The sequence below is a fragment of the Ursus arctos genome, unplaced genomic scaffold (assembly GCF_023065955.2).
Source record: "Ursus arctos isolate Adak ecotype North America unplaced genomic scaffold, UrsArc2.0 scaffold_22, whole genome shotgun sequence".
Taxonomy (NCBI): domain Eukaryota; kingdom Metazoa; phylum Chordata; class Mammalia; order Carnivora; family Ursidae; genus Ursus; species Ursus arctos.
The window spans coordinates 40,208,229-40,352,407 of record NW_026622897.1 but is presented as its reverse complement, the minus strand read 5'-3'; the positions used below and the strand labels follow the sequence as shown (position 1 = coordinate 40,352,407).

Genomic DNA, 144,179 nt, shown 5'->3' with positions numbered 1-144,179 from the left:
TGCTTTTTGTGGACATCTGAGTGATGCACATTGAAGAAAATCAATGACTGAGAAACTAAGGGACTGGATTTCAAGAGAAATGCTGAATATGCATAACCTCTTCCATCCCTGAGTTAGTAACATAGACATGAAATATTGCAGTTAAGAAATGAAGACATCTGTCCATTTTTTGATTTGATTATTTGTTTCATGGGTATTGAGTTTGAGACATTCTTTGTAGATCTTGGATACTAGTCTTTTATCTGTAGTGTCATTTGCAAATATCTTCTCGCATTCTGTGGGCTGCCTTTTAGTTTTTTGACTGTTTCCTTGGCTGTGCAGAAGCTTTTTATCTTGACAAAGTCCCACAAGTTCATTTTTTCTTTTGTTTCTCTTGCCTTTGGAGATGTGTCATGAAAAAAGTTGCTGTGGCAGATGTCAAGAGGTTGCAGCCTATGTTCTCCTCTAGGATTTTGATGGATTCCTATCTCACATCAATGTCTTCCATCCATTTGGAGTTTATCTTTGTGTATGGTGTGAGAGAATAGTCAAGTTTCATTCTTTTGCTTGTAGCTGTCCAATGATCCCAGCACCATTTATTGAAGAGACTGTCTTTTTTCCCCTGGTTGTTTTTTCCTGCTTTGTCAAAGATTAGTTGCCCAAAGAGCCGAGGGCCCAATTCTGGGTTCTCTATTCTGTTCCATTGGTCTATGTGTCTGTTTTTGTGCCAGCACCATGCTGTCTTTGTGATCACAGCTTTGTAGTATAGCTTGAATTCACATCAAAACCACATTGAGATACCACCTTACACCAGTTAGAATGGCAAAAATGGACAAGGCAGGAAACAACAAATGTTGGAGAGGATGTGGAGAAAGGGGATCCCTCCTACATTGTTGGTGGGAATGCAATTTGGTACAGCCACTTTGGAAAACAGTGTGGAGGTCCCCTAAAAAGTTAAAAATTGAGCTACCCTATGATCCAGCCATTGCACTACTGGGTGTTTACCCCAAAGATACAGACGTAGTGAAGAGAAGGGCCATATGTACCCCAATGTTCATAGCAGCATTGTCCACAATAGCTAAATCGTGGAAGGAACTGAGATGCCCTTCAACAGATGACTGGATTAAGAAGATGTGGTCCATATATACAATGGAATATTACTCAGCCATCAGAAAGAACGATTACACAACATTTGCAGCAACATGGACAGGACTGGAGGAGATAGTGCTAAGTGAAATAAGTCTAGCAGAGAGAGAGAATTATCATATGGTTTCACTCATTTATGGAACTCATATGGTTTCACTCATTTTTGGAACATAAGAAATAGGAAGATTGGTAGGAGAAGGAAGGGAAGAATGAAGGGGGGGTAAACAGAAGTGGGAATGAACCATGAGACACTGTGAACTCTGGGAGACAACTGAGGGCTTCAGAGGGGAGGGGAGTTGGGGAATGGGATAGGCTGGTGATTGGGTATTAAAGAGGGCACATATTGCATGGTGCACTGGGTGTTATACACAAATTATGAATCATGCAACATTGCATCAAAAACTGGGGATGTATTGTATGGTGACTAATATAACAATAAAAATTATTAAAAAAAAGAAATGAAGACATCTTTTGGAAATACAATAAGAAAATATGCAAAGGATTACTTTAGTGTGGGTTTTTCACATTTTACCTGTCATGCGGAAGGGTATATATGAGGTACCATAGCCATTAAATTTTTGTCCGAAGAAGGGATCTTGGGCTTCCAACTGGTTATAGAGAAAGTAAGTGGGCTACAGTAAAACATAAGGAGAAAAGTCTAAAGTTAATATACAGAGAAACTATGGTACCTCCTTTTCTAAATGAAAATGGGGATGACTATTCTTTTTTTCATTTAAGAATAGTTGACACACAATGTTACATGAGGTTCAGGTATGCATCATAGTGATTTGACAATTGTATACATTATGTTATACCAACCACAAGTGTAGCTACCATCTGTCACCGTACAATGCTATTTCAATGCCATTGACTGTATTCCCTAGGCTGTACCTTTCATCCCCATCACTTATTCATTCCATAACTGAAAGCCTGAACCTCCCAATCCTCAGGATGGGTGTGTTTTTTAAAGATTTTATTCATTTATTTAAGGGAGAAAGAGAAAGAGCACAAGTGGGCAAAAGGCAGAGGGAGAGTGAGAAGTAGGCTCCCCACAGACCAGGGAGTCCCATTCGGGGCTCGATCCTAGGATCCCAGAATCACAGCCTGAGCCGAAGGCAGATGCTTAACTGACTGAGCCACCCAGGTGCCCCTGGGGATAGGTATTCTTAAGTGGCTTGAAGATAGAACAGGTTTTTAGAAATGTTTTGTTTCACAAAATTGCATAATGTTGAAATAGCTAATATTTATTGAATAGATTAAGTGTTAGGTGTGGTTATAAACATTCATTTATTATCACAACAGCCTATAAGATAGATTTTATAATCTCCATTTTCCAGATAAGGGAGAGAGACACAGAAAAATTAAGTAACTTGCACAGTCAATAGTATAGCCGGGTTTCTAAATCTGGTGCCAGAGTCAATGTTATAATCTCTACTTTGATTGCCTCTCCTGTAGGACACTGTTAGCACAGGCATTATGGCCACAGATATGAACCATCCAGACCTCCTTCCCAGAAGGATCTGTGCCCTCATTTCTGGGAGTGCTGTCTGTAGACAAGCGACAAGCCTGGCTCTGGCATCCACACAGTTTACTAGCACTTGTAACTGGTATGTACTTGGCAGTCTCTTGAGGATAATTCCACTCTACTCCCTGGATAGTTGCTGTCTATTGGGTCTTCTCATCAGAACCCTATGACTTCCTCCAAGACCACTTTCCATCCAGATCTCCTCCCCGCTCTACCTCCACATTTCAGTTCATGAATTTCTTCTAGTTTCCCCCTAGAGTGGGGCTAGACTGAGACTTACCACAAAGGAGAGACCTAAGCAAATAGGTGTTGCTCACTATCATCCCAACTTTGCTCCTATCAAGAAACACTTTATGAGTGTTGGCTATCTACACTGAGGTTCGTTTTACTTCTAGGTTGGTCTCCTTTTCAAGGTCCTATGGACTCATATTTTTACTAAGAAGTGGTGGAAAAAGTGGGCAGTGTAAGTAAAAAATAAAAGAGCTGCTTCACTATAAACTTTGTAAATTATTGAGATACAAATACATTTTTTTGTATTCATGTGGAATAAAGGCATACTAAAATTGGGAGAAAGTTGCTCTCCTCACTGCTCCAAGTAGAAATGAAGCCCAGGGGCGCCTGGATGGCACAGCGGTTAAGCAAGCGTCTGCCTTCGGCTCAGGGCGTGATCCTGGCTTTATGGGATCGAGCCCCACATCAGGCTCCTCCACTATGAGCCTGCTTCTTCCTCTCCCACTCCCCCTGCTTGTGTTTCCCCCTCTCGCTGGCTGTCTCTATCTCTGTCAGATAAATAAATAAAATCTTAAAAAAAAAAAAAAAAAGAAATGAAGCCCAGCTTCTGGTCATTGGTTTTGAAAACTACTGTGAGTGTCAAACTGGTGCCTCCAGGACTCCAGCATACAGCAGCACTTGTACTCAGTAATGAGTGCCCATTGCATCCAACTAATCCATGGAAAGGAAGCTAGAGCATAAAGGGTGGAGGTGGGGGAGAATTTGATGGAAGCAATGAGGCAGCTGATCAAATTTATCTGTGGAATTTTGAAATAGGAGAAGGATGTCATTAAGAGATGGGCTGAGAGCAGGTAAGAGCAAGAGTGAAACATAGATTTTGTACAGGTGAGGAGGAGAGATGAGCAAAAGATAATCTAAAGAATCTCAAAATTGTAGATAACTAGAAAACAGCAGAAAAAGACAACATGAGCAGGCATTCAATCACAGTAGACATCTGGCCAAAATCATGGTATCTAGGGGTGAAATGGGATTAAGAATATAAGTTTGATTGCTTGTGTTTGGCTGCTGTTGAGATGTATCTTTTGCAGAATGGACTTGCCAAAGATAAGATGAAATAATGAACAAAATTTAGTCCAGTGGGATACACTGCAACAGGAAGAAATAGAGGTACTTTTAGGATACTATTCTGATGACTTATGGTCTTGCCTGTACTTGGATCCTGAAAACACAAAGGAGACAACCTTGCCCATGAAAACCTACCTCCTGTAGAAGTATAGCACAGGGTTTTAGAAGGCGAGCAAGCAACCTCAATTCTCCAGGAAATGTGCATTCACTGCAAAACAACTATTATGGGATGTACTGTGTTCAAAGGGCAAAGATGTCTGCATGCATCGTATGAAGCTGAATGCTGAGGATTTAAATGTGGACTTTGACTTGAGGTCTGAAGAGTCTACCTCCTGATTGTCCAAAGGGACAAGTGCTCACCACTGCGTGGAAGACATGTATATTCTTAAAGTTCCTCTTCACAGACTCTAAGCCTATTCTGATGCCAGTTTGGAGTTGTGAGAGTTAAAAACATTGCTATGCTGAGTACTTCTATTTTTTGTGGCATAAAACAGTGGTAAAGTAGATAACACGAATGCCAAGAGAAACCAAATGTTATAAAACCCTAATGCTGAACTGCGAATCTCTGGGGGAAAGTTAGAAATAGCCATAGAAATATCTATAGAAATATCTAATAAATTGTACTCTAGGAAAGAGAGGCTCTTGAAGAGTTAGTGAGAAGATGTTCCAAGGGCAATTGAAGGAGACTATTCATTAACAACAAAAGATGATAGAGGGAGAAAGGAAAGGAGATTACAGAAATGGAATAAAAGGAGCTGTTTACCTCAAGCTGTAACTCTTGAGACAGTTTTGCTTTTGGACTACAAGTTTTGAGAGTGTGTAAGGTAATTGGAAATAGCAGAAGGCTACCCAGTGGCCAGTTGAATTCCTGGAAGGCAGGCAGGAGGTACAGAGATCACAGAACAAGCACCATGAAGGCCAGGAAGGGAGAGAGCTCATCATGGGTACCAGGAAGATGGCTTCAGTGATTTCAACAAGATAAGAAGAAGGAAGACACCTGCAGAAGAACCTCCCTTAGACCTAGCACCCTCAGGTAAGTTCGCTCACCCGCAGGCCAGGAACATGGGAGCAAGAATAAAGAGGCAGGGAGGAAAATAGGGAGGGTACATCTGCTTTCCATGTAACCCTCTCAGTTAATCATAAAATGTGTGGATTTTGTTTGAGCATGCTGGTATACCTCTATCTCTGTGGCGCCTGATAGATATATCAAGAATAAACCCTACTTCATTCTATTACACCCTATGTTATTCTATTACACATGCACCATTAAAACACTAACCAAAGTGGAGATTATTTATAAAATTTGCCATCTGTAGCCCTCTAATTCATAAAATGAGAGATGGAAATGACATCACTATTCAAATAGTCTCTTCAAACACTTTGGAGATTTGTGACTTGAAGCCAACATTTTACCCACATGAATAGGTAAAATAAACTTCATCCAATGTTTAGATATGGTAACCAACCAAAGGCATTGGTAAGATGTCACAGCCTGGGTTCCTGGGGAGTAGATTCTGAGAAGCAGATTAGCTTGCTTAATTGAGAAGTTAAGAAGTGCCCCTGGGATCCACACCTGTATGCCTGTGGAAGGAAAGAAATGAACAGGATAGAGTAGGGAGAAGTGGATCTGCAAGGGAAACTCAACAGCCTCGGCTGACCCCATGTGGAGCTCTGTAGCTACAAGGATCCTTCAGCATTTTCCCAACTTGGATCAACATAGCTAGGTCTTCACTTGATATAGATTAGTCATTTTATGTGGGTCATTCTGGGAAGGATGTGTGTTTAAGCAAGGTAAATATGTAGCTGGAATGGTCTCTGAAGGGGCTGGTGGTTGAAGGTTATAACTGATAGCGCTCTTGGCTGTCAGGGCATTGAGTCCTTCACTGATGGGGGATTTGGGAAACACAGTAAATATTCACCCCCTGGAATGTCTGTGTGTTCAAGACTATACCAGAGAACATGGAGAAGATAGACAAATTAAATATTTAAGGTATGGTTCTCCACTTTAAGGAAAAGAGACCATGGAGCATGCACATTCAGGAGAAGTAGAGTATATTTGAAAGAGTCAGTTCTGACACGTACAAGTTGTATGAGCTTAACTATTCTATGGCTCAAACTTTTATTTGAAAATTATAGATAACAACTGTCTTAATTTTCTATAGCTACTGTAACAAGTTACTACAAACTTAGCAATAGAAAACAACACAGATTTATTATCTCACTGTTCTGTAGGCCAAAAGTCCAAGCAGGCTTGGCCAGTTTCATTTGCTTGGGATCCCACAAGGTAGGAATCAAAATGTCAGCAAAGCTGTGTCCCTTTTTGGAGGCTCTAAGGGAGAATCTGTTTTCTTATTCATACAGGATATTGGCAGAATTCAGTTTCTTGCCGTTTTAGGACTAGGGTCTTCATTTATTTGCTATCAGCTGAGGGCCACTCTCAGCTTCCAGAGGCCCTGAATATTCTTTGGCTTAGGGCCCACCTGCCCTCCATCTTCAAAGCCAGTAATAGTAGGTCAAGTCTCTCTCATGCTTGGCCTATTTCCTGCATCTTCTCCTGCTATATCTCTAATGGACTTCACTGTCTTCCTCTTCTACTTTTAAGGACTCATGTAGTGGATTGGGCCTACCCAAATAGCCCAGGATAATCCCTCTATTTTAAAGTTCATCACCTTAATTTGTGAAATTCCATTTGCCATGTAACATATTCACAGGTTGTTTCTATCAAAACTCACAGTGTTGCATGAGATTATGCTAAATGCCTGTATATCTGACATAGCATAGACCCTCAATAAACATAGCTTGCACCAGGAGTTTGGAAAAGAGACAAAGAAGCACTGTAGTCATCAGTGAAGTCTTCATGTAGGAGATGCTGAGTTTTTCAGGTTAGGAAGAATCTGGATATAAGGAAGGACAGGAAAAAGGCTATCATGTCATGAGAATAACATGAGCAAGAAAACAAGTGCAGCAAGTTCTTATAGCAAGATGCAGGATTTGAAGTCAAATAGACCTGAAACTTTTACTTTGTTTACAGTGAAGTCTGTTATCTCAAGCAATTTAATAAACTTCTCTGGGCCTCAGTATTCCTTGTGTGTGCATGTGTGTGTGTTCCAGGTGTGGAGCCTGCTTAAGATTCTCTCTCTCTCTCCCTCTCCCTCTGCCTCTTCCCATGCTTGCATGCTCTCTCTCTCCCTCTCTCTCTCTTTCAAAAAAATTAAATTAAAATCTAAAAAAGAAATAAATAAGTGTTTTGTTAGCTCAAGCTTCTTCTCTGAGAAAAGATTGCATCTTGCTTCCACTGCTTCTGATTGCCCTTTGCCATGAATTATGCTTTACTTCAGTATTAGGATTGAACATCCCCATTTATATTACCAAAGAGCCTTTACTCCTCTTCAGCTTATAATTTAAAAATTGCCTCATGTGTACCTCCCCTCTCCATCATAACACTAGTGGATAGGGTTAGATTTTGTACAACATTGCTAGAGAAGTTTAGATTTAATATTTTTATAAATGAGTCATTGAAGATTTTGTTCTGAGAATTTATAAGACTTTAGGAAGATGGTCTTGTCCACCAGATGAGAGAATATGAAGGCTGAGAGTGATTGAAAGTGGAGAGAAGGGCTCAGAGCTGTATTGCCCAACAATCCGGGCATGGGGTGATGAGGTTTTTCCCCCATCTATGGCATTCTTTGTAATGAGGAAAGAGAAACTTCTATCAGTGGCTTACAATATTTATGGTAGTTATCTGCAATGCGCATGGGATGAGCAAACTGCTAGATGCTTTTTAATTATTAAGTTATATATTATTAAGGAAGTCTGATGTTAGAGGGGATTCTGGCACATAGTTGAAAAATAACTTATGTTCTGCTTTTGGTCCTGCTACCAATTACCTGTGCAATTTTTGGGAAAACACTTAGGTCTGTAGTTTCCTCAGCCATTAAAAATGTAGTTTCCTCATTTAATAATATAAACTTCAAGGATCCTTTTGGTCTAGAATTATACTATTGTAAAAGAATAAATAATGCCTGAATTTGGAGAAACCTCCTTTCTTCTCTTTTTTCCAAGCATCATACATCATTCTTCAACTACAATTAATTTTTCACATGTATTTATATTTCATTAATCTGCATATGTGATCCCCTCACCAAGTATTTTTAAAAGAAGTGGAATTTAATTTAAAAATCACTATATGATATTTTAAAAGTAACTCAACATAAATGGAATCAACATTCAATAATTAAACTTTATTTCTTCATAAAACCACAAAATGATCAAAATTACATTTTCCTCTGGAGTTATAATATTCCAGTATTATGAAAAACTAAGAGATTTCCAAACCAAGGAAGCCAAATTCAGTGGCATGTTGATAATTTGAGGAAGTCCATGCATATGATGTATAGAGAAGGACGCCTCATTTATTAGCTCTAATGGATACAGGCATTAGCAGAGAATCTAAACACAATTATGTTATGGATAACTCTAAACTAAGCTTACAAAATTATGCATAAATATGACTGTGCCTAAGTCTTAAGAATTAACAATACTTCAAATTAAATAACGAAATTCCCATTCAGGAAACTGGGGAAGTGTCCAGTTTCACCATGCAACCAGTGCTTTGAAGAGAATGAAAATTATCATCCCTACTTCTAAGCAAAGAAATCACTTAAAACAGAGTAACATTTCTTCAAGTTTACTTTCTCTGGACAACTAATATTTAATTTTTTTAAATATTTATTTATTTGACAGAGAGCACAAGCACAAGCACAAGCAGGCGGAGCAGCAGAGGGAGAGGGAGAAGCAGCTTCCTGAGCAGGGAGCTCGGGATGGGGCTCAATCCCAGGACCCCGGGATCAAGACCTGAGCTGAAGGCAGACGCTTAACTGAGTCACCCAGGTGCCCCAATATTTTGACTTAAACAACACTTTTGGTGGATTGGAATAAGCTTGAAGTCAGAAGATTTGTGTTTAAATACTGCCACCTCCTTTTGCTAACTCTGTGGCATGGAACAAGGTCACATGTGTGTGATTATTTGGGACATGAAATGAATAATAGAGTTATATCTACCCTATGTTCTTCAAATGAGTATGGATAAGATACGATAAAATGATTAATGTGGAATTACTTTATAAAGTATTTACATTTATAATAACTTGATGAATTATTAGAGATAAAACAAAACAAAATATAATAGTATACATAAACAAATGATATATACTGCATTAACTTCATATTTTATGCAAATGTTGCAAAATAAACCACATTTCTTTTAATGACTCTACTTTCAGGATAATACGATCTATCTGAGAAGACATATAAACAAGAACACTTAACATTCTCCCACTAACACCATGGGAGCTTGTGTAAATCTCTAGGGCTTCAAGAAAACTCGGGGGCCCCCAAATCAATACCCATTCTTTACAGCTGAGGCAACTGAACTCCAGAGTTTTAAAGTATGACTTAAGGGAAAGATTCAGAAGAAAGCTGACATTTGCAATTGAGATTTGGTATTAATAGAGGAAAATGTTGCTAGTGCATCTTGCTTAATTGCAGATACAAGAGCCAAAGAGAACAGTAGTATCTCTAAATCATATCAGTTTCTAAGAATAGTGGGTAAAAAAATTGACTAAATAACGTGCAGATGTGACTTGAAAGTTGATGATAATCATGACAACCAAACTCCGTATGACGAACCTATGAGGATTTTCTTTCACAATGTAAAGTAGTGGTAAGACACCAGACAGGACTATTCAGTTTCCAATTAGACTTTCAACTTTGGCATGTGTGCCTTCATCAACCCATGAAATGGGCACTGTACTTTGCACAGTGCCCACGTGATGCTGTTTTTAGCAACCAGAGCACTAAAATTCTGCAAGTAGAATAGTCCTAGGCTGTCAGGCAGAACAAGGCACAGGTGCTCAATCTTGGAAGCCTACAACACTGTATTTTTTAAATGAGGGCTGTAATAGAAATGATTCCTTAAACTGTACAATGATTTACATACACTATCACTCATGATGGTTAGGTACAATATAGAGGTCTCCACTGTATAGACAAGGAACAAAATAAACGTGACTGAGGTCACATAGCAAGTGAATAATGAAGCTAGAACTATACTTCATATTCTCTAGCACAGAGTCCAGTCTTTTGTGTTTTCATAGTTCCACACTTGTCAATAATAACTATTATTTACCAACTACTTACAATGTGTCAAGCACTGTGCTGAGTTCTTTAGATGTTCCATTTCGTTCAGTGAACCCAAAACCCCACAGAGAAGGAAGCATTATTATCTGCATTTCATAGGCAAAGAAACTAAAGCTTGTGGGAGAAGTAGGAACACCTTGTTCAAGGTCACAGAGGTACCGAGGGGTGGAGCCAGCACCCACACCCCTGTCTGCCTGACTTCAGCCTGTCCTACTTCCTCTCCTAGGCAGCTTCTGTACCTCTGGCGGTTACCATTGTAGATGCTTCCCCTTCAAGGAGTTTGCCTTGAATCAAAAAGCAGTTTGACTTAAAAATAATAAGGCAGAACAGTGAAAGGACCTGCATTATTGCCCTTTTAGGGGTCTCTTTTCGTATCTAATATTAGAAAAATGATATTATTTTATATAATCCATACATGCTGCATTTCGTTCTCTGCTCAGTATTTCAGAGCAGAGCTCTCTATCAGGCTGTTGTTTTTTTTTTTTTTTTCCCAATTCCTACCTCACAAAACATAGTCAGTATGCATGTATATGGTTATATGTATATCTCCCCTGGGGCCACCTCCTGTTCTACATGCTCAGAGAGTCCCGGACAATGACAAATATTCTAAAACCTCCACGCGGCCCTGATTGTTCAGCTACATTACTAATGATGTCTCTATATTTTCCAGAATCTAATATACTCTTGAAAAATATTAATTTAACTTCCCACTACCAGCATTCATCCTTTCCCTCCTTGTTTTTTTCCCTTCTTTCCTACTTTCTTTCCTCCCCACATTCTTTTTTTCTTTCCTTCCTTCCATCCTTCCATATAATAATAATTCAAAGTGATTATTAAGTGCAAACATGAACTGGGGGAACAAACTGTCTGGCCAGGACAAGAGCCCATATATGTATTAAAGAGTAATAATGTGTCACAGACTATACACAATGTAGATTTCTCTGTAAATTAACAAAGATCATGAAAAACAGTTCCCTATGAAAGGCCAGAACTGACCCTTGAATAGTACCAAAATACATAAAGAAGAAGGGAGAGGCAAGAGAACCTTTTATAAATTTCAAACAGTGGGCACTATGAATTTGGTCTCTTCTCTCAGCAAATCACCCCCTCGCTTTCCAACCAACCAACACAGACCATGGGCATGCAGTTCTCCAGTTTAACACCCTGTCTTGCACCTCTGTTTCTTTGCCTTTGCTGCCCCCTCTCTCTGGAATAGTCTCCCAACCTACCATCCAAATCTCCTGACTTTCTGTGAAAAGTCAGCTCAAGGGTAAATCTGTAAATCCTTTGTGAAGCTCTCTCTGGTTCCTCCAGACTGGCTAGGCTTGCCTTCCTTGAGCCCCAGTGCACACTGCATGTAACCCCACTGTAGCTGTCATCACACTGTTGGATCAATGCCTATCCACACTGTTTCCACACTGCACTGTGAGTTATTTGTTGTCTAGATCCCAGAACACCAGCAGCCTGGAATGCTCACTAAACAACCAAATACATTCCAGGAATGAATACATTCTATAAAAACATTTGTGAACTTGGTCTATATAATTTGGGTACAAGAGTGGTGGCTCTAAGTGTTAAGAGCTCCATCTAATTCAGGCTAGTCTCAAAAATATTTACTCTGTGGCTTAACTATGAGGAAAAGAATTAAAAGGCATGGTTTGAGAATGTGAGAACCTTCACCATGAAATGAACTATATGCAATATAAGTATCTAACTGATGAATAAATATGCATGAAAGAGATGAATGAGGCATTCATATGACAACAGTGTCTGAGTCTTCTAGAAGTGGTTGGTGATTGCAGGCTTCAGTGGAACATAATGAATAAAAGACGAGGCTGTATGTGTTTTAGGTAGGTGGATGGGTGTGCAGTACAGAGAACTGGTAACAAAGAGGGAGAATATTCAGGAATACCTAAAATAAGTAATTCATTCCCCGGTGAAAGTGAAAACCCCAAACATGACTGTTGCTAAAAGTATCACAATTACATAACATCTTAAACAAATTTTGTGTATTTTTTAATAATAAAATGGATCATTCTCCAGATGGAAAGGGGATATCGCACATGTCAACCAACATCTGGAGACTGATTGTATGAAAGTGGGAAAGAACATATAAAAGTTTTCCAGCTTCACAGAAGGTGAAGTTAGCAAGAAGAGGGAATAGAATCATCAGAAGTTAGAGCTGGAAGGTTTATGGGAATCATCTTCTTTTGCTACCTTATTTTCCAATGAGGAAACCTTTCAGAGTCCAGAAAGGTAAAGGAACTTACCAGCTAGTCAAAGAATTTAAAAATGTCAGAATTGGAGCTAAAACCTGAGATTTCTGATTCACAGTCCGATGTCCTTTCTTCTATACTAGGCTACATCAAAATCAGGCCAAAAATAAAATGCTAAAGCTACTAGGCTTACCGTTCAGAAGAGTCTGTATAAGGAAATAGATTTGTTCCATGTTTCAATGTCAAGTCTTTGTTTCCTTGTTTACAGAAAGAGCAACTTGGACCACAGTCTCCTACTGACATCTGGTGACTGAATCAGGGTAATACAAAATACAGGATAATAAAAACAAAGCACTTTTGCACTTTTGTTTATTAACATTTTCTAGGGTAATTAAATTGAAAATTTGGAAGATATGTTCTAATATTTGAAATTAGTCTTTTATGTTTCCCTTCTTCATTAGTATGTCTACAAACAAGGCTTCGTTTTATAGTAATTCTCTTATTTGTAATAACAGTGAATTATTGCCAATCTCGTGCCATCTGAGTCCAAATTACCTAATCTATTCAACAAAGGTTTATGAGCACCTACTATGTGACAGAAACAGTTCTAGTGACTGGGGATGCAAAGATAGGTATCTATCATCCCCTTATTTAGGAACCTCACGGTCTAGCTGAGGAAATAAAGCCATTACAGGGAACTATAATACAATGTGATAAGGGCTAAATGAAGGTATGTATAAAATATGCTGCAGAAGGAGTGACTGTCTGGGAAGTCAGGAAGGCTTCAGAGAAAATGAGACCTTCTTAATTTAAAAGGGGGTTTGGGAGTCCATCTGACTTAGAAAGCAAAAGGTCCCAATTCATTCTCTCAAGTATAACACAAAGCATCTAACATTTAAATGTACTTTTATTAACTTTCATTTAATGAGTATGACTGTCACACTATATTTCTTCAATTTTAATCAACTTGGTCCTTGTAGAAAAGAAGAGTATGCTACTATTTCTGGTCAATAACACAGGGATGTTTCTAATATTCTCACTATGTTTATTTCTATATCTGGTGAGTAGAGAAGCTGGAGGAAAGAACCCAGAGTTGTCTGACTTTAAAGCATTCCAGTGTCACTTATTGAGTGACTAAGATGTGTCAGATATTCTTCATTGTGTGGGAGACAAAATAGTAAATGAAATCCAGACCCTCATTATACTTATAATCTAGAGTGGAGGGTGGTTAATAAATAAATAAGTAAAACATGTTAGTCAGGTAGATATAAGTATTATTAGAGAAAATTGAGTAGAGATGGGGAATAGATAGTGCTGGGAGGGGTAATTTTAAAGATGGTGGTCAAGGAAAGCGTCCCAGAGAAATTGACATTTTAGCAAAGGTGTGAAGGAGCAATGGAGGGGGACATGCAGGTATTTGAGGAAGAGAGCTCCAAGAAGGAGGAACCGTAAGAGCAAAATCTCTGTGTTGGGAACATGTGTAGAGTATGACAAACACCAAGGAGGACAATGTGACTAATGAATGAGGCCCAGAAAGAGTAGAAGAAATTTGTTCTGAAAAAAACAAATAAACAAACAAACAAAAAACAGGGGCCTGTTAGCCCTTGTAAGGAGCATGGTGAAAAACCATTGTAGAGTTTAGGGTACAGGGGTAACATTACTCAATCTGATCCAGGTGCCATGTTCAGAACAGACCATAAGAGGGAGGTACATGCTGAATCAGAGAGACCAAAAGTAGAGTATCATATTTATCTAGGAAACAGATGATGGCCACTTGGAGAAATTTGGCAGCGGGAGAGGAGTCACCAGATTGTTTATACATTCTGAAGGTACAATTAACAGAATTGATTGATGGAGAAAATATGTAAGAGAAAAAGAGAAAAGTCCATTGGGGGTGACTCCAGGTTGCTTAAGCAATTGGAAGGGAAAATTGACATTAAATGCTAAGGAAGATCCAGTTTGGAGGAGCTGAATATCAAGCTCCAGGATATATTAAATTTAAGGTGTCTATTAACTGCAGAAGGGAGGATGTTCAGTAGCAGTTGAATAGAATTCCAAGTTCAGGGGAAGAACATTTGAGCATTATCAAAATACAGATAATATTTAAAACAGTCATATTTGGTGATATGGAGTTGAGAGTTTGTGTTGATAGGGAAGAGAAGAGAAGTAAGGACAGAACCCCAGTGAACTTCAGTGGAAAGATGAGAAGAATCAGTAGAGAGAGCTGCAAGAAGCAGCAAAGGGGATTAGAAGAAGTGAGAGAGTAGCTTCCAGAAGTCAAGTTGAAGTAAATATTCCTAGGAGAGATTTATTCATGGCATCACTGCTGCTGAGAGTTTAGTTAGGACAAAGACTGAGACTTTATCATTGCATTTAGCAGCTACAGAAGTCATGGGTAATCTTGAGAAGAGCTGCTTTTGGAGTAGACTCACGTGAGAACAGGAAGAAAGAAAGGGGACAAGAGAATGAATACAAGAAATCTCTTTCAAGGAATTTTGATGTATAGGGAAGCAGAGAAATCAGGTGATAGTTGGAGGTTATTTTAAAGAAGGGGGTTATTTTTCAAAAGATATTACAGTATGCCTGCATGTTTATGGGAATAACCTGGTTGAGCTGAAAAAAATGTGACTTACGGAAGAAAGAGAGCCTAACTGCTAAAGTAGTTTTTTAAGGAGGACAGAGAAAAAATGATCTGGAAGTGTCAACTATGAGAAAGGACCTCTCTATGTCTAGGTCCAGTGACAGAAGAGGTCTGGGAGACAAACCAGCAAACACATGAGAAAACACTAAGTTTGTTCTTGCTGTTATTCTTCCAACAGATATTTATTAGAATGCCAACTATATTCAGGTCACTAAATGAGGACTTTTTTTGTAAAGATTTTGTTTATTTATTTATTTTAGAGAGAGAGAGAGAGAGAGCATGCGAGAGCACATGAGCGGGTGGAGGGGCAGAGGGAGAGGGAGAATCTCAAGCAGACTCTGCACCGCATGCATGCAAGGCTTGATCTCATGACACTGAGATCACAACCTGAGCCAAAACCAAGAGTCAGATGCCTAACCAACTGAGCCACCCAGGCGCCCCATAAATAAGGACTTCTTAAATGAAGAGCATTATTTGATCATGCTATTTTCATAGGTTTCATTCATTTCTATTGGCACCCAGCATGTTTGAGAGGAAGATAGACATTCATATCCCTGTGTTCTAGCCAATTTCCAACTCAGAAAACCATACAGTGCTTTCCTACATCTGTTCCTGCTATTTCGATTGAAAAAGCTATTTTCTGCTTCTTCTCTATGGTGTTCAGCAGAAAGAATAGTGCCTGTGTGTTTCCAGAGTGGGAGACTCAAATCAAGCGGTGTTTTATATTGTCTCCTAATGGTGACACAGTCTCTTCAAAGTGCTTTCAGAGTCTGCAGAGGAAAAGTATCCAACAAATATCAGAGCTGCTAGGAACTTAATCATGTGCCCTAAGCAGCAGATCACTCAAATATAATTGGCCAGAGATTTCATTTTAATCTTTTTTGCTGGTCACATGTCACACCTCTGTACCCCATGTGTTCTTGCTCCCGGGCTTACAAATTGTGTTTTCTTGAATTCGTTCTCATTTTCAATTCACAGAATCATGCTTCTTCTTTGACGACAGTCTTTCACTCTGATAGTTCAATTCATCCACATGCTTATAATGAGCAAGATCTCAGGTCGTAGGGGGAAAGGGAATGAAAAGATGAATGAATTCTGGTCCCTCCAGGCCATGAGCCTGCTGCGAAGAAGGAAGTTTGGTTCACTCTGCCTCCCTAATCCTTTGACCAGGAAAGAACAGAATATTGTTTTAAGCCTCCTCACTTTAGCAATCCCCTGGGGTGGTGCCTGCAAATAGGAATTATTAGCAGGAACCTCCAATGCTTCGTGTGTATGCTAAGCCAGCCTAATAACACACCTATATTTCTGATCTGGATCTTCCCTTTAGTAAGTGCTAAGGGATCCTACTTCCCCAAATTTCTTCCGGCTTCAATGTTTTCAGCTCATGTTACCACTTCGCAGAAGTTCTATTTCTCTCCTCTTTACTCTTAAGTAAAATCTACAGATTTTTAAGAATACAAAGTGTTCTAAAATCTGCCTGCAATCTATCTTCTGACTCTGCGTTGGGGGGGGGAGGGACAGTCTTTTTCATGGAAAAAAACAAAACAAAACAAAACCAGAGCTTGTGGAGGTAGAGATCTCATTCTAAATCACAGTTAATAAGTCTGGGTGAATAAGTCTGGGTGGTATATAGTATAGTATAGTAACATGAGTTCAAAACAATGGTTGAGCAAACTTCAATATCCTCATCTGTAAAGTGGGACAACTATAGGCTACCTCAGAAAATGTGAAGATAATTAAGACAATGTAAGTCTTTATTCCAGTCCCTGGCACTTAGTAAGCCTTAAAAAAATAATAATACTTATCATTGCCCTATCATTCTACTTAGTCTACTTCTCTATGCTCCAGACAGATGGACTGCTCACAACCCAGAGGTTCTTGCTCATTCTCATCTTGGTAAGTGTAAGTGGGCTCTCTCCCCACCATCTATCAAAATCAACTGCTCTTTGTAAGCAGTGCTCAAATGCCCTTCCTTAGAGGCCTTCCCAGACCATCCCATGGCCAAGGGCTATCACTGTTCCCTGTTCCTTATACATAGCTGTTTCTTTCCTACTTGACAATTATCACATATTTGTATGCACTGAAATTGCTGTTATAAAAACATGGTTTTCTTTCTTTTCCTTCAAACTATTTACATATCATACAATTGTTTTCTCTTTGTGTATATTCTTTTTTTAACCTCTGTGTATATTCCTTTTGTTTTAAAGATTCATTTATTTATTTGAAAGAGAGAGAGAGCATGTGTGTGAGCAGAGGGCGAGAGAGAGAATCCTCAAGAAGACTCTCCACTGAGTGTGGAGCCTGATGCAGGGCTCAATGTGGGGCTCGATCCAGGACCCCGAGATTACTACTTGAGCCAAAATCAAGAGTCATATGCTCAACCTCAAAAGACTGAGCCACCCAGGTGTTGCCTTTGTGTGTATTAATGCTCCACCCCACCACTGTCATCCAGACAATATATCCCATGAAAGTAGAGATCATCATTTCTTGTGTTTACCACTTTATGACCCTCAAGTTGACTGAGTGCTAGTTACATAATTATATCAAGCTCTCAATAAATATTAGATGAATAAATTTTGGATCTTAAGACAGGAATCATGTCTTACATTTTCTTTCCCTTACAAAACTACCACAGACTAAAGCATGTGACAGGCAAGGTTTTTTCCCTTGATGAATGCATACTCCAGTGTGGAAAAAAATACCAAAGAAAAAAATCTGCAGTTAATAAGATAATTGTTTTATAGAGGCACTGCATTTATTCTCCAGGGCTGCTACCACCAAATAACACAACTGAGTGGCTTAAACAAGAGGAACTTATTATCTCACAGTTCTGGAGGCTAGAAGTCCAAGATCAAGGTGTTGGTAGGGTTGGTTCCTTCCAAGGGCAGTGGGAAAAAAGATCTCTTTCATGCCCTTACTCTACCTTCCACTGTTTGCCGACAATCACTGGTGCTCCTGGGCACATAGAAGCATCACCCTAATCCCTGCCTTGTTTTCACAAGGCCTTCTCCCTCTATGAATGTCTATGTCCAAATTTTCTTTTTTCATAAGGACACCGGTCATGTTGCATATTGCATTAGGGCCTACTCTAATGGCCTCATTTTAGCTTGATTTCCTGTGCAAAGGCCCAGTCTCCAAAGAAGATCATATTCTGAATTAGTGGGAGTTAGGACGTCAATATGTAAATTTGGGGGGAAACATTTAACATATAACAGGCCCATATCAATTTGGCTGGAGCAGAGAAATAACTCATTTCTAGACTTAAGTTCACAAAAAGATCTGAGGTGGCTTACAGAAGATTTACAAAGTGCATGGGGCGCCTGGGTGGCTCAGTCGTTAAGCGTCTACCTTTGGCTCAGGGCATGATCACGGCGTTCTGGGATAGAGCCCCGCATCGGGCTCCTCGGCTGGGAGCCTGCTTCTTCCTCTCTCACTCCCCCTGCTTGTGTTCCCTCTCTCACTGGCTGTCTCTCTCTGTCAAATAAATAGATAAAATCTTTAAAAAAAAAGAAGATTTACAAAGTGCAACAGAATAAAAAATAAGCAAGGATATAGGGAAGATGTGTTAAATTAGCATGCTTCCCTAACATGTTATGGCACATAAAATGGTTAACCAATAATAATTCTAAACTGTTTCAATCAAAGGGAGATAATAAATGCTGTTATATATGAAGTGTCAGGTCACCCATGTTTCTGTCCAACGAGAGGAAGCTTTCATTTGGAATCTCCATGAATATACTCTTCCTGTGAAGCGAGCTACGTTTTTAATGGTGCAGGCAGATCATTGATCAACACACACTGGGAGAATCAGAGACAGAGAGGAAGAATAAAGGTACGCTGCATAATGAATGCTGAAAATTATGGCTATACATATATATGGTTAATTTTAGTACCAAAAATTATCCGAATGCAGAAGGATATGGTACAAGAACAGAACATGAAGACATTTAGAAAGGAATTTGCAAAATCTAGGTCAGGCAACAAAGAATTCAACCAAACTAGAATAAAGATGATTCTCATAGCCAGTATAAGTTAAGGGATTACTAAACTGGAATTAAATATTTATACCTGACCAGTGCCCCAGGGTACACAAGCTACATTGAGCTCCATGTGTGCCCCAAGGGGAGCTATGCAGTACCTGGCTCTGATAGAACCCTGTCATTTATCATTGGTAATAAATAGCCCATAATGAAAGTTAAATTAATCGTATAAAAGAGTACGTAGCTTGTATTCTTGTGTTTAGAAGAAAGGCATTCTCTAATTAGTCTTTTCAAAAATCTTTGTGTTGCGAAGTCCTAAGTTACAGACCTCCTCCATATTTGGGGCTGTGATAACTTCACCTTATTCTTGCTGACAAAATCCACTACCCAGAATGTACAAACCCATAGTAAGCTATACAAATAATGATAATAATAATAATAAAGATGTCCTAACTATTGAAACAGCCCAATACCTATGGAGGTAGCATAAACACCTATGCCACTTGCTTAATAATTCAAATTATTTTCCTGTGTGCAGAGGGTTTTTTTTTTAAGATTTATTTATTTATTTATTTGAGAGAGAGAGCACAAGTGTGAGTAGAGGGAGGGAGAGGGGGTGAGAATCTTCAAGCAGACTCCCTGCTGAGTGCGGATGCGGAGCATCAAGTCCAAAGTGAGACTCAATGCAGGGCTCGATCTCACGACTCTGAGATCATGACCTGAGTTGAAACCAAGAGTTGAATGCTCAACTGACTGAGCCACCCAGGTGCCCCTCCTGTATGCAGAGTTTTAACTGAAAAATAGAATTTATCTGGGACGACGAAATCCAAGAAGGGGTCTTTCTGTCAATAACTTACTCCATCTTAATGAAAAGTCAGAAGTAAAAATGGGAAGGGAAAATGAATATTTATTAACTCAATTCCCCAAAGAGAAATAAAATAACTTAAAAATGAGAAAGTTATTTTGACCTTTTAAGAATCTTGGATTCACATCCTAATAAAGTTATGTTTCCCTTCCCCCTGCTTCCCATTTTACCCTATAATATAGCATATGTTGCCCTGGAGCTTCTGAATGAAGGGCATAACTCAGTTCTATTTCATATCTATAATAGTAAATATTCTGGTCTTGCAATGCCCAGGTGGCATTTGCGGGGGGGGGGGGGCGGGGGGGCTCCATGCCCAGTGTGGAGCCCAATATGGGGCTTGAACTAACGGCCCTGAGATCAAGACCTGAGCTGAGATCAAGAGCAGGATGCTTAACTGACTGATCCACCCAGGTGCTTCTTAGTGGGAACCAGACATCTAGCTTCCTAACCTTGACAAAAAATAAAGATAAATTAATAAAGGCAGACTCCTCTTCTATTGAGTTATTTGGCTTGGCTATAAAAATTGCAATATCTGTCCAAAATACTCACTACTTATGCCTAAGCACAAAACACAGTAATGATTGCATGTACACCACAGATAATTTTATTTATATTTTATTCTGTAACCAAAACAAATCTTATCATATATATCTACCCTCATAGTTCGTTGCTCACCTAACATTTCATTGATTTCCATCTGTCCGTGTAAACATTTATCACAGTCTCAGTCATATAGCAAATAAGAAATAACAGTTATGATTACATTGTTAAATCTTTTAAGTATATAAAATCACAGTTCTTGATTCCTGCCTTAGAGTTCTTTCCGTTAAACAGCAAAATCCATTGGAATATGAATAATATATGCTCATGAGAAAAAAATAAATTCCAAATATCCAGGTAGAAAAACAGATGGAATTGGGCAGCTTTCCCAAGAAACAGGAAGAAGAGTAGGTACAAGAGATGGGAATTATGGGGTGCCTGTGTGGCTCAGTCGTTAAGTGTCTGCCTTCAGCTCAGGGCGTGAGCCCAGAGTCCTGGGATAGAGCCCCACATCAGACTCCTCCACTGGGAGCCTGCTTCTTCCTCTCCCACTCCCCCTGCCTGTGTTCCCTCTTGCTGGCTGTCTCTCTCTCTCTGTCAAATAAATAAATAAAATCTTTAAAAGAGAGAGAGAGAGAGAGAGAAAGAGATGGGAATTAGCATTCTAAGCAGAGGCTAAACTACAAAAGAGTATCTTGGCAATCAATGGCAGAAATGCCTTTTCTTCTGGAATCTGAAACTACGTTACAACTCTCTCTTCGTCCTTGTCCAGAGGGTAAAGGTTTATTTTGCAGGGCAACTCCCAGTTTCCACTTCTTACCAACTTTCTTCTTACTGGGCTTTCCAAAGAGGATCCTCCCTCACTGGCTTGCCTCCTTTGGAATAAGCTGTTCCTCTATGTATTTAGGTCTGAGATCTGGAAATATTCCTTGTCCTGTCTGGTCAGCTAGGACAGAGCTAGAGTTCTTCTAAATTGTACTAAAAAAGATTTTTAAAGGAGAAAATTTTAAAAAACTAGAACAAAAAGACATATAGAAAGAAATTCTAGTCCAAATGTGTTTTGACTGGTTGACTAATTCTTCAGTCTTTCTGGAAAATATCACGTTGAAATCCTCACTCTCAGGGCTCTGTCACACTTCTCCCATAATTCTCTGTTCTCCTTTGACTTACCTGCTAAGGGGAGGAGCTGGAACAGAAGAACAGATCAAATTCCTCACCAGAAAGGGCAAGAAACAATGAAATGAATTGTCAAGCATATATCAATGTACGTCATCATATGATCGTGTCAGAATCACGGGTGGAGAAGTCAATCCTGAGGAACAGCATATTTTCCTGCCATTTCTGAAGGCAAAAGAGGTCTTTCTCCCACAAGGCTGTCCTAGCCAGTAACCTTATCCCATACAAAGAACTTATTTGCATATTATTGGTCAGTAGCTCAAAAAAACATTTAAGTTTAGCTCTTGGCAGAAGAAAAGGTGGACACATTAGGTGTTTCTTAACCAAGATACAGTACATACTAGAAAAGTACAGAATCATAAGATAGATATTTCTGAAGAAAATAGCAAAATATTTTTGCCTAAGAGGGCATCAAGGCCCCCAATATAAAAAGTGTGAAATAGCTCACGACCTTTTCTAAACCCTCAAAGGGTTGGTTAACAAACTCCTACTCCAACAACAGCAAACAGTCTTTATAAACCTAAATAAACGACTTGCACTAGAGCATATCTTTGGCAAGAGACCCTTTCTTTATACCCACTGGACTTGAAGGAATCCAAAATCTCAAACTGATAAATGAGCAGTGCTAAGTTAATTAAACCAGGAGACCTTTAGACTGATGTGGTTCTAATGCCATGGCAGCCTTTATAAGCAAACCCAAATCCAAGCCTCAAGGTTAAGAAATCAAAATCCTAAGGACAGGCGCACCTAGGTGTCTCAGGCTGGTAAGTATCTGCCTTCTGCTCAGATGATGATCTTAGGGTCCTGGGATCAAGCCCTGGGATCAAGTCCCATGTACCCTGAGTGCCCAGTAGAGGGCTCCCTGCTCAGCTGGGAGTCTGCTTCTCCCTCTGCCCCTCCCCCCACACATGCACACACGGAGCTCTCGTGCTCTCTCTCTCTCTAATAAATCAATAAAATCTTTAAAAAAAAAAAGCTAAGGACAACCAATCACAATCAGCCAACTGGTCTTTAAGTTATAGCCAATCAGTTATTTCCTCTGCCTTTTCTCTGTAAAAAGCCTCTCACTATGCTCCTGTCAGTGGAACATTTCTAACCACTTCCAGTTTGATGCTGCTTGATTTGAATTGGTTTTTCTTAAGTAAACTTAAAATTTTAATCTGCCTCAGTTTATCTTTTAATAAGTTCTGGTGTCATAAGAGGGGAACCTCACCCCGCAAAGGCTCCCAGGAGCAATGAGCAACCAGACAAAGGTCCCTGCTGAGCCTCTTGAGTGCTGTTTTCTGGCTGCCTCTGGAGGTGATGCCGGCGGGGAATGGGGAACTAGAGCTGAATGAATGATGAGACTGGAGAGCTTAATTATTCAGGATTCTAAGCAAGAGAAACCAACTCCAGTTAGTTTAAGCAAAAAAGAGACTGAATAAGGGAGCCGGGGTTTATTTAAAAGATTCAAGAGTATCTCCCAGAACTCAAGAGCAGGAAGGACACTGGGTCTCTAGAAACACTGGAACCAAGATCTTGAAGGTCAGGAATTAGGGCATTGACTCCATTTCTGATACTATCTCTGCTTTCTCTGGACACTTGCTTCCTTCTACTTTGTAGTTAATCCCCCTTTCTCTGTTATTGTATCCGTGTGATAGGCAGAAGCTGACTGGCCACCTATGTAACACTTCCAGCCACTTCAAACTCCAATCCAACACCTCAGCAAAAGATTTACCTCGAAGCTGAATCGAGTGTCTATTCTTCATTCAATTAACTGTGCCCAGGGACACAAGGTTTTCAAAGTTGATATCCACTACAATGGATTTGGGTAAGGTTTTAGAAAAATGTGCAGATCTTGATGAAGAATTTAAATTTTATTTTGTAGGGGGAAAACAAGTAAAGGCAAAGATTTTCAAACAGAAGATTGAGATGATGGTATTTATTTTTTAGGAGACACTGGTGGTTGGTAATTGGGTAGGAGTAAAAGAGGTAATAGGAAACAAGTCTACTTCATTTATGATTGTGTCTGCTGCACCTAGCATAGTCCCTGGCACATAGGAGACACTAAATAAATATTTCATGAGTGAATAGATGAAGAATGACTTAAAATTTCATCCTGAACATCAGTGGAGAGTGGTGTCATTTATTCAAATAGGACAGACAGGGAAGTCTAGCAGGGGGTGGGAGTGGTGTTGGGATGTGGTATTATAGTTAATTTTATGTCAGCATGACTATGCTAAGGAACACCCAGATAGCTGGTAAACATTATTTCTGATGTGTCTGTTAGGTTATCTCTGGAAGAGATTAACATTTGATTCAGTAGACTGAGTAAAAACGATCTTCCCTCACCAATGTGATCAGGGCCCGAATAAAACAAAAAGATTTGAAAATGGTAAATTCCTTTTCTTTCTTCTTGAACAGGGGCGTACATCTTTTCCTGCCCTCTGACTTCAGAGCAACTGCATTTTGGGCCTTCAGAATAGGGTCTTAAACCAGAGCTATCCTTTCCCACCCAACACCCCTTCTCAGGGCTTTTGACTTGGACTGAATTACACCACTGGCTTTCCTGGGTCTCCAGCTTGCAGACAGCAGATTAAGGGATTTTTCAGCCTCCGTAGCCATCTGAGCCAATTCCTATAATACATCTTATCTTATATATAGTTGTGTGTATTTTTTTTAATCAAAAGGCAATTTTATTATTGTCATCATAAACCCAGAACCCTTAAAGAAGCCATGTGTTAGAAAAAGTAACTACGGGTCTCCTGTGGACGGAAGAATATCAGTAAGCACCGTTGTGTGGGTGAACTCTTTCCACAGAATGAAATTTTATAGATTACATTTCCAGATTTTTTTGAAGGTTTTATTTATTTTTTTATTAACATACAATGTATTATTTGTTTCAGGGATACGGGTCTGTGATTCATGAGTCTTACACAATTCACAGTGCTTACCATAGCAAATACCCTCCCCAATGTCCAACACCCAGCCACCCCATCCCTCCCACCCCCCTCTATTCCAGCAACCCCCAGTTTGTTTCCTGAGATTAAAAATCTTTTATGATTTGTCTCCCTTTCTGGTTTCATCTTGTTTCTTTTTTTCCTCTCTTCCCCTAAGATCCTCTGCCTTATTTCTCAAATTCCACATACCAGTGAGATCATATGATAATTGTCTTTCTCTGATTGACTTAGTTCACTTAGCATAATCTAGTTCCATCCACATCATTGCAAATGGCAAGATTTCATTTATTTTGATGGCTGCATAATATTCCATTGTATATCTTCTTTATCCATTCATCTGTTGATGGACATCTAGGCTCTTTCCATAGTTTGGCTATTGTGAACATTGCTGCTATAAACATTGGCTCTTTCCATAGTTTGGCTATTGTGGACATTGCTGCTATAAACATTGGGGTACACATGCCCCTTCAGATCACTACATTTGTATCTTTGGGGTAATACCCAGTAGTGCAATTGTTGGATCATAGGGTAGCTCTATTTTCAACTTTTTGAGGAAACTCCATACTGTTTTCCAGAGTGCCTACACCAGCTTGCATTCCCATCAACAGTGTAGGAGGGTTCCACTTTCTCTGCATCTTCACCAACATTTGTCATTTCCTGACATTAATTTTAGCCATTCTGACTGGTGTGAGGTGGTATCTCATTGTGGTTTTGATTTGTATTTCCCTGATGCTGAGTGATGTTGAACACTTTTTCATGTGTCTGTTGGCCATTTGGATGTCTCTGGAGAAATGTCTGTTCATGTCTTCTGCCTTTTTCTTGATTGGATTATTTGTTTTTTGGGTGTTGAGTTTGATAAGTTCTTTTTAGATTTTGGATACTAGCCCTTTATCTGATATGTTATTTGCAAATATCTTCTCCCATTCTGTCAGTTGTCTTTTGGTTTTGTTGACTGTTTTCTTTGCTGTGCAAAAGCTTTTTATCTTGATGAAGTCCCAATAGCTCATTATTGCCCTTGCTTCCCTTGCCTTTGACGATGTGTCTAGGAAGAAGTTGCTGCAGCTGAGGTCAAAGAGGATGCTGCCTGCGTTCTCCTCAAGGATTTTGATGGATTCCTGTCTCACATTTAGGTCTTTCATTCATTTTGAGTCTCTTTTTGTGTGTCGTGTAAGGAAATTGTCCAGTTTCATTCTTCTGCATGTAGTTGTCTAATTTTCCCAACATCATTTATTGAAGAAAAATTATTATTTTTCCATTGGACATTCTTTCCTGCTTTGTCGAAGATTAGTTGACCATAGAGTTGAGGGTCCATTTCTTGGCTCTCTATTCTGGCCCATTGATCTATGTGCCTGTTTTGTGCCAGTACCATACTGACTTGATTACAGCTTTGTAACAGAGCTTGAAGTCTGGAATTGTGATGCCACCAGCTTTGTTTTTCTTTTTTAACATTCCTCTGGCTATTTGGGGTCTTTTCTGGTTCCATGCACATTTTAGGATTATTTGTTCCATTTCTGTGAAAAAAGTTGATGATATTTTGGTAGGGATTTCATTAAATGTGCAGACTGCTCTAGGTAGCATAGACATTTTCACAATATTTGTTTTTCCAATCCATGAGCATGGAACATTTTCCATTTCTTTGTGTCTTCCTCAATTTCTTTCATGAGTATTCTATAGTTTCCTGAGTACAGATTCTTTGCCTCTTTGGTGGACTTATTCCTAGATATCTTACAGTTTTGGGTGCAATTGTAAATGGGATTGACGCCTTAATTTCTCTTTCTTCTGTCTTGTTGTTGGTGTATAGAAATGCAACTGATTTCTGTGCATTGATTTTATATCCTGCCACTTTATTGAATTCCTGCATGAGTTCTAGCAGTTTTGGGGTGGAGTCTTTTGGGTTTTCCACATAAAGTATCATATCATCTGCAAAGAGTGAGAACTTGACTTCTTTGCTGATTTGGATGCCTTTTATTTCTTTTTGTTGTCTGATTGTTGAGGCTAGGACTTCTAGTACTATGTTGAATAGCAGTGGTGATAGTGGACATCCCTGCCATGTTCCTGACTTATGGGAAAAGCTCTTAGTTTTCCCCACTGAGAATGATATTCGCTGTAGATTTTTCATAGATGGCTTTTATGATGTTGAAGTATGTACTCTCTATCCCTACACTGTGAAGAGTTTTAATCAAGAAAGATGTTGTACTTTGTCAAATGCTTTTTCTGAATCTATTGAGAGTATCATATGGTTCTTGTTCTTTCTTTTGTTAATGTAGTATATCACATTGATTGATTTATGGATGTTGAACCAACCTTGCAACCCACTTGGTCATGGTGAATAATCCTTTTAATGTACTGTTGGATCCTACTGGCTAGTATTTTGGTGAGAATTTTTGCATCCATGTTCATCAGGGATATTAGTCTGTAATTCTCCTTTTTGATAGGATCTTTGTCTGGTTTTGGGGTCAAGGTAATGCTGACCTCATAAAATGAGTTTGGGAGTTCTTCTTTTTCCATTTTGGAACATTTTCAGAAGAATAGGTATTAATTCTTCTTTAAATGTTAGGTAGAATTCCCCTGAGAAGCCATCTGGCCCTGGGCTCTTGTTCGTTGGGCCATTTTTGATACTGTTCAAGTTTTCTACTTCTTCCTGGTTCAGTTTTAGTAGTTTATACATCTCTAGGAATGCATCCATTTCTTCCAGATTGTCTAATTTGTTGGCATATAGTTGCTCATAACATGTTCTTATAATGTTTGTATTTCTTTGGTGTTGGTTGTCATCTCTCCTCTTTCATTCATGATTTTATTTATTTGCCCTTTCTCTTTTCTTTTTGATAAGTTTGGCGAGGGCTTTATCAATCTTAGTAATTCTTCAAAGAACCAGCTTCTAGTTTCGTTGATCTGTTCTACTGTTCTTTTGGTTTCTAGTTCATTGATTTCTGCTCTGATCTTTATTATTTCTCTTCTCCTGCTGGGTTTAGGATTTATTTGCTGTTCTTTCTCCAGCTCCTTTAAGTATAGGGTTAGGTTGTATATTTGAGACCGTTCTTGTTTCTTGAGAAAGGCTTGTATTGCTATATACTTTCCTCTTAAGACTACCTTTGCTGAATCCCAAAGATTTTGAACAGCTGTATTTTCATTTTCATTTGTTTCCATGAATTTTTTAAATTATTCTTTAATTTCCTGGTTGACCCATTCATTCTTTAGTAGGATGCTTTTTTGCCTCCATGTATTTTAGTTCTTTCCAACTTTCCTCTTGTGATTAAATTTAAGTTTCAAAGCATTGTGGTCTGAAAATATGCAGGGAATGATTCCAATCTTTTGGTACTGGTTGAGACCTGATTTGTGACCCAAGATGTGATCTATTCTGGAAAATGTTCCACGTGCATTAGAGAGGAATGTGTATTCTGTTGCTTTGGGATGGAATGCTCTGAATTATCTGTGAAGTCTATCTGGTCCAGCATATCATTTAAAGCCCTTATTTCCTTGTTGATCTTTTGTTTAGATGATCTGTCCATTTCAGTGAGGGGGTGTTAAAGTCCCCTACTATTTTTGTATTATTGTTGATGTCTTTCTTTGATTTTGTTATTAATTGGCTTATATACTTGGCTGCTCCTATGTTAGGAGCATAAATATTTCAACTGTTAGATCTTCTTGTTGGATAGACCCTTTAAGTATGATATAGTGTCTTTCCTCATCTCTTATTATAGTCTTTGGTTTAAAATCTAATTTTCTGATAAAAGGATTGCCACCCCAGCTTTCTTTTGATGTCCATTAGCACAGTAAATGGTTTTCTACCCCCTCACTTTAAATCTGGAGGTGTCTTTGGGTCTAAAATTAGTCTCTTGCAGACAGCATATCGATGGGTCTTGTTTTGGGTTTTTTGGGGTTTTTTTTTTTTTTAATCCAATCTGATACCCTGTGTCTTTTGGTTGGGTCATTTAGCCCATTTACATTCAGGGTAACTATTGAAAGATATGAATTTAGTGCCATTTGTATTGCCTGGAAGGTGACTGTTACTGTATATTTTCTCTGTTCCTTTCAGGTCTATGTTACTTTTAGGCTCTCTCTTGGCTTAGAGGACCCCTTTCAATATTTTTTGTAGGGCTAGTTTGGTGATCACAAATTCTTTTAGTTTGTCCTGGAAAATTTTTATCTCTCTTTCTATTTTCAATGACAACCTAGATGGATATAGTATTCTGGGCTGCATATTTTTCTCCTTTAGTGCCTTGAATATATCATGCCAGTCTTTTCTGGCCTGCCAGGCCTCTGTGGATAAGTCTGCTGTCAATCTAATGTTTCTACCATTGTAGGTTACAGATCTCTTGTCCCGAGCTGCATTCAGGATTTTCTCTCTGTCTCTGAGGTTTGTAAGTTTTACTGTTAGATGTCAGGGTGTTGACCCATTTTCACTGAATTTGAGGGGGGTTCTCTGTGCCTCCTGGATTTTGATGCCCGTTTCCCTCCCCAAATTAGGGAAATTCTCCACTATAATTTGCTCCAATATACCTTCTGCCCCTCTCTCTGTTTCTTCCTCTTCTGGGATCCCAATTATTATAATATTGTTTCACTTTATGGTATCACTTATCTCCCGAATTCTCCCCTCGTGATCCAGTAGTTGTTTATCTCTCTTTTTCTCAGTTTCTTTATTCCCCATCATTTGATCTTCTATATCACTAATTCTCTCTTCTGCCTCATTTACCTAGCAGTTAGAGCTTTCATTTTTTATTGAACCTCATTAATAGCCTTTTTTATTTCAACTTGGTTAGATTTTATTTTTCCAGAAAGGGATTCTCTAGTATCTTCTATGCTTTTTTCAAGCCCAGCTAATATCTTTATAATCATCATTCTGAACTCTAGTTCTGACATCTTACTAATGTCCATGTTGATTACTGCCCTTGTTCAGTACTGCCCTTGTTCCTTTTTTTTGAGGTGAGTCTTTCTGTTTTGTCATTTTGTCCAGAGAAGAACAGATGAACAAGAGAACAAACTGCTAAAAGGATAACAATGATCCCAGAAAAATATACACTAAGCAAATCATAAGAGACCTGAAACTGGGGGGAAAAGGGGAAAAAAAAGAATATGATCAGGTTGGTGATTAGAACAGAGCCACATACTAGATTTTGGCTGTATTTTGGTCTGTTAGGAGAAAATGCCTCCCAAAATTTTAAAGAAAGAAAAACTTATATATATATACACGAAAATAAGGGTAAATACAATGTAGGGTTGGAATATGACTGTAAAAATGAAAATCAAAGATTTTAAAAAGGAATTGATAAGAAGTTGGTTGAAAAAGGAAAGAAGAAAAATTCAAAAAAAGAGAAATAGTAAAAGAAAAAAATAAAGAAAATTTAAAAAATTAACTTTGAAAGACTAAAGAATCATGGGGGAAAAGCCATGAATTCTATGTGCTGTATTCCTGTAGCGCTGGAGTTTTGCAGTTCTCATTGATCTGTAAACTCGGTTGTGGCTGCATGTTCTTGCTGATCTTCTGGGGGAGGGGCCTGTTGCAGTGATTCTCACATGTCTTTGCCCCAGGCAGTACTGCATGGCCCTTGCCAGGGGCCAGGCTAAGTAATCTGCTTGGGTTTGCTCTCAGTAGCTTTTGTTCCTTGAAGGCTTTCAGAGCAGCTTTTTAGAGGATAAGACTGAAAATGGCAGCCTCCCAATCTCTGGCCCTGGAGATGCCAAGAGCTCGGGGCCCACTCCTCAGTGAGCTCTCAGAGAAAAGCAGTCAGTCACTCCTCTCTCTTTGGTCTCTGTCCGCACTCCGCACTCACCGGGCCTGTGACCAAGCTTTTCTATCTCAGGCACAGGACCCCATTTGGAGTCTCCAAGCCCAGCAAGCTCCTGTGCCATGTTCCCATGCCACTTCTCCTAGGGGAGGAAGGAGAGTCTCCCCAGATCTGCTGCTTATTGGGCCCCTGTTCGAAGAGCAGTGGCCCAGCTGTGCCACAGTTTGCAGTTTATGGCAACCCCAAGCTGAGAGCCCCGTCCTCGGCTCACTCTTTGCAGCCAGCTTCCCCACTCTGATACCTGGGAGCTCTGCTGCACTCAGGCACCCTCAGTCCTTCTGTGACCCCGAGGGTCCTGAGACTGCACTGTCCCAGCAAGGGTTCTACCCCCCTCCCCTTAGCTGCCTGAGTGACATCCCTCACCAGAGCAGACTTCTAAAAGTTCCGATTTTGTACTTCTCTGTTCTATCACTTGCCTGTAGCTGGCTGATGAAAGCTCCCTCACCCTGTGGTCTATCTTCCCACATATCACCTCAGATTCACTTCTCCGCACATCCTGCCTTCCAGAAAGTGGTCGCTTTTCTGTTCATAGAGTTGCTGCTATTCTTTTCTTCAATCTCCTGTTGAGTTCATGGGTGTTCAGAATGGTTTAATAACTATCTAGCTTTATTCCTGGGACCAGACAAAATTTAGGTCTCCTAGTCCTCTGCCATCTTGCTAGCCCTCAGTCGTGTGTATCCTACTGGTTCTGTTTCTCTGTTGAACCTTGACTAATACAGCTGGATAGTAGACCAACTTCTCTTTGATTATGTGAAGTTTGAGTGGCTGAATAGACTTTTAGGTAGAAATCTCAATTCAGCAATTAGATATTTAATTATGGATCTCAGGGGTGTGAAGTCTAGGCTGGCAAAAAACGTGAAAAAATGGAGGATTCTATCAATATCAGTAATATTTAGTGGCACCAGCTGTTGTAACAAAGAAATCCATTTGGTTCCAAAAAAATAGAAGTTTATTTTTCACTTCTTTGAAGTCCAATTGGACATTCTTGATTACTGGTCACTCCTCCAAGAAATGATTTAGGAATGGATGTTCTTTCCATCTTAAGGCTATACCATCCCGTAGAGCCTTGGATCCTCTCTTAAGATTGTGTGCATTCAGTCAAATGATTAATATGAGGAGGGAGAGTGGAAGATTGTATAGGAGGTTTTTAAGGGCCAGGCCTGGCAGTGCCAGACATTACTTTCTCCTGTATTTTAGTAGCCTTACATAAGAAATTGGCTTAGCTAGTTTTAAGGGGTACTGAGACTTGCAGTCTAGCTATGCGCCTAGGAAACAGGGCAATGTTTGGTGAAACTCTAGCCAGTTTCTGCAAGAGCATACATCGTACTTGGAGTTTGAAATCACCTTAATGGCTACTATAGAAAGAAGATAACATAGGGCCAAAGGCAGACTTTTGAGACACTCCCACATTTAAAGGACTGGCAAAGGAGGACCTGGCAAAAGAAACTAAGGATTGCCAGTATGTTTGAAAGTGTCATCTAGTTTAAAAGTGAAAATGTTAATTGGGGAACTAGTAATTAACTTTGCTAGACACTGTGACACTTTTTTTTTTAATGTTCTCAAGGGCAGGTTTTATATAGAAAAAAAATATTCAGAGTTTTACTTTAACTTTTACAACCAGTATTTGGTTGATTGAAGTTAGAAATTTTTAAAAAACCTTATTCTTCCTTAGTGGCTTTACTTTCAGTGTATGTATCTCATTCTATTTATAAATCTAATAAATTTTAACAATAACTATGGGACTTTTTTAAATTTTAGTCTTATTTTACATACTTGATTAAACACTATTAAACATTTTAAATAGCATTTATACATTTAATGGATTCTATTAATTTTTAGGCACTTCAATCATTTAACAAAAATTTTCAAGTGCTTAAATGTAATTCTTATAAGTCTAATAAATTTAATTTATAATTATGGGGAATCTTAATTTCTTTTACATATTCCAGTAAAACTGCATATAAATATACTAAGTAATTTCAATTTAAAACCCAAAAGGTGAACTCAATTACTTGATTATACAGCTGAAATTTAGAATTAAGTTTAATTGAATAGTCCAAATTATCTCAAATATCTCACATTACATTTTTGAAATACAAATTTCTTTTAATTAATGGGCTCAATTACCCATACATTTCTATGTTTAATTCTAAATATTCTGGGGTTAAAAATATGCTTTTTCACAAAGGAAACACCGGGGTCATCACAAAGAGTCTTCAAGGATACTCTTTTAGATGTTTGGGATTTTCATAGTTATCTGAGATACTGACCAGGGGTTCTCACATCTGTGCCTGTGATGCCCTGTTGTAGTCCCTATATCAATTCACTAAATGGTTGTATAGATTTCAAAATCCATGCAGATTACATGCTTAGATCTGGATTTAACCTAATTCTTCTAGTAAGACTCTGCAAACCCATTTAGGTGGCTATATCGCTGGAACTAATTTTCTTTGGTTCTTATGTTATTTAAAATGTCTTCTTATGTAAATCAAAATACCTGTGATCTTGATGGAAAGCTACACTTTTGTCATGTTTTTCCTATTTGGCTGGAACAGATGTCTTTATGGGTCTAGATAACTCTCATAGCTATATAGTGCCCCAAGGTTCAGTCATTCCACTGAGAGGGCATGGGGGAAGAGGGAGAGAGCGAGGGGTGAGGTGGACAGAGAAAGAGAATTGAGGAGTTATTTGGTAACTTGGTAACTTTGAGGAGATGTACTTTGCATATTTGTATGTGGAAGTATTTGTGTCTTCTCAATAATATTTGTTGTTGTTTATTTATTTATTTTTTTAGATAAATACCCTAAATGAATCTAAGATTCAGCATTTTAGAAGCCATATCTTTATTCATTTGTTCTTTTCTTTATAATCTGGGCCTTTTCGCATCCTTTAGTTTTTAGAATTGCTACCTAGTTTGTTTTTAAAATGATGGTGAGAATATTTAATATGAAATCTATGCATTTAACAGATTATTTATTTATTTTGCTTTTTGTTTTTGTTTTTATTTTATTTTTTATTTTTTAATTCCAGTGTAATTAACATACAGTGTTATATTTACCTCAGGTCTACAACATCTGATACAACAATTCCATACATCACCCAGTGCTCTTAATCTCCTTCACCTACTTCATCCATGCTCCCTACCCTTCTCCCTTCTGGTAATCACCAGTTTGTTCTCCATAGTTAAGAGTCTAGGGGTTTTATGTTTGTTTCTTTTTTACTTTGTTCATTTGTTTTGTTTCTTAAATTCCCCATATGAGTGTGAGCATACCGTATTTGTTTATCTCTGACTTATTTCATTTAGCATTATACCCTGTAGATCCATCCATGTTGTTGCAAATGGCAGATTTCATTCTTTTTATGGCTGAGTAGTATTCCATTGTATATCTATACTTCCTCTTCTTCATCCAGTCATCTCCTGGTGGACATTTGGGTTGCCTCCATATCTTGGTCCTCTTTTAACAGATTTCTAAGTGTGCAAAACAGTATTGTTATCTATACCGCACAAAGTTATCTATAGGTGCAATGTTGTGCACCATTTATCTAGATCTTTTTCATCTTGCACAACTGAAATTTTATAGCCCTTGATTAGCAACTCCCTGACAACCACTGTTCTAGTCTTTGCTTCTTCAAGTTTGACTCTTTTAGATATATAAGTGAAAGCATGCAGTATTTTCCTTTCTGTGACTGGTTATTATACTTAGCAGAATGTCTTCAAGGTTCATTGATGTTGTCACATATTGAAGGATTTCCTTCTTTTTCAAGGCTGAATAATATCTCACTGTATGTATATACCATATTTTTTTAACCCATTCATTGATTGGTGGACATTTAGGTTGTTTCCACATCCTGGCCATTGTGAATAGGGCTGCAATAAACATGACAGTGCTAATATCTCTTCAAGATTCTGCTTTCAGTTTTTCTGGATGAATATCCAGAACTGGGATTGCTGGTAGTTCTTTTTAAATTTTTGAGGAAACTCCATACCATTTTTCATAGTGGCTGCGTCATTCTGCATTCCCACCAACAGTGTACAAGAGTTCCAATTATTTAAAACAAAACAAAATAAAACAAAAACAGAGATTCTAGCTTTTAGTTTCTAGTTTGGCATAAACAATGTAATATCCCTCCATTCCCTGTTCCTCCCATTTCCTAATAAAATTGCATTTTAATTGAATCTTCAGTTTCTTCTCCACCATATTCTTTTTTTTTCTTTTTAAGATTTTATTTATTTGAGGGAGAAAGAGAGAATGAGTGGGAGGGAGGGGCAGAGGGAGAGGGAGAAGTAGACTCCCCGCCAAGCAGGGAGACCAATGTGGGGATGCAGGGCTAGATCCCAGGACCTGGAGATCATGACCTGAGTTGATGGCAGATGTTTAACAGACTGAGCCACCCAGGCACCCCATTCTTTCCCCCATATTCTGTCAGAAGCTTTGAAGAAGATCTTTCTTCAGCCACACACTAACTCGATTCCCTTCAGTTTTGAACTCAATATATTTTTCTCTGAATTCCCATTACAGACTTTCAAAATGGTAAGTGCCTGGGTGGCTCAGTTGGTTTTGTCTGACCCCTGATTTTGGCTTAGATCATGAACTTTGCACTCAGAGAGTCTGCTAGAGAATTCTTTCTCTCCTCTCAGTCTGTCTCTCCACCCCCTGCCTTGCTCACACACACACTCTCTCTAGAATAAATAAATCTTAAGAACAAAAACAAGAACAACTGCAACCTTTGCCAAAATTTATTCCCAACAGCTTCTGGCTGAGTTCTCACTTTTATACTTTTATATTCCAAATAAATCTCAATAAGTTTTCACTTTGCTCTGTACAAATCACACACACCTTACTTCTTACCACACTGAAATCACTAACATTCTCTGATTATTCTGCTGTGTGTGGAATATGTCTACTTCATCTGTCTCGAGAATGCTTTCTCATATTTCGAGTTCTTCAAGGGCTACTCCCTCTTTTTAAATGTTTATTCATGACAAAATTTGTGGTGTTACTTTTCAGAACAGATTTTAGCTTTAATTCAATATATTAAGTTCTTATGTGAATCAGCTACACAGAAATTTTTGGTATGCTTAGAATGAAAATTGCATTCTTCAATCTATCCTTGAAAATATTATAACACTACTAAAAAACAATAAACAAGATAATTTATATATTGATATGAAAATCTTCATTATTGAGTAAAAAAATTTAAAAATTATAGGCATATATATGTTCAAAAATTCTTACAAAACAAAAAGAAAAAAGCAGGATACTCAATAGAAAATAGCTTCTTACTTTTTCAGAAAAACCACATTTGTCATATTTAAGTAAAATGCAGTATTTTTCTGTTAATGTTTATTACTACATAAAAACTTGTTTATTATTTTAAGAAATATGTATAGAAGTATAGGAAGTAAGAAGCTCAAGAAAATCTTTTACGCCCATCTCTTCCTGACCTCACCGTACCACCCTCCAGAGGTAAACACTGTAAATATTTCCGTACTAATCCTACCCAGACATTTTCCTATGCACACACACAAAATATTTCAAGAAATACAAAATGAGATCACGCTATGCCTTTATTTTTTTTAAGAAGGTTTTAATTGTTGTATATACACATGCAAAAAAGTACACAAGCCACAATCTTACAGCTTCAGGATGCTGAATTATCAGAGTTTGCACTTCGTAAAACCTCCCGAAGCTGATTGGTTCAGAGTAAGCTACAACTATTCTAGGGCGGAGAAACGAGTCCCGCGCCAGGCGCGCCGCCTTCTAGCCCGCAGTAACTGATAAGCGCGGCGTAGGTGGGAGGAAGCCGCTGTCCCGCTGTCCCGCTGCCCCGCTGCAGGGGGGCCGCAGCAGAGGCCCAGGTCCCAGGAGGCCCCGCCGGCCGCGCCGAGATGTGGAATCCCCTGCACGAAGCCGACTCGACCTTTGTCGCTTGGCGCCGCCCGCGCTTTGGGACGCTCGTGCTGGCCGCCGGCCTCTTGATCGTCGGCTTCCTCTTCGGTAGGGGGGCGCAGGACTCGCACATGCCGGAGCCTACCCCGCGGCCCCGCGGTTCCCGGGACTCGCGGGCCGCTGCCGAGTGCGGTCCTGTTGCGTGTTTACCCCAGGGACGGTGCTTTGGGTTGCGGGAAGGTGGGGAACGGGCTCCGGCGCCTTAGCTGGGGATCGCTGGAGGCGAGGGCACAGTAGGGTTCTGGACAGGCTATGGTAAGACAGTCACCCAGGGTAAGGAGTGGAACGCAGAGACCCTGAAACAGGACTTCAGCAGGTGCCACCCGCTCGAGCCCTTTGGGAAACTGGTACGTATTATGACCAGCGGGGCAGTTGAACTAGGTCGTCCAGGAAGCTTTGCGGGATAGGACTCTAACCTGTTTGGGGTCTTTCGTCGTGTGCCTGAGCTGCTTCATGTATACAGTAGGTGGACGTCAGGGCATTGTTGCACGGGGGCTCTTATCTCTCCTCATTCTTTCGTCCTTGGGAATTAAATAATTAGAGGAACATTTGAAAACTGGCTATTATTGTCAGCGCTCTGAGCAGATCTTTGCCGGTAGGTCTTTTGCGTTACTCTGTGTACTGATTCGCACACTTAACCCAACTTCCTAAAAATCCAGGGGCAGCACTGACAAGCTCAGACTCTTAAATTTTAATTTTGACTCTGCTACTTCTTCGTGGCTTTGAACAATTTACTGAGTCTTTCCTGGCTTCAGTTTTTCAATCCTTATGATAAGAATATCTGTAATTTATTCGGAATGGTAAATGAAAGAGCATCCGAAGCTCCTAGCACAGTGTTGGGTTGCTGGCACTTTTCTTTACTCCTTCTTGATGAGGAGATGCTTCTAATTGGACGTTGGTGCACAGGACTAGTTTAAGGTAGTTCACCCCTGCTCTGAATTCACTGCCCAGTGGATGACACAGAATAAGTTCTTTATTAATTGTAAATTTTTTCTTAGGATTCTCTGCTCTCCTTTCCCCCCACAGGCCTCCCACCTCTTCATTTTGTTCGTTTTTCATCTCTCAATTCAAGCATTTCATCCTCAGTGTGTCCTGCCCTGATCCCAGTCTAATCCAAGTCCTTTTGTTTTAAGTACCAGTGGAATTGTATTTCCATTTGCTGCCACCTATTTATTTCAATATGCATGTATATATGCGTGTGTGTATGTATGTATATGATTAATAACTGGAAATTTCCACAAAAGCTGGATGGGTGATTTTGGTAACTATTTTACGCCCAGATCATATCATTTCTCTAAATAAAGCCTGTAAAGATGCCTCATTTCCCCCAGAGTGAAAGCCAGCTACAAGAGCAAAGTGCTCCACGTGATCTGGCTACCCATTCCTTCTGGTCTCTGTGCACTGGGCATCTTGCAGAGCCTTTGGGTGAATTGTAGTTTTCTTTTTTCTTTTTTTTTAATTGTAGTTTTCTTCTAGCTTTCTAAAGTTCAAAATCTCAAGCCTGCTTCAATTGGAAACACAGAATCTCAATATATTTTGTTTTAGTTTCTGAAACAAATTGCAAGTCTGAGTTTCCTTCAACTCTGAAATAATTTATGTACTTGAAATAGATTCATCATTAATTCATTATAAACATTTACTAAATGCTTATTCTGCGTCAGCAGAGGAGCAGTCACTGGGGATAGAAGCTTTCAGGAGAAAATAGGTAGATCTCCTTTTTGCCTTAACCTTTAAGAGATCTTGTTTATCCCCATTAGTTGAAACGTATTTAATTTTATTGGTCCTTTGCTTATAAAACATTTCGTTTTTTAGAATCACAGCAACATCTGTCATTGAAATTATTTTAAAAAAGTATGTTGTGACTGATCTGTATTTGAAAAGTGTTTCCATGATTTTTTTTCTAGTGAAACTGGGCAAGAGAAATTAAATGTAAAATAATCTCAGTTAATACTGGAGGTCATTGATACTTTGTGTTTCATGCATGATAGATACAATAATAAGGAAAAATAGGTCCTGTTTGTGAACTCATGTCTTGTTCCTATCTTTGTATGTATTTTACAGGATGGTTTATAAAATCCTCCAATGAACCTACTAACATTGTTCCACAGCATAATGTGAAGAAGGTATTTTTGGATGAATTGAAAGCTGAGAACATCAAGAGGTTCTTATAGTAAGTATATACTTGATGGCTTATATGGGTAATTTGTTATTCTGTTCAGAAAGTTTTGATTAAATATTTCATATACAGGAACTGACTTTTAAAAAAAGTTTTATTTGTTGAAAACACTGTATCATATTTCATCTAGACAGGATTATACTTTAAGCTAAACTGTATCACTAGATTCAATTTTGGGCAGGAGTCAACAAACTATGTCTTATAAAGGACCAGCCCCTGTAGGCCAGCCGATCTCTGTTACAATTACTCAGCTCTGCTATTGTAGCACAGAAGAGGCCAGAGAAAATACATAAACATACAAGAGTAGCAGTTTCAGTAAAACTTTATTTATGGGCACTGAAATTTGAATGTCATATATGTCACAAAATATTTTTTTTTTGCTGTTTATAATGTAAAAACCATTTCAGCTTGTGGACTGTACAAAAATAAGGAAGTGGGCTGGATCTGGTCAGTGGAACAATTTGCTGACTCCTGTTTAGAAGACAACATTATATTTTAGGCAAAAAGAATAAACTTGGACTTTGCACTCAGATATACTTTTTTTTATAATAATTTTTTATTATGTTAGTCACCATACAGTACATCATTAGTTTTTGATGTAGTGTTCCATGATTCATTATTTGCATATAACACCCATGCAATACGTGCCCTCCTTACTACCCATCACCGGCCTACCCCAGTCCCCCACCCCCTCCCCTCTGAAGCCCTCAGTTTGTTTCCCAGAGTCCATAGTCTCTCACGGTTCATTCCGTGGACTCAGATATGCTTGAATTTAAATTACATCTTTGCCCATTGACAGTAAAATGACTTGGAGTGAATACTTAACCTTCCTGAGCTTTCATTTCCAAATCTGTAAAATGGGAACCATGATATCACTGTGACAAGGATGAATTAGAGAGCGCATATATGACATGGTTTGAAAACTAGCTCTCTGTTTCCTGAAATAGTTATTTGTAGTGTAGAGCAAAAGGTGTAAATTAGTAAATTTAAAGAGCATTTGCAAAGCAACTAAAAATAAAACACTTGTGTAGAATGACTGTATGTAACTGATTAGACTACTTAGCTTTTCCAAAGCAAAATACTTGGAGGTCCTGATAGTGATTGAAGCATTCCTTAGTGAATACAAGTTAGAATTTTATGTAAAAGACAGTTATACACACACACACACGCATAGATGTACACACACATGATCATACAAACACATATGTCTATTTTATTTATTTATTTTAAAGATTTTATTTATTTATTTGAAAGAGAGAGTGAGCTAGAGAGAAAACACAGCAGGGGTTGCGGCAGAGGGAGAGGGAGAAGCAGGCTCTCCACTGAGCAGGGAGCCGAGCCAAAGCAGGGCTGGATCCCAGGACCCCAGGATCAAGACCTGAGCCAAAGGCAGACATTAATGGACTGAGCCACCCAGGAGCTTCCTATTTCAATTACAATAGAATTAAAACTATGAATAAAAATTTGCTTGGGCACCTTCCAGTCTTTGGAAGGGCCATTTCAACTGAGAGACCTGGAAGCTTAAATTTTGTGGAAACCCCTCCTCTGCCTCTAGGACTTCTTTCACTATAATTCTGTATAATAGATAAAGTAAAAGTGGAGCTCTGGCAAGATATAATGTTCACTTCTAGACAGAGCTGCTGTCCCTGCTTCCTTTCCTAACCTGTGACATGGACTGACTGGCAGAGAACAAAAATGAATGCCTTCATTTCTCTTTCTAGACCCTGAGTAAAATGAAAGCAATCAGTTTCTTGCTTATTCTCCATGACCCCAGCAAAACGCCTCTCATTGTTTAGAACTCAAGGATTTTCACCATTAGCACACACAAAAAAAGAAATTAAGAGAACCCAACTCATCCCTCCAAGGACCACAGAATTACCAGAAACCTCCTGGACTCTCCAGATTTCCCATTTGCCATTCAGCCATTAGAGAGCTTTCAATCTAATTCTACCCATAGGCCAGGGGTCGGTAAAGCCTCAGATCTTCCATCTTATCTTCCTTTGCTCTGCTTCTAAAGGTCCTCTCTACTTCCAAGTTGTCTGCCTCTCCATAGTGGCTGGGAGGATCAAAGTAGGGGCTGTTTTTTTCAGTCTCCTTTGGGATAGGGGTTGTCCTGTTTCCCTTCTGGTTTTTTTTTTTTTTTATTATATTATGTTAGTCACCATACAGTACATCCCTGATTTTTGATGTAAAGTTCGATGATTCATTAGTTGCGTATAACACCCAGTGCACCTTACTACCCATCACCAGTCTATCCCATTCCCCCACCCCTTTCCCCTCCAATGAATTCTCAGCTCTGTTCACTACTTTGCATCTCCTTAAGGAAACTTTCCTTCTATTCTGGTCCGGTTTTGAAAGACAAGATTATTTTAGAAAACTCTTGTAGACCTGTGGGCTCAGAATTTCCCTGATAGGCCTTTGAGTACCACTTCTGCTTTTACTAGCTGCTTTCCAGGCATCTAGCTCCTGGAAGCACTGTTCCATCATTTGTAAGCCAGACAGCTCTCTTTATTAATTGAGATAATGTAATGATATGTGGCACTTTTCTAGCCAGACAGAGATATGTGAGCCCACTTTTAAATACAAGTTGTTGGCTATTTGGGATGGTTTGTAAATTATTATTTTTTAAGAAAACTTGATATTTTAGTAGGATTGACAAATTATTTGCAACACTCTTCGTAATTGAATAATACAATAAAAATTAAGAGTTGCAGTTTAAGTTACCCAATTGAGCTACGGATCTTTGGAAAGTAGTGAGGTAGTAATATTCTCCGAGGGTGCAGATGAGAAACTAAAGATTTAGCCAGGATTACACAGGTTAGTGGCAAAGCCTCTACTATACCACTTATAAGATTTTATGCCAATTTATTTATCATTGGAAATGGATTTTTTCCTACTCTTCATTAGGATCAGCTTTGCTCCACATGAGTGGGTTCCAGCCCTAATTGTAGCACACTCTTGTATCCTCATTGGTAATGACAACACTGTTACAAGGAATTTCACTTGTAATAGCCAGGTTTGATAATTATCAATTCCTCCCTCCCTCCCTCGCTCCCTTCCTTCCTTCCTTTTTTGGTGGTAGGGAGAACAGGTTCAAGACTCCCTATTGGTAACTGTTCTTTTTTTCTTCCTTTCATTTTTATTTATTTATTTTTTTAAGTAAACTCTACCCCCTAAGTGGGGCTCAAACTCACAACCCTGAGATCAAAAGGCACATGCCTTATCAACTGAGCAAGCCAGGTGCCCTATTTCTTAACATGTAGGGACAGTTATCACTCTGACTTGAGGAAATATGCATAATCTGCATTCACTTTAGTTACAGTTTGTGATCTGTATTATATAGAAAAAAAATTGCAACGTGTTGGCTCTTTTTCTGTTATCTCTGCAGGTATTCATTGAAAAGATATAAAGAAACCTCAGCTGCCTCTTGTGTTATTTTTGTTATTACTTTTTGCAAATGCACATTAGAAATTTTGTGTAAGTTGTTGTAAGGGAGCAAGAATGTCCTATCCCTTTCAAGGTCCTACTAGCAGGACTAAGAATTAAATTGACACAAGAGAGATTCACAGGAGAAAATCAGATTTAATAGTGTATGTGTGGGGAATCCGTATAGACATGGGAATTCCAAAGACAGGCAAAATGAGGTATATGAAAGGAATCCACTTTGCAGGGTGATTAAGAAGAGCAGATGTTTGGTAATTAGGTAGATATTTGTCCTGCCATACAGATGGATCACTCAGATAAAATTTATCTCTGCTAATAACCCTTATTTTGAGAAAGATCACCAATTTAGATTCTTCTATTTTGTTAAGGGAGTGGCAAAAGTTTCTTTTGATCCTGTAGGGTTTTGATGGCCTTCAGCTCAGAATAATGTTCGTGCCAAAGTGGCCCATCTTGGGCAGTCCACTTTGGCTTCTATAGTGTTAAGCCCTTAAGCATTTTTGAATAAGGATTTTGATACTATCTTTGTAAATACAATTTAAATTATTCCAATAGAATTATAAAAAAATAATCACAAGAACTCCATTTTTTTAAAAACTGAGAGTTATGCTTCTTGGCAGTTGATTTTCCAAGTCAAAAATTAAGATAAATTACCATAAAAGTAAACATTTGAAAATGGAATTATCATAATCATGTTGCCTATTTATTTGTTTTTTTAAAAATCCCTATAAGGATGGACATGTGTTGATTTTAGAAAAACCTACATATTCAGGAGCAGAAGTTTGTGAAGATCTAGAAGTAAATGTCTTTTTATGATACATGATGCTTTTTGGCATGTGGATTTTTTTTCTCTAAGTGATTTGAGACCAAAATACCAAAGAGCTGAATCTTCAGGGAAATAACACATTTCCAGGAGAGAGAGAGAAATTTAAACAAACAAAAGCACCAGTATCCAGACATATTAAATGAGAAAGTAGTAAACTCATGAAAATATTTTTAGTAGTTACCCTCATAGCTTATTCATTAGAGATATTCCTGGTCAGGCTAATTATCATCATTGATTTTTAAGTGTATTACTATGCACAATGAACGGAGTACAAGAGATTCAGTCTGAGCTTCTTGAAATATGTTTAGATTATTCCTTAATGAAGATACTTTATAAAGGTTGCTAATCAAAAGCTTTCTCACTTGGCCATAACTTGGAGTACTTAAAAATAAATGTAATTATCAATCATTCTTGGCTCGTCACAACTTGGTATTTTGTATGAAAATATTTTTTACCTTCTAAATCTGTTTCACAAGTGAAATAAATAATTCCATGAAAATTCTAAGACGCATGAGTCTTAAGGAAAGAATAGGACACTTTCCTCATCTACTATATGGGGACACGCCCACAGGATTTCATATAACAATTCTCTACAAAGATCAGTTTCTCCAATTTTTCTTTTGAATGAGTACAAATTAGAGCATGAAAACTTCAAAATAAGCTTTGAAAATCTATTTGATGCAATAATAGTACCACTTTGCTTCTTTAACATATCACATTTCAAAGCACCTTTGAAATGTCAATCTGCCTTCCTTGGTTGTTCATTTGGGATAAAGGCAGACTAAACATTAATTTCTAACCACTTTCAATTTTTGTTCACCAGTAATTTTACACGGCTGCCACATTTAGCAGGAACAGAACAAAACTTTCAGCTTGCAAAGCAAATTCAATCCCAGTGGAAAGAATTTGGCCTGGATTCTGTTGAGTTAGCCCATTATGATGTCCTGTTGTCCTATCCAAATAAGACTCATCCCAACTACATCTCAATAATTGATGGAGACGGAAATGAGGTAAAACAAAGAGATAAGAAACTATCCTCATCTCTATTCTTTTCAAACAGCTTTTATGAAAGAATGTCCTATACATCTCTAATTATTGATAGAAATCAATGTTATTGAAACTTGTGAATGATGTCTTTAATATCTCATTACCAATGTCAACTCCTTTCCTATGATGTTTGAATTTAATGTGATGTTGGAAAAAGTCTGAGAAATTAATGCTTGATGACAGTTGTATTTTCTGTTTTTTAGTATTGTGTGCTAATACAAAATATGATATATTAATACTTCCAAGCAAGTAAAATATACACATTTTTGATAGGTTCAGACTATAAAAGATACTGTATGAGTTTGGGGATGTGAGGAAACTCAAGACATCTGGTGTGCAGTTTGAGTCTGCAGCTTTTTACTGGTACATAATGATATGACTCATATGATCATGTGTTCAGCTCTGTGCCCAAAACTTGGATGTGGGCATTTAAAGGGGAAGAGAATTTGGAGAGAATGTCTATAGAATGATTATCTAAACAATTTACAATCTTGTTTGCAAGTTAGGGTACATTCTTGAGGAAGAAAAGAATACAAGTAATTTGAGATATTTCTTATCATGATATGTATTCAATATGAAACTCATAAAATAAAACTCATTTGTTTAACCCTGTTTAGCATACCTTAGTTTTAGAGCTACTGTACTGAAATAGCCCCTTTCAGTAGAGATAGTTTCCTTCAGTCGTTTTGTTACTTGAGCCTTCTCAATTGTATATAGCTTCAGATATGTCCAGATTGATCAGTGAACTGAAAATGTCATGTGATTTAAATATATATAAATTTAAAATTTTTTTCCTAATATGTCAATCACATTCTATCAACTAATGAATCAGTCTTTTAATGGCAAATATGCTGTTATGTTTTGCTGTTAGTGATGTAATGCCATGCTAAATTTCCTAATATGATTTAAAACTTTCCATATTAACTACTATTTTAAATTATTGTAGTTAATAGTTAATCTTTTTAAAATATTAAACTACCTCAAAATTTAAAAAGTATTTTTTAAAAAAGGTTATGTGGAACAATGTACAGCATATGGTCCCATAATATTTGTTAAATAAGTGGGGGCATATCTATATAATTAAGTACTAAGGAGTCTATAAAAGTATGTTTAGGAAAGTTATTTAATGATGAAATAAGATATTGATTATGTTAATATATATGTTCATATATGTGTATAAAATCTCTGTCTTGATCTGTCGGATTTGGGGATGATCTATCCAGTGAGGAAAATAACAAACTTGCGCTTCTTTTTCTTTTTTCTTTCACCTCCCAATTTTGACTGTGACTTTGCTTTTATTATTCCATTTCATTATTTGTTTTGTCATTATAAGCATTTATTAAATTCTTCAAGTCTGACACCTAATATAAAGGTATCATGTAGAAACATCATTCTGGAGATTTTCTGGAATGGTGTTAGCTGTTTCTTTTGGCTTCCTAGACCAATTTCTGTTGGAATGGGGAGTGTTTTCCCCACACATCCAACAAGCAATTCTCAAACACCAGTTGGGTGTCCTATGATTCAACTCAATTCTGACACTATTTCCCCAGAGAGAGCATCAGATTCCATCGGTAACAATTCAGTCTCATAAGACTGCCCTCTTCCCCACCCATTCAGATGCCAGTTGCAAGCCTAGGTTGTTAACCTGTGTTTCTGACCTACCAACTATAGACTGGAGGTTCCAATGACCCCATTCAACTCAGGATGCCAGTTTGTTCATTGTACTTCTGACAGATGGGCAGAAATTAGAGGTTCCTATGATCCCCTCCTCAGGATTGATTAATTTGCTTGAGCAAATTAACATTTGCAAAAAACATTTTACATTCCAAATTACTGATTTATTGTAAAAGGATGATAAATGATACAAATCAATAGCCAGATGAAGGATGCATAGGGCAAAGTATGTGGGAAAGAGCAGAGAGCTTCCACACCCGCTCTAGGAACCCCAGTCCCCCTCATCTCCAACCGAGAAGCTCTCTGAACCCTGTCCTTTGGGTTTTTATGGACGCTTCATTACATAGGTGTAATGATTAAATCTTGGCTCTTGTGATTGATTCAACTTCCAGCTCCTCTCTCCTGGCTGGGAGGTTAGCAGTGGGACTGAAAATTCCAACCCTCTAATCACTAAGTTTGTTCTCCTGGCAACCTGCGCCCATCCTTAAGTGGGGTCCAAAAGTTACCTCGTTAACATAACAATAGACAGCTTTGTTGCTCTTATCAGGAAATTCCTTTTAGAACATTTTAGGAGCTCAGTGCCAGAAACGTGATGAAGATCAAATATATATTTATCATAAATCTCAATATCACACTGCCTAAAACTTCCTAATTTTTAAAAAGCTGTATCATTAGTCCATTTTCCTTTTTTATTTTCATCCAAAGTACATCTGAACATAGTCACATACTTCTCCAAAGTGCCTTGTTTTCTCCCTATTTCTCCTTTTCCTGAAGCAAGCTGTGTCAACTGTTGACACAAAATGAACAAACCTTTTAAATTTTAAAGGAAAAGGAAAAGAGTTTTATTTGAGCCCAAGTTAAGACAGCTGCCCAAGATACATGATTTTCACGAAAGAAAAAAGGAGCATTGGGGGGGAAAGGAAGAGTAAAAATTACATAATAGGAAAGTAAAAGTGACTTAAGTGCTGTGTATCAGTAATTAGAAAAAAAAATTAAAGGAAAAAACTGATTTAAAACATACCATGTCAAACTAAGTAAAATCAGCTGTGTACTATTTTATAAGGAGTAATTTGAACACAACATCACAACAAGTTTGAAAGTAACTGAAAAACTGAAAAAGAAATACCAATTAAATATTGACTTAAAAAATGGTTTTATCTTATAAAGTAAGTTTTAGGACAAAGTTAAAAACCTCATTAAGAGATAAAGAGGGTCACTACCTAAGTTTTTCAATTCACCAACAATTCTAAATTTGTTTTTATCTGTAGAGGAAAAGTTACAAGAGGCCCCAAATGGAGTTACTTCTACTAAGCCCCCTTCAGCAACCCAAGACTTAATACCTAACCTAACAGTTTCAGCCTCTCCCAGGAATGTGACCTTTAACTAGTCAATCTGAAATTATCTGGTCAGCACTGATGAGGTAATCCACCCGATGACCCCTTTTGTCCCCTAAAGGGCAAAGATCAATAAGGAAAAATACAAGGAAAGCATAAATAAATATGGAGTGAAAAACAGAGGCATATCTATTGATGCTGTGCAGATTCAAAGAGATAAGAAAATTCTAGGAAGAAGGATGCCAATAATTCACAGCTGAGACGAAATGGAAAAAACATGAAAATTGACACAAGAATGCTTTTTTTAAAAATCCAAATAGTTCTATAAGATTAATTAAATTGAATTAGTACTTCAGAAACTCCAACAACACAGAGCATCAAGACCAACTGGTTTACCTTTAAGTTTGAAAGATTGAAGTTAAAGATCATTTAAATATAACACAACCTATTTCAGAGAATATTAAAAACTCAATTCATTTTTTAAAGCAAGTATAATCTAGAAATGATAACCCAACAAGCAAATTGCAAAAATACAGGCCAAATGTGTAATGTGTATATATATGGATAATATAATTATCGTTATGAAAAAGAAAAATTGCATACTCATCTCAAAACATATCCAGCCCCCCCCAAAAAAGTTGAAAAGTGAAAAATAAATTCACGATAAAAACTCTTAGTAAACTTGGAAAGGAAGTTAATTAACATCACCTGATAAAGGTCACAGCAACTGTCAAAATTAATGGTGAGACATTAAAAACATTCCCTTTGAGTTTGGATATCTATCACTACTTTTCAACACTGTACATGGCCCTGGTCCTGGGCAGGGGTACAAACAGTGATGGGAGACCAAGAGTGAACCTGACATTATGTTATACCAACTAGAGCACTAAATATCTACCTTTTCTGAGGCACACAGAACCTAACGTGAAACCATATCAACTACTACCCTTCAGAAATGCCCACATCCTCCATATAGCCCATAATTTTTCTGTAAACCACATAGGGTATGAAACTCATCTGAATCATTGGGAAAGATTCTAAAAGAAACTGTAGTAAAGTACAATACAAATCCATCCAGAAACAAAGTCCTTGCATCAGCACGTCTTTCAGCCAAGGGAGTATTCAAGTTGGTGTCACTCAATTTGCCTATATGGATGGTAATCTACAATTTTACAGCCTCTCTGAACAAGGGGATTTTAGAGCAAGTTAATGAGTTATTCTAACAAGTAGGAAAAATTTGTAAGGTCAAGGAAACAACTTTTTTGGGTGACTTTATCAAAGGTAGACTATATAACAGAGAGCATTGCTCACTTTCCAGAATTCACTAATATAGCCTCAAATTATGTATCCTGAGTATAACTAAAACAGTTTAGTTTACAAATTTCTATTTACCTTTTGTGGCATAAAAAAAGGCAATATATAGTTCAATCTATATCATATGTTCCCTCTATGTGAACAAAGATAAGATAATGTGTCTGTATATATTTAAAATATTTCTGGTAGAATTTATAGAACAGTAGTCATATTTCTTGCCTGTGGAAGGAGGAACTTGTGCGTGTTGTGCAGGAGACTAAAAGTTTACAGTTTACCACAGAACTCAGCTCTGAATAGTCACAATAATTAAATTACACTGGGAGATGGTAATAGTACAAAAACATTCACAAGTGGGGCAGAGGGACAAAAACAGTTGAACTGTTGCAATATTCATAGATAACACCTAAATCTGAAACATAGCATGTTATTTAAAGAAACAGAGGTAAATATCCCCCAAATCAACTCCTGGTTGTGATAAAAGAAAGGGAATTTTCAACTTTTCATGTTTGTGGGTCCTACTCCTGGGCTCCCAGAGAAGCTATGCTTGAATGTTTACCAAGGTCAAAATGACTCAGCAAAACCTTGAAGTATGAATGGTCTCTGTTTTTGCCCTGAGCACACATTGTATATCTGCTTCATTAAAAAACCAAAGAGAAGCATTCCAAACATAAGGACAAGAAAAAGAAAGAAACCTCCCAGATTCCCATAAGATTAAAATCATGCAGACTTGCACATACTAAAAATATAAGATAAAGTCTATAATTTTCTGGAATGTCCTTTGTCATAATGATTTCTAATTCTTTTCCCCCCCTTCCCTTCTTCTTCTTCTTCTTTTTTTTTTTTTTTTTTTTGGATGGTTAATCTTGCCAGTTTCATTTTTTAGTAGTTTGGAAACTAAAAAATCTGATCCCTACTTAACAATGTCATAATTGATCAATATTCCTATAATACAAACATACAAATATCTTAGAATATTTTCACTTTGGTCATACCCTACCAATTTATGCCCATAATTCTAATCCAATCTTGTTCTTGTCAACTTGAACAATACTTGACTTTATTATTACATACAGTGCATATTTATTCATTTTTTCCACATATTCAGGACACCTTGCTTACCGGTCCTTCTTGAATCATCTTAGAGCTTCTTTTAGAGGCTTTATTTGTTTTGTTGAATGATGTCATTTAGAGATTTTCTTTAAGTGAATATCCATTGACTCCGAACTGTTAATTTTTCATAGGAGAATGTGTCTTTCATTTCATTTTTTCTTTTCATTTCCTCCCTCCCTTTCTTTTTCTTTTTCTTTTTCTTTCTTTCTTTTTCTTTCTTTCTTTCTTTCTTTCTTTCTTTCTTTCTTTCTTTCTTTCTTCTCTCTCTCTCTCTCTCTCTTTTCTTTCCTTCTTCTTTCTTTCTTTTATAGAGAGAGAGAGAGAGAAAACTCATGCCTGCGTGCAAGGGAGGGGAGGGGCAGAGGGAGAGAGAGAATCTTAATCAGGCTCCATGCCCAGCTGTGAGCCCAATGCGTGGCTTAATCTCATGACCTGATATCATGACCCGAGCCGAAATCAAGAGTCAGACGCTTAACCAATTGAGCCGTGCAGGTGCCCCCATTTCATTTTCAAAAGGAAGGATGTTTTTGTGGGACCTAGATTTGTAGTTTGACAGTTATTGTCCCTTTACACATGGAGAGAATATTTGACAGCATTTTGGCTTCCATTATTACTGTTGAGAAATTAGCTGCCAATCTAATTTTTATTCTGTTTGGGTTTCTTGTATAATCTCTCTTTTGTAACTTTTGACATTTAAATAGTATATTGAATATCATAATTTTACTATGATGGGTCTGGATGTAAGTTATTTTTTCGTTAGCTTGGTCAGTAGTCATTGGACCATCTGAATCTTAGAGTTCATAATTTTTATCAGAAATTTTATTTATCAAAATTTTATTGAAAAATTCTTATTATATATTTAAATTTAGCTCCTCCACATTCTTTCTATTCTCTTCTCTGTCTCTCTCTCTTTTTTTTAAAGATTTATTTATTTTTTATTTTTTTAGAGAGAAAGAGAGCTAGTAGAGAGAGGGCAGAGGGAGAGAGAATCCCATGCAGACTCCGTGCTGAGTGCAGAGCCCGACATGGGGCCCAATCCCACAACCCTTGAGACCACCACCTGAGCTGAAATCAAGTCAGATGGCCAACCAACTGCGCCACTCCAGCGCCCCTCTATTCTCTTTTACGAGTCCTCATATACACATCCAACGGGTTTGTCTCTAGTGTATCCTTAACCCTGAAGGATGTTGTTCTTTGGCAACCCAGATTTATGTAGGGGTGTCTTGTTTAGACTCCATTATTTCCATTATTTGGACCATCTCAGAATTTCGTCAAACTCCTGTGCCTCTGTTTTGGCTCTGAGAGACCCAGTTAAGGCAAAGGCAGACTTTAGTGCAGCCTTTCAGGATTCCTGATTTCATGCCATTTTTTTGGCTTCTGAGTATTCCTCACGTTTTTTTCCCAATTTGATGATACATTTAAAAAGGTAATATTTTATATTTGGTTCAGCATCTTTAGTTATTTTCAGTGTGAATGTTGTTCAGTGTAGATACTATTAGATATGGATACCCCCAAAATGTAATATTTTTATTGAAGCGAATTTGGTATTTAATTTGTTGTTAAATAATTATCTTAACAATGTTATAAAGGATTAAGATTACAATACAATGTTACTCTTTATTTGGGTGTTAACATTTTCCTCCTAAATCAAAACCTGGTGCTTGATAGATCCTCTCTGGGTCTGTGGTTTATTCTAGGACAGTGCTGGGTATTTGATTTTTGTATTTTCAAAATACAAAATAAAAATCCCTCTACTGACAAAAATGGTAATGTACATTTTTCCTTGTTTGCTTATAGTAATCAAACTTCACCTGACTTAGTTTTGACTATTCTATTTTGCTTTTCCAGATTTTCAACTCATCATTATTTGAACCACCTCCTCCAGGATATGAAAATGTTTCAGATGTTGTGCCACCTTTTAATGCCTTCTCTCCCCAGGGGATGCCAGAGGTAAAAATGCAATACGATAAAATATAAATAACAAACAGAACCCCTCATACATGCAGACAATAAATAAACAGTTATAAGGAGATATTTGATATAATCCAAATTTTTAAATAAGAGAGAAAATACTATTTTTTATTTTCAAATGTATTGGATTTATTAACTTATTTATAATTTAAAAATTCTTGCAAACTTTGAATGAAAGTGTATTTTCCATGGTTATATGAAATTTACTTCAAATGATTAGTTTACATCTTAATGGTATAATATTAGAAAAATTCTTTCTAATATTTAGCACATAAACAGAATGCTTGCAATCATAATTATTTCATAATTGATGGTTGAGCTAGGAATGAGGCATATAACTATTGGTAGTGAAGAGATAACATATTTTATATCTCAGGTGTACTGTGGTCATTTAGGCTTATACCACAGGTTAAGGTGCCTTACCATCATGGACCCATGTATGATTCTTAATTTCCTTTCATTTCTTTTCGTTTTTTCTTTTCTTTTCTTTTTTTTTCTTTAGAGAAGGAGAGAGCAGGGGAGGGGTAGAGGGAGAGGGAGAGAAAGAATCCTAGGCAGGCTCCATGCCCAGCAGGCCTAGATCTCACAATGCTGAGATCATGACCTGAGCCGAAAATCAAGAGTTGGACACTTAACCAACTGAGCCACCCAGATGCCCCAGCATTGTATATATTCTTGAAATTTTTTAATTTATGTAAATAGCATTTAAAATTAGGTCTTACTTGATCTCTTACTCTTTTCAATCAATGGCCTTTAAAAACTCTTTCCATGTTGCTTTATGTCATTACTTTTTACTGTTGCTTATTGTTCCACGTTATATGCACACCACATGTAACTTACCCATTCTTTTTGTGGTGAGTCAGCTTTACTCCTAAATCCTCATCACCACCGTGTTGCAGTGAATATCCTCATATGTGTCCCCTTCTGGGTTTTTAAGGGTTTCTCTATTTACAGTAAACCGGGGTGGTATTGCTGTTTTGTAGGAATATTTAATTTCACAGTGTCCAGACTGTAGCAGTTGATTGCTTCCATTGACACTCAATGAGTGTTCCTTTTTCCTCATATATTTTCATCAACACTTGAAACTATGTAACTTTATGACTTTTGCCCTTATTTTATTCTAATTCACATTTCTCTGATTACAACCGAGGTTGCTCATCTCTAAACATATTTATTTATTAGCCGTTCTGGTTTTTATTCTGTACAATGACTAAGTATAGCCTTGTCTTCTTTCTGTTGAATTTCCAGCCTTTTTCTTATTAAATTTAAGGGTTTCTTAAATATTTTAATTATTTATTCCATATTGGTTTAAATATTACAAATACCTTTTTCTCATTTTTTACTCATTTGCTCATGTTATCTAAGCTGCCCTTTATTTATTTTTTTAAATATATGAATATATATATATATATATATATATATATATATATATATTTGATTTGTGAAAGAGAGATCATGAACAGGGAGAGAGGCAGAGGGAGAGGGAGAGACAGATTCCTTGCAGAGCAGGGAGCCTGACATGGGGCTTGATTCCAGGACCCTGGGATCATGACCAGAGCCAAAGGCAGATGCTTAACCAACTGAGCCACCCAGGTACCCCAAGTTCCCCTTTATTGAAAAGATATCTTTAATTTTAATATTGCCCAATTGTTCTCCTTATGTTTTTATACTTTGGGTCTTTTTATTAATTCTTTTCATTATTTACAGTGATATCTGTATAACCAGAATATACAAAAAACACTAATACATCATTATTTAAAAATAGCATTAATATTATCAGATTGGAGTTAAGTATATATGGACAAATAGTGTATAATGACAGAAAATATAACAAAAAATTTAAAATAGCCATAAAATATAAAATACACTTTAAAAGTCTTCACTGAGTGTGATGTAGTTGAAGAACACTGTGAAATTTATTAAGCAGTGAAAATATTAAGTGTAAAGAAACAGATTATGTTTCCAGGTGATAAGAGAGAGTGCTATAAGGAGAAAATTGTTCCCACATGAGTTTGTGGGTTTAATGTATAATCAATTGAAATCTCCCAAGTAATTTTTGGACTTTGACAGAATTATTCTACTTAAACTCTTCTAGATTAACGGGAAGATAGAAAGAGTCTGTGATTCTGCATGAGATTCTTGTTTGTGTTCAAATATTAGATGAGTTTGTTGGCTGATGTGCTTCATTGGGTCACCTGTAACTCAGCCAGTGCGATGTTAATTTTTTTAAAGTTAGATATGTCTGTGCTTAAGATATTTCACTATAAGTAATCTTTGGATCTGAATTCTCTGGAGTGTGAAATACTGGGCTCTGCTTTAGGCTATTTGAAATGAGCAATTCGATAATGTCTTATAAAAATATAATCTAGGGACGTCTGGGTGGCTCTGTCAGTTAAGTATCTGTCTTTAGCTCAGGTCATGATCCCAGGGTCCTTGCTCAGCAGGGAGCCTGCTTCTCCCTCTGCCTGCTGCTCTCCCTGCTTGTGCTCTTGCTCTCTCTCTCTGACAAATAAATAAATAAATCTTTAAAAAAATTAAAATAAAATAAAATAAAAAATCTAATCTAATTTAGTGGTTCTCAAACTTCGGCATGTACCATGATAATCCAGAAGACTTATAAAATACCAGTTCTTGTTCCCACCCCCTTGAGTTTTGGTAGGTCTTCATAGTTCATTTCCAACAAGGCCCTAGGTGACTGATTCTGAGGGCTTACGAACCATGCTTTGGGAGCCACTGGCCTTGTCTCCCGATTCTGTTTCAATTAACAAGAGCAAGAAGATGGAAGCTTGAAAGAAACGGAAAATTCTAGGCTAACAGTGCAAGATTGTATTTATTCCCAGTCATAGAACAATGGTACAGTGTAAACTTTACAAGAAGATCATTGTCTGAAAACAAAGCTTTTTTCTAACTGACAGTGACAACTTGCATTTGTGAAGTGCCCAGAGGATACATCTATCACCCTTGTTTTATTTTCAAAGTCACCCTTGTTTTATTTTCAAAGTGTACTGTCATTTTTCAACTAATGTCTCCTCCTATCTCTCATTTGTCTTGTGAGGATTGCAGATTATGAAAAGACAGCCACAGCTTGCAGACATTTAAGGAAGTAGTCTCCCCAAAATTAGTGATATTAAATAGGGATCAATTTCAAGTAGGACACTGACACTAAGACAAAATTCACTGAAATTAAATTGGTTAATAACTCTATATTCACAGAATAAGAGTGAGCTCCAGAGAGGGCTAACAATTATAAATGAGACATACAGTGCAGTCATTAATAGTGTGTTAATCCTGCATTGTCAGAGAAAAATATAAGAGCTAAAAGCAATCCCTTTACTGAAGCAAAGATTCAAATGTCACCTTCTCAGTAGACTTAACTTTTTTTCATTTAAAGTTGCACTCGCCCAAGTACTAGTTTACTATTTGCCTATCCTATTTAAACTTTGAAACAATTTTCTACAGCACCTGTCACTTTTTAATATACTATGTAATTTACTTAGTTATTATTTTTATTATCTTATCTTTCTGCATTTCAGGTGAATGTAAGTTCCTTCAAGGACAGGAATGTGCTGTATCCCTAGTTTGTAGAACACTGCTGGATCCATAATGATACATTTTCAACAAGTTTGTCAATTGAATCCTAGAATTAGCTTGCAAACCACTTAATTTTAGCATGTGTTATAAATTTATTGTGCGCAAGCTAGGAGAAATGTAGCAGAAGAGGGAAACAATAAAAATAAAATTATAGGATATGAGAAATTTTCCTGCCCAGGGAGTTCAAACTAGGATGTATGAAGACTTTACAGAGGCAGACATGAGATCATTTTAATGAAATTGGTTTCCACCACCAATTTCTCAGTGTACAATTACATTGGATTGAGAACTACCCCATGGTCAGGTCCTGCTGGTACTTTGTTCCCACTTCCTTATTTATAATAATTTTTCTCTTATTTTTACAAATGAAAGACATCTCTCACCCACCCTAAAACAATATGAAGCATATCTCCAAGTCGTAAAAATCTCTGAGGTTCTGGACTAAGAGACAATAGTGAAAGATTCTCATAAATGGATAACAAGAGATTTGGCAAGTCAAATGGTTTGCAGTTGAACAAAATTAGATGAGCCTAGTTGAGCATCTAGCTGACATCATTAGAATTAACTCAGATAATAGATCAGTGTGTGTGATTTGGGCATTGTAATTTGGAAGGAGTTTAAATAACTTCATGATAATTCTGTAACAAAACTTCTTTCCTTTCCATCTCAAAGTTTCTCGAAATTATGTAAAAACAAGACGTGTGAATAGAACTAATGTGGAGTCCTGTCTCATTCTAGCAATAATTTATTCATCCAGTGACCTGATGTTTTAACATCTAATAGCTTTAAGAGATATATTTCAAGTAAAATTTTATGCTTGGGTATCATTTATGTAAATTGGTAATATTATTAGACTTAGTCTGATACTACTAATAATTAGCTTACTCCTAAAGAATTTTCTTCGTGCATACATCCTGTCACAAGACATTTTAAAAAATTCTCTCTCTTTCTCTCTCTCTCTATATATATATTTATACACAGACATACATAAGTATATACACACTTACATATGCACATATACACACACACACACACACACATACACATATATGTATATTCTTAATCAAGGGAAGTTTGGCAGTGATCAAGGAAAGACTTCCAGACTTTCCTGGATTCTAGGTGACAGAAACTGAGATGGAATGTAGCATCCTAGATGTTAATTAAGAAGTGTTCTCTTGGGATCAATAGTTGTGTCAGGGGAGGGAACCTGGATTGAGCAGAGGGAGCAGTGACCCTCAATGGTAGCTCAGGGACAGCCTCTGCTGATCTGAAGGGCATTTCTAGAGTCAGCAGCCCTTCAGAGCTGTCCTGGGTTGGACTAAAATGTCCAAGGCTTTATACTCCCCACTGATCAGTCATGGACTGTGTGACATCCCAGGAAGGGGCATGACTTTGAGCAGGGTGGTTGTCTGTAGCTGAGGAAATTCCTGAAGAGGCTTGAGAACTGAAGGCTGTCTGCAGAGAGCCTTTCTTGCAACTGGAGCAAGAACGTCTTCAGCGAAGGGGGATCTGGGCAGCACATCCCAGTGTCCAGCACAAATATATTCTACTCTAGAATAAAATTCTTTGGGGAAAGGGGGACAAGATAGAAGCTCGAGGAGAAAAGGCATGATAAAATTCTGACTGAAGAGTGTCTTCCTTTTTAAATGGATGATGTAAATCAGTATAGTGTGTATATTCTTTTGGGTTACATACAAAAAGTGATGTAAAAGTGCTTGTCAAAATATTAATAGTTATAATATGTTGGAAATTGCATTTGTTGTAGCTCCTTAAAGGTATGATAAGCAATTTTAGATGTCAAGTAAATATATGAGGGGTGTGTTGTTTTTCAAAATTAATTTAGGGAGTAGGTGAGAAAAAAAAATGAAGGATACTGGTTTAACAGGTCATTTTGCAAATGAGAATACTGAGACTCAGAGATGTTATTAAGACTTGCACATAATCGTATTAATAATATGAAAGCAGACCCATAAGGCAGTTATACTACCTGACCATTCTTCCTTACCTGGTGTTAGAGGAGACCCATTAGGCTACTAGTTGTGAATGTACTTCTAAGAATAAAACTCTTGTCAAGTGTTTCTTAACCTAGGGTGCCTGGACTCCTTCAAACTGCATGCGGCAATGTGTATATTCATATACATTTTGGGGGGAACACTTCTATAACATTATAACCACTGTAAAGGAGACATAAAAACAGAGCTTACTGTTAAATTCATATGTCTGTAAGTCAGCCAATTGCTATAATTCAGGCTCATTTCTCCCTTGCATCTCTTATGTGAGACTGATGCTTTTCTGGCCCTCTTGCATGCTCTTGCCTCTTTCCTCATTCAAAGATGTGAAACAGTCATGCAGAGGAACCTCCTTGTATTAAATCATACTTATATTAAATCATTCCGATCTCAACAGGGTGATCTCGTATATGTTAACTATGCACAGACTGAAGACTTCTTTAAACTAGAGAGGGACATGAAAATCAATTGCTCTGGGAAGATTGTGATTGCCAGATATGGGAAAATTTTCAGAGGAAATAAGGTAAAAATCATTTTTTTCCTTTTCTCCCAATATAAAAAATATATCATATCTTACATATGTAGAAACATATCCTTAAAACTTTCTGAGAACCATGATTCTCTCATATTCTGTAACACAGCCACCTTATGGGGAGGACACATTTACTGGCTTATAGACAGGGGTTTTAAATGGGGTCATTGGAGTTTGGACCAGTGTAGAAGTTCAAGGAGAACAGAGCAGATTTTTCCATACCTGCAAGTTATGCCTGTGGTATACATAGAAAGCATTCATTGGGTTTGTTGTTGCCATCAGTATCTTTGTTTTTTAATATTATCTTTGAAAATATTTACTAAATTCAATTTTAATGTGAATTGTTATTATAGGTAATCAGAGAAACCAAATTCTACATAGCAGTTTTAAAAAATTACTATCACTTGATCTGTTCATTTTTTTCTTTTTTGTGAGAAATTAAATTTCAAAAATATTCCCTTCCAGCCATAAAAGATATAGGAATCTGGTCTGTAGAGTCTGCTTTTTTTCTTGTACATCTAGACTAGTGAAAGAAACAGAAAGTACTTGCTATCACTACTATAGACATTTTCTAAAGCTACAGCTCTGAGGGATGATCCATTCCTAGAAACCCATTTTTATCTTTTTTTTCTCCTAGAAACCCATTTTTAGAACTTGAAGTAGGAAAAAGCAAAAGCTAGTTCTCTATGAAATGTCCTTATTGTAGGTCCAATGATAAGAGATTGAAAATAACATTTGACTGTTCATGTAAGCGTAATTTCAGAAAAGATTGATATTATCAAATCTGGAACAACCAAACTGAATTAAGAGAGACATTGTGCTTTCCAGGTTAAAAATGCCCAGCTGGCAGGGGCCAAAGGAGTCATTCTGTTCTCAGATCCTGCTGATTACTTTGCTCCTGGGGTGAAGTCCTATCCAGACGGTTGGAATCTTCCGGGTGGCAGTGTCCAGCGTGGAAATATCTTAAATCTTAATGGTGCAGGGGACCCTCTCACACCTGGTTACCCAGCAAATGGTGAGTGATTGGGCCTTAATCATCATGGGAAACTTAAAAACATTTTTAAGTGATTTTATTAAAGGTTTTCCAGATGAAGTATGTCTTTTTAAAATTCTCTTTCCATCTAAGAAGTACGTTAAAGAGTTTCAAATTCTGGAAATTATTGGCTTAGGTCCCTTATCTCTTATTTGGAACCCTTGGGCCTGATTCAGATATTTTCAGATATTTAAAAGTAATGTGAGTCATATCCCATATATTGGCTGACACTCAGGAGGCTAGGATAGAATACAGGAAGCAGGCATATAAATATTTTTTGCAACAAAATATATGAATAATCATACTAAGCAGAGGTAAATAATAAATAATAAAAATAAATAATATGGATAACCACATATTTACTCAAATTAGATTTTGCTGTCAAATGAGTTTGCATCAAATCAGGTTTTGATGCCAAGTAAATTCCCTCCAAATTTATGGTTTTTACAGTTTTTGGATTTCCTAGTTGTAGATTCAGGATAGCAGAAAAGAAGTTCTATAAACCCCCAAATTGGCACATTTAAAATTTAGTGTCCAGGGGTGCCTGAATGGCTCAGTCAGTTAAGCCTTTGACTCTTGATTGGGGCTGGGTGTTGTGAGATTGAGTCCCATATCCTGCTCCGTGCTCAGCACAGAATCTGCTTGAGGATTCTCTGTCTCCCTCTCCCTTTGCCCCTCTCCCTGCCTGCACTCTCTCTCTTAATAAATAAATAAAATCTTTTTTTAAATAAATAAAATAGAGAGTCCAGAAAATGCTTATTGCATCTTTGCTATGTAAATACAATAGTGATAACTTTCTAAATTGTTTCCTGAATTAACAGCTTTGTAGTTTTACTGCCTCTGCTTGACCAGAAGAAAGGGAGACAAGAGGGCGGTCTGCCCAGATCACCACACCACTGAGTGAGGGGTGGGATTCCACTTCAGGAAGCCTGGCTGGAGATGCATATGCTTGTATAAGGTTGAAATGCTCCCCTGTAAAACTGTGGATCATTAACAAAGGGAGCCACTTAATTTGAATGTACTCAGCTATTTGATAAAGTTTATAAAAATCTGCGATGGTTGAGTTTATGTGGGTTTTTTTTTAAGATTTTATTTATTTGAAAGAGAGAGATAGCAAAAGAGAACACAAGCAGGGGCAGAAGGAGAAGCAGACTCCCTTGAGCAAGACCCTGGGATTATGACCTGAGCGGACTGCAGATGCTTAACCAACTGAGCCACTCAGGCGCCCCTGGGTTTCTGTGGTTTAAAACTAGTTAAGGTGTATAACTTGGATAATGAAGATAATATTTATTCCTCATCTGATTTTTTTGTCAAATTGTAGACTCCTTTAAAGCTTATGTGTTTTGGCTTTATAAATCTTCTTGGAACATAGTACACTGTCATAGATTTTTTATACAACACATATTTTATTTTAAACATATTTTATTTTAAAATATGTATTTTTTAAACAATACATATTTTTAAACAACACATATTATCCTATAATAAAATTACATAAACACACCTGAACTTCACTTCTTTTTTTCCCCCAGATTAAAAAAATATACTTCTCTTAATCTCTGTTTTACAAAGCTAAAATTATAAACATACAATGAACTTAACTAGACTATTTCTGTTAATTATTCTCAAATTTAAACAGTATTTGGGGGAGGAAAGTGGTATCCTTGGTATCCCTATGGGGCTTGCACTTATTAAATTCCCTTTTGTACCCTGTTAATTTTTTTAAATTTTATTTTCCTTTTAGTTTTGCTTTTTATTATGGAATAGTTCTAACATACACAAAAATAGAGATAATTATCAACATATTTTATCAATCTTGTTTCATCATCTCTTCATCCTCCCTTCTTTATTGTTACTTAGGAAAATTTATTTTTTTATTTTTTTAAATTTTTTAAAATGTTTTTTTATTATATTCTGTTAGTCACCATACAGTACATCCCTGGTTTCTGATGTAAAGCTCGATGATTCATTCGTTGCGAATAACACCCAGTGCACCATGCAATACATGCGCTCCTTACTACCCATCACCAGTCTATCCCATTCCCCCACTCCCCTCCCCTCTGAAGCCCTCAGTTTGTTTCTCAGAGTCCATAGTCTCTCATGCTTCATTCCCCCTTCTGATTACCCCCCATTTCGTTAATCCTTTTCTTCCCGTACCTATCTTCCTAGCTCTTATGTTCCACAGATGAGAGAAATCATATGATAATTGTCTTTCTCTGCTTCACTTATTTCATTTAGCATTATCTCCTCCAGTGCCGTCCATGTTGCAGCAAATGTTGAGAACTCGTTCTTTCTGATAGCTGAATAACATTCCATTGTATATATGGACCACAACTTCTTAATCCAGTCATCTGTTGAAGGGCATCTCGGTTCCTTCCACGATTTAGCTATTGTGGACAATGCTGCTATGAACATTGGGGTGCATATGGCCCTTCTCTTCACTACGTCTGTATCTTTGGGGTAAATACCCAGTAGTGCAATGGCTGGGTAATAGGGTAGCTCAATTTTTAACTTCTTAAGGGACCTCCACACTGTTTTCCAGAGTGGCTGTACCAACTTGCATTCCCACCAACAATGTCGGAGGGATCCCCTTTCTCCACATCCTCTCCAGCAATTGCTGTTTCCTGCCTTGTTGATTTTTGCCATTCTAACTGGCGTAAGGTGGTATCTCAGTGTGGTTTTGATTTGAATTTCCCTGATGGCTAATGATTTTGAACATTTTTTTATATGTCTGTTAGCAATTTGTATGTCATCATTGGAGAAGTGTCTGTTCATATCTCCTGCCCATTTTATGATTTGTTTATTTGTTTCTCATGTATTGAGTTTGAGAAGTTCTTTGTAGATCTTGGATACCAGTCTTTTATCTGTAGCATCATTTGCAAATATATTCTCCCATTCTGTGGGCTGCCTCTTAGTTTTTTTGACTGTCTCTGTGGCTGTGCGGAAGATTTTTATCTTGATGAAGTCCCACATGTTCATTTTATCTTTTGTTTCTCTTGCCTTTGGAGATGTATCATGAAAAAGATTGCTTTGGCTGATGTCGTAGAGGGTGCTGCCTATGTTCTCCTCTAGGATTTTGATGGATTCCTGTCTCACATCGGGGTCTTTCATCCATTTGGAGTTTATCTTTGTGTATGGTGTGAGAGAGTGGTCAAGTTTCATTCTTTTGCATGTAGCTGTCCAATTTTCCCAGCACCATTTATTGAAGAGACTGTCTTTTTCCCACCGGATGTTTTTTCCTGCTTTATCAAAGATTAGTTGCCCAAAGAGCCGAGGGTCCATCTCTGGGCTCTCTATTCTGTTCCATTGGTCTATGTGTCTGTTTTTGTGCCAGTACCATGCTGTCTTTGTGATCACAGCTTTGTAGTACAGCTCGCAATCCAGCATTGTCATGCCCCCAGCATTGTTTTCCTTTTCAACAGTTCCATGGCGATTCGGGGCCTTTTCTGTTTCCATACAAATTTAAGGACTCTTTGTTCCAGTTCTTTGAAAAATGTCCTCAGTATTTTGATCAGGATAGCATTGAAAGTGTAGATTGCTCTGGGTAGCATGGACATTTTAACTATGTTAATTCTTCCGATCCATGAGCATGGAATATTTTTCCATCTTTTTCTGTCTTCCTCAATGTCTTTCAAGAGTGATTTATAGTTTCTAGAATATAGACCCTTTACGTCTCTAGTTAAGTTAATTCCAAGGTAACGTATGGTTTTTGGTGCTATTGTAAATGGGATGGATTCCCTACTTTCTCTTTCTTCAGTCTCATTGCTCAGGTTTAGAAATGAAACTGATTTCTGAGCATTGATTTTGTATCCCACCACATTACTGAATTGCTCTATATCTTCTAATAGTTTGGGAGTGGCTTCTTTTGGGTTTTTCATATAGAGTATCATGTCATCTGCGAAGAGAGACATTTTGACTTCTTCTTTGCCAATTTGGATACCTTTTATCCCTTTTTGTTGTCTGATTGCTGTTGCAAGGACTTCTAGTACTATGTTGAATAATAGTGGCGAGAGTAGGCATCCTTGTCATGTTTCTGATCTTAAGAGAAAGGCTTCCAGCTTTTCCCCATTGAGAATATTTGCTGTAGGCTTTCCATAGATGGTTTTTATGATATTGAGGAATGTACCCTCTATCCCTACAATCTGAAGGGTTTTAATCAGGAAAGGATGCTGTATTTTGTCAAATGCTTTTTCTGCATCTATTGAGAGAATCATATGATTTCTGAATATTTCTTTCTGGATAAAATCCAAGACCCCGATCGATTTGCGAATGTTGAACCACCCTTGCATCCCAGGAATTAATCCCACATGGTCATGATGGATAGTCCTTTTAATGTACTGTTGGATTCTATTAGCCAGGATCTTGTTGAGGATTTTGGCGTCCATATTCATTAGGGAAATCGGTCTGTAATTCTCTTTTTTGATGGGGTCTTTGCCTGGTTTGGGGATCAAGGTAATATTGGTCTCATAGAATGAGTTTGGTAGCTTTCCTTTGTTTCTATTTTTTAAAATAGCTTTAGGAGAATAGGTATTATTTCTTCTCTGAATGTTTGGTAGCATTCCCCAGGAAAACCATCTGGGCCTGGAGTTTTGTTTTTTGGAATGTCGTTTATCACTGACTCAATCTCTTCCTAATTAATTGGCCTGTTTAAAAAATCAATTTCTTCCTGCTTCAGTCTTGGTAGTTTATAGGTTTCCAGGAAGGATTCCATCTCTTCCAGATTGCTTAATTTATTGGCATAAAGCTTTTGGTAAAAGCTTCTAATAATCCTTCCAATTTCATTGGTGTTGTTTGTGACCTCTCCTTTTTCATTCATAATTTTATTAATTTGGGTCCTTTCTCTATTCTTTTGGATAAACCTTGCCCGTGGTCTGTCAATTTTATTGATTCTCTCAAAGAACCAGCATCTAGTTCTGTTGATCTGCTCCACTGTACTCCTGGTTTCTAATTCATTGATTTTTGCTCTAATCTTGGTCAACTGCTTCCTCGTGCGTGGATTAGGCCTGTCCCTCTTTTGCTGTTCCAGCTTCTTGAGGTGAGAATATAAAAACTGCATTTTAGATTTTTCTGTTCTTTTGAGTGAGGCTTGGATGGCTATGTATTTCCCCATTAGGACTGCCTTTGCAGTATCCCATAGGTTTTGGACCATTGTGTTTTCATTCTCGTTGGTCTCCATAAATTGTTGAAATTGATTTTTGATTTCGTGGTTTATCGAATCATTCCTGAACAGGAAGGTTCTTAGTCTCCAAAGTTTGAGTTTCTTCCAAATTTTTCTTCCTGGTTGAGTTCCAATTTCAGAGCATTGTGGTGTGAGAATATGCAGGGAATAATTTCAGTCTTTTGGTATCTGTTGAGACCTGTTTTGTGTCACAGAACATGGTCTATTCTTGAGAAAGTTCCATGGGAATTAGAATAGAATGAGTATTCTGTGGTTCTGGGGTGTAGTGTTCTATATATATCTATGAGGTCCAACTCATAAAGTATGGCATTCAAAGCCCTTGTTTCTTTGTCAATTTTTTGCATGGGTGTTCTGTCTATTTCTGATAGTGGAGTGTTGAGGTCACCTACTATTAACATATTTTTATGTATGTCTCTTTATTCTGGTTAAGAGTTGGCTTGTGTATCTTGCTGCTCCCTGTTGGGGGCGTATATATTTATAATTGTCATATCCACTTCTTGGATACATCCTTTAAGAATAATATTGTGCCCTTCTGTGTCTCTAACTATAGTCTTTAGTTTAAATTCCAATCTATCTGATATGAGAATTGCTACCCCAGTTTTCTTTTGAGATCCATTTGCATGAAAGATGGTACTCCATCCATTTACTTTCAGTCTGAATGTATCTTTAGGTTCAAAATGAGTCTCTTGTAGACAGCAAATGGATGGGTCATGTCCTTTTATCCAATCTGCAACCTTGTGGAGTTTATGGGAGCATTTATGCCATTTATATTGAGACTGATTATTGAGAGATATGATTTTAATGATGCCATGTTGCCAGTAAAGTCTTTGTTTCTATAGATTGTGACTTTCTGTTCTGTATCACTCTTGGGGCCTTTTTACCTTTATAGAACCCCCCTTAATATCTCCTGTAGGGCTGGTTTCGTGGTTACGAAATTGGTCAATGACTGGCGATTCTGGATGGTCTTTATTTCTCCATCAATTCTGAATGACAGCCTTGCTGGAGAAAGGATCCTTGGCTGCATGTTTTTCTCTGAAAGAGGTTTAAAAATGGCTCCCCAACCCTTTCTGTCATTCCAGGTCTGTGTAGACAGGTCTGACGTAATTCTGATACCCTTGGCTTGGTACATGAGAAATTTCTTTGCCCTGGCCGCTTTCAATACTGTATCCTTGGATCTAATATTTGCAAAATGCACTATGATGTGATGTGGTGTAGGTTTGTCATGGTTGAGCTTGGTAGGGGTCTTCTCTGCCTCTTGGACAAGAATGTTTGTTTCCCTTGCTTGATTAGGGAAGTTTTCAGCTACAATTTGTTCACATTTCTCTTCTAGATCTCTGTTTTTCTCCACCCTCTCGGGGATGCTGATGATTCTGACATTGGAACGTTTCACTGAGTCAGTTATCTCTCGTAACCTACGTTCCTGAGCATGGATTTTTTTGAGTCCAGATTCTATTTTAGCTTTTTCTTATACTAACCCATCCTCCAATTCACTTTCACGTTCTTCTGCCTCATTCACCCTGGTCGTCAGAGCCTCTAGCTTTGACTGCATTTGGCTCATAGAATTTTTAATTTCTGCCAGATTCACTCTCATTTCTGCCCTTAGAGATTCTATATTCTCATTAACATTTTCGTTAATACTTTGTTCAAGTCTACACATCATCTTGACCATTGTTACTCTGAATTCCATTTCTGATAATTTGGTTATACCCATAACCATTAGTTCTGTGGCAGAGGCCACAGACTCATTGCCTTTTCTTTGCTGGGGGTGATTTCTCCTTCTTGTCATTCTGATGAGGAGAGGTTGCGGGGTTGTCCAGAGCCCAAATTATTGACTGGGACACAGGCTGTGCACCCTTGTTTTATAGGGATCTTAGGGATGTGGGCTTCTTGATTTTTCAGTCTGCCTTCTGGGGGAGGAGCCTGCTGCACCGATACTCAGGCAACCCTGTTTGGGTAGAGTCTCCTTGTCCCCTGCGAGGGGGGATGGATATGGGCACACTGTGAGATGGTATTTCCAGGCTTTTGTTCTCTGGAAGCTTTCCCTGGCAGTTTGCTCTTCCTCTTCTGAGAGTCAGATCAGCAGTGGCCGAATCTCAGCCTCTGTTTCAGAACTGGGATCGCGGACCGTTCTCCACTGATGTTCTAGCCACTTTAACTCTGTTTCTGTTGGTGCTGCTCAACCCTGCGGCGTTTCGGGACGTGTGCCCCACACCCTGCGTCCCAGCCCTCACTTCCAGGGCTGGCTCTTTTCTGTCCTTTGTGTTTCTAACACCGCCAGCCACCAGCCACCAGCCACCCCCGCGCGCTCCCAGAACTGCTGGTCTCAGTCTGGTTCCAGTGAGTGCACCGGAGGTCCAGTTTTCAGACCGGTCGCGCATGTTCCCTGGCTCACGGTCTCTGTCTGCTGTCTCTCAGGTGCCGGTCTGCGAGTCCACCCACTCCCCTGTGCAGGTGGCTACCACTTCCCGGTCCCTCCCCCTTCCATTAAGCTTCCAATATCTGTTGGCAGTTTCATGGCTCCCCTCTTTGTACCTCAATACTCAGTGCTGGAGATGTTCATTTGTAGAGATCCAGATGTATCTTCCTGCGTCTCAGGCTGATTCCGTGGATGTTCGTGCTGGTCTGGTACCTGCCCAAGTCGACTCAGCGGACTGGCTGAAAAAGGGGTCCCCTACTCCTCCACCACTTAGGATACTTTTAAAATAAATTCCACATAACCTATCATTAATTCATTTTACCCATAAAAAGAATACACTTTTAAAATCACCTAAAGTTCTTATTAGATAATTTAAAATTTGGAGGAAAAGTGGAAAAATAACATATTTTTTAAATCTGAAGAAATTACAGTATGTTTTTATTTTTAAGTAGAGTTTACATATAATAAAATACACAGTTCAATAAAATTTTTTAATTGCATATATCTGTGTCACTCATAATAAAATACAGAACATTTTCATGACTCCAGAAAGTTCTCTTGTGCTCCTTTTTCTGATCAACTGCCTTCTGGTATTTCTCACTATTGATCAGTTTTGAATTTCATATACATGGAATCAACATACATTCTCTCTCTCTTTTTAAGATATTATTTATTTGAGAGAGAGAGAGAGCATGGAAGGAAGGGTAGAGGGAGGAGGAGAAGCAGGCTTCCCACTGAGCAGGGAGCCCCACATGGGGCTCAATCCCAGGACGCTGACATCATGACCTGAGCCCAAGACAGACGCTTAACCAACTGAGCCACCCAGGTCCTCTCAGTGTCTATTCTTTTGTACCTTGCTGCTTTTATTCAGTATGATGATTTGAGATTTATCCGTGTTATTGTGTGTACTAATCATTTGGTCCTTTTAATTGCTGAGAAGAATTCTGTGTGACTATACTACAGATTGTTTTGTTTTTTTTTTAAACAGAACACTTCACAAATTTGCATGTCATCCTTGCACAGGGGCCAAGCTAATCTTCTCTGTATCATTCCTATTTTAGCATACGTGCTGCACCAGATCATTTATTCCTACTGCTGTTGACAGACATCTGCACTGTGTCCTGTTTGGCTGCCCGAATGCAGCTGCTATGAACAATTTTTACAGGCCTTTTTGTGCACATATATTTTCCTCTTCCTTGGGGAAATACCTATGAAAGTAATTTTGTGTCCTCGTGCACAATTCCATATAACCTTATTTTCAAAAGAGTTATCCAAAGTGACTGTGTATTTTTACACTCTTGGAAGGAATGTGGGAGAGTTTCACTTGTTCCACATACTAACATTTGAGATTGTCTTTTTAGTATGACAGTTCTAGTAGATGCAATATAAGAATGTGTTTAAGATGATTTACAGAAAAAAACTTTTGAATGGGACTGAATTTTTACTAATGTGTGTTCCACTTTTTTTCAGAATATGCTTATAGACGTGGAATCACAGATGCTGTTGGTCTTCCAAGCATTCCTGTTCATCCAGTTGGATACTATGATGCACAGAAGCTCCTGGAGTAAGTTTGTGAGAAACAAACAGATGGCTGTTTGGATATTGCTCTTTATTGGCAGTCTTCAACTATCGGCAGTATTCAACACCTGAATATTTCTTCAATATTCAGAAATACGGAAATTCTCTTAAATGGTAGAACCTACAATTTTATCACCATTTTAAAGAACAGTTGATCTATTCTGGAATTTACTTTACGTAGTGGTATCCAGTGTGAGAGTCATGAAAATGAGACTTTCAGTTCTCCAACTGCAGGGGGCGTGATTGATCAATGGAACTAGCTACTGTGCTTTGAAGTCTGTCACCCTGTGTGTGTCAAGGCCATGCTTCCCACAAGCATTCCCCTCAGTGACTGGTTGCAGCAGGGTCACTAAAACAAGCCCATTACTGGGCGGCGCAGGGCTCCTGTCATGGGAGACTTTAGCTCAGGATTCCACAGCAGGCTTGCTCAACTAGATGCCGCCACCCACCACCCTTTTCTTCCTTCTCTTTCTCCTTCACTCCACATGAGACCTGCATTGTAGTCTGTTGGATTTTTCAGCTTTGTCCTACCCCCCACCTTACTATTTCTCTCACAGGCTTTTCCCCTAAGAAATCTCTTACTCATCTCATCCTCATATTGTCCACAACTTGAGCGACCTGGAATAACACAGTGTGAGAGCAATTCCATCTTATTTTCCTCTTTATGCCTCTTCCCCCTTTGCTTTTCTGACATTGGAGCCCTTTCCCCTTTCCTGCCATGCTTTCTCCCATCTGCATGTCCCTTCTTGTCCAGTCTCCTTTAGGAAGGAGAGAGCATGACTTCTCTGTAAGTAGAATTGTGAGAGAAGCATCTGGCCAGGTAGTACCGTTTCTCAAATAAGAAGGCATTCTTAATCATTTTATTCCAGTCTCCATAAGAAGACTTTTCATGACCTAAAGCAGTGCCCTTCTTTTACAGTTGAGGAGGCTGACATTCAGAGAAGTGGAAGGATCTGTCCCATTTAAGGGCAGACTAAGGAATAGCACCTTGGTCTTTTTTGCTTTTGAGCTCTTAGCTTTGCCACATGGGTTAGAATTCAAGATCCAGGCACAACTTTTGAGGGCACTATGGCTATGTGTTTATCTAAACATATTTATAAAGTCTCAATATTTGTGATATTTAAAAAGATGAACGTGATTGTAACTACTTATAATAGTTGAAAACTACAAATAACGCAAATCTTCAATAATTGGTAAGTAGTCAGATACATCACTGGCTATGATAGTGCATGGGGTCATTAATATATGTGTTGTGCAAGAATATTTAATGATATGGAAACACAAGTATGCTATACTACTAAGTGGAAATGGCAGGTTTATCTAGATATCTAGAAATCTATAGATATATTTATATATAGACATGCAGAGATATAAAGAGAATAATCTCAATTATGTAAACGTTTTTTAAAAAATGAACTTGTATTATCTTTGTAATTAAAAAAGAATGCATGGAAGGAAAGAAGGAAAGATTATATAGAATTGATTTTGAGGTGTACTTAACTATGTCTACTATTTGCTCCAATTAACTAGGTCAATGTCACCTATGACCTAAATGTGGACTAGAATTACTTGATCAGAAAAAAATCACAAATGCAGTTTGCCTCTAATGTATTTAATTTAGCCTCTTTAAGCCATCTTATAAATGCAATCACCACTAATAACATAACTTCCATGGAAAAGTGCATTTTGTTTTGAAAACACCATAATTAAAAATGAACTTAGAAAGCACAATCTACTTGGATAAGGAGATGATCTTTATATATTAAAAGCAGGAAGACAGGTCCAATTTCTTTTCTTTTTTTTTTTTTTTAAGATTTTATATGTAAGTAACCTCTACAGCCAATGTGGGGCTCAAACTCACAACCCCAAGATCAACAGTCACACGCTCCACTGACTGAGCTAGTTGGGCCCCTCTCCTATTTCATCTTCCACACTTTCTAACATATAATGAAACATTCTACATGATTGGAATTTAGTCTTATACATTTTTTTCAAAGAACATATAATTTGTTTATGATTTTCACTGTGTTTATTTACTCCCTTTGCACACTTAGGTTAGGAGTATGCTCATTGTCCCTGACAGTCAATTCTCAGATGCCCACAAATGGTTAGCCATTTAACATTATGTATTAATTGGAAAAGATGTTTTACAAGTTGGATACATCATAAAATGAGAGTTTCTTAAATGTATGAGAAGATGAGGAGAGATATAAAATCATATTAATGGTCCAAGAATGCTGAGAATTTCATATCTGAGATGTGAGTTAAAGTAAAGCAAAAACACATTTACTTGGGTGGGAGGGATTCCCATCTATACTGAAGGGAATGTGATTAAATGGTTTTCATTTGCCTCCCTGAGTAACAACTAGGATTATGATAGCAACGCCAACAATAATGACAGCAATAATAATAGCATCTATCATGCTATTATTTGTCAATTTTGTTGATCTTATCAAAGAATCAACTTTTGGTGTCATGGGTTTTCTCTGTTTTTTTCCTCTGTTCTCTAATTATCTTTGTTACAATCTTTATTATTTCCTTTCTTATGTTTGATACAAGCTTCCTTTTTTTCTTTATTGTCCAGTTTTTTAAGGTGGAAGACTAGTTTATTGATTTGATGTCTTTCTACTTCTTAAATATAGATGTTTATGGCTATACATTTCTCTCCAAGCACGGCTTTAGGTGCATCCCATAAGTTTTGATATATTGTGTCTTCATTTCCATTCATCACCAAGTATTTGCTAAGTACTCTTGTGATTTTTTCTTTCAGCCATTGGGTATTTAGGAGTCAGTTGTTTGATTTCCATATATTTGCATATTTCCCAAATTCCTGTCTGTTATTGATTGCTTAATTATTTCTTTTGTGGTTGGGTTAGTAAACAGATTACATAATTAATTAAAGCATTGCATAATCTCAGTCATTTAAATTTATTTAGACTTATTTCACAGCCTAATATATAGTCTATCCTGGTAATATGTTCCATATGCACTTGAGAAGAACGCGTATTCAGCTGTGGTCAGATAGAGTGTTCCAGATGTGCAACAGGACATTTCTGGCTTGCTAGCTTCTTCAGCTCCAAGTCTGGGGAAATAAGCCAAAAAGGAAACTGAAGGAATTCACCACTGTGTCTTTTCTTGTACTCTGAGATCCCAAGTTAGTTTGTTTTCTTCTCTCCACCCTTCAGAGCCTAATGTTTGTTTTCTGTATACTTATGGTCCAGAGAATTTAGTTGTACTTAGCAGGAAGAATAGGGTAAAGCACATCTCCATTTTTCCAGAAGCAAAGTTTTACTCCTTTTCAAGCTTCTGTCATGGTACCCTGGTTATCTTATACCACAGCCAAAACAATCACCATACCTTACACTTGCTCTATACTTTTCTGCATCTGTACCTCTTTATACCATATTTTGTACCTGGAACGCTCTTCACGTCATCTTCCCATGCCCAGATCTTAACTCATCCTTTAAAATTCAAACAAGTAAAACCTCTAGAAAGTGTTCATGATCCCACAAGCTAAATCAAGTTTCCTTTTGTCTATATTCTTTACCACTTTTTCTATCATTTGTTTTGCTTTGTTTTATACTATAGTTGGCTTTATACGTATTTTCTTCTGATTAACTTCTGACTATACTCTTTGGTAGAACCACGGTGTCATGTACATATCTGTGTTCCTTAGTGAGTAGAACACATTGTCTTGAACATTGTAGACAATAAATCTTTGCCAAATGGACAAATAAAAATTAATTTGCTACAGGATATAGATTTTAAATGCAATGCTTTTTATACATATTTGTTGAGCATCCCTTATCTGATTAAATCTTTTCTGAGACATTTTCAACACTTACTTTTATTTCCTGAAGTTTTTATGGTCTGAAAGTTTAATATTCAACTTTTTAATTTTCTTGGAATTTATGTTTTATTTATAAAGTGAAGTAAGTACCTAAAGAAACTTATATCCTTAATTATATCAATAATATTTATTGACTAAAACTTCTATTCTCCATAGATGTATGATATTTCCTAAACTGATACATCAGATTCTTACATACAGCTGTTATATTCTGTTCCAATCATCTGTTTACTTGTCCTTGTGGGGCACTACAATTTTGGCTTTATATTTTATTATTTTGTGGGAATATGGACTATTCATTACCTTCCTTATGTTATAATACACAATTGACTGTTATTCTTCCTGATGAATGTACCTTCTTTTGTTTCTCATATTTTTATTTTGAAAAGGAAATAACATTTACACAGTTCAAAATTCAAAGGAGTATACAGTAAAAGGTTTCCATCTTACCCATTTACACCCCAAAAGCAATTAGTATTGTTAACTTACAATATCTCATTATAGAAATATTTTATGTATAATCAAACATAGGTATATCTTTCTTCACTTATGTTCTACAACATTTTTGCGTACTTAATGCTCTGCTGTTTTGACTGATTATGCTTTCTACCCATGTAAAGTGTCTCTTCACGTTAGTTGATGCTCTTTGTGTGAAATTTTATTATAAATAGATAAACAAATTTTATAGTATGTTACTTGAATTTATGTTTATTAGCCAAACTCCTGAGTGAGATAGGGAAAAAAGTAAGCATTTACTCTCAGAGCATTTTAAAACAGAATATTACTTGTAATTAGTTTTTTATGAGAAGATAATTTAATCGATTAGTATTGTGTGTGCAGTAGATTCTAGGTCAGGTTGAACTGTTCACATGTCCTCGAAGAGGCAGACAGGGAACAGCTGCTGTGTGTAGGCACAGCACAAACGAGGGAGCTGCAGAGCGTGCTCCGCTGCGAAGCCTAGGGTGTATGGGGGTCTGTGAGGACAGATAAAGTCATAAAGTATAGATTGATCTTTTCCATGCTCTTAATTTTCCCCTGAACCACATTCTTCTGTTAGCTCCAGTTTAGCAAGGGGACATTTGGTTTCCGTGCCTAAATCAAGAATAAGTCAATCAGTGCTCTTAAAAGAGTCATCATCCTTCCAGATATGTTGAAGTAAAACCACAAGAACCCCTTCATTCCATACACATTATCATATTATCTTTCTCAGCCACCTGCTGAAAAATAACCAGGGCTAGTGGCATGTGCTGGCAAATCTGCCTGAATCTTTCTACCTTTTTACATTTTTTTAAAGATTTTTATTTTTTAATTTATTTGACAGACAGAGAGCACAGGCAGAGGGAGAAGCAGGCTCCCTGCTAAGCAGGGAGCCTGATGCAGGGCTTAATTCCAGAACCCTGAGATCATGACCTGAGCTGGAGGCACTTAAACTACTGAGCCACCCAGGCGCCCCTCTACCTTTTTAAATTAAAAAAAAATAGAATGAAGCTTTTAGGGCCTGATAATTGAAGTGTAATCCTTTCCTTTGCTCTTCTTCACTCCCTAATAGATGTGTGTGAAAGGACTTTGTAAAAGATGACCATATGCATATTTGGGGATATATTTATCAGTGAGAGAAATAATAAAATAGAAAATCCCAGAGTTTGATGTCAGAACTCTTCCCCCAGTGTGTGCCCTGGAAAGCACTTTTTGTAAACTAGCTTTCTGTTAGAAACTGGGAACGCAGAGTCTAAATTCTTACCAGATGTTTGACCCGCAGCTGTGCCACTTACCAGCTGCATGACCTCAAGCATGTTACCTGTCTCTCTAAGCTTCAGGCCTCTCATCTTTGAAGTGGGAGTAACAGTAGATGCCACCTCATAAGAGCCATAGTAAGGGGTAAATGGCATATCCCTGACTCATAGAAGCCATTATGAGCAGGCACTCCAGAAAGCAAGCTCACTGACATTTTAACTGTTAGCTCCAAAGTGTTCCTTCAGCTAATACTTTTTGCGTTCAACAGGAAAATGGGTGGGGCAGCACCGCCAGATAGCAGCTGGAAAGGAAATCTCCAAGTGCCCTACAATGTTGGACCTGGCTTTATTGGAAACTTTTCTACACAGTTAAGAGATTATTTCTATTGTAACTCTCTTTGGGGGGAGGAAACCTTTTTTCAAAAAAAAAAAAAACAATTACGTAGGATAACAGAAAAAGTAAAATACATCTAGTACCAGCAGGAAACAAAACCACAGGTTGTACAGGGGGATACATTTAAATCGTATCAGACAACTGGACAATGGAATCCTTGCATGTGTACATTTAGAAATGAAGCATGGGAGACTATGGACTCTGAGAAACAAACTGAGGGCTTCAGAGGGGAGGGGGGTGGGGGAATGGGATAGACTGGTGATGGGTAGTAAGGAGGGCACGTACTGCATGGTGCATTGGGTATTATATGCAAATAATGAATCATGGAACTTTACATCAGAAACCAGGGATGTACTGTATGGTGACTAACATAATATAATAAAAAAACATTAAAATAAAAAAAAGAAATCTTTAGAATGATGTAAGAGTTAAAAAATTGTGGGTCTCAAAGCTTTAACCAGTATTTTCAGAATGTGTCCTTTATTTTTGCATTAGAAAAGTCAAGATGCACATCCATTCTAACAACAAAGTGACAAGAATATACAATGTGATTGGAACTCTCAGAGGAGCAGTAGAACCAGGTAAATTAATCATTTGCTCAGCAAATATCAATTGAGCAATTCTTCTGGGCCAGGTACTGTTCTGAGCTCTGGGAACACAGGGTGAACAGAGCACAGCAATTCTTTTTTTTTTTTTTTAAGATTTTATTTATTTATTTATTTGACACAGAGAGAGAGATAGCCAGTGAGAGAGGGAACACAAGCAGGGGGAGTGGGAGAGGAAGAAGCAGGCTCCCAGAGGAGGAGCCTGATGTGGGGCTCGATCCCATAACGCCGGGATCACGCCCTGAGCCAAAGGCAGACGCTTAACAACTGAGCCACCCAGGCGCCCCAGAGCACAGCAATTCTTTGCCCTAATGGAACTTACGTAAACACAGAATACATAAATATGAGGTAATTTTGTATTGTGATACATGTTGTAAAGAAGAGGAAATGTGGGGTTAGGTTGATTAGATGCCCAAATGTTAGTTAATGTTAAGCTGTGCATGCTTCAATTAAAGGATCAAGGGAGGAAGGGCAGGGAGAGGTCATTTTGAAGTATTTTCTCAGGATTTTCTGGATTTGCTTACCATGTATTTTGCTTGGGGAAATATCTTCATGATAGCTACAAGCATCTATATAAAAGATAACACTCTTAGAAAATTAAGGTAACCTTGGGGTGCCTGAGTGGCTCAGTCAGTTAAGCATCCAGCTCTTGACTTCGGCTCAGGTTCTGATCTTAGGGTCATGAGATCAAGGCCCAAGTCGGGCTCCATGCTCAGCTTAAGAGTCTCTCTTTCCCTCTTCCTCTGCCCCACCCCCTCAACCCTGCTCATGTGCACTCACTCTCTAAAAAATAAAAAAAGAAAGAAAATTAAGGTAACTTTGAATTAATGAATCCTTTACATAATTTTATTTTCCATTGAAGTTCGTGAGATATATAGACACATGATTTCCACAAAATTTCAGATGACCTACAGATTAATACATTTTATAAATAGTCTTCATTATGTTTCAGTTCCTTAGGAATTATGGTTATATATTGGTTACCAACAGGCATACAGTTAAATCACATATTTTTCTTAGAAGCAGCCAATGCTTTCTTTCAGGGGTAAAGAATATTGGTATGCTTTCAGTGAGTACTAAATAATATGTAATGGACAATTCATTGAATCTTCCTAAGTACCTGTTTTGTGCCAGCTCTGTATTAGGCATGAGGAATGGAGGGGTAAAATGAAGACATGAGCCATGGATAAGAAGCCATATATTCAAGTGTGGTAACTGCTTTGTCAGATATGATAGGATTGCTCTAGGAGCTGGATTGTGGGAGCAGTTTCTTCCCATTTGGAAGCTAGGAAAGAGTCACAGAGGGGGAGAATCGCTGAGCTGTACCTTGAAAATTGAGCAGAAGGAATAGGAAGTGGAGAACTTACTACGTGGCCACTGCGTTCTCTTACTCTGAAAATACTGGAAGCAAATTGATAAGTAGGTAAGAGAGGAGTATCAGAGAATTATAAAAGGAGGTGCATAGAATAATTTCTATACTTTTATACTTATCATTACTTCTATACTTATGATTACTATCATACATTGAAGTATATATTTGCTTATCACATTCATATTTTCTTCATACATCAAAATCAGAAAAAAATAGTATATTTACACAGGTCTTCAGGAACCTTGGTATCTTTCTTTGAGTCATGAGTGCTCTGTATTTGGTGCTCTTGAGTCATTTGCAGTTTGCTCCACTGTTGACCTGGTATGACAAGTACTTTTGTAATGATACTTTCTAGACAGATATGTCATTCTTGGAGGTCACCGTGACTCATGGGTGTTTGGTGGCATTGACCCTCAGAGCGGAGCAGCTGTTGTTCATGAAATTGTGAGGAGTTTTGGAACACTGAAAAAAGAAGGTAATATAAACAAAGTAAAAAGATCGGCCTCTCTGAATCTCAGTGTAGTCTTCTCTAAAGTGGGTAAAATTACCACCTTCTCACAAGATTGTATGAAGGGTCAACTGAGAGGATGTGTGCAAAGTATACCATCTTAGTAGCATCAAGTACTTAGTAATACCTATTAGCATAGAACAGCTTTCCATAACTAGTGGCTATATTACTCATCTGGGTTAGTTAATTATATTGTTTATTTATTTTTGCTTATTTATAGAATGTTTACATTATTGATATTCATAAAATTATAATCTGAAATAAAGGAATTCTGCTGTTAAGGGTTGCTCTTGACAACAAAGAAGGTGGAGGTGGGTTTCTTCACAGGAGAGGACAAACCAAAACAGGTCATAAGCCAAATTGTACTGATCAGAGAACTGTCCTCGCACCCTTCTAACCTCACACGTCAGGTCAAGTGTCCCAAGTAAGGAGATGGAAGCTTTCTCAGAAAACTACTGGTCTCGCTGCCTAATAGGATTTCTCGAATCTTTGCTGTTTGCATTCCCACACCCCCAGCCTTGGTTTGCCCTCTCAAGATTTAGGTTTCTTCTCCTAGCACCAGTGCTTTAATTGTTTTAGAATCTTCCTATGAAAACAAAGATAAGATTGATTTCAAAAGGCTACTTTTTAAAACATATTACACCTTGAGAGCAGAAAATCTACTCTGTGTACTGACCCTGCAAATGAGGGTTCGGGGCTGGAAATGTGATCTATGATTTTTTAGCAGCAGTAAAAACAATGGCAAAAATATGTTAAGTGTGCATTGTACTCGTTTCCTCAGAGAACCAGTGTTTTCACGTGTTCTCTGTTTTGAACTCCTAGTAACCAGGGAGAAGTTTAGTTATTTCTGTTCTCACATCACCAATAAGCTAAACAAGGTTTATAGAATCCAGTTGTATAGCTAGTGAGTTGTGTAGCTGGTGTGTGGCAGAGTCAGAGAATCAGGGTTTCAACTCGAATTTCTGGCTACCAGTCCACAAAGCCACGTCTCTCTTTAAAACAAAATGGTGAGGAGCTATATTCTTTTTTCCGCACAGCCATCTTATATTTTAAAGACACAAAATTATGAAGGCTTGAATCTACATAGCTCATGAATTAGCTAGTGTTTAATAGCAGTGTAAAACAATGCCATGATTTTTCAATAAGATTCCCTATGATGAATACAAAACATCACAGTGACAATGATAGCATGCCAAAAGAATGCAATGATAAGGAATAACAATTCATAGGAAATTTGAATAATATCATGAACAAACTTGACAAAAATAAAACACTGGACTCAGCTGTAGGGATACACATTCTTAAGAAGCACAAATGAGCTATTTACTGAAATAATGACAAGTTTTTGGAGCATGCATGAAGTGCTATATTTGTAAACATGACTCCATTCAATCTTCCCCCAAATCAAGTAATATCTTCATCTTTACCTTGCTATTCCTGGGGTACAGATGAGGAAAGGGAAACAGAGAAAGCTTGCGTAACTTCCCCTCAGTCCTACTGCTAGTAAGTGAAAGAACTGGGAATTGAAATAAGATCTTTCTTTAACTCCAAGGTCAGTGTTTATAACTCCCAGCCACATCACCTCCTTGTTGAGTGATGCTTAATTATTGTAGCAGCCACAGACATCAGTACTGCTAACTGAGCTTCTGTTGACAAATTCTGGCAGAGAATGGAGTGAAATCACACAACCAGCTGACACTGAACAATTGTTTGTGTGATGCCAGAATGTGGAAGAGTTGTAAGGAATTTTCTCTCAGTTCTATCTGCTCTCAGAACACAGACCACATCTAACACTTTCTTCTTTCTCTCTGGCAGCTGCAGAGCCAGATGGCTGCCTGTGTGTATCTAATCATTATATATCAGTTAGAATATTATGACTTCACAGAATTTTTGCTGTGTCTACATTTTCCCCCTTTTTAGTGCAAATGTGCTCTTTTGTATTGACAAATCAGCTTTAAAATCTCACGAAAGGAAATTATATAAGTCAAAATTCTCACCAGAGTTCACCTTTCCTAAACAACCAATGAAGTTTTAGGGTTGTTTTTCTGTGGAGTTTTACAATGTTTTGGATATATTATGCATTTTCCCAGCATTTATATGTATTCACATATATTTTAGGATGGAGACCTAGAAGAACGATTTTGTTTGCAAGCTGGGATGCAGAAGAATTTGGTCTTCTTGGTTCTACTGAGTGGGCAGAGGTAGTTGATAATTTGCTACAATATAAATTTTCATAATAGCAAAGCAGTTAATACTTAATTCTCAAAAATGTAAAAATAACAATTGAATTCAGTGAGGATATATTCAGACTTTTTTCTAAAATCTGAAATAACACATCCTTGTTTAAAAATAACAATTCTTTGTATTGAAGAACTGTTTTGTTTGAACTTTTGAAGCCACTTAATGTCAATTGTCAAAATGATTTATCTTCATTTTCTGGGAGTGTGATAGTAAATAAGTAATTCACTAGAAACCAAACATCAAAATAAGATATCACATTTCTATCGCCATTTCCAAATTAGCTCCTAAAGCTATCCACATTTAAATCCCCCCCTTGAGCCTGTACAGTAGTTGCCCCCAAACTGGACAACCTAGAATAAATGGATAAATTCTTAGAAACATATAATTTTCTTGGGTCCATAGCCTCTCATGGTTTCAGAGGGGAAGGGGATTGGGGTGAGGGGGTAGCAAGGTGATGGGTATTTATGTTCCTTATATGACTGACTCTGAATTAAGTCATGGTAAAAATGAGACAGGAAGTCTCACTGAAGAATATTTGATAGGCCCCTTTAGAAGTAATTTTACCTTTACACTGAAGATGTTATATACAAACCAAATGGTAACCACAGATCAGAAACCAGTAATGGATATGCAAAAAATAAAGACAGGAATCTAAGTATATCACTAGAGAAAGCCAACTAACCACGAGAGAAAAGAGCCAAAGAAGAAAGGAACAGAGAGGAACTACAAAAACAAACATAAAATGAGCAACAGAATGGCAATAAGTATATCCCTATCAATAATTACTTTGAATTTAAATGGACTAAACATTCCTATCAAAAGACAAAGGGACAGAATGGATAAAAAAAGCAAGACCCATCTACATACTACCTACAAGAGACTCATTTTAGAGTTAGAGACACATGCAGGCTGAAAGTGAAGGGATGGAGAAGCATTTATGCAAATGGCTGTGAAAAGATATCTGGGGTAGCAATACTTATATTGGACAAAATAGACTTTAAAACAAAGACTGCAACAAGAGACAAAAAAGGACACTATATAATCGTAAAAGAAACAATCCAACAAGAAGATATAACAATTTTAAATATTTATGCACCTGACATGGGAGCATCCAAATACATAAAGCAGTTAACAACAAACATAAAGGAACTAATTGATAGTAATACAATAATAGTAGGGGACTTTGATGTCCCATTTACATCAATGGATAGATTATCCAAACAGAAAATCAACAAGGAAATAGTGGCTTTGAATGACACTTTGGACCAGATGAATCTAACAGATATATTCAAAACATTCCATCCTAAAACAGCAGAATACACATTCTTTCCAAGTGTACATGGAACATTCTCCAGAATGATCATATCTTAGGTCACAAAATAAGCCTCAACAAATTCAAAAAGATTGAAGTCATACCATGCATCTTTTCTGACCACAGCACTGTGAAACTACAAGTCAATCACAAAAAAAAAAAAAATCTGAAAAGAACACAAATACATAGAGGTTAAGTAACACGCTACTAAATAATGAATGAGTCAACCAAGAAATGAAAGAGAAAATCGAAAAATACATGGAAACAAATGAGATTGAAAACACAATGGTCCAAAATCTTTTGGATGCAGCAAAAGCTGTTCTAAGAAGGAAGTTTATAGCAATACAAGCCTACTTCAGGAAGCAAGAAAAATCTCAGATAAACAACCTAACCTTACATCTAAAAAACTCGAAAAAGAAGAACAAACAAAACCCCAAATCAGTAGAAGGAAGTCACTATAAAGATTAGAGCAGAAATAAATGAAATAGAAACTAAAACAAAAAAAAAAAATAGATCATGAAACCAGGAGCTGGTTCTTTGAAAACATCAACAAAATTGATAAACCTTTAGCTAAACTACATCAAAAAAAAGAGAAGACTCAAATAAACAAAGTCAGAAATGAAAGAGAAGAAATAGCAACCAACACCACAGAAATACGGATTATAGGAGAATATTATGAAAAATTATATGTGCCCCAAAACTGGACAACCTAGAAGGAATGGATAAATTCTTAGAAACATATAAATTTCTGGGGTCCATAGCCTCTCATGGTTTCAGAGGGGAAGGGGATCGGGGTGAAGGGGTAGCAAGGTGATGGGTATTAAGGAGGGCACATGTTGTGATGAGCCCTGGGTGTTATACGCAACTAATGAATCATTGAATACTACATCAAAAACTAATAATACAGTGGCTAACTGAACTTAATAATAATAAAAAACACAAACATATAATTTACCAAAACTGAATCAGGAAGAAATAAAAAATTTGAATAGACCAATTATCAGCAATGAAAGTGAATCAGTAATCAAAAAATTCCCAACAAACAAAAGTCCAGAAACAGGTGGCTTCACAAGTGAACTGTACCAAAAATTTTAAAAAGATTTATTAACTATTCTTTTCAGATTAACCCAAAAAATAGAAGAGGAAAGAAAGCTTCCAAATTTATTCTATGAGACCAACATTACCCTGATACCAAAACCAGAGAAAAACACTACATAAAAAGAGAACTACAAGCCAATACCACTGAGGAACATAGATGGAAAAATCCTCAACAAAGTATTAGCTAACTGAATCCAACAATACATTTAAAAAAAGTCATTCGCCACAATTAAATGGTATTTAATCCTGGGTGGTTCAATATTTGCAAGTCAACCAATGTGATCCACCACATTAGCGAGAGAAAGGATAAAAACCATATAATCATTTCAATAGATGTAGAAAAACCTTTTGACAAAGTACTACATCCATTCATGATGAAAACCCTCAACAAAGTAGTTTAGAGGGAACATACCTCAACATAATAAAGGCCATATATGAAACCCCACAGCTGACATCATGCTCAGTAGTGAAAAACTGAGAGCTTTTTTCCTAAGGTCAGGAACAAGGCAAGGATGTCCACTTTCACCACTTTTATTCAACATAGAACCAGAAGTCCTAGACACAGCAATCAGACAAGAGAAAGGAATAAAAGGCATATACATTGGTAAGAAGGAAGAAAAACTTTCACTATTTGCAGGTGACATGATACTATAGGAAACCCTAAATTCCACCAAAAAACTACTAGAACTTATACGTGAATTCAGTAAAGTTGCAGAGTACAAAATCAGTAGGCAGAAATCTATTGCATTTCTATACACTAATAATGAAGAAGCAGAAAGAGAAATTAAGGAAAAGCAATCCCATTTACAGTTGTACCACAAATAATAAAATCCTAGGAATAAACTTAACCACAGAGGTGAAAGACCTTTACTTGGAAAACCTTAAAACATCGATTAAAGAAATTGAAGATGACATAAACAAATGGAAAGAAATTCCATGCTCATGGATTCGGAGAATAAATATTGTTAAAATGTCCATACTACCCAAAGCAATAAACAGATTTAATGCAATTCCTCTCCAAATACCAGCAGCATTTTTCACAGAACTAAAACAAACAATCCTAAAATTTGTGTGGGACCTCCAACGGCCCCAGATGGCCAAAGCAGTCTTTATTTATTTATTTTTTTAATAATGATTTTTTATTTTATTATGTTAGTCACCATACAGTACATCCCCGCTTTCCGATGTAAGGCTCAATGATTCATTAGTTGTGTATAACACCCACTGCACCATGAAATACGTGCCCTTCTTACTACCCATCACCGGCCTATCCCATTCCCCCACCCCCCTCCCCTCTGAAGCCCTCAGTTTGTTTCTCAGAGTCCATAGTCTCTCATGTTTCATTCCCCCTTCTATTTACCCCCCCTTTCTTTATCCCTTTCTTCCCCTACTGATCATCCTAGTTCTTATGTTCCATAGATGAGAGAAATCATATGATAGTTGTCTTTCTCTGCTTGACTTATTTCACGTAGCATTATCTCCTCCAGTGCCGTCCATGTTGTAGCAAATGTTGAGAACTCGTTCTTTCTGATAGCTGAGTAATATTCCATTGTATATATGGACCACAACTTCTTAATCCAGTCATCTGTTGAAGGGCATCTCGGCTCCTTCCACGATTTAGCTATTGTGGACATTGCTGCTATGAACATTGGGGTGCATATGGCCCTTCTCTTCACTACGTCTGTATCTTTGGGGTAAACACCCAGTAGTGCAATGGCTGGATCATAGGGTAGCTCAATTTTTAACTTTTTAAGGGACCTCCACACTGTTTTCCAGAGTGGCTGTACCAACTTGCATTCCCACCAACAATGTAGGAGGGATCCCCTTTCTCCACATCCTCTCCAACAATTGTTGTTTCTTGCCTTGTCTATTTTTGCCATTCTAACTGGCGTAAGGTGGTATCTCAGTGTGGTTTTGATTTGAATTTCCTTGATGGCTAATGATTTTGAACATTTTTTCATGTGTCTGTTAGCCATTTGTATGTCTTCATTGGAAAAGTGTCTGTTCATATCTTCTGCCCATTTTTTGATTTGTTTATTTGTTTCTCGTGTATTGAGTTTGAGAAGTTCTTTGTAGATCTTGGATACCAGTCCTTTATCTGTAGTGCCATTTGCAAATATATTCTCCCATTCCGTGGGCTGCCTCATAGTTTTTCTGACTGTTTCCTTGGCTGTGCAGAAACTTTTAATCTTGATGAAGTCCCATAAATTCATTTTATCTTTTGTTTCTCTTGTCTTTGGGGATGTATCATGAAAAAGGTTGCTTTGGCTGATGTCGTAGAGGGTGCTGCCTATGTCCTCTTCTAGAATTTTGATGGATTCCTGTCTCACATCGAGGTCTTTCATCCATTTGGAGTTTATTTTTGTGTATGGTGTGAGAGAGTGGTCAAGTTTCATTCTTTTGCATGTAGCTGTCCAATTTTCCCAGCACCATTTATTGAAGAGACTGTCTTTTTCCCACCGGATGTTTTTTCCTGCTTTATCAAATATTCGTTGCCCAAAGAGCCGAGGGTGCATCTCTGGGCTCTCTATTCTGTTCCATTGGTCTATGTGTCTGTTTTTGTGCCAGTACCATGCTGTCTTTGTGATCACAGCTTTGTAGTACAGCTCGAAATCCGGCATTGTGATGCCCCCAGCTTTGTTTTTCCTTTTCAACAGTTCCTTGGAGATTCGGGGCCTTTTCTGTTTCCATCCAAATTTAAGGACTATTTGTTCCAGTTGTTCGAAAAATGTCCTCGGTATTTTGATCGGGATAGCATTGAAAGTGTAGATTGCTCTGGGTAGCATGGACATTTTAACTATGTTAATTCTTCCGATCCATGAGCATGGAATATCTTTCCATCTTTTTATGTCTTCCTCAATGTCTTTCAAGAGTGATTTATAGTTTCTAAAATATAGGTCCTTTACGTCTCTGGTTAAGTTAATTCCAAAGTAACGTATGGTTTTTGGTGCTATTGTAAATGGGATGGATTCCCTAATTTCTCTTTCTTCGGTCTCGTTATTCGTGTACAGAAATGCAACTGATTTCTGAGCATTTATTTTGTATCCTGCCACGTTACTGAATTGCTCTATAACTTCTAATAGTTTGGGAGTGGCTTCTTTTGGGTTTTCCATATAGAGTATCATGTCATCTGTGACGAGAGACATTTTGACTTCTTCTTTGCCAATTTGAATACCTTTGATCCCTTTTTTGTCGTCTGATTGCTGTTGCAAGGACTTCTAGTACTATGTTGAATAATAGTGGCGAGAGTGGGCATCCTTGTCGTGTTCCTGATCTTAAGGGAAAGGCTTCCAGCTTTTCCCCATTGAGAATAATAGTTGCAGTAGGCTTTTCATAGATGCCTTTATGATATTGAGAAATGTACCCTCTATTCCTGCACTCTGAAGGGTTTTAATCAGGAAAGGATGCTGTATTTTGTCAAATGCTTTTTCGGCATCGATTGAGAGGATCATATGGTTCCTGAGTCTTTTCTTGTTGATCTGATGTATCACGCTGATTGATTTGCGAATATTGAACCACGGTTGCATCCCAGGTATGAATCCCACTTGATCGTGATGGATAATCCTATAATGAACTGTTGGATTCTATTAGCAAGTATCTTGTTGAGGATTTTGGCATCCATATTCATTAGGGAAATCGGTCTGTAATTCTCCTTTTTGAGGGGGTCTTTGCCTGGTTTGGGGATCAAGGTAATATTGGCCTCATAGAATGAGTTTGGTAGCATTCCTTCTGTTTCTATTTTTTGAAATAGCTTTAGGAGAATAGGTATTATTTCTTCTTTGAATGTTTGGTAGAATTCCCCAGGAAAACCGTCCAGGCCTGGAGTTTTGTTATTTGGAAGGTTGTTTATCACTGACTCAATTTCTTCATAATTAATTGGCCTGTTTAAGAAATCAATTTCTTCCGGTTTCAATCTTGGTAGTTTATAGGTTTCCAGGAAGGATTCCATCTCTTCCAGATTGCTTAGTTTATTGGCATATAGCTGTTGATAAAAAATTCTAATAATCCTTCCAATTTCAATGGTGTTCGTCATGACCTCTCCTTTTTCATTCATAATTTTAATAATCTGGGTCCTTTCTCTTTTCTTTTTGATAAATCTTGCCAGAGGTCTGTCAATTTTATTGATTCTCTCCAAGAACCAGCTTCTAGTCCTGTTGATCTGCTCTACTGTACTTCTGGTTTCTGCTTGATTGATTTCAGCTCTAATTTTGGTCAACTGCTTCCTCGTGTGTGGATTAGGCCTGTCCCTCTGTTGCTGTTCCAGCTTCTTGAGGTGAGAATATAAAAACTGCATTTTAGGTTTTTCTATTCTTTTGAGTGAGGCTTGGATGGCTATGTATTTCCCCCTTAGGACTGCCTTTGCAGTATCCCATAGGTTTCGGACTGTTGTATTTTCATTCTCATTGATCTCCATAAATTGTTTAATTTGATTTTTGATTTCCTGGTTTATCGAGTCATTCCTGAGCAGGATGGTTCTTAGTCTCCAAGTGTTTGAGTTTCTTCCAAATTTTTCCTTGTGGTTGAGTTCCAATTTCAGAGCGTTGTGGTCTGAGAATATGCAGGGGATAATTTCAATCTTTTGGTATCGGTTGAGACCTGTTTTGTGTCCCAGAACATGGTCTATTCTTGAGAATGTTCCATGGGCATTAGAATAGAATGAGTATTCTTTGGTTCTGGGGTGTAGTGTTCTATATATATCTATGAGGTCCAACTCGTTGAGTATGGCATTCAAAGCCTTTGATTCTTTGCTTAGTTTATGCCAGGGTGTTCTGTCTATTTCTGATAGTGGAGTGTTGAGGTCCCCTACTGTTAATGTATCTTTATTTACATGTCTCTTTATTCTGGTTAAGAGTTGGCTTGTGTATCTTGCTGCTCCCCTGTTGGGGGCATATATATTTATAATTGTCATATCCACTTGTTGAATACTTCCTTTAAGAATAATATAGTGCCCTTCTGCGTCTCTAACTATAGTCTGTAGTTTAAAATCCAATTTATCTGCTATGAGAATTGCTACCCCAGCTTTCTTTTGAGGTCCATTTGCGTGAAAGATGGTACTCCATCCCCTTACTCTCAGTCTGAATGCATCTTTGGGTTCGAAATGAGTAGACAGCAAATGGATGGGTCATTTCTTTTTATCCAATCTGCAACCCTGTGGCACTTTATGGGAGAATTTAAGCCATTCACATTAAGACTGATTACTGAGAGATATGCTTTTAATGATGCCATGTTGCCAGTAAAGTCTTTGTTTTTATTGGCTGTGACTTTCTGTTCTGTATCACTCTTGGGGCCTTTTTACCTTTATAGAACCCCCCGTAATATCTCCTGTAGAGCTAGTTTCGTGGTTACGAAATTGGTTAGTGACTGGCGATCTGAAATGCCTTTATTTCTCCATCAATTCTGAATGACAGCCTTGCTGGATAAAGGATCCTTGGCTGCATGTTTTCCTCTGAAAGAGCTTTAAATATGCTCCCCCAACCCTTTCACTCCTTCCAGGTCTGTCTAGACAGGTCTGACGTAATTCTGATGCCTTTGCCTTGGTACGTGAGAAATTTCTTTGCCCTGGCCACTTTTAACACTGTATCCTTGGATCTAATATTTGCGAAATGCACTATGACGTGACGTGGCGTAGGTTTGTCGTGGTTGAGCTTGGGAAGGGTCCTCTCTGCCTCTTGGACATGAATGTTTGTTTCCCTTGCTAGATTAGGGAAGTTTTCAGCTATAATTTGTTCAAATATCTCTTCTAAACCTCTGTTTTTCTCCACCCCCACGGGGATGCCGATGATTCTAACATTGGATTGTTTCATTGAGTCAGTAATCTCCCGTAACCTACATTTGTGGGAGTGGATTTTTTTAAGAGCATCTTCTATTTTCATTTTTTCCTCTATTAACCCATTCTCCAATTCACTAACCCTTTCCTCTGCTTTGGTGACCCTGGCCGTCAGAGCCTCTAGTTTTGCCTGCATTTGGCTCATAGAATTTTTAATTTCTGTCAGATTCGCTCTCATTTCTGTTCTTAGGGATTCTATATTCTCAGTAACCTTTTCGTTAATACTTTTTTCAATTCTGCTCATCATTTTGACCATCGTTACTCTGAATTCCATTTCTGATAATTTGGTTACATCCATATCCATTATTTCTGTGACAGAGGCCACAGACTCACTGTCTTTTCTTTGCTGGGGGGGTTGCTTCTCCTTCTTGTCATTCTGATGAGGAGAGGTTGTGGGGTTTTCCAGAGCCCAAATTATTGACTGGGTCCCAGGCCGTGCCCCTTGTTTTATAGGGATCTTAGGGATGTGGGCTTCTTCTTTAAAGATTTTATTTATTTATTTATCTGAGAGAGCGAGACAGACAGTCAGCAAGAACGGGAACAGAAACACTGGAGTAGGAGAGGAAGAAGCAGGCTCCCAGCAGAGGAGCCCGATGAGGGACTCCTTTCTGGAACGCTGGGATCACGCATTAAGCCAGAGACAGGCGCTCAATGACTGCACCACCCAGGCGCCCCGGGTTGTGGGCTTCTTGATTTTTCAGCCTGCCTTCTGTGTTCTGGGGGAGGGGCCTGCTGCACCGATACTCAGGCAACCCTGTTTGGGTAGAGTCTCCGTTTCCCCCGCGAGGAGGGATGGGGATGGGCACGCTGTGAGCCGGTATTTCCAGGCTTTTGTTCTCTGGTGGCTTTCCCTGGCGGTCGGCTCTGCCTCTTCTGAGAGTCAGAGCAGCAGAGGCTGCATTGTCACAGGACAGAGGGATTGCAGCCTGTTCTCCACTGATGTTCTGGCCACTTTAACTCTGTTACTGTTGGTGCTGCTCAACCCTGCAATGTCCCAGGATGTGCGCCCCACACCCGGTGTCCCTGCCCTCACTTCCAGGGCCGGTGCGTCTCTGTCCTTTGTGTTTCTAACGCCGCCAGCCACCGGCCGCCCCGCGCACTCCCGGGTCTCCCGGTCTCAGTCTATGCCAGGTGAGCACACTGCGATTCCGGAGTTCCGTGAGAAGCCTGGTGGCGCGCGCACCCGGTTCAGGGTCTCAGTCTGCTGTTCCGCGGGTGCCAACCGCGAGTCTGCCCGCTCCCCTGTGCAGGTGGCCTGCCAGCCGCCAGCTGCCCCGCGCACGCTCCGGGAGCTCCCGGTCTCAGTCTGGATCCCGTGAGCACACCGGGATTCCGGTGTTCCGCGAGAAGCCTGGTGGCGCGTGTTCACGGCTCACTGGTCTCAGTCCGCTCTCTCGCGGGTGCCATCCATGAGTCCGCCCGCTCCCCCGTGCAGGTGGCTGCTGCTTCCCGGCACCCAAACGCGGTGGCTCCCTCCCCCTTCCGTTTATCTTCTGATATCTGTGCGCAGTTTTATGGCTCCCCTCTTCGTACCTCAATACTCAGCGCTGGAGATGTTCATTTGTAGAGATCCAGATGTATCTTCCTGCGTCTCAGGCTGATTCCATGGTTATTTAGGCTGGTCTGGTACCTATCCAGCTCGACTCAGGGGACCGGCTGAAAAAGGGGTCCCCTACTCCTCCGCCATCTTAACTCCCTCCAAAGCAGTCTTTAAAAAGAAAAAACGGGAGGTATCACTATTCCAGGTTTCGAGTTATACTACAAAGTTATAGTATGGCATTGGCACAAAAATAGACACATAGATCAATAGAATAGAATAGAGTGCCTGGAAATAAACACCACAATCATATGGTCAATTAATTTGACAATGCAGGAAAGAAGATGCAAAGGGGAAAAGACAGTCTCTTCAACAAATGGTATTGGAAACACTGGACAGCTACATGCAAAAGAATGAAATTGGGTCACTTTCTTATACCATAAACAAAAATAAACTCAAAATGGATTAAGGACCTGAATATGAGACCTGAGATCATAAAAATCCTAAAAGAGAATACAGGCAGTACTTTTTCTGACGTTGGCCATCGCAACATTTTTCTAGATATGCCTGCTGATGCAGGGGATACAAAAGCAAAAATAAACTATTGAGATTATATCAAAATAAAAACCTGGACAGCAAAGGAAACCATGAACAATACTGAAAGCCTACTGAATAGGAGAAGATATTTGCAAACGACTTATCTGATAAAGGGTTAGTATCCAAAATATATAAAGAACTGAACAGCTCAACACAGAAAAAACAATCCAATTAAAAAGTGAGCAGAAAACATGAACAGATGTTTCCCCAAGAAGATATACAGATGACCAGTGGACACATGAAAAAAATGCTCAACATCACTCATCATCAGGGAAATGGAAATCAGAACCACAATGAGGTATCACCTCACACCTGCCAGAATGTCTGAAATCAAAAACAAAAGTGTTGGTTAGATGTGGAGAAAAAGGAACCTTGTGCACTGTTGGGGGGAATGCAAACTGGTGCAGCCACTGTGGAAACCAGTATGGAAGTTCCTCAAAAAACTAAAAATAGAATTACTATATGATCCAGTAATTCCATTACTGAGTAATTACTCAAATAATATGAAAAACAATAATTCAAAAAGGTATATGCACCCCTATGTTTATAGCTGCATTATTTACAATAATTATTTACAATAACTAAGTTATGGAAGCAGCCCGTGTCCATCAATAGATGAATTGATAAAGAAGATATCTATATCTATATCTATCTATCTATCTATAAAGGAATATTATTCAGCCATAAAAAGAATGAAGTCTTGTCATTTGCAATAACATGGGTGGACCTAGAGAATATAATGCTAAGCAAAATAACTCAGAGAAAGACAAATACCATATGTTGAATTTAAGAAACAATGAATGGGTGGGGGAGGGAAAGAGACAAACCAAGAAACAGGCTCTTAAGTATAGAGAACAAACTGATGGTTACCAGAGGGAAGGTGGGTGGGGTAATGGGTAAAATAGGTGAAGGGGATTAAGAGTACACTTATCATGATGAGCACTGGGTAATGTATAGAATTGTTGAATCACTGTATTGTACACCTGAAACTAATATAACAATATATGTTAACTATACTGGATTTAAAATTTAAATTGCATATATTTGAGCTTGCATATAGTGTTGGCTTTGTGGAATGGAATAGCTGTAAATATATGCAAAGTTAATGTTTATCTCATTAATTTCCAGGCATGCTGTAAAACTTATTTGGCTTCTATTATATACTTTAGGAAGTAGGAGAAGCCATGTAAACTTCCATTTTCTTTGGGTGGGAAAGAAAGTAGTGCTCCTGAAGACAGGAAGGATTTATGGTGGCATCAGAAAGAGCCTAAATATTTTGAGGTTTGTCCCTTACAGATTATTTTCACCACCTAGAGTTGCAAGTTTTTTCCACTTCCTTTCTTACTGTTGGGACGCTTAGGAAATTACATGTTTGGAGATTCAAAATCCACTGGATAGCTTAAAAACCAAACAAACAAATAAAACAACTCTGCTACAATTTTTGTCAGCATTTTACTATTGTGCAATGATCAGTCTTGACCAGTGGGTGGCGCCATCCTACAGAAGAATGTCATGCTTCTGAGTATAGTATGGAAACTTCACATATTTTTAACCCATAAATTTGAAATTATTCATTCCCTGAGAATCGGACGGGATTCTTGGCGCCTGGGTGGGTCAGTTGGTTAGGCGTCCACTCTTGAGCTCAGATCAGGTCTTGATCTCAGGGTCATGAATGAGTTTAAGCCCCATTGGGCTCCATGCTGGTCTGGAAGCCTACTTTAAAAAAAGAGAGAGAGAGAGAGAGGTTTCTTTCTTAAGTCATTCATGTTTGCTAAGAGAATTTCTTAAAGGATAAACCATGGCATGGTTAAGGAATCAACTCCTTCTCTATTTACCACATTAAGAATATGAGCAGTTTCGTCTTAAATTTTAATCTTAAAAATGTTTTGCTTGTTATTTCTTAGAATAATCTTTATTGGAATTCTTTCAAACAAACTCTGTTTGAGAATGTTATATATCAGTTTTGTGGTCAGCTCACTTCAGAAATCTGTACACAGTACATGTAGATGTACATTGTTTTAGGGGGCAGATATGGTATATGTTTATGGTTTTCTTTCTTTTTTATTATAGGAGAATTCCAGACTCCTTCAAGAGCGTGGTGTGGCCTATGTTAATGCTGATTCTTCTATAGAAGGTAAATGATGTTGGTCTCATAAGAAAAGATGTGATCTTGGTAGTAGCAGCCACTTAGTTCATAAATGATGCTCCAGTAAGGAGGGCAAATATAGTAATGTGGTTAGGGACTCTGCTGCTGGTGGTTCCAGCTGTGCCCTTGCCTCACAGCAGCTGTGAGCCCAAGATACTAATTTGGGAGAACAACCCTTTCTGATTTGCTTCATCTGGCAAATTACCTTGTCCGTGCTAGGGATCATAAATACCTGTTAAATGGATAAATAAATCATAGAACTAAAGATTTCTAGTTAAGTGAATAAGTAAATCACAGAACTAAAGATTTCTATGGTTTTAGAATGGAATAGCAAAAAAAGTATAATTTAAATGTAATCCTAGTTTTATCATATCACGCATATAGATTTTGGAAAAAAATACTGATGTCCAAGTATTTTTTTTATTAATTTTTTTCCCAATTCACCAAATAGTTATTGAGCACTTCTCTATGTAATGTATTTTCCAGTATTTCAAAGGAATCAGAGGTTAGTAAAGAACAGTCTTGCACTCGGGACTTTGTTCCTCAGTACAAATGATAAATTAGTCCAGGATTTTAATATATGCAGGTACTATGAAAAGGCCATAAGGATGCCTGGGTGACTCAGTCGGTTAAATGTCTGCCTTCGGCTCAGTGTCTGCCTTTGGCTCAGGTCTCTCTCTCTCTCTCTCTCTCGAATAAGTGAAATCTTTTAAAAAATCATATTACTATATTTTTTTAAAAGGCTATAATCAGACTGATCTGGAAGTTCAGAGGAGAGAATAGTAGTAAGTTCGGGAAAGGCTTGAGAAATGACATTTGAGACTGGCCTTTAAGAACAGATTTGCTTTTGATAAGCAGAGATTTGAACAAAAGGGCATCGTCAGATCTATTTCCAAGATCAAGCAGTCCATTGCCACTACCCTCCACACCCACTCATCTTTCTGTTTTTGACCACATGCACCTTCCCGGCCAGTGCAGCTGCTGTTTCCAGTACTCAGATGACTGTTCAACACACTCTACCTGTTTAATTCTTATCATTACAGCCTCCCCTGAACTGTTGCTTTTTCAAGGAAGCCCTGTCTTTAGCACTCATCGCTGCCATGGCTAAACTACTATTTGCTTTACAAACTACTTCTGTTACTAGGCTGTATTCTTCAGCCAGGAGCAGACAGGATCTTGATAACTCGTGGCTTCCTTGCTAAAGAAACATGTGTTGTACAGGTGCAGCAAATGAATGACTCAATGAATGCAGGGTGGTCTTTTAGAATTTTCCCTTTAGTGTAGGAGTAAACTTTCATATCAGCAGTAATTGAGACAGTGCATTTTGCTGGAGGCAAGTTAACATGTACATTTCTTCTTCATCCACCTGTCTGAGTTACATCGTCCCAGAAGGTACTCATGCACTGCATGTCAGCCATGCTGCCTTCCTCCTCTGATGTTCCTGGTGAAGAGCCTGGCCTTTCTCGGGGCACTGCCACTTCTTAGTTGTGTGACCTCAGGTTGTGACTCACTTTCAGTGTCTCAGTTTTCTCACCTCAAATAGAGTTACCGGGCTGCCTGGGTGACTCGGTTAAGTGTCTGCCTTCAACTCAGGTCATAATCCTGGGGTCCTGGTATCAAGTCCCACATTGGGCTCCCTGCTCAGTGGGAAGTCTGCTTCTCCCTCTCCCTCTCCCCCTGCTTGTTCTTTCTCTCTCTCTCTTGCTCACTCTCTCTCAAATAAATAAATAAATAAATAAATAAATAAATAAATAAAATCTTTTTAAAAAAAGAAGAAAAACACTTAAAAAAATAGAGTTACCATAGCACGTATCTCCAAGGCTCTTGTCAGGCCATAGCAGTTAATATTTGCAAAACTCCCAGACCTGTCCCTCTCACAGAATGAAAGTTCAAAAATATTAGCTTTGGAACTATTACCTTACTTTGAAACACATAATCGGATGAAACACCTTTGGTATACAGAATAAGTTCTTACATGTATCTTTCAAAAGTAGAATAATGTTGTCTTTATTGCTAGTTTTGTTTGTAAGATTTGATTTTTAATGCTTTTAAATCATTGGAATTTGCTGATGATGTCACTCACTGCCTAAAATGCTGCATTGTCTCCCCATCATTTTCAGGATCAAGAGCACATGACACCATGTTACTCAATGCCTAGGCCATTTTTCTTACTTTGTTTTATATTTAAAATTTTGTTAAATATTTGTTTTTAAAATAACACAGTAAGTGATACATTGGCTTTCTCATGGTAAAATGCAAAATTTATAAATAAAGCAAAAATAGTATCACTCTCAAACTCAGCCCTCTCTCCAAAGGTGCTACTGTCCTCAATTTGGGATGTTTCTGTCACACTGACATTCATCTATAGAATTTAGCTCCACAAACCATCAGTGGTGTTGAAGGTGCTGTCTTAAATGCTTTACATGTAAACATTTATTTAATCCAATAATCCTGTAAGGTAGGTACTTCGTCTCCCTTGTATAGAAGAGGAAACCACCAATTCAGAGAGATTAAGTAATTTTCTAAGGTCATACAGCTAGTAAAGGATTGAGCTGAGACAAATCTAGCTAGTCAACTTCATCCTTTAAACCACTATATTGTGTTGCTCCTCACTACCTTATACAGGTTTTCATTACATATTACATATTACATGTTACATGTTACATGTTACATGGTTCTGCATCTTCTCCTTTTCCATTCAACAGAATTTATGGAAAACTTTCCATGTCAGTATATATAGATCTATCACTTGAAAACAAAAACTTCTACAGTGATTTTGACAGAGCAGTTTATGTCTTAACTCTCCAGTGGATGGTCACAGATTGCTTCAATTTGTTGCAGTAAATATCTTGTTTATTTGCCTGCCTTGCCTTTTTCTATACAAGCAGAGAGTGGAGGGCTACATGGCTTGGTCATGATATATGTGCATTACGTGGTAATACATACTGCCAGACTACTTCTCTGACTCTCTGGTTTGCACTCCAGTAGCTCTTTATCACCTTTTAAAATGGCAGTGGCTAAAACTTGTACATACTTATTCTTCCAGTTGAATTTTAGAACCGGCCTTTCAAGTTCCATGAACAATTCTGCTGGGGTGTCTACTTATTGTTAAAGCCTCAACTTTTGCTGTTCCCAGACATGAAACTGAAGCTTTGAAATAAGAGTTGCTGGCCATTCTCTGAGTACATCATGTACTTTTATATTTCTGGGCATTTGTATAGACTATTCCTTGATGAAGTTGTCTTAACTTCCCCTTCCCCAGGCCACCATCCTGCTTTAGCCTCCCCTCCCTGTGCTCCCACAATTTCTTGAAGGCACCTTTCCTGGCTAGTTCACATGATTCTCAAACTCATCAGACAGAATTCCTGAGGAATGGGAATGCCATCTCTGCTCTCTATTCAGAACTAACTGGAGAGCATCTGCCTTGTAAATGCATTTTTAAAAAGATTTAATTATTTTAATAGCGTGTGTGTGTGCACACATACATGTGGGTTGAGGGGCAGGGGGTGAGGGGCAGAGGGAGAGGGAGAGAGAGAATCTCAAGCAGACTCCAAGCCGAGCATGGAACCTAATGCAGGGCTGGATTCCAGGACCCTGAGACCATGATCTGAGCTGAAATCAAGTCAGATACTTAACTGACTGAGCCATCTAGGTGCCCCCATAAATTCATTTTTACAACAAATATTTATTGGGTAAATGCTAAAGGCCAGGACTGTGCTAAGCCCTGAGGATAGGGCAACAAATAAAAGAGAATACCTGCTCCCATGGAACTTCTAGTCTGGTGGGAGGATAGAAAATAAAAAGGCAAATATTTAACATGTTTGAGAGATAACTAATGAGAAAAATAAGCCAAGGTCAAAAGAGAAAGAGTGGCTAGGATAAAGGGAAGAGATGATGTCCTCTAGGTAGGGTGTTCAGAAGAAAACTCTCAAAAGACATGACATTAGACTAAGGGGGAGGTTTAAGTCATGCAGACATAATGCAGAGACCTGTTCCAGGCTGAGGGAACTGTATATGCAAAGCCCCTGAGTAGGAGTCAGCTTGGGCAGAGTGGGAGGTGAAGATTTGAAGTGGTGACAGGGGTTGTTTCGTGCCTGGAACTGAGGACTGTGGTGAGCGTGATGGCTTTTATTGAGCAATAAGTTGGAGAATTTTTACTGGATCTAGGTTTTAAAAGGATCCTTCTGGCTAAAGAGTTAAGATTCATCTTTGATTGAAAGAATAAAGTAAATGAAATAAAAAACCACCCTCTCTTTATCTTTAAGGAAACTATACTCTGAGAGTTGATTGCACTCCACTGATGTACAGCTTGGTATACAACCTAACAAAGGAGGTAAAAGTAATTATGTATAATTTTAGAAAGTTCAAGTTCTACAAATGATGTTTTCTTGAGGTACCATTATTATGTTAAGCAGCTGCATGGTTTTATAACTTTTTCTCTCATATAGCAAATATTCTGTCTAATAAACTCCAGAGAACATAACATCTAATAAACTCTTCACACATTACCCCATTTTTCCCAACTACCCTGAAGCAGCTTTGGGGTGGCATTGTGTCCACCATCCCCATTTGAAATCGAGAAAATGGAGATTAAAAAGCATTAACCCCCATATGCACCCCAATGTTCATAGCAGCATTGTCTACAATAGCTAAATTGTGGAAGGAGCTGAGATGCTCTTCAACAGATGACTGGATTAAGAAGATGTGGTCCATATATACAATGGAATATTACTCAGCTATCAGAAAGAACGATTTCTCAACATTTGCTGCAACATGGACGGCACTGGAGGAGATAATGCTAAGTGAAATAAGTCAAGCAGAGAGAGACAATTATCATAAGATTTCTCTCATCTATGGAAAATAAGAACTAGGAAGATCGGTAGGGGAAGAAAGGGATAAAGAAAGGGGGGCAATTAGAAGGGGGGATGAAGCATGAGAGACTATGGACTCTGAGAAACAAACTGAGGGCTTCAGAGGGGAGGAGGGTGGGGGAATGGGATAGGCTGGTGATGGGTAGTAAGGAGGGCACGTATTGCATGGTGCACTGGGTGTTATATGCAACTAATGAATCATGGAACTTTACATCAAAAACCAGGGATGTACTGTATGGTGACTAACATAATATAATAAAAATATTATTATAATAAAAAAATAAAAATAAAAATAAAAAATAAAAAGCATTAACCCCCATAATCACACAACTCATGCAGTAGCTGAACTGGGACTTGGTCTTGTGATTTAACTCCTTAATTTTAAAACTGATTTATGCTCCTTCCTGTAATGATATCAATTAGCCCAGGACACAGAGAGAGTTAAAGTTTCTAAATGATTGAGAAGGAGTATGTGTAAAAACACCAAGCACTGATTCCAGGGTCAAATCAGTTTGGGGCAGAGGCTAGGTAAGACCATGTACCCCCCTTCCTGACTTCCAGCCTAGAGCTGCACTCCACTGAGCCCCCCTTGAGCTGGGCTGACAGCTGAGGTCCTCTTAATTCTTTTTTTTTTAATTTTATTTTTTAAAAAATTTTATTTATTTATTTGAGAGAGAAAGAGAAGGAAAGAGCATGTGGGGGTGGGGGTGCAGAGGGAGAGGAACAAGCAGATTCCATACTGAGTGCAGAGCCCCATGTAGGGCTCCATCCCATGACCCTGAAATCATGACCTGAGCTGAAATCAGGACTCAGGCACGTAATTGACTGAGCCACCCAGTTGACCCCATAATCTAAATTTTATTTTTTATTTATAATTTTTTAATTTTTAAAATTATATTATGTTAGTCACCATAGAGTACATTCCTAGTTTTTGATGTAAAGTTCCATGATTCATTAATTGCGTATAACACCCAGTGCACCATGCAATACGTGCCTTCCTTACTACCCATCACCAGCCTATCCCATTCCCCCACCCCCCTCCCCTCTGAAGCCCTCAGTTTGTTTCCCAGAGTCCATAGTCTCTCATGGTTCATTCCCCCTTCTGTTTACCCCCCTTTCTTCTCCCCTTTCTTCTCCTACTGATATTCCTACTTCTTATGTTCCATAAATGAGTGAAACCATATGATAATTGTCTTTCTCTGCTTGACTTATTTCGCTTAGCATTATCTCCTCCAGTCCCATCAATGTGGCAGCGAATGTTGAGAAATCATTCTTTTTGAGGGCTGAGTAATATTCCATTGTATATATAGACCACATCTTTGAATCCAGTCATCTGTTGAAGGGCATCTCGGTTCCTTCCATGATTTAGCTATTGTGGACAATGCTGCTATGAACATTGGGGTACATAAGGCCCTTCTCTTCCCTACATCTGTATCTTTGGGGTAAATCCCCAGTAGTGCAATGAATGGCTGGATCATAGGGAGCTCAATTTTTAACTTTTTAAGGGACCTCCACACTATTTTCCAGAGTGGCTGTACCAATTTGCATTCCAACCAACAATGTAAGAGGGATCCCATCTCTCCACATCCTCTCCAACAATTGTTGTTTCATCCCTTGTCAATTTTTGCCATTCTAACTGGTGTAAGGTGTTATCCCATTGTGGTTTTGATTTGAATTTCCCTGATGGCTAATGATTTTGAACATTTTTTTGTGTGTCTGTTAGTCGTTTGTATTGACTTCATTGGAAAAGTGTCTATTCATATCTTCTGCCCATTTTATGATTTGTTTATTTATTTCTTGTGTATTGAGTTTCAGAAGTTCTTTGTAGATCTTGGATACCAGGCCTTTATCTGTAGAGCCTTGCAAATATCTTCTCCCATTCCGTGGGCCACCTCTTAGTTTTTTTGACTGTTTCCTAGGCTGTGCAGAAGCTTTTTATTTTGATGAACTCCCACAAGTACACTTTTTCTTTTGTTTCTCTTGCCTTCGAAGATGTGTAATGAAAAAAGTTCCTGTAGCCGATGTCACAGAGGTTGTTGCCCATGTTCTCCTCTATGATTTTGATGGATTTCTGTCTCACATCGAGGTCTTTCATCCATTTGTTGTTTATCTTTGTGTATGGTGTGAGAGAGTGGTCAATTTTCATTCTCTTGCATGTAGCTGTCCAATGTTCCAGCACCATTTATTGAAGAGACTGCCTTTTTTCCACTGGATGTTTTTTCTTGTTTAGTCAAAGATTAGTTGCCCAAAGAGCCGAGGGTCGATTTCTGGTTTCTCTATTCTGTTCTATTGGTCTATGTATCTGTTTTTGTGCCAGTATCATGCTGTCTTTGTGATCACAGCTTTGTAGTATAGCTTGAAATCTGGCATTGTGATGCCCCCAGCTTTGTTTTCCCTTTTCAACAATTCCTTGGCGATTCAGGGCCTTTTCTGGTTCCACACAAATTTAAGGGCTGTTTGTTCCAGTTCCTTGAAAAATGTCATTGGTATTTTGATCGGGATGGCATTGAAAATGTAGATTGCTCTGGGTAGCATGGTCATTTTAACTATGTTAATTCTTCCAATCCCTGAGCATGGATTATTTTTCCATCTTTTTGTGTCTTCTTCAATGTCTTCCAAGAGTGATTTATAGTTTCTAGAATATAGATCTTTTACCTTTCTGGTTAAGTTAATTCTGAGATAACGTATAATTTCTGGTGCTATTGTAAATGGAATGGATTCCCTAATTTCTCTTTCTTCAGGCTCATTGTTCATGTATAGAAATGCAACTGATTTCTGGCATTGATTTTCTATCCCGCCACATTACTGAATTGTTCTATACCTTCTAGTAGTTTGGGGGTGGATTCTATTGGGTTTTCCATATAGAGTATCATGTCATCTGCGAAGTGAGACAGTTTGACTTCTTCTTTGCTGATTTGGATACCTTTTATCCGTTTTTGTTGTCTGATTGCTGTTGCAAGGACTTCTAGTACTATGTTGAATAATAATGGCAAGAGTGGACATCCTTGTCGTGTTCCTGATCTTAAGGTAAAGGCTTCCAGCTTTTCCCCATTGAGAATGATATTTGCTGTAGGCTTTTCATAGATGGTTTTTATGAAATTAAGGAATGTGCCCTCTATCCCTACACTCTGAAGTGCTTTAATCAGGAAAGGATACTGTACTTTGTCAAATGCTTTTTCTGCATCAATTGAGAGGATCACATGGTTCTTGACTCTTTTCTTGTTGATATGATGTATGACACTGATAGATTTGCGAATGTTGAACCACCCTTGCATCCCAGGGATGAATCCCACTTGGACATGATGGATAATCCTTTTAATGTACTGTTGGATTCTATTATCCAGGGTCTTGTTGAGGATTTTGGCGTCCATATTCATTAGGGAAATCAGTCTGTAATTGTCCTTTTTTGTTGGGGTCTTTGCCTGGTTTGGGGAATAAGGTAATATTCATCTCATAGAATGAGTTTGGTAGCTTTCCTTATGTTTCTATTTTTTGAAATAGCTTTAGGAGAATAGGTATTATTTCTTCTTTGAATGTTTGGTAAAATCCCCAGGAAAACCGTCCAGGCCTGGGGTTTTGTTTTTTGAAAGGTTGTTTATCACTGACTCAATCTATTCCTAATTAATTGGCCTGTTTAAAAAATCAATTTCTTCCTGTTTCAGTCTTGGTAGTTTATAGGTTTCCAGGAAGGCCTCCATCTCATCCAGATTGCTTAATTTATTGGCATAAAGCTGTTGGTAAAAGCTTCTAATAATCCTTCCAATTTCATTGGTGTTGTTTGTGACCTCTCCTTTTTCATTCATAATTTTATTAATTTGGGTCCTTTCTCTCTTCTTTTGGATAAGTCTTGCCAGTGGTCTGTCAATTTTATTAATTCTCTCAAAGAACCAGCTTCTAGTTCTGTTGATCTGCTCTACTGTACTCCTGGTTTCTAATTCATTGATTTCTGCTCTAATCTTGTTCAACTGCTTCTTCGTGCATGGGTTAGGCCTGTCCCTCTTTTGCTGTTTTAGCTACTTGAGGTGAGAATATAAAAACTGCATTTTAGATTTTTCTGTTCTTTTGAGTGAGGCTTGGATGGCTATGTATTTCCTCCTAGGACTGCCTTTGCAGTATCCCATAGGTTTTGGACCATTGTGTTTTCATTCTCATTGGTCTCCATAAATTGTTGAAATTGATTTTTGATTTCCTGGTTCATCAAATCATTCCTGACTGGGAAGGTTCTTAGTCTCCAAAGTTTGAGTTTCTTCCAAATTTTTCTTTCTGGTTGAGTTCCAGTTTCAGAGCATTGTGGTCTGAATATCCAGGGAATAATTTCCGTCCTTTGGTATCAGTCGAGACCTGTTTTGTGACCCAGAACATGGTCTATTCTTGAGAATAATCCATGGGCATTAGAATAGAATGAGTGTTCTTTGGTTCTGATGTGTAGTGTTCTATATATATCTATGAGGTCCAGCTTGTCGATTATGGCATTCAAAGCTCTTGTTTCTTTGCTGATTTCTTGCTTTGGTGATCTGTCTATTGCTGATAGTGGAGTGTTGAGGTCCCCTACTATTAGCGTATTTTTATCTATATGTCTCTTTATTCTGGTTAAGAGTTGGCTTGTGTATCTTGCTGTTCCCCTGTTGGGGGCATATATATTTATAATTGTCATATCCACTTTTTGGATACATCCTTTAAGAATAATATAGTGCCCTTCTATGTCTCTAACTATGGTCTTTAGTTTAAAATCCAATCTGTCTGATGTGAGAATTGCTACCCCAGTTCTCTTTTTAGGTCCATTTGCGTGAAAGATGGATTTCCATCCCTTTACTTTCAGTCTGAATGTATCTTTAGGTTCAAAATGAGTCTCTTGTAGACAGCAAATGGATGGGTCATGTCTTTTTATCCCACCTGCAACCCTGTGGCACTTTATGGGAGCATTTAGGCCATTTACATTGAGAGTGATTATTGAGAGATAGAATTTTAACTATGCCATGTTGCCAGTAAAGTCTTTGTTTCTATAGATTGTGACTTTCTGTTCTGTATCACTCTTGGGGTCTTTTTACTTTTATAGAACCCCCCGTAATATCTCCTGTAGTGCTGGTTTCGTGGTTACAAAATTGGTCAATGACTGGCGATTCTGGAAGGTCTTTATTTCTCCATCAATTCTGAATGACAGCCTTGCTGGATAAAGGATCCTTGGCTGCATGTTTTTCTCTGAAAGAGCTGTAAAAATGCCCCCCTTCTCTCATTCCAGGTCTGTGTAGACAGGTCTGACGTAATTCTGAAACCCTTGCGTTGGTAAGTGAGAGATTTCTTTGCCCTGGCCGCTTTCAATACTGTATCTTTGGATGTAATATTTGCGAATATGCACTATGACGTGATGTGGTGTAGGTTTGCCGTGGTTGAGCTTGGGAGGGGCCCTCTCTGCCTGTTGGATATGAATGTTTGTTTCCCTCACTAGATTAGGGAAATTTTCAGCTATAATTTGTTCAAATATCTCTTCTAGACCTCTGTTTTTCTCCACCCCCTTGGGGATGCCAATGATTCTGACATTGGAACGTTTCATGGAGTCAGTAATCTCCTGTAACCTACATTCCTGTGTGTGGATTTTTTTGAGTCCCGATTCTATTCTAGCTTTCTCTTCTAGTAACCCATCCTTCAATTCGCTGATACGTACTTCTTCCTCATTCACCCTGGCCGTCAGAGCCTCTAGTTTTGACAGCATTTGGCTCAGAATTTTTAATTTCTGCCAGGTTCACTCTCATTTCTTCCCTTAGAGATTCTACATTCTCAGTAACATTTTCGTTAATACTTTTTTCAAGTCTACACATCATCTTGACCATTGTTACTCTGAACTCCATTTCTGATAATTTGGTTATCTCCATATCCATTAGTTCTGTGGCATAGGCCACAGACTCATTGTCTTGTCTTTGCTGGGGGGGACTTCTCCTTCTCGTCATTTTGATGAGGAGAGGTTGGGGCATTGTTCAGAGCCCAAATTATTGACCGGGACCCAGGCCATGTGGCCTTGTTTTATAGGGATCTTAGGGATGTGGGCTTCTTGATATTTCAGCCTGCCTTCTGGGGGAGGGGCCTGCCACGCTGATACTCAGGCAACCCTTTTTGGGTAGAGTCTCCATGTCCCCTGCGAGGAGTGATGGGGATGGGCACACTGTGAGCCGGTATTTCCAGGCTTTTGTTCTCTGGCGGCTTTCCCTGGTGGTTTGATGTGCCTCTTCTGAGAATCAGAGCAGCAGTGGCTTAATCTCAGCCTCTGTCTCATAACAGAGGGATCACGGACCGTTCTCCACTGATATTCTGGCCACTTTAACTCTGATTCTGTTGGTGCTGCTCAATCCTGCAGCATCCCGGGATGTGCGCCCCATACCCGGTGTCCCAGCCCTCACTTCCAGAGCTGGCGTGTCTCTGTCCCTTGTGTTTCTCACACTGCCAGTCGCCAGTCGCCAGCTGCCAGCCGCCAGCCATCCCCACGTGCTCCTGGAGCTCCCGGTCTCATTCTTGTTCCAGTGAGTGCATGGGAGCTGCAGTTTTCAGACTGGTCTTGCACCCGTTTCCTGGTTCACGGTCTCAGTCTGCTCCCTCACGGGTGCCGGTCCGTGAGTCCTCCCGCTCCCCTGTGCAGTTGGCTCCTGCTTCCTGGTGCCCAAATGTGGCGGCTCCCTCCGCCTTCCCTTTATCTTCTGATATCTGTGTGAGGTTTCATGGCTCCCCGCTTCATACCTCACTACTCAGCTCTGGAGATGTTCATTTGTAGAGATCCAGACGTATCTTCCTGCGTCTCATGCTGATTCCATGGATGTTCAGGCTGGTCTGGTACCTATCCAAGTCGACTCAGGGGACTGGCTGAAAAAGGGGTCCCCTACTCCTCTGCCATCTTAACTCCCCTCCTCAGATTGGATTTTTTTGAGCCAAGTTTCTGTTTTAGCTTTCTCTTCTACCATCCCATCTTCCAATTCACTAATTCGTTCTTCTGCCTCATTTATCCTGGCCGTCAGAGTGTCTAGGTTTGACTGCATTTGATTCATAGCATTTTTAATTTCTGCCAGATTCACTCTCATTTCCACCCTTAGAGATTCTATATTCTTATTAATATTTTCATTAATATTTTTTCAAGTCTACACATCATCTTGACCATTGTTACTCTGATCTCCATTTCTGATAATTTGGTTATATCCATTTCCACCAGTTCTGTGGCTCAGGCCACAGGTTCATTATCTTTTCTTTGCTTGGGGGGGATTTCTCCTTCTTGTCATTCTGATGAGGAGAGTTTGCAGGGTTGCCCAGAGCCCAAATTATTCACCAGGATCCAGGCAGTGTGCACTTGTTTTATAGGGACCTTAGGGATGTGGGCTTCTTGATTTTTCAGCCTGCCTTCTGGGGAGGGGCCTGCCATGCTGATATTCAGGCAACCCTGTTTGGATGGAGTCTCCCTGTCCCCTGCAAGGGGGGATGGGAATGGGCACAATATGAGCTGGTATTTCCAGGCTTTTGTTCTCTGGCAGCTTTCCCTGGCAGTTTTCTGTGACTCTTCTGAGAGTCAGAGCAGCAGTGGCTGTATCCTAGCCTCTGTCTCAGAACATAGAGATCTCAGTCTGCTCTCCACTGAGCTCTCCTGGCCTCTTTGACTCTCTTTGTTTTGGTGCTGCTAAAAACCCTGCAGCCAGCATCCCAGCCCTCCTTCCAGGGCCGGCATGTCTCTATTCTTTGTGTTTCTAACACTGCCAGCTGCCAGCCGCCCCCACACACGCTCCCGAGCTCCCTGTTTCAGTGTCGTTCGCGCACACTCTGGAGCACAGGTTTTCAGTTTGGACGCACCCATGTTCCCAGGTTCAAGGTCTCAGTCTGTTCTCTTGCCAGTGCCCGTCTGTGAGTCCGGCCGCTCCCCAGTGCAGGTGGCTACCGCTTCCTGGCACCCAAGTGCAGAGGCTCCCTCCCCCTTCCATTTCTCTTCTGTTATCTGTGCGCGGATTCACGGCTCCCCACTTCGTACCTCAATACTCAGTGCTGGAGATGTTCACTTGTAGAGATCCAGATGTATCTTCCTGGGTCTCAGGCTGATTCCATGGGTGTTCAGGATGGTCTGATATATATCCAGCTCCATTCAGGGGACCAGCTGAAAAAGGGGACCCCCTACTCTTTCTCCATCTCTCATCCCTCCCTCCCCCTGACATCCTCTTTTAATTCTGACAGCAGCAGAAGATCCCAAACCTGCTGGAGAGATTGTGCCCGAATTCCTCTGGGACTGTCAGGCAACTCTTCACTTCCCTTGTCCTTATCCTCAGTCCACCAGGCCTAGGGTTCATCATAATGAAGTTGTTGCTTGGCAGATCTTTGTTTTACTGCTAATTACCTGATTTGAAGTGGAAAGGAAAAAAAGACTTGCCTGTTTAATAGAATTACCAGTTGAAGTATAATTACCAAAGAAGACACAACTATTCCCCTTCAGAAAAGGATTTTAAGTAAGACTTAAATGTTATTAACCTTTGGTTTCAAAAGCATGGAATGTAATCTTATAACTTAGCTTCTCCTCTAGGATTAGAAAAAAAATAATTTGAAAAAAATCTATTCATGTCATTACTCAAGAGCTGAATCATTTGTCTGCAGTTTTATCAATTTCCATGAAGTGTGTAAAAATTTAAGTATCTGCAACAGGGTGTTTCTGAGAATTTTCACCATTCATGTAATTTAAGGTAAGTGCTAAGGAAGCTCGGCAGTTATATTTGTTTACTGGCTGGTTTGGTGGCACCCGGGGACATTTGCAAAAACACTACTCTCTAGGTCAGATTTGAAATTTTGTGATGTTTGACTGTTTTGGAGTTTGTTTTATTATGTTTTATTTATTTGGGGAGAGTGATTCCTAGCATTTTACATTTGCAGGATAAACTGAGAATTTAGTTCTATATTTCTACACTGTTCTAAATGTGCATTTCTTAGAATAAATGGAACAGTGCTGTCCCTTATATCAAAATTTTGTGTCAATTTATAAACTTGAGTGAAATTCTTCTGTTCCTTATTTATTCATATTTTGTAAATTAAGATGTAAATAATATAATTTTTGTTAACCTAAGTTCTGACTCTCTTCTCATGCTTATGCAAATTTATGTGTGTTCCCATAGACCTTTGCACCTAGCACATTAAATTCCACATTTTTACTTGCAGTTCCTACTCATAGAGAGTATCTAATGTGTCTTATTAAGCTTCGTATCCCTGGCATTCACACAAAGTCTTAAATGACATAGGTACTCTATAAACTTTTAAAAATTGAATTTTTGGAAAATAGAACGTAGGGCTTTTATTAAGTATAAAATAAAAACATTGTATACATATAATGTATAGTGAATAACCTGTAAATAGTTGATGGAACATTAACTAAAGTTTAGTTTGTGAAATGTTTGAAGCATAACATCTAATTTCAGGAATAGTCTAGAACTCAATAATAGATCATGTTTTTTTCCTTGGTTTTCTCATCTGTAAAATCAGAAAATGTATTTAAAGTCCAATATTTAACACAATTACAATAAATACTCAATTAAATAAAATATTAATTCATTTGTTTTTAATATATATTATTTAATGATTTATGCAACCTCACTGGCAAGACGCAATATTAAAAGAAATACATTCTGTTAATCATCTTGCTTCCTTTCATTTTTTTTTATAAGAGGAGAGAAATGTGTTTTTGAGAACAGCCTCCATCAATTCAGAAAAAATAGACTAAAAAATCTTACAATATGACCATTCATTTACATACACTGGCTTGGTAATAATTTGGCCTTCTTTTCCATACACTGCATGTATTTTTTATGATTGTCACATTTAAATATAATAGCATGAACATTTTCCCCTATTGTCAGAAACTCATTATTGTAATTCTTAATTACAGCTTATGTGTAAATTGTATCACGTGCTTTGCTGAATATAGTTATTCATTCCCTGGTTAATGGACATTTAAATTTTAAAATATCTGATTTATAAGTATTTTCTTTTTTTCCCTTTTAATTTGTGTAGCTCCAAAGCCCTGATGAAGGGTTTGAAGGTAAATCTCTCTATGAGAGCTGGAATGGAAAAAGTCCTTCACAGGAGTTCAGTGGCATGCCCAGGTAAATAACCAAGACTCTCTACTAGATATAGTATGGGATTGGGTTGAATCAAAGTGTATTTTCTTTCAATGATAAAGAGAAGGCAACGCTTTGGTTCACGAATAAAATATTACTATGTGTCTTGAAGTTAAATCTATAGGCTATGGTTCTTTTTTGAGCAGACAATATATATGCATGGTCCATAAATCAAAAGTTATAGTGGTGGAAAGTAGTTCCCCTCTCACTTCTGTCCCCTTGTTACTCAATACATTTTCTTTTTTCTGAATATCATACAGTTAAAAAATATTTTGGTTACTGTAAAAAAAATACAGGCATCATTTCAATATTGGTTGGGTTAGAGGAATAAATATCTCAGAGACATAGATTGATTATAGATAAGATTATACCTATCTAGAGTATGAATAATTAAAAATTATTAAGATAGGATTTACATCTGAATTATCTAATCAAACTTGTGCTTCTTTTAACTTTATCATGAACAACAAATACAGATGATAAAATAAATTGAGGGCAAATATTTTACAACTTAATCTTTAAAAAAAGTAACTTATGTAATTGTGATTAAATGATTTATAGTAGGAAGTATATATTCAATTTTTGGCCCCTTTCATGTCACAGAGAGCTCCTAAAATCTTTAGAATGTTCTAAGTGATGAAAGAGACAGCATGTCTCTTGTTATGTTAGCAGGGTGACCTTTGGACCGCACGTAAGGATGGGGACTGATGGCCAGGAGAACCAACCATATACTTAGAGGGTTAGGACTTTCAGTCCCACCCCATGAGCAGAGGTTGAATCAATCTTCATTACATGCCTTTGTAATGAAGCCTCCATACAAACCCATGGAGACAGGATTCAGAGACCTTCCACGTTGGTGGATACATGGAATTTAAAGCAGAGTGGTGTGGCACCCCTGGGGAGGGCATGGATAGCTCTGTACCTTTTCCCACACCTTGCCCTCTGCACCTCCTCCATCTGGCTTCTCCCAAGTTATATCCTTTTATAGTAAACCAGTGATCTAGTAAGTAAAATGATTCTCTGGATTCTGGAAACAGCTCTAGCAAATTAGTTGAATGCAAGAAAGGGAACTTGGGAATCTCCAATCTGTAGCCTGTTGGTCAGAAACATAAATAAAAACCTGGGTTTGTTATCTTCTTTGTTGTTGGCTTCTGAAATCAGTGGAGGGACAGTTTTGTGGGACTGAGTCCTTCACCTGTGGAATCTGGTGCTACCTTCAGTCTCAGAATTGAGTTGAATTGGAGGACACCACCCAGCTGGTGTCCCAGAGCTTTGCTTGTCGTTGGTATGGGGAAACACCAAACATCCCCATCCACATGTTGGAATTGGGTCCAGGAACCCAAAAAAGCAATGGTCGTTACTACCCAAAACACTCTTATGGAAGTAGATATTTTGTGATCAGGACTGATATTCTTGTCAATCAGTTTTTGTTGTTGTTGCTTGTCTGACATGACTTTTATAAAGAAAAATTATATTTATAAGAACAAGAATGGAGTTTAATTAATCTTTAATTTATACTCACTGAAGAAACTACTCAGATAATCTCTTATTTTATCCCTAAAAGGATTAGTAAATTGGGATCTGGTAATGACTTTGAAGTGTTCTTCCAAAGACTTGGAATTGCTTCAGGCAGAGCACGGTACACTAAAAATTGGGTAAGTCTGTCAGTACGTTTTTCAAGATTACTTATGAATATATTTTATCTTAAACAAATAATTCTGAATTTAAAAGGGGGAGTGACATAAGCCCTAGAGAAATAGAGGAATTTGAAACAGAAGTAAAAGCCCTCAAAAAATATCCTCAGAATTCTGAACTCATCCCTCAGTGTGTTCCAGCCTTCAGGATTGCTGTTGAGAAATTTGGTGCTATTTGATCCCTGATCCCTTGGCTCTGATTTTTTCCTTTTATTGAAATATAATTGGCATTCAATATCTTATTAGTTTCAGGTGTGCATCATAGTGATTCAGGATTTTTATAGATTACAAAATGATCCCCACAATATCTAGTAACCATCTATTGATATGCAAAGTTATTACAATATTATTGACTATATTTCTAGTGCTGTACTTTACACCTCCAGGACTTAATTATTTTATCACTGAAAGTTTGTACCTCTTAACCCCCTTCACCTATTTTCCCTACCCTTTAACCCCTCCCCTCTCTGGTAAGCAACAGCAGTTTGTTTTTTGTATCTGTAGTCTGTTCTTGTTTTATGTGTTCATTTGTTTTTGTTTTTTTTAGATCCCACGTATAAGGAATTGTGTGGTATTCATCTTTCTCTGACTTATGTCACTTGGCAAGTTACTCTCTAGGTCCATCCATATTGCAAATGGCAAGATTTCATTCTTTCTTATGGCTGAGTAATATTCCTCTGTGTGTGTGCTTATACATATACATATATGCGTGTGTGTGTGTGTGTGTGTGTTCACCTATTAATGGACAATTAGGCTACTTCCATATCTTGGCTATTGTAAATAATGCAGTGAACATAGGAATGCTTGTATCTCTTTGAATTGATGTTTTCATTGTCTTCAGATAAATACCCAGCAGTGGAACTGCTGGATTGTATGGTAGTTCTATTTTTAAATTTTTGAGGAATCTCCTTACTGTTTTCCACAGCAGCTTCAGCAGTTTGCATTCCCACCAAGGGTGCATGAGGGTTCCTTTTCTCCACAACCTCCACAACACTTGTTATATTTTGCCTCTTTGATAATAGCCAATCTTCCAGGTGTGATGTGATATCTCATTGTGATTTTGATTTGCATTTCTCTGATGGTTAGTGATGTTGAACATTTTTTATGTACCTGTTGGCCATCTGTGTGTCTTCTTTGTAAAAATGTCTATTCAAATCATCTGCCCAGTTTTTTTTTTTACCTCTGCCCAGTTTTTAATCAGATTTTTTTGTATTTTTGATACAGAGTTGTGCAAGTTCTTTAACTATTTGGGAAAATAAATCCTTAATGAATGTATGATTATCTTGCTCAGTAGGTTGCCTTTTCCTTTTGTTGATGTTTTCTTTGCTGTGCAGAAGCTTTTTATTTTGATGTAGTCCCATGTGTATATTTTAGCTTTTGCTGCCCTTGCTGGAGGAGGCTGGTTCAAGAGAATATTGCTAAGGCCATGTCAAAGAGCTTAGTGCTCATGTTTTCTTCCAAGAGTTTTAATATTTCAGGTCTTCAGTTCAAGTCTTTCATCAATTTTGAATTTATTTTTTGTATATGGGGTAAGAAACTGGTCCAGTTTCATTCTTCTGCATGTAGCAGTCCAGTTTTCCCAGCACTATTTATTGAAGAGGCTGTCATTTCCCCACTGTGTCATTCTTGCTTCCTTTGTCATAGATTAAATGACCACATATGTATGGATTTATTTCTGGGCTCTGTATTCTATTTCATTCATTGATCTATGTATCTGTATCCATACCAGTACCATGTTTTTTTTAAAGGAAGGTTTTAGTATGTTCCATGTGGTCCTTGGTGTATGTCTGTGCCTTGGTTATGCCATTTTTCCTTACAGTGGGCTGGGTACAGAATGGGCCCTTTGGTCTGGAAACATGTCTTACAGTTGGAGGGAATGCTTTTCCCTTTGATCACTTCTTCCTATTTTGTCTTTTTTGAGCTATTTTTTAAAAGATTTTATTTATTTGTTAGAGAGAGAGAAAGAGCACAGCAGGGGGAGCTGCAGAGTGGAGGGAGAATTATTACTGTTATTAAAGTTTCCCTTCATTCCATGCAGTACATCCTTACTCTTGAGTGATTTTCTTTTAGTTTGTGTGTTTGGTCTGTACCTTTCAAGTCATAGGCTGTTTTCAAATGCTTGGTCATCTTTGGCAACCTGTCTTATTTAGGAATTAGTCCATAAAAAGCTGACCAAAGCCCTGTATGCAAGGGTGGCCCTTGTCAAGTGGGAAGCTTCAGAGAAGAATGATTGAGAGTGCCTGTTCTAGATGCTTCATGGGGAAGTGACAACTGAGAATCTATAGGTCTTTTCTCTTGGACTAGTTATTCTCTCCAGACAGGAAATCTTTAATCCTACCACTGGGGTAGGACTCAGGCAGGCTTAGATGGGGGTGGGGTGAGGGTAGATATTAATATTATCTATGCTTTACTCATGAGAATACTACAGTAAAGAAAAGCTAATAATCTTTGGGTTAATAACCACTCAAAGTTATTTGGTAATAAATCCTAAAGCCTGAATTCAAACTCTAGCTGTCTAATTTTAGAATCCTAGCCTCTTCAACACACCACTATATAGTGTTCTTCTATATTAATAAAAAAGTAAACAACTAACTAAGGCAGGCAAAAGGCATAAATCAGCAATTCATTGTTTGAAAACTCCTTGTCTCTTGCCTTTTGTGTATGTTCTTGGTGTCTTCATATGTCTGAGCATTCCTTCTCTCTCCTTCGTGAGATTTTGGATCCACTACTGAATTCCTCACTGCATGGACTCTTCATGTTTCCGCATGCTGTTTGCCAGAGAATCATCCATTTGTGGAATTTTAATCATTAACAATTTGCAGCATTACCCTATATAATATTGTGTAATGTTCATTTACAATTGCCTCCAACAATTCCTTGTCTTCTTAAATTGTTTGTACTGAAATGCAATATTATCTTGTCTTTGTTTCAGAAACGTTTTCACATCTCCTGTATCCTTGAAGGCAAAACTGTTAGGTCTTTCCAGATAATTTTTATACTATCATTTATGTTATGTACACATATTTTTAAATTACAAATCTGGGGTATATTTTAATATTATAATATTAACCCCTTATTAAGTGGCTTATTGAGGTTCTTAAATACATTCCTTTATTCATTACTGACCAAAACAGTTTTACTAGTATTAATAGTAAATATTGTACTATACATTTTATTATAAGCTATCTTACAAGAAATATATTTTGGTTTTTGTGTGTTTTGTTTGTTTGTTTTTTGTAGGCAACAAACAAATTCAGGAGCTATCCATTGTATCACAGTGTCTATGAAACATATGAATTGGTGGAAAAGTTTTATGATCCAACTTTTAAGTATCACCTCACTGTGGCCCAGGTTCGAGGAGGGATGGTATTTGAACTAGCCAATTCCATAGTGCTCCCATTTGACTGTCGAGATTATGCTATAGTTTTGAGAAAGTATGCTGACAAAATCTACAATATTTCAATGAAACATCCACAAGAAATGAAAACATACAGTGTGTCATTTGGTATGCTACACTTCCTCTTTCAAAATTCATTATCTGTGTGTTTCAATTAATCTCTGAAATGTTATGATCTGCCTTAGTGCCCTTATTATTTATTGCCAGTCCATGTGATCAGATACTTTGTTTACATCTATAAATGTATGTGCCATTTCACTGATGCTTCTCTTGTAATATATAAAATATAAATACTGTGTAAATGCAGAAGAGGACAAACAGCTTCCTATATTGTTCCCTTTGCATAAGCCATAGGACAATGCCATTAGGCCCCAATTTCTATTTCAGATTCACTTTTCTCTGCTGTGAAGAACTTTACAGAAATTGCTTCTAAGTTCAGTGAGAGACTTCAAGACTTGGACAAAAACAAGTATGTTCTACTTTTTTAAGTTATGCCTGTGATAGATACAATGAAAAAGAGATACTAATTACATCTTTGTTGCTGAAATATCTTTGGAAAATGTTTTGCTCCCTTCTGTCTCTCCACTGTAAGGCATCCTGTACAGGGCTGCCATATCTCTCTAAGACCCATCTCTAACTTTCTGAGTGGCAGCCATGTACTGAGAAATGCCAGTGTCTCCTTAACTACCAGCTATTAGTTACAAAATTCCCACCTTAGCACTGAAGGTCCTCCGCTGTGTGACCCCAGCTTTTTCTAGCTTTGTCTCTTGTTCTTTCATTGTCCATCATACTTCAACTAATTCTCCCATTTTCAGAGCACACCTTCTTTTCTTTGTCTTCTTAATGTCATTACCTCCAGAGTTCCTCCAATATTTCCACTTCCACCTGGTAAAATTCTTTCTCCAGAATAACAAGTATTGAGAAGCCAGTTTTCTCCCAAAATTAAGCATTTAGGATTAATCCTGTGTGAAATCACCAAAGTAAACATAATTGGAATAGAACTTTAAGATGGGAGAAACATAATGTGAGGGTATTAAGGAACTTCTTTTAAAGTGGAATTTTGAGAGGGAACATCAATTGTATATGAAGCCTGCTATGATGATAAAAATATAAACTTCTTGGGGACTGATGCAAAAATACATAGAAAGATAAGAGCAGACAGTCCATATTCAACAATAATGTTGTTTAAGCTCTTCTAGGAACTGATAAGAAAGTGAGTTCAGAATCTCACTTGACATTGCTTGCAAACGTAAGCAATGGTTGTAGAAGAATTCTTTACTAAAAGTTGAAATTTCTTGGAAGTCAAATTCCAAGTTTAAAAGCAATAGGGAAATGACAAAACAGTCAGGTTTGAGAACACTGAAATGGCTAATAATATGAAAGTTAATCATCAATAGCAAAGATAGAAGACTGGGAAACCTCTTTTCCAGCATAATAATGTTTATTTATAATCATGTTTATAATATAAACATTATAAAAATATTTTTTGAAAATTGGAAAGAAAATCCAAAAGAACAAGCTGAAAATGTTGGCAATTGGCAAGACAATTAAAAAAGAAGACACTACCTGTATAGAAACAGTTAAAAAAAAATTCAAATTCACTACTGTTTAAAAAATACAGATGAAAATAACATCATACTATTTTCAAAATAACCTTATGCTGTCTTCATATCAACTTACTAATGATTTAAAACTTGCTTGTACACATTGCACCAGATGGTGCCCTGGAGCAGATGCTCTCACACTTTTTTTTTTTAATGATTTTTTATTATATTATGTTAGTCACCATACAGTACATCCCCGGTTTCCGATGTAAGGCTCAATGATTCATTAGTTGTGTATAACACCCAGTGCACCATGCAATACGTGCCCTCCTTACTACCCATCACCGGTCTATCCCATTCCCCCATCCCCCTCCCCTCTGAGGCTTTCAGTTTGTTTCTCATAGTCCATAGTCTCTCATGTTTCATTCCCCCTTCTGATTACCCCCCTTTATCCCTTTCTTCTCCCACAGATCTTCCTAGTTTTTATGTTCCATAGATGAGAGAAATCATATGATAGTTGTCTTTCTCTGCTTGACTTATTTCACTTAGCATTATCTCCTCCAGTGCTGTCCATGTTGTAGCAAATGTTGAGAACTCGTTCTTTCTGATAGCTGAGTAATATTCCATTGTATATATGGACCACAACTTCTTAATCCAGTCATCTGTTGAAGGGCATCTCGGTTCCTTCCACGATTTAGCTATTGTGGATAATGCTGCTATGGACATTGGAGTGCAAATGGCCCTTCTCTTTACTACGTCTGTATCTTTGGGGTAAACACCCAGTAGTGCAATGGCTGGATCATAGGGTAGCTCAATTTTTAACTTTTTAAGGGACCTCCACACTGTTTTCCAGAGTGGCTGTACCAACTTGCATTCCCACCAACAATGTAGGAGGGATCCCCTTTCTCCACATCCTCTCCAACAATTGTTGTTTCTTGCCTTGTCTATTTTTGCCATTCTAACTGGTGTAAGGTGGTATCTCAGTGTGGTTTTGATTTGAATTTCCCTGATGGCTAATGATTTTGAACATTTTTTCATGTGTCTGTTAGCCATTTGTATGTCTTCATTGGAAAAGTGTCTGTTCATATCTTCTGCCCATTTTTTGATTTGTTTATTTGTTTCTCATGTATTGAGTTTGGGAAGTTTTTTGTAGATCTTGGATACCAGTCCTTTATCTGTAGTGTCATTTGCAAATATATTCCCCCATTCCGTGGGCTGCCTCTTAGTTTTTCTGACTGTTTCCTTGGCTGTGCAGAAACTTTTAATCTTGATGAAGTCCCATAAATTCATTTTATCTTTTGTTTCTCTTGTCTTTGGGGATGTATCATGAAAAAGGTTGCTTTGGCCGATGTCGTAGAGGTTGCTGCCTATGTTCTCCTCTAGAATTTTGATGGATTCCTGTCTCACATCAAGGTCTTTCATCCATTTGGAGTTTATTTTTGTGTATGGTGTGAGAGAGTGGTCAAGTTTCATTCTTTTGCATGTAGCTGTCCAATTTTCCCAGCACCATTTATTGAAGAGACTGCCTTTTTCCCACCGGATGTTTTTTCCTGCTTTATCAAAGATTAGTTGCCCAAAGAGCCGAGGGTCCATCTCTGGGCTCTCTATTCTGTTCCATTGGTTTATGTGTCTGTTTTTGTGCCAGTACCATGCTGTCTTTGTGATCACAGCTTTGTAGTATACCTCGAAATCCGGCATTGTGATGCCCCCAGCTTTGTTTTTTCCTTTTCAACAGTTCCTTGGAGATTCGGGGCCTTTTCTGGTTCCATACAAATTTAAGGACTATTTGTTCCAGATCTTTGCAAAATGTCCTCGGTATTTTGATCGGGATAGCATTGAAAGTGTAGATTGCACTGGGTAGCATGGACATTTTAACTATGCTAATTCTTCCGATCCATGAGCATGGAATATCTTTCCATCTTTTTATGTCTTCCTCTCGAACACGGCGGCTCCCTCCACCTTCCGTTTATCTTCCGATATCTGTGTGCGGTTCATGGCTCCCCTCTTCGTACATCAATACTCAGTGCTGGAGATGTTCATTTGTAGAGATCCAGATGTATCTTCCTGAATCTCAGGCTGATTCTGTGGTTATTTAGGCTGGTATGGTACCTATTCAGCTCGACTCAGGGGACCGGCTGAAAAAGGGGTCCCCTACTCCTCTGCCATCTTAACTATCCCCCTGCTCTCACACTTTTCTGATAGCATTGTGAATTGTTTTAAAAACCTTTTTGAAAAAAATTAATAAAAAATAAAAGCTTTTTTGAAAAGCATAAATACATACTGTTAAAGTTTCAAGAGCCATATATAGGTTCTTAGACTTGGCCGTACTATTTCCATTTCTTGGCCATTTTCATCAGGAAAGAGTTTCAAGTTTGGAGAGAAAAAAGGGCTTCTCAGAGAAAGATATGAATTATAATACCAAACAATTCAAGGGGCTAAACATCCAAATGATTTTGGCTCAGGTCATGATCTCAGGGTCGTGAGAGGGACGGATCCACGTGTCAGGTTCCATGCTGGGCTTGGAGCCTGCTGAAGATTCTCTCTCTTTCTGCCCCTATTCAACTCTTCCCCTGCTCCTGCTATCTCTTTTAAAAAGTTTTTAATTAAAAAATAAAAATAGTTTATTTAAAAAATACCAAATAATTCAAAATGGTTAATACCTAAGAGGAGAGAAATTACTAAAAAATCAGATGTCTGCCAATTTGAACATTTTAGAAGCATAAAATAGTTGATTATAAAGAAAATATAATGTAAGATATTTACAATAAAATGTGAAGTAAACAAAAAATATTTAAAATTGTAAATAAAGTTTGATTACATTTTTATTGAACAAATGTAGAGAAAAACTCAAAGTAAACCAGGTAGTATAATAACTGTCATCCTGGGGTGAATATGGGATTTTTTTCCCTTATACTTTACAGTACTCTCCAAATTTTTGTGTGGGTAAAAAAATAAAAGTAAATCAACAATGAGAAATAAATCTTAAGGAGATTCAAAACACCATGTATTCTCTGAATTTGATTTTCTGTCCTTAAAAACTATGATGTTTCCTCCCTCTGGAAAAGGACCTTATGGACATAGATTATGATTTTCTAGGACATTTGGCTTTAATAATAATAAAATAAAATAAAAACATTGGCTATCATTTGGTAAATTAGTATAATTTTCCAGGAACCCTACTAAGCATTAATAGACTATCCCACTCAATATCAAAATCACTTCTTTAAGTAGATTATTAGGATCCTTAGATAAAAAATGTCTTGCCTATATTTAAATACCTAGGTTTGTCAATTAATTAGTTCAATATAAATAAAAAGTATTGTTGACTTTTTCAACTGGCACATATAACTTTCTGTGGTATTATAAGCCTCAGCAGAATAGTATTTTATAGGATTTTAAAAATGTAACTGTGTGGGCTAGTTTCTTAATTTGCATATCATAGGGACTTAAGATGTATTACTTATGTTTAGTTTTTTTGTGAATTTTTACTTTGCTGTGCAGTGCATGCTTTCTCATGAAGTGACATCTGTATTTGTTTTCTTACTTAGCCCAATATTATTGAGAATTATGAATGATCAGCTGATGTTTTTGGAACGAGCATTTATTGATCCTTTAGGATTACCAGACAGGCCTTTCTATAGGTAAGAATGCAAATATGACTCCTCATTATATCCTTTTTTCTTATTTTTTGCACTGCAGAAAAAATATAGTTGATTTTTTGTAAGCAAATAGAAATTTCAAAATATATATAGCAAATGATGTATTATTTCTTCATATAATGTAATATGATTGCTACATTTTCTTTTTATATCTTTTTTATTTCAGATTATAATTTAATATATGTTCATTGTAGGAAATTTAGATCAACAAAGTCACAAGTAGAAAATAAAAATCACCCCAATTCCGTTGGTTAGTTATAAAATCATGCTTATATATGGTTTATATAATTTTAGCCCCGCTCTCATTTTAAATATATTTGACTTATGTATGTATACACATAAGACATAATAAATATATGTAAAATGTAAAAAATGTGAGGAAGAAAAAAGATGGCAGAGGAGTAGGGGACCTTTTTTCAGCTAGTCCCCTGAATCGAGCTGGGTATCTACCAGATCATCCTGAACACCCATGAAATCAGCCTGAGATGTAGGAAGATACATCAGGATCTCTACAAATGAACATCTCCGGCACTGAGTATTAAGGTACCAAGCGGGGAGCCGTGAATCCGTGCACAGGTATTGGAAGATAAATGGAAGGGGAAGGACACTTCCACCATGTTCAGGCACTGGGAAGCAGTAGGCACTTGCACTGGGGAGCAGGTGGATTCGTGGACTGGTACCCACAAGAAAGCAGATTAAGACCGGGAGCCGTGGAACGCCTGTGTGACCATACTGAAAACCGGAGTTCTGGAGTGCTCACTGGAACCAGACTGAAAACCAGAGCTCAGGAGTGCACACTTGAGTTAGACTGAAATCTGGTGATCAGGAGCATGTGCAACCAGATTGAGACAAGGAGCTCAGGAGCGCATGCAGGAACTGGGGACAGCTGGTGGTGTTAGAAGCAAAAAGGACAGAAACTTGCCAGCACTCCCAGGGACTCTCCCTAGGAGAGTGGCTGTGGGGCGCACAACCCAGGACGCTGTGGGGCTTTTAGCAGCACTGACATAAACAGAATTAAAGTGGCCATGAGAGCTCAGTGGAGAGCAGACTGTGATCTCTCTGTTCTGAGACAGAAACTAGGATATGGCCACTGCTGCTCTGACTCTCAGAAGAGTCACAGAAAACTGCCAGCAAAAGCCTCCAGAGAACAAAACCCTGGAAATACCAGTTCACATTGTGCCCATCCCCACCCCACCCCCCCACAGGGGACAGGGCAACTCTACCCAAACAGGGTTGCCTGAATATCAGCATGGCAGGCTCCTCCCCCCCCCAGAAGGCAAGCTGAAAAATCAGGAAGCCCACATCCTTAAGTCCCTATAAAACAAGTGCACATTGCCTGGTTCCTGGTCAATAACTTGGGCTCTGGGCATCCCTCAACCTCTCCTAATCTGAATGACCAGGAGGAGGAATCCACAGCAAAAAAGGAGACAGAAACTGTAGCCTGTGCCACAGAACTGATGGATATGGATATAACCAAATTGTCAGAAATGGAGTTCAGAGTAACAATGGTCAAGATGATGTGTAGGCTTGAAAAAATATTAACAAAAATACTAACAAGGATATAGAATCCCCATGGGTGGAAATGAGAGCAAATCTGGCAGAAATTAAAAATGCTATGAATCAGGGGTTGGGTTAAGATGGCGGAGGAGTAGGGGACCCCTTTTTCAGCCAGTCCCCTGAGTTGAGCTGGATAGGTACCAGACCTGCCTAAACATCCACGGAATCAGCCTGAGACGCAGGAAGATACATCTGGATCTCTACAAATGAACATCTCCAGCACTGAGTATTGAGGTACGAAGCAGGGAGCCATGAAACTGCCCACAGATATCAGAAGATAAACGGAAGGGAGCAGGAGACGCCATGTTTGGGCGCCAGAAAGTGGTAGCCACCTGCACGGGGGAGTGGGCAGACTCGTGGACCAGCGCCCACGAGAGAGCAGACTGAGACCGTGAGCGGGGGAACGCATGCCACCAGACTTTCACAGACCTCCGGTGCACTCACTGGAACCAAACTGAGACCGGGAGCTCCGGGAAGCACGGGGGCAACAGGCAGCTGGTGGTATTAGAAACACAAAGGACAGAGACGCTCCGGCCCTGGAAGTGAGGGCTGGGATGCCGGGTGTGGGGCGCACATCCCGGGACGCTGCAGGGTTGAGCAGCAGCAGCAGAAACAGAGTTAAAGTGGTCAGAACATCAGTGGAGAATGGCCCGTGAACCCTCTGTTCTGAGACAGAGGCTGAGATTCGGCCACTGCTACTCTGACTCTCAGAAGAGGCATAGCAAAATGCCAGGGAAAGCTGCCAAAGAACCAAAGCCTGGAAATACCGGCTCACAGTGTGCCCATCCCCATCCCCCCTCGCAGGGGACAAGGAGACTCTACCCAAAAAGGGTTGCCTGACTATCAGAGCGGCAGGCCCCTCCCCCAGAAGGCAGGCTGAAAAATTAAGCAGCCCACATCCCTAAGATCCCTATAAAACAAGGGCGCATGGTCTGGGTCCCGGTCAATAATTTGGGCTCTGGACAACCCCGCAACTTCTCCTCATCAAAATGACGAGAAGGAGAAGTCCCCCCCAGCAAAGACAAGACAATGAGTCTGTGGCCTATGCCACAGAACTAATGGATATGGAGATAACCAAATTATCAGAAATGGAGTTCAGAGTAATAATGGTCAAGATGATGTGTAGACTTGAAAAAAGTATTAACGAAAATGTTAATGAGAATGTAGAATCTCTAAGGGAAGAAATGAGAGTGAACCTGGCAGAAATTAAAAATTCTGAGCCAAATGCTGTCAAAACTAGAGGCTCTGACGGCCAGGGTGAATGAGGAAGAAGTACGTATCAGCGAATTGAAGGATGGGTTACTAGAAGAGAAAGCTAGAATAGAATCGGGACTCAAAAAATCCACACACAGGAATGTAGGTTACAGGAGATTACTGACTCCATGAAATGTTCCAATGTCAGAATCATCGGCATCCCCAAGGGGGTGGAGAAAAACAGAGGTCTAGAAGAGATATTTGAACAAATTGTAGCTGAAAACTTCCCTAATCTAGCGAGGGAAACAGACATTCTTTTTTTTTTTTTAAAGATTTTATTTATTTATTTGACAGAGATAGAGACAGCCAGCGAGAGAGGGAACACAAGCAGGGGGAGTGGGAGAGGAAGAAGCAGGCTCATAGTGGAGGAGCCTGACGTGGGGCTCGATCCTGTAACGCCAGGATCACGCCCTGAGCCGGAGGCAGACACTTAACCGCTGTGCCACCCAGGCGCCCCGAAACAGACATTCTTGTCCAACAGACAGAGAGGACCCCTCCCAAGCTCAACCACTGCAAACCTACAGCACATCACGTCATAGTGCATATTCGCAAATATTACATCCAAGGATACAGTATTGAAAGTGGCCAGGGCAAAGAAATCTCTCACTTACCAACGCAAGGGTTTCAGAATTACGTCAGACCTGTCTACACAGACCTGGAATGACAGAAAGGGTGGGGGAGGGGCATTTTTAAATCTCTTTCATAGAAAAACATGCAGCCAAGGATCCTTTATCCAGCAAGGCTGTCATTCAGAATTGATGGAGAAATAAAGACCTTCCAGAATCGCCAATCATTAACCAATTTTGTAACCATGAAACAAGCCCTACAGGAGATATTAAGGGGGGGTTCTATAAAGGTAAAAAGGCCCCAAGGGTGATACAGAACAGAAAGTCACAACCGATACAAACAAAGACTTTACTGGCAACATGGCATCATTAAAATCATTTTTCTCAGTATTCAGTCTCAATGTGAATGGCTTAAAATTTCCCATAATGCTACAGGGTTGCAGATTGAATAATAAGAACTGACCCAACCATTTGCTGTCTACAAGAGACTCATTTTGAACCCAAAGATACATTCAGACTGAAAGTTAAGGGATGGAGTACCATCTTTCACGCAAATGGACCTCAAAAGAAAGCTGAGGTAGCAATTCTCATCTCAGACAGATTGGATTTTAAACTAAAGACTATAGTTAGAGACACAGAAGGGCACTATATTATTCTTAAAAGACGTATCCAGCGAGTGGCTATGACAATTATAAATATATATGCCCCCAACAGGGGAGCAGCAAGATACATAAGCCAACTCTTAACCAGAATAAAGAGACATATAGATAAAAATATGGTAATAGTAAGGGACCTCAACAGTCCACTATCAGGAATAGATAGATCACCTACGCAGAAAATGAACAAAGAAACAAGAGCTTTGAATGCCATACTCAACGAGTTGGACCTCATAGATATATATAGAACACTACAACCCAGAACCAAAGAATACTCATCATATTCTAATGCCCATGGAACATTCTCAAGAATAGACCATGTTCTGGGACACAAAACAGGTCTCAACAGATACCAAAAGACTGAAATTATTCCCTGCATGTTTCAGACCACAAAGCTTTGAAATTGGAACTCAACCACAAGGAAAAATTTGGAAGAAACTCAAACACTTGGAGACTAAGAACATTCCTTCCCAGGAATGACTCGATAAACCAGGAAATCAAAAATCAAATTAAACAATTTATGAAGACCAACAAGAATGAAAACACAACGGTCCAAAACCTATGGGATACTGCAAAGGCAGTCCTAGGGGGAAATACATAGCCATCCAAGCCTCACTCAAAAGAACAGAAAAATCTAAAATGCAGTTTTTATATTCTCACCTCAAGTAGCTAAAACAGCAAAAGAGGGACAGGCCTAACCCATGCACGAAGAAGCAGTTGAACAAGATTAGAGCAGAAATCAATGAATTAGAAACCAGGAGTACAGTAGAGCAGATCAACAGAACTAGAAGCTGGTTCTTTGAGAGAATTAATAAAATTGACAGACCACTGGCAAGACTTATCCAAAAGAAGAGAGAAAGGACCCAAATTAATAAAATTATGAATGAAAAAGGCAAGGTCACAACCAACACCAATGAAATTGGAAGGATTATTAGAAACTTTTATCAACAGCTTTATGCCAATAAATTAAGCAATCTGGACAAGATGGAGGCCTTCCTGGAAACCCATAAACTACCAAGACTGAAACATGAAGAAATTGATTTTTTAAACAGGCCAATTAATTAGGAAGAGATTGAGTCAGTGATCAACAATCTTCCAGAAAATAAAACCCCAGGCCTGGATGGTTTTCCTGGGGAATTCAACCAGACAGTCAAAGAAGAAATAATACCTATTCTTCTAAAACTATTTCAAAAAATAGAAACAGAAGGAAAGCTACCAAATGCATTCTATAAGGCCAATATTACCTTGATCCCCAAATCAGGCAAAGATCCCATCGAAAAGGAGAATTACAGACCGATTTCCCTAATGAATATGGATGCCAAAATCCTCAACGAGATCCTGGCAAATAGAATCCAACTGTACATTAAAAGGATTATCCATCATAACCAAGTGGGAATCATCCCTGGGATGCAGGGGTGGTACAACATTCACAAATCTAAGAGTGTCTTAGATTTTATTCAGAAACAATAATTCAGAAATCATACGATTCTCTCAATAGACACAGAAAAAGCATTGGACAAAATACAGCATCTTTTTCTGATTAAAACCCTTCAGAGTGTAGGAATAGAGGGTTCATTTCTCAAGCTCATAAAAGCCATCTAAGAAAAGCCTACAATAAATATTATTCTCAACGGGGAAAAGCTGGAAGCCTTCCCCTTAAGATCAGGAACACGACAAGGATGCCCACTCTCACCACTGTTATTCAACATTGTAATAGAAGTCCTTGCAACATCAATCAGACAACAAAAGGGATAAAAGGTATCCAAATCGGCAAAGAAGAAGTCAAAATGTCTCTCTTCACAGATGACATGATACTCTATATGGAAAACCCATAAGAATCCACTCCCAAACTATTAGAAGTTATAGAGCAATTCGGTAATGTGGCGGGACACAAAATCAATGCTCAGAAATCAGTTGCATTTCTATACACGAATAATGAGACTGAAGAAAGAGAAATTAGGGAATCCATCCCATTTACAATAGCACCAAAAACCATACGTTACCTTGGAATTAACCAGAGACGTAAAGGATCTATTTTCTAGACACTATAAATCACTCTTGAAAGACATTGAGGAAGACTCAAAAAGATGGAAAAACATTCCATGCTCATGGATCGGAAGAATTAGCATAGTTAAAATGTCCATGCTACCCAGAGCAATCTACACTTTCAATGCTATCCCGATCAAAATACCGAGGACATTTTTCAAGGAACTAGAACAAATAGTCCTGAAATTTGTATGGAACCAGAAAAGGCCCTGAATCGCCAAGGAACTATTGAAAAGGAATAACGAAGCTGGGGGCATCACAATGCCAGATTTCGAGGTATACTACAAAGCTTTGATCACAAAGACAGCATGGTACTGGCACAAAAACAGACACATAGACCAATGGAACAGAATAGAGAACCCAGAAATGGACCCTCAGCTCTTTGGGCAACTAATCTTTGATAAAGCAGGAAAAAACATCCGGTGGGAAAAGGACAGTCTCTTCAATAATTGGTGCTGGGAAAATTGGACAGCTACATGCAAAAGAAACTTGACCACTCTCTCACACCATACACAAAGATAAACTCCAAATGGATGACAGACCTCGATGTGAGACAGGTATTCATCAAAATCCTAGAGGAGAACATAGGCAGTAACTTCTACGACATCAGCCAAAGCAACCTTTTACATGACACATCTCCAAAGGCAAGAGAAACAAAAGATAAAATGAAGATGTTGGAATTCATCAAAATTAAAATCTTCTGCACAGCCAAGGAAACAATCAAAAAAACTAAGACGCAGCCCACGGAATGGGAGAATATATTTGCAAATGATGCTACAGATAAAAGACTGGTATCCAAGATCTACAAAGAACTTCTCAAATCAATACGTGAGAAAAAAATAAACAAATCAAAAAATGGGCAGAAGATATGAACAGACACTTTTCCAATGAAGACATACAAATGGCTAACAGACACATGAAAAAATGTTCAAAATCATTAGCCATCAGGGAAATTCATATCAAAACCATACTAAGATACCATCTTACACCAGTTAGTGGCAAAAATCAACAAGGCAGGAAATAGCAATTGCTGGAGAGGATGTGGAGAAAGGGGATCCCTCCTACATTGTTGGTGGGAATGCAAGTTGGTACAACCACTCTGGAAAACAGTGTGGAGGTCCCTTAAAAAGTTAAAAATTGAGCTACTCTATGACCCAGCCATTGCACTACGGGGTATTTACTTGAAAGATACAGGCATAATGAAGAGAAGGGCCATATGCACTCCAATGTCCATAGCAGCATTGTCCACAATAGCTAAATCGTGGAAGAAGCCGAGATGCCCTTCAACAGATGACTGGATTAAGAAGTTGTGGTCCATAAATACAATGGAATATTACTCAGCCATCAGAAAGAACGAGTTCTCAACATTTGCTACAACATGGACAGCACTGGAGGAGATAATGCCAAGTGAAATAAGTGAAGCAGAAAGACAATTATCATATGATTTCTCTCATCTCTGGAACATAAGAACTAGGAAGATCGGTAAGGGAAGAAATGGATAAAGAAAGGGGGGGGTAATCAGAAGGGGGAGTGAAGCATGGGAGACTATGGACTCTGAGAAACAAACTGAGGGCTTCAGAGGGGAGGCTGTAGGGGAATGGGATAGACTGGTGATGGGTAGTAAGGAGGGCCATATTGCATGTTGCACTGGGTGTTATACGCAGCTAATGAATCATCGAACCTTGCATCAGAAACCAGGGATGTACTGTATGATGACTAACATAATGTAATAAAAAAACATTAAAAAATAATAATAAAATAAAAAAGAAACTATTCTCAACACCTATATGCCAATAAATTAAACAACCTGGAAGAAATGGATGCCTTCCTGGAAACCTATAAACTACCAAGTTTGACACAAGAAGAAATTGATTATCTAAACAGACTGATTAATTATGAAGCGATTTAAGCAGTGATCAAACCCCCTCCCAATTCAAACTGAGGGCTTCTGAGGGGAGGGGGCGTGGGGGAATGGGATGGGCTGGTGATGGGTATTAAGGAGGGCTCGTATTATATGGTGCACTGGGTGTTATACGCAACTAATGAATCATCAAACTTTACATCAAACCTAGGGATGTACTGTATGGTGACTAACATAGTATAATAAAAAAATATTATATTTAAAAAAAAAACCTTCCCACAATACAAGAGTCCAGGGCCCAGCGGATTCCCCTGGCAGTTCTACCAAACATTCAAAGAAGAAATAATACCTATTCTCCTGATGCTGTTTCAAAAAACAGAAACAGAAGGAAAACTACCAAAGTCATTCTATAAGGCCAATATTACCTTGATCCCCAAACCAAGCAAAGACCCCATCAAAAAGGAGAATTACAGACTGCTATCCCTGATGAATATGGATGCCAAAATTTTCAACAAGATCCTAGCTAATAGGATCCAACAGTACATTAAAAGGATTATCCATCACGACCAAGTGGAATTCATCCTTGGGATGCAAGGTTGGATCAACATTTGCAAATCGATCAGTGTGCTAGATCACATCAACAAGAAAAGCGTCAAGACCATATGATCATCTCAATTGATGCAGAAAAAGCATTTGACAAAATACAGCATCCTTTCCTGATTAAAACCCTTCAGAGTATAGGGATAAGAGGGCACATTCCTCAATTTCATAAAAACCGTCTATGAAAAGCCTATAGTGAATATCATTCTCAATGGGGAAAAGCTGGAAGCCTTTCCCTTAAGATCAGGAACATTACAAGAATGCCCATTCTCACCATTATTATTCAACATAGTACTAAAAGTCCTTGCAACAGCAATCAGACAACAAAAAGGGATAAAAGGTATTCAAATTGGCGAAGAAGAAGTCAAACTGTCTCTCTTCGCAGATGACATGATACTCTATATGGAAAACCCAAAAGACTCCACCCCCAAATTACTATAACTTATAGAGCAATTAAGTAATGTGGCAGGATACAAAATTAATGCTCAGAAATCAGTTGAATTTCTGTACCTGAACAATGAGACTGAAGAAAGAAAATTAGGGAATTGATTCCATTTACAATACCACCAAATCATACGATATCTCAGAATTAACTTAACCAGAGAGGTAAAGGATCTATATTCTAGAAACTATAAATCACTCTTGAAAGACATTGAAGAAGACACAAAAAGATTGAAAAATATTCTATGCCCATGAATCGGGAGAATAAACATAGTTAAAATGTGCATGCTACCCAGAGCAGTCTACATTTTCAATGCCATCCCGATCAAAATACTAATGATACTTTTCAAAGAGCTGGAACAAACAGCCCTTAAATTTGTGTGGAACCAGAAATGACCCTGAATTGCCAAGAAAATGTTAAAAAGGAAAAACAAAGCTGAGGGCATCGCGTTGCCTGATTTCAAGCTATACTACAAAGCTGTGATCACAAAGACAGCATGGTACTGGCACAAAAACAGACACGTAGACCAATGGAAGAGAATAGAGAACCCAGACATGGACCCTCGGCTCTATGGGCTACTAATCTTTGACAAAGCAGGAAAAAAACAGTCTCTTCAATAAATGGTACTGGGAACATTGGACAGCTATATGCAAAAGAATGAAACTTGAGCACTCTCTCACACCATACACAAAGATAAACTCCAAATGGATGACAGACCTCGATGTGAGACAGGAATCCATCAAAATTCTAGAGGAGAACATAGGCAGCAACCTCTACGACATTGGCCAAAGCAACCTTTTACATGACACATATCCAAAGGCAAGAGAAACAAAAGAAAAAATGAACTCGTGGGACTACATCAAGATAAAAATTTTCTGCACAGCCAAGGAAACATTCAAAAAAACTAAGAGGCAGCCCATGGAATGGGAGAAGGTTTTTGCAAATGACACTACAGATAAAAGACTAGTATCCAAGATCTATAAAGAACCTCTCAAACCCAATACACGAGAAAAAAAAAATTAATCAAATCAAAAAATGGGCAGAAGATATGAACAGACACTTTTCCAATGAAGTCATACAAATGGCTAACAAACACATGAAAAAATGTTTAAAATCATTAGGCATCAGGGAAATTCAAATCAAAACCACCTTGAGATACCACTTTATGCCAGTTAGAATTTCAAAAATTGACAAGGCAAGATACAACAAATGTTGGAGAGGATGTGGAGAAAGGGGATCCCTCTTACATTGTTGGTGGGAATGCAAGTTGGTACAGCCACTTTGGAAAACCGTGTAGACGTCCCTCAAAAAGTTAAAAATAGGGGCGCCTGTGTGGCTCAGTTGTTAAGCATCTGCCTTCAACTCAGGGCGTGATCCTGGTGTTATGGGATCGAGCCCCACATCGGGCTCCTCTGCTGGGAGCCTGCTTCTTCTTCTCCCACTCCCCCTGCTTGTGTTCCCTCTCTCGCTGGCTGGCTCTCTCTCTCTCTCTCTCAAATAAATAAATAAAATCTTTTAAAAAAAATTTAAAATTAGAGCTACCCTATGATCCAGCAATTGCACTACTGGGTATTTACCCCAAATGTATGGACGTAGTGAGGAGAAGGGCCATATGCACCACAATGTTCATAGCAGGATTGTCCACAATAGCTAAATGGTGGAAGAAGTCAAGATGCCCTTCAACAGACAAATGGATTAAGAAGATGTGGTCCATATATACCATGGACTATTACTCAGCCATCAGAAAGCATGATTACCCAACATTTGCAGCAACATGGACAGGACTGGAGGAGATTACGCTAAGTGAAATAAGTCAAGCAGAGAAAGACAATTATCACATGGTTTCACTAGTTTATGAAACATTAGAAATAGCAGGGAGATTGGTAGGAGAAGGAAGGGTAGAATGAAGGGGGAGGTAAACAGAAGGGGGAGTGAACCACAAGAGACTATGGACTCTGGGAAACAAACTGAGGGCTTCAGAGGGAAGGCAGGTGGGGGATTGGGATAGGCTGGTGATGAGTATTAAGGAGGGCACATATTGCATGGAGCACTGGTGTTATACACAAATAATGAATCATGGAACACTACATCAAAAACTAAGGATCTACTGTATGGTGACTAACATAACATAATAAAAAATTTTAAAAAAATATATAAAATGTATATTTATATACTCTCCTAACGTTAACATTTTTTTCTAATTTTTGACAATTATAAATATTTCTGATAAACATCAATGATGAACAGTAAGTTGATCTTACTAAGAATTGCAGAACAAATTAGATCAGTGACTACTGAGAAATGTCCCTGTCTTTCTGTTTATGGATTATCAAAGGATCAGAATTAGGAGTAAGGGCATCATCCAAACATGGTGAGTGGTTTCTCAATGGTGGCATGATTGTGCTTCTTTCCTTCTTTACCTCTTTGGGAACTTATCTTTCCCTTCATGGGTTATGACATGAACTGACATAGGTCTTTCAATAAAATATCACCTTCTACCTAGGTCATGTTACACTTTCAAAATGTTTTTAATGATTGTTCATGCTTTAAGCTAGGCATTCTAACATGTTAGTGTGTCTTCTTTTTTAAAGAGAAAAACACAATAGTATGTTGGCAGGTCACAAAGAGGACTTTAATAATCACAACTGTGCTACATTTCAGAGGGTAAAGTGGGAGAGTGAAAAGTCAGTGCTTATTTGCAGTCTAGCTTGAGACTAGTCACTTAAATCTCTCAAATCTCAATTTCCTCCTTTTGAAATGCTAGTAGCAACTTTGTAGAGTTTTTTTTAAGATTTATTTATGTATTTTAGAGAGAGAGAGGTTGCACATGTGCGTGCAAGTGGGAGGAGGGGCAGAAAGGGAGAGAGGGACCGAGAAGCAGACTCCCCACTGAGTGGGGAGCCTGATGAGGTACTGGATCCCAAGATACTTAGATCATGATATGAGCTGAAACCAAGAGTCAGAGACTTAACCAACTCAGTTACCCTGGTGGTAGCATTTATTTTTAAGAAATAGAAAAATTATAGGCAAATCATTTAATTGCAAGCATGATCCATAGTAGCTGACAAGGTATTGGGGCTATCATTACTTTTGTTGCTCTGAACCACATTAAGTCCTCTGTTTAAAGTTAAAACATAATTAACACATACTTCATAGACTGGTTTTTGGAGATGATTAAACTTGGAAGTTTAGCTGACAAGTGGCTTATTCGAATTATAAAATTAGAATTGTGCAGTTCAGGATTTGTAGAGTGCTCCTGTTTTTCTCTTGTTATATATCATTTGGGCACCTGATAGACACCAAACTGTTTTTATCAACAGGCACATCATATATGCTCCCAGCAGCCACAACAAGTATGCAGGGGAGTCATTCCCAGGAATTTATGATGCTCTGTTTGATATTGAAAGCAAGGTGGATCCTTCCAAGGCCTGGGGAGAAGTGAAGAGACAGATCTCCATTGCAGCCTTTACAGTGCAGGCTGCAGCTGGGACCCTGAGAGAAGTAGCCTGAGGTGGTTCTTCAGAGAACCCGTTTTGAATAGGTATGGTCTATCACTCAGAAAAAATCATGAAAGGTGTATTCCAAATTAGGAGTAAGGGCATCATCCAAACATGGTGACTGGTTTCTAAAAAAATAAAGTTAATACACACACACATCTTAGCATTTGTTTTTCTTCTCCTTGTGAATCAAAAAAGAAAGAGGGACAATTTTTATTCTATAATTATAGAAGGTTATTCCAAATTTGAACTGTTAAAATTAACTTTTTCTCCTCCAGTCCCATCCATGTTGCTGCAAATGTTGTGAAATTTTTCTTTTCGATGGCGAGTAATATTCCATTTTATATATGCACCACATTATCTTAATTCAGTCATCCGCTGAAGGGCATCTCGGCTCCCTCCACAATTTTGCTATTGTGGACAATGCTGCTAAATTAAGGCAAACACCTACTATATTAAAACTCCTATGTGGCATTATAGGGGATAGAGTCTAATTCAGCACTGGTGTCAACCCTACTGGCCACCCAGGGCTGACAGATTGCTATCTTAGCAAATTAGTTGAGCTACTCTGATCTATTCACACTGCTGGTAATTATAGTCACTCTATACAATAAATGATAATTACTTTTATTTAATTAGCAAATATCCTATTTCTATCAAAGGATATATATAACATATGTACAGTAAAAAATAATAAAGAAATGAACATTGGTAGAACTGCCCTCCCACAAATAACCAGATTAAGAAAAGGAATGTTACCAATATCTTTGAATCCCCCATCTACCACTGACCAGTGTGCCTTCATCTTCTGCCAGAGATACTCACTTTCTTGAATCTTATGTGAATCTTTCTATTATTTATCATTATACCACACAGGCCTATATTCCTTATGTGTTTTTGGCTTTGTGTATTTTTTTTAACTGTTTATAAATAAAATCATACTGTGTATCTATTTTTTAAGACTTGATTTTTTCAGTCACCTTTGAAGGTGCATCCATGTGTCATTGGGGCTGGAGTTCATAAGGGTTCACTGACGTGGAACAATTCACTTGCATGAATATAACATTTATCTGTCAGGGTCCAGTTAAGACAGAGAAACCACATGGCAACATAAGCAGGTAAAGTTAATATAAAGAATGATTGGTTATGGTAGCATTGCAGTAATGAGATACTATCTAGTTAAAGGTAAAGAGAACTCTAAAGAATGTAGGTATAACAGGTCCAAGGAGCAGTCACTATCCCAAGGGCTGAGATGGAACAGCCAGTGAAGAATTTCCCCCATGCCATGGGCCTTACTGAACAGCAGACAGATACTGTGGTGCTGTGCAGAATTTGCAACCCCCCCAGAAACCTGTACTCTAGGCCACCGTAGAAAACTGATTCAGGGGAATTGCCTTGCCAGAAGCTCTTTACCACCAAACCAACCAAGGGCAGTGTTAGAAGAAGCTCCTGGCTACTGAGTTCTGGCCACCATGAACTGCAAGAAGCAAGTGTTATGGCAGCAGCCTACACTGCAGGACAGGGACACTGCAGGATGGGAGTGCTGCAGGATGGGGGCGCTGCAGGACGGGGTTACTCCAGGATGGGAGCAATGGTGAAGCCATGTATGCTATATGACCCAGATGCTGAAATCATTTGCATGCAGAAGCCTGCCAGCTGAGCCTTTGGGAACCAGGAAGGAAAACCCCTTCCTGCAATGTGTCTACAATGCCTTCTACTCACAAAGTTTAACACCATGTCTCTTGTCAAAGAAGAAGTTTTTAAAGAACCCATATATATTTACAAAGAGCAGACAATGAAGACTAAGTCTGGAGCAAAGAAGCAATACATTGAATAGCTGACACATAATAGAACACATTTATTCATTTTTCTGCTGGTGGGAGTTTGGAATGTTCTCTGTCTTTTGCTCCTAACAACACATCTCCCAATACAAATATTCAAGTTATTCTCTTTTCTGACACCATCTACCCATAAATGAAATGTCTGGGTAGTAAAATGTGTACATCTTTAATTTTATTGGGCAATGTGAAACTGTTACACTTATTTTATTCACTTATATTCCCAATGAAAAGTAATCATCTTATACAAAAGAATAGAAATAAGAAAAAATTGGCAGATTAGAGAAATATGAAGAATTTAATGTTGCTAGAATCCAAGGAGAATATAGGAGAACAATCTATATATTTAGCAACAGATCATGTAAGGTTTGTGAAGATACACTAAGGAGTGTGATTCTTTTCCTGTATAAAAAGCCATGCAGGGTAGACAAATGTGAGATTTACATTTTAGGAAGCACTCTGGCCTAGGCATAGATGATTTGGAAAGGCATTAATCCAGCAAGAGATCACAACCTGAATTTTTTCTCATAACACCTGTGTCACGCAGACCTTCACCCTCAGAAAACACAAGACTTCCCTCTCATCCTTCACATTTCATCTCTTCTGCAAAGACTTACAGGATATTTACCAATTCCCTATATCTTAACCCCTACCAATTTTTAGGAACAAGTCTGGATCATGACTGTGGCTCCAGTGTCCCTCTACCAGGATGCAGAGTCCTCAGCGTCCACTTATCTTTGAATAGCCAGTAGTGTGCACATGGAACTGTGTCTGGGAGACAATATGTTTGGCAAATGGTGTGTCTGGGAAGTGATGTGCTCAGCACTAAGATTTCAGCAATGCCTTGTAATGGGATTTGACTGAGCATGCTAACAGGCTTTTATTGACGTCGGTGTTAGACATTTGGACAATACTGTGGGTGACGCAAGGGACTGGAGAAAGGTGAACATTACCATTCTAAAAAATGGATAAAAACCCACACAATACTGGAAAGTATTGTGAACTTTCAGTCAAATTGTAAACATGCAAAAAGCATCCCCACAAAACATTTTGTGTAATCCCAGGGCTTAATAACATATTTTAGCAATACATTTATTGTAACTGTCATTCACAAGAGGTCATATGGTGACGGGGAACCTGGGTGGCTTGGTTGGTTAAGTGTCTGCCTTCGGCTCAAGTCATGATCCCAGAGTCCTGGGATCGAGCCCCACATCAGACTCCCTGCTCAGCAGGGAGTCTGCTTCTCCCTCTCCTCTGCCCCCCAAATCTCCCCGCTTGCACACATGTTTTCCCTCTCTCTCTCTCTCTCTCTCTCTCTCAAATAAATAAAATATTTAAAAAAAACCCAAAAAGGTGCATACAAGAGGTCGTGCAGTGATGGTCAGAAGCACAGCTTTGGGAGACAGACTGCCAGTTCAAACCCTGCTCCTTTCACTTGGAATATGACTATAGGCAAATTATTGAGGCTCTCTTAAGTTTCTTAATCTATAAAATGGGTGTTAAACAGTATTTCATAGGGTTGCTGTAAGGAATAAAAGAGCTAGTACATGCAAAGCACTTAGAACAGTGTCCAGCATATAATTACTAATCAATATATGTTTAATATTGTCATTTGAGTGGTAGGGTATTTCTTAATATGGTAATGAGTACCATTTTTTCTCTTCTCTTCTGCATGATGATATAGTTGAATTAAGTAACTACTATAGCTTCCAGTCCTACAATTCTGAATTATTGTTTATTCTTTTATATGCATCTTTTTATTTGGTTATTGTTTTTTTCTATGTCATATAGTTGTAAGATGTGTTTCACCAATTGCAGTTACATGTTTGTTGTTGAGTGTGGCTTAAAAACGAGGTGAATTAACTAATTATGTGCACAATAAATACACCAAATAAATTTTACATTGATCTGGATATTTAGTAATGATTAAGTAAAATCACTTATCAAACTGCAATGGCAAGAAAATGATAAAGATGCTGTATACATTTTGAACAGCAATTTTGTGATTATACTAAGGCCAAGTTTAACTGGTTTATGAAATTGGAAAGACAATGCATGAACTTTTAAGATGAACCGAGTTCTATGGAATTCCTGAAGACTTTTGTTTCTCATTAATCCCTTGGGATAATCTCAGAACCGTAATGGGTTCCATATTGCTGAAGGCTAGATTTTATAGGCTGTCTGCTGCGCAGTTAGAGGAGAAAGATGTATGGGTAAGTAGTCCATAGAGTGGTTTTATAGCTCAAAAATAGAATATCAAATTGGAATAATAAATAGAAAAATAAGTCAACATGTATACTAACCACTTTTCTAGTCTCAGGGACAGTACTATATATCTCTGTCTTACTCTATGAGCTACATTGATCCACAGGTTTAATACCTTATATGTTCATCTGATATGAAAGTTTATAAAACATACATTGCTTTGGAAAACTGAAAAGATTATGAAGTCCAATAGAGATGGAATTTTATCTCTGATTTTTAAGGCCTATTATTATTTCTCATATTTCAATTCATACACTCTCCACTGCACTTATTTGAGTAAATCAAATCCTTCAGTAAATAACTTGGGGCTATTAATAAAGAAATCAAATTCAATGCCAAATAGTGAAATTTTCAAATAATTTAAACTCAATTTGTATTCAGTCAAAAAAATTATTTTTTAATCAAATAATTTAAATTCAGTTCAATCCCAAATATATTCAATCCCAAATATATTCAAATTCCAAAATAAATTCAGATGAAATAAGCAATTAAATATGGAGAATACAACCATAAAATCAGAATGAAATGAGAGTATGTGTTAATGTCTAGATGGATTGGATCTACTAAACCTAAAAATTGGGAGGAAAAAAGCAAATGATCTGTAAACAAAATGAAAATGCTATATTGGGAAAAATATTTGCTTTGAATATAACAGTGTTACCATAACTAACTTACAAGCTCTTTTAAATCAGTAAGTTCAGTATTAATAATTAATCTCCACTCTTCTCCCTGAAGGCTGTGTATGTTTGTGTGCGTGTGCTCAAGTTAAGAGAAAAAGAAAATAAAAGAATAAGGATAAGGACATAAAATCAAGGCACAAAGTAATATGAATATGCACAGTTAAACAGCAGTGCTCTTAACCTCTACCCTTCTTAAAGGTCAGCCACAACCTTAAGATAAACATAAATCTATTGCTCAGGAGAAGCAAACAAGGAGGGTGATAAAATGGCAAGCTGAAATGCAGAGTCAAGGGGATTACTGAACAAAAATAAATTAAGGGAACATGAGGAGGAGATCACAGAAAAAGTTAATCTGCATAATGTATTGAGTCAGAGTAGAAAGGATCCCTAAACCAGTAGACATACCTCTCAATGGAACTATTTCATCAAAAATGTTTTGAGTCTTTCTTGTTTTTCATAGTAATAGGAATTGTAGATAACGCTTCAGAGAAGTTTGTTAGATCACTACAAACTTTTGATCTATAAATTCATTTTGCTCAGTGATTTGGGAATTTATCTAAGACACTACCACTAATTTCTATTTCAGAATACTGATCCAGTAATCTACAGCCTTTTTTACAGTTTCATACCTACAACTCAGTCCCCATAGGTGGTTCTGCTGTTGAGTAATAAATTTATCTTCAAAGTCACTCAAACTGTTCCTTGGTTTGTAAAATATTTTTAACTTTAAAAAAGCTCACAAACAGAAAAAAAGTAGTTCTTTATAATAAAACATACATACCAAATACCTATAAACCCCTCCAATCTAAAGGACATATTTTTTAAAAGATTTTATTTATTTATTTGACAGAGAGAGACAGAGAGCAAGAGAGCACAAGCAGGGGGAGGGGCAGAAGGAGAAGGAAAAGGGAGAGAGCCTGAAGGGATCCAGGGCTCCATCCCAGGAACAGAAGGCAGACGCCTAACTGACTGAGCCACCCAGGCACCCCTAAAGGACACATTTCTGATAGACTTCACAGGGGTTTTTTTGTTAATATCAGAGAATATTTATTTTTAATTGCCTTTTCAGTAAAACATCCTCCACTTAAAAGATTCATGATCAACATAGAGGATTCTTGGTGGAGCACAGAAGATGTTTAGGGTAGGGAGACTACTCTGTGTGATACTATAATGAAGGATACATTTTATTATAAATTATCCAAACCCATAGGACGTACAATACCAAGAGTGAGTAAAGAATGGACTCTGGCTGACAATAATATATCATTGTAAGTTCATCAATTGTAGCAAATGCACCACTCCGGTGAGGGTTGTTAATAATGGGGGAGGTTATGCATGTGTAAGGGCAAAGAGTATATGGAAAATTTCTGCACCTTCCCCTCAATTTTGCTGTGGACCTAAAATTGCTCTAAAAAGTAGTTTATTTTTATGCAAGTGTCGTATTGTAGTTAATATATTTAGATGTAGAAAGGTCACTGAAAATTTCAGCATATGTGAAGTCACCTTATGTGGGCTTGAAAATGTAAAATCAAATAATGACATCAGACACACTGATGTAATTATCTACCACCAGGTGAATTATCTACCACCAGAGGTAGATCTGTTGATGTTTCCTTAAATGATTAGGTGATTATGTAAATCCCAAAAGAATGACTTGAACTTATGTTTACAGCTACAATAATCTAATCTTCTATTAAGAATGTAATACATCTATTGAAAGAAAGAGAGATGGGGAGGTGCAGAGGAAGAGGGAGAGAATCTCAAGTAGGCTCCATGCTTGGCATTAAGCCCAGGGCTTAATCTCACAAACCTGAGATCATGACCTGAGCTGAAACCAAGAGTTGGTTGAGCCACCCAGGTGCCCCCTAACTGATTTATTTTAAATCAGTTAGCAGTACTAGTTAGCAGTCCCTGCATCCCAGACATATTAGAAAATCACTATACTACACTATGTTCTGAAGTTAGCTATGCTATAAAATACTTTCAAATGTTCAATTGAGATCCAGTTCAGTTGAGGTGCTTGTAGCTGCTGCATTTGTGTTCTTGCTATGCAGCATTACTGACCATGCCGGGCTGATACCTGGCTTTATGGTCTGGGTCTGTCCTAAATTTTCTGGCCAAAAGTTGTTCATATTGGTTGAAAAGAAGATGACCAGGTTAGCCTAATTTGGGCTGTTTTTCCTATTGAAGTGTTCCCATCTATTTATAATTGCCCAAGGAATACTGACAACAATTTTATTTTATTTCATTTTATTTATTTTTTATTTTTTTATTATATTATGTTAGTCACCAAACAGTACATCCTTGGTTTTTGATGTAAAGTTCAATGATTCATTAGTTGTGTATAACACCCACTGCACCATGCAATACGTGCCCTCCTTACTACCCATCACCAGCCTATCCCATTTCCCCAACCCCCTCCCCTCTGAAGCCCTCAGTTTGTTTCTCATAGTCCATAGTCTCTCATGCTTCATTCCCCCTTCTGATTACCCCCTTTCTTTATCCCTTTCTTCCCCTACCGATCTTCCAGTTCTTATGTTCCATAGATGAGAGAAATCATATGAAAATTGTCTTTCTCTGCTTGACTTATTTCACTTAGCATTATCTCCTCCAGTGCCATCCATGTTTCAGCAAATGAGGAGAACTTGTTCTTTTTGATAGCTGAGTAATATTCCATTGTATATATGGACCACAACTTCTTAACCCAGTCATCTGTTGAAAGGCATCTCGGTTCCTTCCACGATTTAGCTATTGTGGACAATGCTGCTATGAACATTGGAGTGCATATGGCCCTTTTCTTCACTACATCTGTATCTTTGGGGTAAATACCCAGTAGTGCAATGGCTGGGTCAAAGGTATCCAAATCAGCAAAGAAGAAGTCAAACTGTCTCTCTTCGCAGATACTTGATACTCTATATGGAAAACCCAAGAGAATCGACTCCCAAACTATTAGAAGTTATAGAGCAATTCAGTAATGTGGCAGGATACAAAATCAATGCTCAGAAATCAGTTGCACTTCTGTACACAAACAATGAGGCTGAAGAAAGAGAAATTAGGGAATACATTCCATTTACAATAGCCCCAAAAACCATACGTTACCTTGGAATTAACTAGAGACATAAAGGATCTATATTCTAGAAACTATAAATCACTCTTGAAAGACATTGAGGAAGACAGAAAAAGATGGAAAAATATTCCATGCTCATGGATCGGAAGAATTAACATAGTTAAAATGTCCATGCTACCCAGAGCAATCTACACTTTCAAGGCTCTCATGATCAAAGTACCAATGACATTTTCCAAAGAACTGGAACAAATAGTCCTTAAATTTTATGGAACCAGAAAAGGCCCCTAATCACCAAGGAACTGTTGAAAAGGAAAAACAAAGCTGGGGGCATCACAATGCCGGATTTCGAGGTATACTACAAAGCTGTGATCACAAAGACAGCATGGTATTGGCACAAAAACAGACACATAGACCAATGGAACAGAATAGAGAACCCAGAAATGGATCCTCAGCTCTTTGGGCAACTAATATTTGATAAAGCAGGAAAAAACATCCAGTGGAAAAAAGGCAGTCTCTTCAATAAATGGTGCTGGGAAAATTGGACAGCTACATGCAAAAGAATGAAACTTGACCACTCTCTCACACCATACACAAAGATAAACTCCAAATGGATGACAGACCTCGATGTGAGACAGGAATCCATCAAAATTCTAGAGGAGAACATAGGCAGCAACCTCTACGACATTGGCCAAAGCAACCTTTTACATGACACATCTCCAAAGGCAAGAGAAACAAAAGATAAAATGAACTTGTGGAACTTCATCAAGATAAAAATCTTCTGCACAGCCAAGGAAACAGTCAAAGAAAATAAGAGGCAGCCCACGGAATGGGGGAATATATTTGCAAATGATACTACAGATAAAAGATTGATATCCAAGATCTACAAAGAACTTCTCAAATCAATACACGAGAAACAAATAAATCAAAAAATGGGCAGAAGATATGAACAGACACTTTTCCAATGAAGACATACAAATGGCTAACAGACACATGAAAAAATGTTCAAAATCATTAGCCATCAGGGAAATTCAAATCAAAACCACACTAAGATACCACCTTATGCCAGTTGACAACAATTTTATAACTTCCTGATCACCATCTGGTAAAAAGACTCACCAACTCTTCCCACCAACCACATTGATGTCAACTTTGCAATTCATCAGCGTTTTGCCAGTAGCAACTTTGGGCTGCACCACCCAGGATTTTCAGGTGCCAAAATTTGGTGGGAGCCTGGCACTGGTCATGTTATAATCCATGTTGCAGTCCAGATGGATGTGTTACTGCCTGGTCCCTGGCATCTCACAGTATCCTCCCCCTGTCCTTGGCCTGCCATGTAAGATGAATGAACTAAAAGTCCTTTTTAACCTACACAGTACAAACTATTCTTCATGGGAATCTCAAGGCATCATAAATTTTTAATGTTCTTTTGAAATTATTTGGTCTATCTGTTTTCTATTTCCTCAGGGCTTGATATTTATGAGATTAGCATTTCCGTTAGCCTAACAGAAGATAACTTTTTCAACTATCCATTTTTAGATTTATGTTCATATTAGGTTTTTTATCAAGCTAAGACCATAAATCTTAGTGAATCTACATCTGGCAAATGTTCAAGAATTAGCCCATGGCAGGGAGTAGATATTTTCTAACTTTTGGCAGGCTCAGTGTTGACCATGGCAAGGGACTCAACCTTTTTAATCAATGTTTTTCAGGAGGCTCTTCCCACAGAAAGATGAGGGAGAAAGAGTGCCAGCTTCAATCACCTGCTCTTTGTTTTCTTCTCCAGTTGTACACAGCAGTTTTCTCTTTCTTATTTGAGATGTTATGGATTCCTTATTTCTCTACACACGCATTCACCTTCCCTATTAGCTTATAGTCTAAAGATTCTAGGAGTTTTGTCTATTTTACCTTTGAAAACTGGGTTTGGGGGGAGGAAATTGAGAAGTTGCTATGGTACTCAGTAAAACTTAGTAAGAATAGCAACTGTCTAATTACTATATTTTTTATTTGAGGCAGGGATGAGATCACAGAGCCTGGTTTATAGGACTTTTATATAAAGAAATCACAAATCCAGGAAATGGTGTAAGCAAATGTTGAACAAATCCCTGTAAATTGAACAGCACTATTGGGGGTATCCTGCACACATAACCAGTTAATTTTTTAAAATATTTTATTTCTTTATTTGACAGAGAGAGAGAAAGAAAGAGAGAAAACAAGTAGGCAGAGGGAGAGGGAAAAGCAGGCTCCCTGCTGAGGAGAGAGCCCAATGTGGGGGCTCAATCCCAGGGCCCTGGGATCATGACCTGAGCCGAAGGCAGAGGCTTAACCAACTGAGCCACCTAAAAATTACTGAAAAATGAAAATACTAAAAGCTCCTTCCTCTATATGCTTATGTAGATGATATACAACCTGCTAAGAAATGTTTGAGGCAATTTTCCCAGAATTAAAATTTCTGGAAAAGTCCTCATATACACATGTATATATACTTTACTAGTATATACCCTAATAGTATATAATAGTATATATTAAGTATATACTTAATCTCTTTAGAATACATTTTGAAGCATAATTACAGGTCAAATGATACTTCTGAAGCTTATATTAATTTACAATCCAATGTATTCAGTGAGAGGACAACTACTTTACCTCTTTCTAGGATATAATAGCTTTTATGGTTTTTCTTTCTTTTTTCAATTTGATAATTTTTAAAAGGTGACTTTTTTTAGGTTTTCAATTTCTAGCAAGGTTAGATTATTTTCATATGCTTATAAAAATAGAACCCAAATTCCCAAGCATTAAATAATTTAGCGAGACAACCTATATGTAAGCAGTGGTGACTTGTTGAATTGTGATAGGTGTCAACAAAATACAGGTAGTATTGTACTTATGCTAAAAATAATTTTCTACAGCATGCACAGCATGGTGACTATAGTTAATAATACTGTATTGTGTAATTGAAATAAGTCAAGCAGAGAAAGACAATTATCATAGGTTTCACTCATTTATGGAATATAAGGAATAGCACAGAGGACCATAGGGGAAGGGAGGGAAAACTGAGTTGGAAGAAATCGGAGAGGGAGACAAACCACAAGAGACTCTCAACTCCAGGAAACAAAGTGAGGGTTACAGAGGGGAGGTGGGTGGAGGGATGGGGTAACCCAGGTGATGGGTACTAAGGAGGGCACATGATGTGATGAGTGCTGGATGTTATAGGCAACTAATGAATCGCTGAACACTACATCAAAAATTAATGATGTACTATATGTTAACTAACTGAACTTAATCAAAAAAATGAATGAAAAAAAAGAAAGTTGGTAAAAGGATCTTAAAAGTTCTCATCATGAAATGGATAAAGAAGATGTGCTATAAATATACAATGGGACACTACTCAGCCATCAAAAAGAATGAAAGCTTGCCATTTGCAGTGCCATGGGTGGAGCTAGAGGTTATTATGCTAAGCCAAATAAGTCAGTCAAAGAAGGACAAGTGCCATACGATCTCACTCATATGTGGAATTTAAGAAACAAAAGAGATGAACATATGGGAAGAAAAGAAAGAGAGACAGTGAAACAAACCATAAGAGATTCTTAACTATAGAGAATAAACTGAGGGTTGCTGGAGGAAGGTGGGTGGTGATGGGGATTAAGGAGACCACTTGTGATGTGCACTAGGTATTATACGTAAGTGATGAATCAGTAAATTCTACTCTTGAAACCAATATTACACTAGATGTTAACCAACTAAAATTTAAATAGAAATTTGAAATTTGAATTTGAAATTTGAAACAAAAAAGTAACTATGTATGGTGATAGCTGCTAGCTAGACTTATAGTGGCATTCATTTTGTAATATATATAAATATCAAATTATGTTGTAACACTTGAAACTAATATAATATGTCAATTATACCCGATTAAAAAATAATTTTCCATATGCATTTTATTAAAGATAATTGTGCACATAATTTTTGTGTAAATAAGTATTATCATCTTATATAATATTTTAATACAAGTACATACATTGAGATATATCATATATACATATATATGTATATACATATATATAAAGCATTTGGTTTAAAACTATTTACCAAGATACAAGAGTCTGCAAAATAGTTTTTATTTTTACATGAACGAGTCATTACAAAATAGTCATCAAATATTGAAGGTAAGAAAAAAACTAGCAAGTTTATATATACAATTATATAAAACTAGCAGAGTTATACATACAATTATTTAAAACCCAACTGAGTGCCTAGGTACACTTTTAATTCTTTACTTTATTTTTTAAATATTTTATTTATTTATTTTAGAGAGAGAGGGGTGTGTGCATGAGTGGGGGGAGAAGCAAAGGGTGAGGGGAAGAGGGGGAGAGAGAGAGAATCCCAAGCAGACTCAGTGCTGAGTGTGGAGCTCTGTTGGGGCCTGATCCCATGACCCTGAGATCATGACCTGAGCTGAAATCAAGAGTCAGACATGCAGATTTGTTGGTTTTTCCATTTAATGTTTTATTGTTTTTATATAATCAGATAAACAATAGCTAGAGCTTAATTAGCAATTATAAATTTAAAAAGTAGAGTAATGGGGTGCTTGGGTGGTTCAGTCCATTAAGCGTCTCATCTGCCTTTGGCTCAGGTCATGATCTCAGGGTCCTGGGATTGAGTCCTGCTTCAAGCTCCCTCCTCTGTGGGGAGCCTGCTTCTCTCTCTCCCTACCCCTCACTCATGCTCTCTCTCGCTGTCTCTCTTTCTCTCAAATAAATAAATAAAATCTTTTTAAAAAATAAAATAAAAAGTAGAGTAAGAAAACAAATTTTAAAAATTGTGAAGTCAAATAGAAAATCATTTAATGAAGTAATTGCTTCAGTTAAAATGTCTTTTTTTTTTAAATGTCTTTTTGAACAACTTGTGTGAGGTCAACTTCTTCCATCACACTCCAAAACAAATCCAGATTATTAAAGCATTAGCCCTCCAGTGTTCTTCTCTGTATGCTATAAACTCTAAGTAACCACTTTTAAATCTTTCTGTATAACCTAATAAGCCATTTCCACTTCTTTCTGAAGACAACAGCCAATTTCAAGAAGTAGCTGTGACCTTAGGTGAGCTTAATTATATAAAAAGCACATTTGTCCAGAGAGGACTTCTCTGGGGTAGACTGACTGAATTTGCAGCTGCCAGGCTTTGGAGAACAGAGAATCCCAGCTGACCCTGCTATCGACAGACCTTCCAGACCTCCCAGAGCTTCCACAGGGGAGGCCACTCAGTAGACTCTGTTGAGTATGGAATTTACAGTAAATATCTTCATGCCTACTTTCTCTTCTACAAATACTTTTAGTTTAGCTGTGGTGCTGCTTGGGTCTTGTCCAAGCAAACAAATAGCTTTCCTAGTTATTTAAAATGCATCAATATTTAAAATATCTGTAATTAGAACATTTTTAATATATAATATTTGTTATATTAAGATGACTAATTTTTATTCTATTCCCTTATGTGTTACTAAATTTTTTTAGGTCCTAGAGATTTCTGCAGGTTTTTTTTAAAGTTATTTATTTATTTATTTATTTATTTATTTATTTAAAAGAGAAAGAGAGCGAGAGAGAACAGGGGGAGGAACAGAGGGAGAGGGACAAGCAGACCCCATGCTGAGCTTGGAGCCTGACTCAGAGCTTGATCCCACAACCCTGAGATCATAACCTGAGCCAAAATCAAGAGTAGAAGGTTTAACTGATTGAGCCACCCAGGCCCCCTGAGATTTCTGCAGTTTTTATGCAATTATGGACCCTATAAAGCACCTGAAATATTCAACATAATGTATGCATGTAATAGTATTTATACACAACAACCTAAAAGTTTAGTGTGCTGAATTAATTAGAAAGCCCTTGTTGTGAAAGTCCTATTTGCTATCCTTCTAAAACCTTCAGTGTGCAGTCTAGATTTGAAAAGTTTTCAAAATTGATCCAACCAACTGGTAAGGACTCCCAAGAAGTGCTATTGGTTACCATGGGGAAATACCAAAATAAAGATGAATAGACCATGCTTCCTTTAACTGCAGCTCTGTATTTTCTAGTGCAGAAAAGAAATCCCAGTGCTTATTCTCTTTTTTGTTTGTTTAAAAAAATGATTAATTGTTGCTGATTAACACTGTAGCTTGAACATTCACCAGTTCAATATGTGAAGATTCTCCGATGATCTGAACCAACTCTGGAAAAAATTATTTTCTGAACTAGAAACAAAAGATGATTTTTATACTTTATTTCCTAAAAGGAACAGTTTTGCTAAACTAGTCAAAGTTGAAGTCAACACTGATTTGAATTAAACAAGCTTAAATTAAACCTAATCAATTTTATTTGTCTTTAGAAAAATACACTTGTCAGTTTGGAGACAGGGTACATGGAGGCTATTAGCATAGAGATGAAGTGTGTGTGTGTGTGTGTGTGTGTGTGTGTGTGTGTGTGTGTGTGTGTGTGTTACAGTCGTGGAGTCATGGAGAAAGACACACATAAAGAGAGAGAGGGAGAGATTGAGATTCTATACATGTTTCTGGACCAATCAGCTAAGAAATGTAATTCTGGAACCATCCTAACTTTTATTCCCTGCCCCAATCTTTAAGCTTGTCCACATAGTTTAATTCTGATTGAGAACACTGTCTATTTGAAACAAAAAGGATGGCGAGGACACTCTTGTTCCATTTTCTTATTTGTTTCATAGCACAAACCCAACCTGTCTATACTTAACAATGCCTATGTTTGTACTGGGATTAAATTAATAGGTTGATTAGATAGAGTTCAAGCAGACAAGCTTTTTTGTCTAAAGGCTTCCCCCCTGCCTTTATCAGGGTGGAGGAATGACTTTCTCTCTGTCTCTTTTCTTTTTGTAAATTTATGGAGACATGGATCTGGACACCTTGCAATCCTTTCAGAATGAAACCATCTGCTCCACCTGTATGAACCACTACTTAGACCCTGTCACCATTGACTGTGGGCACACCGTTGCAGTCCCTGCCTGTGCCTCTGCTGGGAAGAATCCCAAACCCAATGTGCTGCCCTGAATGCAGGGGAGTTTCAGAGAAGTCAGACTTCAAAACAAATATTGCACTCAAGAAGCTGGCTTCCCTTGCCAGACTGGCCCGATCTTACCATGTCAGCAGCTCCAAGGAGCAGATCTGTGTGCTGCACAAAAAAGTGAAGGGGCTATTCTGTGAGGCTGACAAGAACTTGCTCTCCAGGCCCTGTCCTGAATCAGCAGAGCATGTGGCTCATAGCCACAGTCCAGTGCAGTGGGCTGCTGAGGAATACAGGGTAAGCGATGCCTCTAAAACCATTTGGAATCCTATGGGCTTCTAAATCAGAGAGAAAGATGAAGAAAATGATAAGGAGGATGAGTTGAGTGGAGATAGTGGTGGCGATGAATTTTCAATAGAAATACCAAGATGTACATGCATCCTTTCAATGCTGTTGACCAATGTTGATGCTATAATCATAGCTACATTGAGCCTCTAGCAAGAGAAATGTCCTTAGAAACATTGTCCAAATATGTGCGGTGGATGCTATTGTGGGACAGATAGCTAGTACCAGGATCACTGGCTTCTAATGCAAGCTTGATGCCTTCACAGTCAAATTATATAAAAATCTGATTTCTCAGGAAATGGATTACATTATCTACAGAGTAATCTCAAATCTCTATTACATTTGTCACCTCTGATATCCCAAATATTAGAATCAAATTAGGTTAATGGGGAGAAATCTGATCTCTCCATGCTAACTCAAGATTATGGTTTTCTCAGCCACTGCCTTTTCCTAGAGATAAGGGGATAAAATCTAC

The 144,179-nt window shown here is 38.1% G+C and overlaps 2 protein-coding genes and 1 pseudogene across 2 annotated transcripts in view; 2 read left to right on the top strand and 1 right to left on the bottom strand.

Moving 5' to 3' along the window:
* The first annotated feature begins 36,126 nt into the window (after positions 1-36,126).
* On the top strand, positions 36,127-129,382 carry LOC125281621 (glutamate carboxypeptidase 2). The gene is made up of 19 exons (XM_057316891.1): positions 36,127-36,346; positions 38,360-38,468; positions 43,565-43,751; positions 51,069-51,170; positions 57,189-57,314; positions 58,152-58,338; positions 67,422-67,515; positions 73,382-73,480; positions 74,002-74,087; positions 75,839-75,958; positions 78,110-78,192; positions 90,674-90,737; positions 95,015-95,082; positions 105,635-105,726; positions 107,306-107,396; positions 110,676-110,940; positions 111,220-111,301; positions 115,925-116,017; positions 128,338-129,382. The coding sequence occupies exons 1-19, from the start codon at positions 36,238-36,240 to the stop codon at positions 128,525-128,527; spliced, it is 2,247 nt and encodes a 748-aa protein (XP_057172874.1). The 5' UTR covers positions 36,127-36,237; the 3' UTR covers positions 128,528-129,382.
* Positions 66,930-67,026, bottom strand: LOC113269540 (U6 spliceosomal RNA; annotated as a pseudogene).
* Positions 129,383-143,247: 13,865 nt separating the features above from the next.
* LOC113269425 (tripartite motif-containing protein 64C-like) overlaps positions 143,248-144,179 on the top strand; it is a 9,401-nt gene continuing 8,469 nt past the window's right edge. The window contains 3 exon segments of the mRNA XM_057316626.1: positions 143,248-143,344; positions 143,347-143,385; positions 143,388-143,656. Coding sequence (XP_057172609.1) covers positions 143,248-143,344; positions 143,347-143,385; positions 143,388-143,656 — 405 coding nt within the window.

Bases quoted from the DNA above. Each gene is read 5' to 3' on its own strand.
- LOC125281621 (XM_057316891.1), top strand. From the start codon at position 36,238: ATGTGGAATCCCCTGCACGAAGCCGACTCGACCTTTGTCGCTTGGCGC. The intron at 36,347-38,359 runs GTAGGGGGGCGC...TGTATTTTACAG, and splicing joins GATCGTCGGCTTCCTCTTCG to GATGGTTTATAAAATCCTCC. The intron at 73,481-74,001 runs GTTAAGAGATTA...TTTTTGCATTAG, and splicing joins ATTGGAAACTTTTCTACACA to AAAAGTCAAGATGCACATCC.